At 44.3% G+C, this 144,179-nt stretch overlaps 1 protein-coding gene across 2 annotated transcripts; it reads right to left on the bottom strand.

Moving 5' to 3' along the window:
* Positions 1–28,593: 28,593 nt before the first annotated feature.
* On the bottom strand, positions 28,594–123,117 carry LOC100983714 (putative uncharacterized protein encoded by LINC00299). 2 transcript variants are annotated; one of them, XM_055108285.1, is made up of 8 exons: positions 116,911–123,117; positions 112,452–116,170; positions 110,357–110,458; positions 58,464–60,339; positions 46,693–46,816; positions 33,642–33,759; positions 30,812–31,205; positions 28,594–28,669 (listed from the first exon to the last, which is right to left on the bottom strand). In XM_055108285.1, the coding sequence occupies exons 4-7, from the start codon at positions 58,552–58,554 to the stop codon at positions 31,119–31,121; spliced, it is 420 nt and encodes a 139-aa protein (XP_054964260.1). In that variant the 5' UTR covers positions 58,555–60,339; positions 110,357–110,458; positions 112,452–116,170; positions 116,911–123,117; the 3' UTR covers positions 28,594–28,669; positions 30,812–31,118. The 2 variants fall into 2 exon arrangements, 1 of the variants encoding a protein (XP_054964260.1); XR_008624432.1 differs by lacking the exons at positions 28,594–28,669; positions 30,812–31,205; positions 33,642–33,759; positions 46,693–46,816 and adding an exon at positions 56,233–56,401.
* Between the last annotated feature and the right edge of the window lie 21,062 nt (positions 123,118–144,179).

Raw genomic sequence — 144,179 nt, 5'->3', positions numbered from 1 at the left:
TGAGGACCAAGGCTCAGGAGTTGGCCGTGGCCTAGGTCACACTGCCCCCTACACAGATGCCCATCCCCAGGCTGGCTGTGCTAAATATCAGCATGGGAGAGCCAAGCAGGGGCTTCTGCTTCCCTAGAAAAAGGCGGGTTGCTACAATAGAACACTCCAACCACTCCCTCCAGATCTAAGAGTTTATAGCCAGACAGGCCTGGGTCTGACCCAGCTCTTCTCTGGGACACAATCACGAAGATGGGAGGATGGATGGATGTTTCAGAAGGTCAGGCTAAGACGTGGTCCAGTAGCCTAGCAGAGGTCCATCAGGTGTCACCAGTTGCACTGTCACTTGTCCTAAGCTGTGGAGCCTACATTTCTGTCAAAATCCTGGAGCAAGGCTTATTTTCCAAGTAGCTGTTAATGTGGCCAATATCGAATCCCTTCTACATCAGAGTCCCAACCAAAGCATTCCTTTCATCAGCTGGAAGTCAGAAATGTTTTTTTATTTCCCCCAGGTCATCCAGTTTGGTAGAGTGATCATTATTTCCTACCAATTTTGAATTTTGCATTTAATTAATTGACTTTGTCAGTTGGCATGCAACCTTTAAAAAATTTACTGAAATGCCAGCCTTGAAAGAAAAAAAAATCATTTGATGAATGTAATCAGAGTGTCAGCAAAAGCACAAATGTTCCCATGGGTCTATTACAATACTGGAGGTTCACAACTGATCACTCGAGAATGTGCAAATTCATGCAGCCTGATATTTACTAGCTAAGCAAGTGTCATCTATTCCATGCCTCATGCATGTCCAGAGAGCCACACCTGTGTCCCGGAAACTACCAAAGCCTGAAACTGGTTAAAGTGAGTGAGTAAATAAAAGCAAAAACCACCGAATTTAAAAAATAAAAACAGTGGTAGGCCAAGAACATGGATTTCATCCCGCAGAAATGCAGAACTAAACAAGAACCTAAGACCACCTTCTCTTTGCTTACTGCACAGTTGCATGGCAGAAAAGAAAAATATAACCAGAATAGGACACTGTCAGCAATTGACCTCAGGTGCCATCTGCATATATTCCTGGCACTGCTAATTTGCAATTAACAAGGGCCTTATGTTTTATCCCCTGTAACTTCCTGTCTTCAAGTCTGAGGGAGGGGGTTTAGCAGAAGGGAACATGCAGGTGGATGGTGAGCCTTCTCAAAAACAAATAATTCTGCTTTTTGATACTGAATCACTGGTATGTAAGCGGCTCTCTCAAGCTAATAAAAGGTCATTCATAGAAGGGAAATGGAATGGTTCCATTATGTCATTGTGTGAAGCAACTCCTCAAAAGCATGGCAGTACATTGCAGAGTTGAAGAGTGAGCCATGCCCCAGGCTGGTGATCTCTGTCCACACTAGACACAATCCATATTGAAAATCCATGTGGATGTGCAAACTCCTCACCTGTCGGAATAGGCAGAGGAGACTGAAATCTTCGGGAAGCCTGTGGGCCCAGGAGAGTACACAGAGTGGATTCTAGGTTTGGCCCATCCCTGGCTTCTGATCCTGGATCTGCCACTTACCAGCTATGTGAACTTCGGCAAATGACTTAACTTCTCTGTGCCTCAATTTCCTCATGTATCAAATAGTATTGAAAGCTCATTGTGACAATTAACTAAGATCATTGTGAAGTGTCTGACATAAAATATGTACTTGTAAGGGTGGGTAACTACATGTCAGGCACTTTTGCTAGAACTTTATTTGGTTGTCTCAAAGTTTATGTATCATTTAAAAATATTTCATCCATGTTTTCTTAGAAGAACAAAGCCCTTTATGCCCATTTTACTGAAACAGTAGTGAGATTCTCCGTGGCTTCCTCACACTGCTCCAGTGTGGACACAGTCTTGGATGCTGCCGTGGGAACGCTGAGTTTGTCCAACATGGACATGGCCAGCTCTCTAGAACAAATGACTTCACCAGGCAGTCAAGAAAGCATAGGTCACTTCTATATTCCAATTACTATTATCAGAACAGCTCATTGCCTAATTTGACCTTGTTCTTAACAAACAAACAATAACAACAAAGAAAACATTGGAGTGAAAGCTCGAGAGAATTATGTGGTGAATCCAGCTGATCTATGATGTGAAAGTGAAGAACGGATTGAAAGAAATTAATCTTTTTTTGCTTAACATTGGACAATCTATGTAGCAACAGAGACCTGCTGGAGTTGACAGAAGGCTGATGTAAAGCGACATAGTTAATCAGTAGTAAACTGGGAAATCATAGCCTATTCCAATGCAACAACTAGTTATTTAATAAAGGCCAAATAAGTAAGAATAGCAACAATAAGGCAAGATGCTAATCATATATTCTACCTCTGTCTAACAGCCAAGTCAGCAGATAAGCAGGGATGTGGAAGGTTTAAGTTAAAGTCTCCATGACACTCAGGAAAATATAACTCCCTCCAAAGCTGGTAGAGAACTGCAGGTGCTTCTGCATCATCCCAAATCCCTGCCACTTACAGAAAGAGCATTTCGTGGTGGTAGTGGCTGGGACACAATTCCCTTGAACACCCACTCCCGGGCCAAGACATCAGGACATGACTCATCTGGAGTGAACAAGGCAATTTTCTGTGGGGAAAACGTGTCTCCACCCCAGATGTTAGCCAAGTTCTGCCTAATTAAGTAAAATTCTGTGAGCCTGCACACGTACCAGCAATGCCTGCACTTTCCCTTTAACAACTGTGGGAAAAAATAACACTGGACAAGGGGGAGAGATTGTGTGCTGGCACATGCGCGAGAATCAAAGGCAATTCGTGAATGTCAATTATTTGTACAAAGGTAATTGGCCAGGAAGTTACCATTAATTATATCTAAGGATTTTATGCTCCACAGAAAGGTCAATGTAATTCAAGATGTACTTATTGATCATCTACCACCACGTACAAGGAGATTCTGAAAAAAAAGTTTGGGGTCAGTATGTGGAAAAATAGGGACTTGTGATGAAAGGAAGTGCACAAAAATGTCAAGGAAAACATATCTTCTCTGATAAGCTTTTAATTTTGTGAGAAAATCTGCAAGGACAACCATTCTATAAGATAGAATACATAGGAGTTAAAGAAAAATTAAGGAAACTTTCTATAAAAGAACAGAGAAAGAACTTACTAATTCTCACTGGGAACGAAGTTGGAGGGGCTTCACAGAGACATTTATAAATGATGCCCCTGCTAGCTGTTTTATAAATTATACCCCCTACTAGCAATTATACCCTTACTAGAGAATGTCACAGGAAGATGAAGGCAGAGGCTAGGCTGACACTTCCACAAGTCAAGGAACACGAGATTGCTGGCAAACAACCGTCAGGCAGGAGACGGGCATGGAAGAGACTCTTCCTCACGGTCTTCCAAAAAAACCACCCCTGCCAACATCTTGATCTCTGACTTCTGGATTCCATAACTCTGAGATGATAACTTTCTGTTGTTTAAGTGACCCAGTTTATGGTACTTGGTTATGGCAGCCCTAAGACAACATGTTTGCCATTTTGGAAGGCAGTCTCCTAGGGTTCAAGATCTAAGCCAAGGTTCTCCAGAAATTTGCAAGGAGATTCATTGAGGTACAGGAAGAAACTTCTAGGACTTCTAGATATCTCATTAGTTTAAGATTTCAGGAAGAAACTTCTAGGACTTCTAGATAGCTCATTAGTTTAAGATTTCAATTTTAGCTTATGTTTTAAAGCACTATACATTAATGCAATGATATATCATTTATAAATAATTATACATATATAAGATACCTTATTAAAAATACTTTATTGATAGTGATGAAGACTCAAATAAATTGTACAACTGTTAAAAGAGATAAAAGTCTGGATAATCATAGAAAGAAAATGATGACTCATATCTGTAATCCCAGCACTTTGGGAGGCCGAGGTGGGCGGATCACCTGAGGTCAGGAGTTTGACACCAGCCTGGCCAACATGGCAAAACCTCATCTCTACTAAAACTTCAGAAATTACTGGGGCATGGTGACAGATGCCTGTAATCCCAGCTACTTGGGAGGCTGAGGCTGGAGTATTCCTTGAACCCAGGAGGCAGAGGTTGCAGTGAGCTGCGATCGTACCACTATACTCCAGCCTGGGCAACAAGAGCAAAACTCCATCTCCAAAAAAAAAAAAAAAAAGGAAAGAAAATAAAAGAAAATGAGATACCTGATTCCCTTAAATTTCTCATGGCTGAAGTACAATCTCCAATGGCATAATAATATGGCTTTAAACTACTGTGATGCTCGTAATCACAGGAAGGCTTACCTTAGTGGTACTTTACAGTTTCCTGGGTGCTTTCGTGTGGCTAAAGGAAGAGGAGGACAATCCATCATCCAAGGACGTTCTATTCTAGTCTTAGGGTAAGGAGCCCGGTGCTGTGGGTGTACACTGCCCTGTGTTTCAAGAACCATATTTTGCCATTTCTCCCCATAGGCCTTTCAAACAGCCAGCACAGAGGAGAGAGTGACGCTTTCTTTCTTCTGCCCAGTCTTACGCCCACTTAGAATGACCGCTTTCCATCCCCTACCTGTCCGGATGCAGACCCTAATTATACTTCCAGGCAGACATCAAGTGCCCTGAGCAGACCTTTCCCTCAGTACCTGAGGGCTCTGTGAACCTCTTTGAACCTATGGGTTAGGATCAAAACAATGAATCTTTCATGAAGACCTGACTGAACTCTTATTGAATGTATGGTAGGTATCCAGACAACTTCAACTAGAAAACAGCTGTGTTCCTTGAGGCCACAGACAATGGAACATACCATGCTTCTCTGGGGTGAAGCTAAGATGAACCTCATTGATCACATGAACGGCATTGGAAATTTGAGAGCATTTCTCTTTAGTTGTGGAACACTCTGGACTTTGGTGTCAGATTGACCTAGATTTGAATTCTGGGTCTGACACAAATTTCATGGCCTGGATCCAGTTACTGCACCTTTCTGAGCCCCAGCTCCCTCACTTGTATGATATAGACAACACTTCCCTTCTCAGGTCCAGGGGGCATTCAGTGAGCTAATGCACAAAATATCTGGTCCACAGTGACTGCTTAAAAAACGTCGAACAAGCGCCTCTGAACCTGTCTCTCATTCTGTTCATTATGCTCATTCCATCTCTCTGGTCTGCTAGCCAATGACCTTCTTCTAAACACAGCAATATTTAGAACACTGCTAGGTATTCTATGGAAGAATAGGTTCTTTTTAAAGGAAGCATAGTTTGAATGAGACTGCCTTCCTATGGCCCCTTTCTCGGTAGAGTTATTCAATTTAATGATGACTCTGATGACAGACGTAAAAGGTATGTGTCACCCACGTGATTCTAGCATCTTCCTTCATTGTGTCTCAAAAGAGTTGAGGGAGAGCTGGCTCAATCCCCATTTGATATAAATTTGTATTTGATATTTGAAGATGATGGGTTCATTTCTAGCTTCTTCTAAGTGGAACAGCTAATAAGTTAATAATGTCAGGAGGACCAATTAAACAAGATTTATCAATGGCAAGTGTTGGGAGGCTGGCATGGGTAGAGTGGAAGGCAGAGGACAGGAAGTGGGAACTCTGCCTCAGCCAAGAGGAAGTCAAGACTCTATGAAGGAGATCATGGATATCCAAGTCATTACTTCCCTCTGGAGCCATCAGTGGGGTTTGTGGCTCTCTAAGGAAACTTTTCGTGAGCTTTTGCTGGTTAACTCATGACTCTCTGGACATAGATCTTAGCCCTGTGGCTCAGGCCCCGTTTAGCTGGGTATCTCAGGGAAGGCAGCATTCTCGTGGGCCTCTGGGTTACATCTAAAAATATTGGATCTGTGATCAAGTCCCTTGACTCTTTGGTACTGACTGTAAGGTGATGGGAAGACATTGAGAGGATGGAGTTTAGTCTGGAACAGCGAGAGACTACATTAAGAAGTGAATAGCAGGACAGGTTGACAGAACGCAAGCAGTGAAGAAAACAGAAAACTCAAAACTGTTGACCAGACCTCACCCATCCAAGGACATCATTCCAGCAACAACCCCTCCCCACAATATGATTCCTTTTCCATCTGCACTAGGACACTCACATCGGCGTGAATACGATATTGCTCCTCTCATCCTGAGAAAGTCTTTTCCCAACACCACTTGCCCCTCCAGCTCTCATCCCTTTCTCTGTTTCCCTTTCAGGAAATCTTCCTGAGAGTGTGTTCTAAACAAAGGGCATCAATCCTCAGCTCCCATCCTCCCCTATGTCTTCAGACCTGCACCCTCTTCACACACTGCAGTTGCCCCTGGCAAGGTGGCTGATAGCCACCATGGAATGCAGTCACAAAAGTAGCAGTTGACATTGTTGACCTCTCCTTACTCCTGGAAACGTTTTGCTCACCTGCCTTCTAGGGCACCACATGCCTTTGCTTTTCTCACTGGATACCCCTTTTCAGTCTCTTTTGCCGATTTTAAATTTATCCCCCAACATCTTAACATGGTACTTCCCCAGGGCTCAGTCCTTGGAATTCATCTCCCTTCAGTATACATTTGTCTCACCTGGTGTCACGTGCCAAGGATTCTAAAATTGTGTATCTCCACTATGAACCTCTCCAGGAAGCTCTAAATGTGTATAGCCACCTATCTGCTTGATAGCTCTACTTGGATATCTGATAGAAATCTGAAATATAATCTATCCAAAATTAAGGCTTGATCTTCCACCCCTCACTGTGCCCCACTTGAAGTCTTTTGAGTTAATGGAAATTTATCTTCCAGTTGCTCAGGCCGAAGAGTTTAGATTTAGATTCTCTCTTGACTCCTCTTTTTTCTTCTCGTACTCCAATCTTACCTGCCAGTAAATCGCATTGACATTACCTTTAAAACACACTCAGAGTGAAATGCAGGCCTATTTAAAGGAATGTAACATAATTCAGAGTTTCTATGTTACATTATAAACACCAGCATTACCTCAAAGATATTGCAGGTTCAGTTCTAGACCACTGCAATAAAGTTAAGGGCACAATAAAGAGAGTCACACTAATTTTTTACTTTCCCAGTGCATATCAAAGTTATGTAGTCTATTAAGTTTGCTATAATATTATGCCTAAAAATGTACACACCTTAATTTAAGAATACTTTATTTATTGCTAAAAAATGCTAACAATCATCTGAGCCTTCAGTGAGTTGTAATCTTTTTGCTGGTGGATGGTCTTGCCTCAATGCTGATGGCTGCTGACTGATCAGGGTGGTGGTTGGTGAAAGCTGGGGTGGCTGTGGCAATTTCTTAAAATAGACAATGAAGTTTGTCACATCAATTGACTCTCTATCATGAAAGATTTTTCTGTATCAAGTGATGCTGTTTGATAGGATTTTGCCCAGAGTAGAACTTCTTTCAAAATTCCAGTCACTTCTCTCAAACTCTGCCACTGCTTTATCAACCCAGTTTATGGAATATTCTGAATCCTTTGTTGTCATTTCAACAATGTTCACAGCACCTTCACAAGGATTAGTTTCCATCTCAAGAAACAACTTTCTCTGCTTATCCATGAGAAGCAACTCCTTATCCACCCAAGTTTCATCATGAGATTGCAGGAATTCAGTCCCATCTTCAGACTCCACTTCTACCTCTTCTGTTATCTTTACCACATCTGCAGTTACTTCCTCCACAGAAGTTTTGAACCCCTCAAAGTCATTCATGAAGATTGGATTCAACTTTTTCCAAATTTCTGTTAACGTGGATATCTTAACCTCCTCCCATGAATCACCAATGTTCTAAATGGCATCTAGAATGAGGAATCCTTTCAAGAAGGTTTTCAATTGACTTTGCCCAGATCCATCAGAGAGGAATCACTATGTACAGTAGCTATAGCCTTACAAAATGTACTCCTTAAATAATATGCCTCCAAAGTCAGAATTACTCCTTAATCCATGGGCTGTAGAATGGATGTTGCATTAGCAGGCATGAAAACAATATTAATCTCCGTGTACACCTCCATCAGAGCTCTTGGGTGACTAGGTGCATTGTCAATCGACAGTAACATTTTCAAAGGAATCTTTTTTTGTGCTAGGTCTCAACAGTGGGCTTAAAACGTTCAGTAAACCATGCTGTAAACAGAGGTGCTTCATTGTTCCTTTTATAGAGCAGAGGCACAGTCGATCTATCATAATGTTTAAGGACCCTAGGATTTTTGTAATAACAAATGAGCATCATCTTCAACTTGAAAGTCACCAGCTGCATTAGCCTCTAATAAGTCAGCCTGTCCTTTAAAGCTTTAAAGCCAGGCATTGGCTTTTCCTCTACAGCTATGAAAGTCCTGGATAGTTCCTTATTCCAAGAGAAGGCTGTTTCATCTACATTGAAAATCTGTTGTTTAGTGGAGCCCCCTTCATCAGTGATCTTAGCTGGATCTTCTGGATGATTTGCTGCAGCTTCTTCATCAGCACTTGCTGCTTCACCTTGCACTTCATGTTCTGGAGACGGCTTCTTTCATTAAACCTCATTAACCAATCTCCGCTAGCTTCAAGCTTTTCTTCTGCAGCTTCCTCACCTCTCTCAGGCTTCATAGAATTGGAGAGAATTAAGACGTTGCTCTGGATTCGGCTTTGGCTTAAGGGAATGTTGTGGCTGCTCTGGTCTTCTTTCCAGACCACTAAAACTTTTTCAATTTCAGCACTCAACCTCTTTTGCTTTCTTATCATTTCAGTGTTCACTGGAGTAGCACTTTTAATTTTCTTCAAAAACTTTTCCTTTGCATTTGGAACATGGCTAACTGGTGCAAGAAGCTTAGCTTTCAGCCTGCCTCTTCTTTCAACATGCCTTCCTCACTGAGCTTAATCATTTCTAGCTTTTGATGTAAAGTGAGAGACATACAACACTTCCTTTCACTTGAACACTTAGAGGCCCTTGTAGGGTTATTAATTGGCCTAATTTCAATACCGTTGTGTCTTGGGGAATCGAGAGGCCCTAGGAGAGGGAGAGAGATGAGGTGGCTGGTCAGCAGAGCAGTCAGAACACACATGACATTGATGGATGAAGTCGGTCATCTTATATGGGCCTGGTTTGTGGTGCCCTAAAACAATGTCAATAGCAACATCAAAGGTCACCGATCACAGATCACCATAACATATATAATGATAAATAAAGTTTAAAATATTGCGAGGATTATCAAAATGTAACACAGAGACAAATGTGAGCACGCACTGTTGGAAAAAATGGGCCAATAGACATGCTTGACCCAGGGTTGCCACAAACTTTCAATTATTTGTAAAACATGTAATAGCTGGAAAGTTAAATAAGGAAAGCACAATAAAACAAGGAATTCCTGTACATCAGGTTTTTCCAAACGTTGTGCCTGTCACATCTCTCTCCTCCTCTCCTGGGATCCCAAAGTTATAAATGCTAATCCTGTGACTGGGTCCAACAACTCCCTTATAATCTCTTCTGCTATTGTCCCATTCTTATTTTTTTTTCTGTGTGCTTCAATCTGGAAATGCAATGACTTGCTTTGAGGAATTCAAGCTCACTTTTCCTGTCTCTGCTGTGTCCATTTTACTATTAAAGCCATCCAATGAATGCTAGATCTTTCCTTTGCAATATGTTAGACATTGTTCTTAATGTCAGATATTGCCTTTGGCAGTTGTAAAATTCCCATTTGATTCTTTTTTATATAATTCCAATTCTCTGTTGAAATACTCCCTCTCCTCTTCCATGTTGTCTGTCTTTTCATCTCTTTCCTTTAACAAATGGATCACAGTTATTTTGAAGTCTGTCTTCTAACTGCATCCATTTGCTTTCATGGACTGTTTTTTAAACTTTGACTTTTGGTCACTTTTTCCTACTTCTTCTTACATCTAGTAATTTATTATTGTGTAATGTACATTGTGGATGATACAATGCAGAGGCTCTGAATTATGCCTTCTTTGTAATGAGGTAGGGTGTTTTCCTGGCAGGCAGATAAATACCAGTGGGTCATTTTGATCCTGTCAATTCTTGGATTTCAGCTTTCTTAGGGAAGTCTGCTTTGGTTTTGTCCTTAGTCCCTGGGTGACATGGTTTGGCTGTGTCCCCACTCAAATCTCATCTTGAATTGTAGCTCCCATAATTCCCAGATGCAGTGGGAGGGACCCAGTGGGAGGTAATTGAGTCATGAGGAGTGGGTTTTTCCCATGCTGTTCTCTCGATAGTGAATAAGTCTCATGAGATCTGATGGTTTTATTAATGGGAGTTCCCCTGCACACACTCTCTTGACTGCCACCATGTAAGATGTGACTTTGCTCCTCATTCAACTTCCGCCATGATTGTGAGGCCTCTCCAGCCCCTTTCTTTTATAAATTACCCCATCTTGGGTATGTCTTTATTAGCAGCGTGAGAGTAGACTAATACACCCGGTTTACTTTTTATTCCTGGGCATGGCTTTCTGGGGTTTCATATAAATGTCTGGGGGTGTGTGCCAAAGCTCTTACCTGTAAATGGAAGATAATATCATCTACCATGCATGATTATGATAAAGTTTAATGGACAATAGGATTTGTTCTAAGCACAATACACTGAGGTCTATACATCTAGTCCTCTATCTTCCACTCCCCATTCCTGGGCAAACATCACCTCTCCCTCCCTGCCAGCTTTCCCATCTGTGATGCTGGAGTCCGTTAGGATCATCAAAGAAACTGAGCAAGGCACCTGAGCCCTGTGTTCAGGAGGACCTGAGGACAAGGCCCAGGAAGTTCCTCAGTTTCTCTGAGTCTCAGGTTCTTCATCCAGAAAGTGGCAATAATAATGTCTATTCTGGAATATTGTTACGAAGATGTATTTAAAGCAACTAACATAGTTTCTGGGAAGCAATCAGGTTGCAAATAAGGATATCCATGTTAATGTTCTGACCACCCTACCAAAACAAGATATAGAATCAGGAAACACGGGCATTGCTGTTAGTAACATAAGAACTTCTGTTATTTCTCCTCAGTCCTAAAGACGGTTTTGAATTCAGATCCTATGTCTATGCCTCAGCATTTTCCTGTAGTGAGTGTAAGAAGTATTCATCCCAATTGGCTTTATTCCTAATATTTAGAAACAACTGTGCATAGATAAAGCGGTCTCCTAAGCCTCAGTTTAAGAACCAGAATCATTATCTGCTTTCAGTTACAAGGAAGCTAAGCTATACTTATAAAAAGAAGAGACTGAAGGATCTGAAAGTGGCCACATTGCCTCACTGCCCACCCTGCCTCCCCAGCACACACCCAGACTGTCTCCCATCTCCATCACTAACTTTTGAGAACCGGAACTGAGTGTGTAAGGGACAGAGGGTGGTATCCATCATTTTTATATCAAGATGCCAATATAATCACTTTCTGCAAAATAATTGCAAGCCTAAGTATATTAAAGGTCTCCTTTCAAAGGCTGCATTCACAATATTCCCTGAATTTAACCTAATGGGAACTAAATTGTGTTGTTATTCAAAGAGATTCAAGGACAGATTATTATTTCAGAATATAAGCAACCTTTGGATTAGTTTTGAAAGATACACAAGAAAAATCTTAGGTATGGCAATCCAGCATTAGTGCATTAGTGAGCATCTACTATGAGCTAGATGCTAGGGAATAAAAAATGTAAATGAGAAGTGATTGCAAGATTCCTGCAAGGTGCCGGGCGAAGTAACAATCCCACTGGGCAGTTCTCTCTCCATTTCCCATCCCCATGGGAAGCAGACACAGATACCACTCACCATTCCTTCTTCGTGGCGTTCTTTCCTGGTGTGAATCCCAGGCCACGGGAGCACAGAGGAGGAAGTGACCACCGGGGACAAATAGTGGGCGGAGCAGGATGGACTTCAAAGAAGGACATTTTAAAGCTGAGGGATATAATCTGAAAGTGACACTTTTGAAGACTAAGCCAACTGGAGCTTCAGCTTGCTCTCACTTTCATGTCACCCTCAGGACAGGGCTGCCTCTGCCCATCCCTGGTTGCTACCAACAGCACTTTCAGATTTACAAGGGCTGTGTGAGGCTGGCGCTGGCTGGGGAGGAGGAACCCTCAGCTCATCTCAGGGCTCAGACAGGCAACATTCTCAATCACACACAGCAGCCTGCCATCCAGTCCAGAACCGTTCAGGACCAACTTGAAAAAGTGCCTGATTGCGGAAAGCAAGCCCCTAGCACATGCTCCCGGTCCAGGCTGGCACCCTGAGGCCCGGCTCCTGCTGGCCGCAGCCTCACCCTCCCACCTCCTCCCGCACCCCAGCTGCCCTCTGCTGCACCACGAGGGTCTGTGGGAGAGAAAACAATCGTTCAGGGAAGATTGAAAACACCCCTCTTGCTTCTTGCCAGAGAATTTGCATTTTTGGAACAGGTTCTTATTTCTTTTTAAGGCTCAGAATGAGAAGCTTTTAGAAAAGCTAAAAATATCTGTTAACGAAGAAGCAAAAGAAAAAAAAAAAAAACTATCCAGCTTTCTCTTCTTTCTGTGCAAAAGGCTCGGCAGCACCCGGAGGTGCAGAGTCAGCTTTTAGATTCTCTCGTGGGCTGAAAGTACTAGGGAGGAAAAGGTGTCATCGAGGCCTGGATCTTTTAGAAACAAAGATACACGGAGATAAAGATAAAAGAAACCCGAGAGCATGCTACAAAATCATAGGAGTTGAAAACCGAAAACGGTCTGTTAGAGTTAACTTAATATAAATTCCTCGTTTTACAACTAAAGAAACTAACATGCAAACAGGTAAGATGGCTTGCCCAGAGGGGAGGCACAGCAGCTGGGACTAGGAGCCCGACTTCCCCACCCCGGCCAGTGCCCCTTCCTTGCCTGGGAAGACCTCCCTCCCACCATCACAGCACTTGGACCTACAACTGTGAAAATGACTTTGGAGGATCTGGTCCAACCACTGCTAATAAGGTCACCAGCCTCAGGGGCAAGCTGCCTTCCATCCAAGCCTGGGTTTCCCAGCAGCCAGGATGAGTTGCCCCAACTCTGCCTCCTGGGGCCGGGCTTCCAGAACTCAGGGAAACACGAAGGCTTCTGATGGAGTTTCCACCTAGGACCTGGCGCATCAGTAAGAAGGTCATGAACTCGTTCAGGATCAGAAGCATTTAATTATTGGTGGACATTAGAGCTAGAAGGACCCTGCCCTCCATTTAAGCGACAGAAACAGAGGCCAAGAAGGGATATGGCTTGTCCAGGGGCACCAGCAGTTCAGTGGGATTCTGCTTTGACAGGGCTGGTCCTGCAGTCCCCCGCTGCCTCTGCCGAGCTTCTCCTTCGTTTGGATTTTTTGTCCTTCGTGTATTCTCCCAATCGATACCCTCTACCAAGTGCCTACTATGTACCAGGCGTGGTTCTAGTGCTAAGGATACAACATAGAGCAAGACAAGATTCCGACCCTGGGGATTTTATGTTCCACAAACCCCACGTGACCCGCATCAGCCCATGAGACATGGGACTCCTGCACGGATGTAAGGAGGTTTCCCCACCCTGGCTTCCCCTAGAAAATGCTTTCCTTCAAGTATGTGCATCCTGTCCCATGGCTCCTGATCACCTACAAGATGAAGCCCAAGTTCAAAGCCTCCATGACTGGTTCTGCCCACCTTTCCCACATTTCTTCCCCCACCCCCACCTGCCAAATTGTGCTGCAGTCACACAGATCCATAAGATCCACCTGGAACTCCTGCATGGGGCATTGCTCAGCCTGCCACCCACCTGGGGCGCTTTTCTTCCTACTCTTCCTCTCCTACTCTGCGGACCCTCTTCCCAAAGCAAGGCATGGGCCATTTGCTGCATTCTAATTGCATGTCTGATAGTCTGTGAAGTGTTTTACAGATGCTACATCACCTAACCCCCACAGCGTCGCCGAAGAGACCACTGGCTCAGCCTTGCATGCCTGAGAATCACCTGGAGGCGCTGTAAAATATAACGCCCCCAGGTTCCACCCAAGATCCTCATGTATTTGGACTCTGGTGCTTAGGCATTAGAAGCTGTAAATGGTCCCCTTGGGATTTCAATGTGCAGCCAAGACTGAGGACAACTATAGTCTCTCCATTTTGCAAATAAAGAAGAGAGGTGCAAAAAAATTACCAAACATGCCAACATAAATTCATTGATTCCCATTTCTGTTAAAAAAGATTAAAAAGGCTAGGCACTGTGGCTTACACCTGTAATCCCAGCACTTTGGGAGGCCGAGGCAGGTGGATCACCTGAGCTCAGGAGTTCAGGACCAGCCTGGCCAACATGGTGAAACCCCGTCTCTACTAAAAAATACAAAAACTAGCCAGGTGTAGTGGCAGGCGCCTGTAATCCCAGCTACTTGGGAGAATTGCTTGAACCTGGGAGGCGGAGGTTGCAGTGAGCTGAGATCGCACCATTGCACTCCAGCCTGGGTGACAAGAACGAAACTCTGTCTCAAAAAAAAAAAAAAAAAAAAAAAAGATGAAAAAAAGCAGTTTATGTGAAAATGGGATTTCTCTCTCAGGTGTCTGCTGTAAGGACCTCCAGTATAGGGTGGCCAGATTTAGCAAATAAAAATGCAAGACACCCAGTTACATTTGAATTTCAGATCAATAACAAGTACTTTGTTTGGTATAAGTATGTCTCAAATATTGGACATACTCATGCTAAAAAATATTTGTTGTTAATCTGAAATTCAAATGTAACTTAGCATCCTGTATTTTATCTGGCAACTCTACTCCGGTAAATCAACACAAACAGAAGACTGAAATAGTCGTATATTATTAGGAGACAAATCCCCAGAAAGTGCTTTCAAGTTGTTATGTAAAATTTGACTCTTGCCCTGACTTTACCTGCATAGTCGTATATTTACTAAAGACTCACAGACAGAATGTCCATAATGCAAAAAATAAAATAAAGACAGGTGAGCTTTCTTTCTTTTTTTTTTTTTTTTTTTTGAGACAGGGTCTCGCTCTGTTGTCCAGGCTGGAGTGCAGTGGCATGATCTCAGCTCACTGCAACCTCTGCCTCTCGGGTTCAGGTGATTCTCATGCTTCGGCCTCCAAGCAGCTGGGATTACAGGTGCCCACGACGACACTCGTGTAATTTTTGTATTTTTAGTAGAGGTAGGGTTTCATCGTGTTAGTCAGGTTGGTCTTGAACTCCTGACCTCAAGTGATCCGCCCACCTCAGCCTCCAAAGTGCTGGGATTACAGGCATGAGCCACCGCACCCAGCCCAGGTGAGCTTTCTAGACCTCTGTATGCCTACTCTTTTATGTGCCTAATAATAAATCTCTCAGTTCAGGCTGGCATTGCACTGGAGATTTTTCAGCGCATTTTGTATATGTATATTATCTTTTGGTTCTCACAACCAACATGTAAGAGAAACAGGTTTGGTGCTATTATTCCCCGTTTACAGATGGACAAGCGCCGAGAGTGGTAATTATTCAAAGCCACATGGACCTGGGCAGAACTAGAAGCCACATATTTTAGTATCAGTGTTGATTTTTAGAAGATACAGTGCTGCTAAAGGTGAAGGTTCAGTCTTAGGTTTTATTATCTCAGCTCCAAAGTTCACAAATTTAAAAGCAGTAAATGAATGGCTAGCTGAATAATTGAAATAATTTTATTTCATAAAATCACACCCTCAAGAAAAGCAGGCCTTCAGGAAGCCCACGGTTGTGGCCCTGTGGTTCAGCCAGCCCCACTCAGAAAGGTGAGGAGGGGGCCTGGCTTTCAGCCCCCACCCGAGACTCCGCAACTGTCCACCCGCCTCACCCTTTGCTTGCTGTACTTGCAGCCTGTTTCTTCCTGCCCTGCCCTCGAAAACACAGCAGCTCCCCACCTTCCTCTGAGCATAATGCTTCCATACAATTATCGTAACAATTCAGACAATTTCAACAATTTCAAACAAGTATTGAAAACCCCTCAACCCACAATCTTCTGAAACGTCCATATCAGGTATTGGCAAATTGTTACACTGCCTGCACCAAAAATAAACAAGGACAACAGAGACGGAGGAAAATTCCCTTCCTGCTCTTTAAACTCCCACAAGCACCAACAACCTTCAGTGTTAAAACATATCTTCAGTTTTGTTTCTTAAGTCTCAAGACTTCAAGTGAGGACACGCCCTCCGCCAGCTAGCCGGCCCATCCCTTATCTCGTTCCGCGGGGCAAAGATGAGGCGAGACCGACCCTCTGCTCGCTTCTTCAGCTTTGAGGAGCAGCCACCGAGGCAGCCTCTCAGATGCCACATCACACCCCACGGTGTCACTGTGTCACCTTCTGGCCACTGGGCGGGCCACACAGGAGCTGCGGTGGTCATCCAGTGTTTCAGCCAGGGTGCTCCAGAGGAACAGAACGAATAGGATAGATTATAAATAGAGAAGAGGAGGGTTATTCTGGGAAGTGCCTCACACGGTGGAGGCTGAGAAGTCCCACGATCTGCCGTCTGCAATCTGGACACCAGGAAAGCTGGGGGTGTGGTTCAGTCTCAGTCCAAAGGCCCAAGAACCAGGAGCACCAGTGTAGGACAGCAGGAAAAGACGGACGTCCCCACACTATCCGAGAAAAGAGAACCCCTGCTTCTTCCCCCTTTAAGTTGGGTTCAGGCTGTCAGCAGGCTGGCTGATGCCTGCCCACACTGGGGAGGGCAGGTCTTCTTTACTCAGTCTCAGCTCCTCCCAGACATACCCAGAAGTCATGCTTACCAGCTGCCCGGGCATCCCTTCGCCCAATCACGTTGATTCTCAAAATTAACCGTCATATCCAATTATACCTTTTGACCCAGCTGGTTAGCAGAACCAAGCTCAGAGAGCCTCCTGCCTGCCCACCCAAATACAGCCGTAAGGCCAAACAGATGCATGTTTAACTGGAGCCTCAAACTTAGAATGAGAGAAAACAGAAAGGCAAGTAAAAAGTAACTGTTTTGGTCAATCACCCATGTATTCATCACTTCACTGACAGAGCTTATCGTATGTAAGTTCCTCATGGCAGATGGGCGCGTGGCCTGTGCACGCATGCAGGCCTGCACACTCACATGCACGCACACACACCGGACAGGTTAATCCCCGTATCATTGGCTGCCACGGGTTGCCTAAGAAGCTTAACAGGGCATGTTCTGACTTCAACAATGACCTGCTAATGGTTTTACATTTTTCTCAAGTATTATAACCCATCTTTGTCCCCCTTATCTCCTAATGAAATCAGTAAATTGAGGTGACTGCAAGAGGGAGCGCAAAGGAAACACTAGAGCCAAGGGTGCCGCGAGGCTCTACTAAGCCACAAACCATCATCTTGAGGCGATTATCAGACCTTGACTTTTGCTTCGAGAAATAAAGTTGCAGATATCCTGGCGAAACGAAATTTCTTTCCGTTTTACTTAAAAAAGAAGAATGCAGCCCATATAGTTGTGATTTTGCTAACACTGAGAAAGCTGTCTCTCACTGCACTCTCCATTTGTGTGTCTTTTCCACAGCCTATAGTTACAGCATGTGGCATTTCAACCTTCTGTCCCTTTTTTTTTTTTTTTTTTTTTTTTTGACTCTCGCTCTGTTATCCAGGCTGGAGTGCAGTGGCGCAATCTCAGCTCACTGCAACCTCCACCTCCCTGATTCAAGCAATTCCCCTGCCTCAGCCTCCCGAGTAGCTGGGATTACAGGTGCATGCCACCATGCCTGGCTAATTTTTTTGTATTTTTAGTAGAGAAGAAGTTTCACCATGTTGTCCAGACTGATCTCGAACTCCTGACCTCAGGCAATCCACCCGCCTTGGCCTCCCAAAGTGCTGAGATTACAGGTGTGAGCCACCGTGCCCAGCCCCTTCTATCCCCTTTCTAAAGTGTGTTCATAGCCATCAATACGTAGGGGCGCAATTCAGATTTATTCCCACAATTTGCCTTGATCCTTTTTAAAGGTGGGTGATTTGGCCCTGCATTCATCTTTCTCTCCAAGTTACAAAAATCATTTTATATATTTAGTTACTTATTTCTTACCAATCCTCCCTAGCTCTGGGACACATCCCATCAGTCACCACCAGCCACTACCTTCGGCTTAAATTACTTTCAAGGCTTCTCATTACTAGTAGGAATCAACCACAGCAGCTAAGGTCCTTAAAATGGTCCCCACCTACTTCACCCAGAGTCCCTCCCCTTTGGTGCCCTGGCTTCAGCCAGGCTGGTCCGCTCTCATCTCTTCTAACACATGGCTTTGCATACACTCGTCCCTCCTAGAGCACTTTCACCCCGGCCGGCACTTCTCAGGGGTCCCTAGTCTGCCTCTGGACTTCCCTCCAACTGTCCCTTTCCCAGGGATCCTTCCTGGTCTCCCTCCCTAAGTTAACTCTCCTTCTTACACTGCTTCCCAGCACTGCACACCCTTTCTCTCACATCAGCTATCGCAGCTATGGTTTTACATTTATTTCAGTGGTTATTTGATTAGAGTCTATCTTCTTCCCTGGATAGTAAGTTTCATGAGAGCCAAGGCTAGATAGCCCTAGGATCTAGCACAGAAACCAGCATGTAATAAACATGCCTCATATATTCCATGGATGAAAAATACAGGCACCCAGCCTAGTTAAAGGACATGAAGAGTCTGATGCTATTTTCTCAAATACAGTCCTATTCCACATGATGCACAGACAGAAGTCAGATCGCAGGATTACTGTGACTCAGCTGCAGTCATTCCCAATCAAAGTGGCCCTTTGTTCCAAGTCTCAGGTCCCCTAAGTGTCAGATTATCCCACATAAGGCCAGGTTGAATCAGCCTTTGTCAGGAGAAAAGGGTCGTATAGTACAGACATATCCACAGTTGCCTGCCCAGTGGGCCATGAAGCCTCCCCAAAATAAGAAACAATGAACTGAGCAGGCACCCCAAAAGTCATTCAACTGCTTCCTATCATTTAGCTACATGGGAAACACAATACAACACAACACAACACACACCCATAACATTATCCCATGCATTCAGAAATATCCCTGCCTAACACAATACACTGATGGAAACACATTCCCCTTCCCAAGGAAGACAGGTCAAGTTGATCCCAAGGCAAGGCCACGCCACCACCACTCCAACGTCAGAACTCATCAGAGTCCAAGGTCCCTGGTGACCCTTCTGGATTTCTCTTACGATGATGCCTTGTGAGCTAAACAGTAAAGGTAACCACACAAACACACTTGGATTTCAAGGGGGAGGAAAAGAAAGAGAAATGAGAACAAATATCTCCCCCTGCAGGCTGGACCTCTAGAGAGGAGCTAGAGGAACCGAGGAATCCAGGAGAGGATTGGATGCGCATGAGGAGCACTGGTCTGGAGGCCAGCGTCTCAGCACATGGGGAGAGGGGAGCCACTCAGCATACCAGGAAAACATTTGAAAATCCTGATTTGACTGCCCCAGGATGACCCTCACTTCCCCCTTCCACGCCCACCTCTCCCCAGCACTGTGTGTGGTATGTTCCAGGCCAGCCCTTCTCAGGCTCACACGTGTGGCTGGAGTCTCCAGGGATGGGCTGCTGGCTTGTTTACATGAAGCCGGGCCTCCAAAGGTTTGAGATTCCACACTTCTTTTTTTTTTTTTTTCTTGAGACTGAGTTTCACTCTTGTTGCCCAGGCTGGAGTGCAATGGCGCGATCTTGGCTCACCACAACCTCCACCTCCCGGGTTTAAGCGATTCTCCTGCCTCAGCCTCCCGAGTAGCTGGGATCACAGGCATGCACCCCCACACCTGGCTAATTTCGTATTTTTTAGTACAGATGGGGTTTCTCCATGTTGGTCAGGCTGGTCTCGAACTCCCGACCTCAGGTGATCCGCCCGCCTCAGCCTCCCAAAGTGCCGGGATTACAGGCATGAGCCACTGCGCTCAGCCGAGATTCCACTCTTCTAATGAGCTCCCAGGTGGCGCCTCTGCCCTGGCCCAAGGACCACACTTTGAATACAAGGTTCTAGGATTCATTAGACATTCGCATAGTTCTAAGTCAGGCTTAAAGTCAGCAAATAACTAACTGGCTACCATTCCTGTTGGTTGGCTGTCTAGACTATGTAAGGCATAAATCCACAGACTTCACCCTGTCCTTGATGACTTGCATGAAATGGCTTTGACCTCCCTCCTGCATGCCCAGGGAACAGCTCCAAGTCCTCCCCAGATGCCTTTTAATTCGAGTCACTGATATTGCCAGGGGTGGCTCTTGCCCACACCTCACCTCATCTGACCCCATTGGGGACTGTCGTTCCTCTGCCTCACAACAAACCCAGAGCAGCTCCAGCTGACCTGTCCCCAAACACCATCACACCAATGAATGCTAAGGTTTTGTTCGCAGCACACTTGGCCAAAGATTTGGAGTAAAGGGCTTTTGTTACATCAGGGGCCTTCACTGCCAGGGACATGTACCTTGACTTTTAGATGCCCTTGTTCTCAAGAATCCCATCAGCTCTGTAAGAAAAGATGTTTGCTCACCTCCACAGTCCTCTCCTTCCCATCTCCACCCTCAATTACTCATTTCTTCATGCAAAATGGGGTACTTTTATCTCCGTTTATGGTTTTCCTCCAAACTATGCCTTTCATCCCAAGAAGGAATTTTGCTTAAAAAGAAAACAGCATATACTCCGAAGAGAATTTACACTGTTCTCTTAACCACAACACATTGCAGTTGAGGTCTGCATTAAAACTTTTTATTTTCCTCTGCACGACACCTGGGTTAGACTGAGCCATGGAGAATCACTTATTCCACCGAGTCTTAGCAGCTGGCCTGGGACAGCTACAGGGGTTCACACAATCCACGGCACACCATGACCTTCCTACCTGCTTTCCCAGAAATCGACTTTCATGATCATTTCAACATTAGTCCCTTGTAGCAAAATGAGAGCAGCAAGTCTGATGAATTGAAGGGAAAAGAATAATCCAGGCCATTCATTAATTGGAATGATCCATGCCACCCCATCTTTCAACAGCATGGATAACTGAAAGTTGACTGTACTGTTAAATTAACATCAATGTTAAGCTTTCACTGTAATAAAACCTGCATTACATTATTCTTTAGGGCCAAGGCATAAATCCCTTGGTGGCTCATGAGTCAACACAACCAAGCCCAGGAGCTGGCTTTCGTACGCATGCAGCCAGCCCATGGAGGAGCCACACTAGCAGTCCTTATAACAAGAAGGCATCCTATTTTTATTCCAAAAGTCCTGGACCAAAACTCAGAAAGCAAAGCAGAAAGCATCTGAAAAGAAATGTACCATTTGGTTTGCCTCCAAACACACTTGTAAAGACACACGCCCTTCTGTTTCTGTATTTTCCCCTTCAGATTTATGACTTAGACAAACAGCGAGAAGACAAACGTCCCCATTAAAACAAATTAATCCTGTAATAACAAAAATTATAATAAAACAATTGAGAGGAAGCTCACAGGTAGCAGGTATCCTCCAGGTCCTGGATAACCCTCCATGATGGCAGGTGTCCTGGAACATTCCAGCCGTCGGAAAATAAAACTTGAGAGGGGTGGGTGCAGAGAGTCCTGGTTCATGTGCGTCTCCACAAGGATGGATGCTTGCTACTCCAAGTGTATCTGGACTCTGTGCCTGATCATGATGTGCAACTCGAAAATGCGTTTCCTTTTAGTTTTTTTCCCTTTGAACAAACAAAACCGGAACATAGGCATTAATGCAATTGAGCCCCTTTATAAGAATCCCAGCTGCCAAATGAGAATGGAACATTGTCAGAATGAGAGGAATCAGGCCCAGGAAGAACTGGGGCCCTGAAGCGAGGGGGCAGCTCAAAGGTGGCACTCCTGACACAAGGACACCCTGCCACAGTTGCACCAGCAAATGCGCTTTAGAGGGAGAGGAGAAGAAGAGCAGGGAGAGAGCAGAGAGATCATCCCAGAGTATGGAAAACTCACAGGATTTGACCCCAACCGAAGGAGCAAGTATAGCCTGACCAGGACTTGAGTCTCAGAACACGTTTTGCAAAATGAGTGATATGGCATGGCTCAGTCCCTGCCTGATCAGGAGCAGAGACTGTGCAGAGGCGGAGCTGCTGTGAGAAGTCACGGTCGGAGTGTGGACGGAAGCACCCCTCGGTCTAACTGTCCTCAGCCATGAAGCTAAGCTGCTGGCTTTCCTCCCTAGTCCTCACCACCCCCAAGGCAAGGGGGACGTATCCCATTTGGAGAGTGTTTCTAAGGGATATTAGTGCCCAATCTCATTCAATCTATGCAAAAGCTGCAGGTGGGGCTGGGTGGTGGCGTGGTCACCCCTACTTTACAGCCAAGCACACACTACAAATAGGAGTAGTTACAGCAGAGAGATGCCTCCTATTCAGGTCTTCTAAACCCCAAACACACAGCAACCAGTCCCTTCAGCTGATTATTATATCACCAAGACCTACACACCCAGAAAGCTTGTACAATTTCCATGAAAGAAAAGAAACAACAAGAGAGCACCCTTTATAGTTTCCACATGATGGTCAGTAGACATTGGAACTAATTCAACAAATCTTGAAACATTAGAGGAAAGCTCTTTGCCCTTTACTCAGCGTTTTGATGATAAAATGCAAAATCAACATCGATTAACTAAACATTATGTTAACTTTATGCTGCAAATAATCACTGACTTCTGTTCTTATCTTTGTTTCTAAGCAAAGGATAATGCTAATTATCATTATTATTATTATTAATGAGAATTGAGCGCTTTGTATTCACAAAGATACTTGGTCAATAGCTTTTCAAGGATTCTTTTAAAGGAAAAAACAAAAGCAAAAATCTTGGAACTATGTTTCAAACGTTAAAGCTAAAGTAAGATATTTAAGATATACAACCAATTTATTTCTACTTTGACTTATGATTTTTCCTAGGTATACAGGGATGGTTCAATATAAAAAATATGTATCAGTGGAATTCACCACATTAACAGATTTAAGGGAAAAAGTTATAAGGTTAGCTCATTCGATGCAGAAAAAGCATTCAATAAATTTCAAAATTCCTTTAAGATTAAGAAAAAAAGCTTCTGAGCAATATATAAGAATTTCTTCAGCTACGGATATAGTATTTAGCCAAACTTTCCACAATATCATCCTAAATAGTGCAAACTGACCTCCTTCCCATCAATATCAGTAACAAAGTATATTAGTCCATTCTCAGGCTGCTGATAAAGACATACCTAAGACTGGGCACTTTATTTAAATAAAAAAAAAAGAGGTTTAATGGTCTCACAAATCCACATGTCTGGGGAGGCCTCACTATCATGGCAGAAGGTGAAAGGCACATCTTACATGGCGTCAAGCAAGAGAGAATGAGAGCCAGGCAAAAGGGGTTTCCCCTTATAAAACCATCAGATCTCATGAGACGTATTCACTACCACAAGAACAGTATGGGGGAAACCATCCCCGTGATTCAATTATCTCCCTCCTTCCTCCCACAACATGTAGGAGTTACAGAAGCTACAATTCAAGATGACATTTGGGTGGGGACACAGCCCAACCATGTCACAAAGCAATAGTCCCTACAGATGCCACTGCTACTCATGAGATGGGTGGGAAACATTGACCCTAAAGCCAAACTATCAGGATTTCAAACCTAGCTGGGCTCTTACTATTGTGTCATCTCAGGCAAGATTTAAATTCTGTGCACCTCAGTTGCTTACTGGCAGACTCTCTCCACACCAAACTTCAGTCAAGCTCCTCTGAGCCCTCTTTTCAATTGAGCCTCATCCTTGGGCCCTGCCTTTAGCCCACCTCTTCCAGTCATAGCAAGAATTCCACTAAGTCAGTTTATTGGGAATCCTTGCCTTGATATCTGATCACCCTCCATATGTGATCAGTTCCTCATCTTCCACCTGTGATGTCTGAGTCTTCCACCTACCTTCAGCAAGAATCCCCTACCCTTGATGTCTCCTCTTAGTCATTTTCTATCTACGCTCCACCCCACTCCCACTCTGCTCCTTGGCCATAAAGCCCCAAATGTCTTGCTGTATTCACGGTTGAGCCCTATCTCTCTCCCAATTGCCACAGTCTTGACACCTATTTGTATCACCCCAAATAAAGTCTTCTTTACTGTTTTAACAAATGTCTGAATTATTTTTTCCTTTACCACTACCAATAAAATAGGAATAATAATACAACATACCTCATAGAGTTGTCACAAGGATGAAAAGAGTTAATGCATGCAAAGTGTTGAGAAGAGTATCTAGCACTTAAAAAAACCTCTATAAACATTAATAATTATTATCGCACAGTTATACATAAAAATATAAATGAGTGGAAAGCAATCGAGAAAAATGTTAGAAAAAGTATGAGAAAACCACAAGTAAATTATTAAATATAAAGTTGCTGGAGCACAAAACCAGTTTTAAAAATCAATAGCAGTAATACGCTGGGCGCAGTGGCTCACACCTGTAATCCCAGCACTTTAGGAGGCTGAGGCAGGTGATCACTGAGGTCAGGAGTTCGAGACCAGCCTGACCAACAGAAAAATCCCATCTCTACTAAAAATACAAAATTAGCCAGGCGTGGTGGTGCATGCCTGTAGTCCCAGCTATTCGGGAAGCTGAGGCAGGAGAATCACTTGAACCCAGGAGGTAGAGGTTGTGGTGAGCTGAGATCACGCCATTGCACTCCAGCCTGGGCAATAAGAGCACAACTCTCTCTCAAAAACAAAACAAAACAAAACAAAAAATCAATAGCAGTAAAAAACAAACACTATTTTTAAGTTAAACAAAATAAAATAATGTTTAAGTAACAACATAAAAATTCTTCAGTAGCAACAAACTATAAGTTGCCTGGAAATAACCTAACAAAAAATGGGTAAGACATTTATGAGGAACAATAGAGAGCATTTTTCAAAGGCATGAAGACAAAGTAAGTTGATAAGTGTACATTTACATGTGGAAAGACTCAATAATCTATGCAATTCTCTCAAAATAATCTATAAATTCAATACCATTGCAATCAAAATCTTAATATTGCTTTTCTCAGCGCAAGCAGAACAATAGCAATGTTTGCTACGTTTACTCTCAGGTATCAAGATTACTATAAAGCTATAGTACTTGAATTGCTCATCATTGATATAGATATGGTATACTAAACCAATGATACAAAATAGAGAACCCCAAAGCAGACTTGCCTAAAATAAAAAGTATAATACTTTAAATGAGATAGTTAACATTCACGAAGTATTAGTGCCAGGTTCTGCATGAAGGAATCAAAGTGCAGTATTGCTCGTTTAATACTCAAAAAGTAGTTACTCATAGTTTCTCCTTTTACAAGCGCAGGGAACTGGGGCAGAGATGCAGAGAGTGTGTGTAAGCAGTCAAAGACGGCACACTCACCTCCTCATCAGTCATGGAGCCGGATTTTGGAGCCAGGCTGTATGCCTCCATGACCGCTGCTGTACTATGTCTTTTAGAAACATGGTACTCTATGGAAGCAGCCTTAAAATTCAGTGGGTAAAAACTAGAATATTCATTAAATTGTGATGAACAATTGGCTAACCATATCTAACACACACACACACACACACACACACACACATTCCAGAATGATTAGACCTCAATTTAGAAAGTAAAATTTTAGAAGATTTAATTGAATGCCTTCATAGAGTTGGGAAGAGCTTTCCTAAACAAGTTATGAAAGCACTAACATTTTAGAAGAAGATTGATAAACTTAGCTACATTAAAATTTCAAATTTTTCTACTGTCTCTCACACTTGTGCACGAAGATTTAGGCACATAGATGTTCCCTGCAGTGGTCTGCAGTGAATTTTACCATTAAATGCCTAACAACAGGAAAATGATTAACTACGTTGTCCTATGTTTATATAATGATAGTTATTAAAGTGAATGAAGCCAATCTATGTACATTAACATGTATACACTTCAAATATAATTCTAAAAACATCAAGTGCCAGAAACATCGAATACAAAACACTTATGTAAAGTGTAAAAACATATCACACAATGCCATCTATCCTTGGTGAGAGCTGGGGACAGGATTAAGGAGGAAAAAGTAGAAGGCTTCACAAGCATGTGATCATTTCTTTGTTTAAAAAGATAATGATATAAAATAAAATGTTAACAACATTAAATCTAGGTGATAAATACTTGGATGCTCACTTTATCACTCTCTGTATATTTTGGAAGGTTTTAAATTATTGCTAATAAAAGTAGTTACTAAAACTTAGCTCTTGGGGCCAGGCAGGGTGACTCATACCTGTAATCCCAGTACTTTGGGAGGCCAATGTGGGTGGATCACTTGAAGCCAGGAGTTTGAGACCAGCACTGCCAACATGGTGAAACCCCATCTCTACTATAAACACAAAAAATAGCTGCGCGTGGTGGTGGGCACCTGTAATCCCAGCTACTCAGGAGGCTGAGGTAGGAGAATTGCATGAACCTGGGAGGCAGAAGTTGCAGTGAGCTGAGATCATGCCACTGCACTCCAGCCTGGGTGACAGAGCAAGATTCCATCTCAAAACAACAACAACAACAACAACAAAAACCTCAATCTTGGGTGAAAGGTAGACCTCAGATGGGAAAAGCAGAAACAAAGAGAGCAGTTGAGTGGCTGCTTCTCAAGCCCGGGCAGGAGGTGGAGGAAGCGTGGAATCAGTGATGGCAGCTGAGGTACTTTGCTCATAGATTAGATGCAGGAGGTAGATAAAGTAAATTAGAATAATCCAGAAGATTCCTAGTTTTTTCTTCAGGTAACAAAGTGGATGGTGGAGCCATTAACAGAGATAGGAAGGGTGCAGAAAAACAGGTTTGGGGGAGAAATTCAGAGGCTTTTGTAGATATTTTGAGTTTGAGATCATTATTAAACATCCACGTGAATTATTGGGTAGACAATGCACACAGGTGGATACAAATACAAACCTGGAACTCAGGGGCGATGTCCGGAGTGGAGATAGAATTTGAAAAACCCCAGCTCAAAGAATGCATTTACAGCCACGGTCCCTGGTGAGCTCTTCTCCTCAGAGAGTGTGGATGGAGAAGAGAAGTGAGCAGAGAACCAAATTTGGGGTGCTCCAAAATTAAGAGGTGAATTTAGGGAGAGGGATTGTGGCCTGCTGAATAATGACCCCTCCAAGGCATGTCCACGTCCTCATCCCCAGCACCTGTGAATCATTCTATTATGTGGGAAAACGGACCTTGCAGATGAGCTCAGGATGCTGTAATGGGGAGGATTATCCTGGATCACCTGGGTGGGCGCCTGTTTGACAAGGGCCCTTAGAAGAGGAGGGAGAAGAGTTCAAAGCAGGGAAAGAAGATGTAAGACAGAAGCAGAGGCCAAAGAGGAGAGAAGACACTAGGCTCTTAGCTTTGAAGATAGAGGAAGAGGTCACAAGCCAAGGACTGCAGGTGGCCTCTAGGATCTGGAAAAAGCAAGGAAGGAATTTCTCCCTTATAACCACCAGCAGGAACACAGACAGCCCTGCCACCCCCTTGGTGTTAGCCCAGAAAGATCCCTGTTGAACTTCTAACCTACAAAAGGGTAAAATATCAAATTCACATTGTTTTAAGCCACTAAGTTTGTGGTGATTTTTCACAGCGGAATAGGAAATTAATGCAGGGAGTCACTATGAGAGAAAGAGTGGCCAGGGAACCCAGGCAGAACAGCACCCATAAGATTGTTTGTGTCCCACAAATCCATCGGGGAAACTATTTCTAAAAGAAAGGAGCAGAGCTCTGTGCCAGACTTTGCTGAAAGATACCACTGATGTAGAGAATGAACTTTGCACAGGATTTGTTAAGGTAGAGGTAACCTTCACAGAGCAGCTTCATGAAGTATAGGCTTCCAACCTGCGTTGATTGGAGAGGATTAGAGAGTGAGGCATCTCAGCAGAGGTCTCCTGTAAGGAGCTTGAGAGGCACAGGAGGTCAAACAAGGGTCCTGGGTTTACTTGAGAGGAGTTTGAATGCTGATGGGAACGTGCAGTAGAAACTGAAGAACAGGTCTTCATACAGAGGCAAAGCCAAGGAGTGCTAGGGGGATGGAGTGCAGGGCACACTCCAAGACACTGGCCATGGAGAGAAGCTACAAGGGGATAGGTGGGAATGGAGGCAGCTCCCACCCTTCATCTCTGAAGTTGTGATGGGCCTTCAGATTTGTTCCAAGCTGAGACAAGGACTGGTCCTTTGCATTCCTGTATCAGCCAGGAATTGAACATGAGCCAACCTCCAGAAGGTGACTGACCCTTGAGTAAGGCAGTTCCCTATGGCTGAGGGCAATTCCCAGAGCAAGAGGCAAGCCACCCCCAGCTCCTGTCTGTCACAACTCAACAATGGATGTGTTGGCCCTGAAGAAAGATATGGGGAGAGCACCGCAGTCTCCTCTATAGTCCATCCTCCTTTACATTCACTTGCTTCTTCTAATAAGTGTGCCCCATCAGGGAACAGCTCTGCCAGGATCATGGATGGACTGATTACCTGGGAAATTTACAAGAGAAGATTAGATGAATAAATTTCAACCACCACTGCTGCAATTGATCTCAAGTATGGAATGTGCATAGGAAGATATGGGTGAAAAGATGAAGTCGTTACCTGGGTGCCTCTGTCTGCTTAGGGACATGAGATGGAGGAGAAAGGAAGGGAAGGGAAGGGGTTTAGGAAGTTGGAGGGGATCCAAGAAGTGAAGGTGTCATTTGGCAGAGCAGAAAAGTGTCCCACCATTTATCAGGTAGAAGACCAAGGACAAGTTACTTAACTGCAGAGTTTCCATTTCCTCACCTTCCCACCAGTCCCATTCTTCAATGGTACATTTCTTGAGTGCAGAATCCACTTCAAAACTGAAGCATCAATAGTCTAAGGTAAAAGGACACTAAAATAAATCATGGGTTTTCTCTTATATTCCCTAGTAAAAAACTTACAAATTCTCCCAAATATCATACATTGTATTTTGAGGAAAACAAATCTTAAAGGGAAAGCCTGTTTCACAAACTTGAACATCAGTAAGATGGTCCCAAAGAATTAATGAGTTCAACAACTCAAGGTTCTCTGGAAAAAGTTCAAAACATTAAAACTTAGTTTTCAGTGTAATGGTTATTAAAAGTCAACACGAAGCTTTCTCATCAGCTATATAAAACCTGTTATCATTTCTTAGCCTTTGTGGAATGCAAATCTACATCGCTAACTTGTGTGTTTCCAGAGGAAAAGTCTGCTATCACTGCCTCCCCATTTAATGAACTATTTTGTAACCATAAAAATGTGATTAGTTTATTTATATTTAATCAAAACACACTACAAAAACTTGATAAACTTACTCCTGAGAGCTTTGCATCATTGATGAAAGATTAGAAAAAAGTATTCAGCAACTTAATCTGATTTACCATCATAAATATTCAAATTTTACATATTTATTCCACAAAACAGTTGTTTAAGTGGCTTTAATTTATTTTCAATTTTATTGTCTCGACTGTATAATGCAAATCAATTGTTGAAATTGTTCGGAAACACCATCCAATAAATGTGAAACAGTCTCTCTCTCTCTCATAAAGTGAACTAAAATGAACATGATGGAGCCTCAGGATCCCATAGTGCATCATGCCAATTTCAAAGTGTATATTTGCATCATACCAATTAAATGAGTTCCCTGCATGTGCAGAGTGAGTAGATGCTAAAATTTCACCATTATCAAAATTTTCTTTGTTTAAAAAATTACCTCTAGGATTTCTGTTTCCAGTAACATGCAAGGCTGAGTATTTTGATCAAACACTAAAAATTCTGGATTAAAATGTTTTAAAATTCTTAAAAACATCTTTATTACATAATAAGGAATTATCAGGTCAAAATCTAAGGGAAAGTTGGTAACGAGGAATAAGAGCAATGAAATAATTTCTGCCTTAAAAGCAAATCTGGTGAACTTTCATTTTCACAGCCTTTATGAAAAAGCCCAGGTCTCATTAAAAAGTATAGAGTCCAATAGGAGAGGCTTCTTCCATAAGTCTGGGATCCCAAAATATTATATCCTCATTGTAAGGGTATAGGGGAAGTAAATCCCACACCCAAAAACACACAGGGACCGCCCTTGGTGCTGAGAAGACTGGACTAAGAGCAGGGGAAGGCTTTGAGAATTTACAATGAAAAATAGGCTTTCTACTCAAATCAATGCAAATTTGCATTAACTAAAACAAAACTCATAGCTTGAAGATTTTTGGTCTTTCTGGCAAGTATTACTACCAATAAAATGAAATTAGCTCTATGAATATCAGACAAAAATAAATTTTAAAGCAAAACATCCTTAGGGATAAAGAGAGTCATAGCCACAGCATAATAATAAGAGTATTCACTGAGAAACTTTTGTCCTAAGTTTCTTTTTTTGTTTTGTTTTATTTTGTTTTTGTTTAGTGAGGAGTCATTATTACTCTTGCTCATGATCGTTTTTTCTAGAACCTGACGTATTCCATAAAGCCTAATATCCTAAAGGCCTAGGATGTTCTAAAATCCAGCTTACAGGAAACAGCCTGAAATTGCATGAAAAAGGTTACTGAGAAGTGATATAGTTTAGCTGTGTCCCCACCCAAATCTTATCTTGAATTGTAGCTGGCATAATCCCCACACATCATAGGAGGATCTTAATGGGAGGTAACTGAATCATGGGGGCGGCTCTTTTTCATGCTGTTCTCATGACAGTGAATACATCTCAAGAGATCTGATGATTGTAGAGATCTGATGATTGTATGAAGGGGAATTCCCTGCACGCCCCCTCTTCCCTGCCACCATGTAAGTAAGATGTGACTTTGCTCCTCATTCGCCTTCTGCCATGATGGTGAGGCCTCCCCAGCCATGTGGAACTGTGAGTCCATTAAACCTCTTTCCTTTATAAATTACCCAGCCTAGGGCATGTCTTTATTAGCAGCATGACAACAGATTAATACAAGAAGTGTTGTCAAAGAAACCTCTTTAAGGAAGGAAGGCAGAGTTGGGCAGAGAGAGAAGACAACTCACCATAAGGTTGCAGGGGAGACCTCAGCCTTCTCCAAGCATCTCTGAAGCTGTGATGGGCCTTCAGATTTATTCCAAGCTGAGACGAGGGCCAGGCCTTCATATTCCTGTGTCAACCAGTAATTGAACATGGGCCTCCTCAAGGAGATGCCTTAACCCTGAATGAGTTCCCTACTGCTGAGGGCAATTCCCAGTGAGAGAGGTGAGCCACCCCTGACTCCTGTCTATCACAGCTGAGCAATGGATGTGTTGGCCCTGAAGAAAGATCTGGGGAAAGCATCACAGATTTGGTCGTGAACTCGCCTACAGTTCACTCCGCTTTAAATTCACTTGCTTCTTCTAGGAAGTGTGCCGCATCAGGGAAGAGCTGTCCCAGGATTTTGGTTGAACTGGTTACCTGGGAAATTTACAAGGGAAGATTAGTAGAATAAATTTCAACCCCCATTGCTGCAGTTGATCTCAAGGCTATAACCAATATTCATCATTGTCCTCCTCCACCCTTGGTTGGAGATTCCCCCCATCCTCAATTCGCACCTCTGCTGGTCTACGTAGCTTGCCTGGTGAGGCAGTCCAGACCATCATCTCTGAAGGGTCTGCACCTCTAGTTATCATTCCCTTTGCAAGCTATGACATCTGCACTTGGCCACTTGTAGTTAAAACTGAGCATGGGAGCACCAAGAGACACCCCGGTGCATCCTCCGAGCAACAATCAATTCTGCCCTGGCCCTGTGCATCCTCAGCCCCACTTCCCTTGGCCAGCTGTGCCCACCAGGATGATATCTCCCTTCCTTTATGGCTGATCCTTGTCATGAAGACTCTAAGTGACAAAATGGCTGGTGTAAATTAAAGTTCGTTGGGACTTTTGCTGTGTCCTCCTGCAGAGGCATCCTTGCTCTGCAAGCCAGGATCTCTACACCCACAGAACCTCATATGTCAGAGAAAGAAAGCACACATTCCCTAAGTAGGTCACTGGGGGTGATGCTAAGTAAGGCTGCTCCTACTACTATTCTTTTCTTTGGTTCCAACCTATTTGGGACACAGCAGCATCGACATAGTATGTGCACTGTCCTGGAGGACAGTGGCCCATCCTCATAGGATATCATCTCTAATCTGGGCCCTTAACTATTTACAGAAGGCTCATCCACGTCAAGCTGGTAGCTTCTGGGTGACGTCATATGTGATGGGGAAACTGGAACCCATGGTTATGTGCCTACTGCTGAATTTCCATTGTGATAAAATGGGTTTCTTGACCTAAAGCACTGTTAGGTGGAACCCTGTGTTGGTGGATGGTGATGCTGGCGTAGGCCCTGCAGGCAGGAAAGGTAAACTTATGCCAAGACTATCTGATGACCCAGGTCTAGAGGAGTCTCCATCCCCTGCATGGGAGAAAAGGTCCACAGAGCCAACTTGCTACCTAATAGTTGATTAGTCTCTTTAAAAGACTAATATGGGGGCTTGGTGTTGCTAGTCTCTGCTGCCAACAGATTAGACATTCAGCAGCAGCAGCATGTAGAAGAGCCACGGAGAGTGGGAGCCTGTGCTGATGGGCTCTTGCACAGCCTCATTTCTGCAACTAGGGCATCCAATGTTCCTGCACTGGGTGAGACAATGACAGGCTCACTAATGTCCACCAGCCAAGTCGCCTATGTGGTTGTTTCTGCCCCTTCCACAGTGAGTGCTCTTTGCTGGTGATCACCATGTGATACCCAGATCTTCACACTCTGCACTCACCCTGATAGGTCCATCCACAGGCCCCTTCCCCAGACTTCCTTGTCTCTTGTGTTCCAATCTTTCTCTTTTTCTAACATCCTACTGCCCGTGAGCCTTGCCATAAATGTCACAGGGCACATATGCTTACCTCAGGCCACCTCACTTTCCCTACAAAGTGGATGACCAGAGGACCTCCCCAGATGGAAGTGCATCAGAAGATTTCCCCTCACTGCTGTCTCCCAGGGCCATCCCTGAGTGTTGCTGCCTGCAATCCATGTTAAATGCACATGCGCCAATGAATCAAGCCATCCTGGCCTGAGAGAAGGCGATCAGTGTAAGCAGATGGAGAAAGAGCAGAACAAGAGTGGTGGATGACCTGAGGGCCAAGCAAACCATTTGTGCAACTTCCTTGTTCTCTCTGGCCCTGCTCATGTTCAGTCCTAGATATCCTACTTCCCCTTCTGTTGGGCCCACCCAAGTGTATAAGCAATTGAGTCTGATAGAAACCAGCCCAGCCATGTGGTTACTCAACCTCGCATGATGAAATGCTTCATCTCTATCAGGGCTGAGAAGCACACCAGGAGCCACTTCTCAAATGATGTATTCTTTGGTGCTGATGGCATGACCTTTCTCCAGAATGCCAGGAGTGCAGTGATTCTCCCAGGGCTTGCCATGAGCTCCACATGATGTCCCTTCCATACCTCTGTGATGTATCATACGTGCATGCAGTGCCGTCAAGTTCTGCCACACCACACCATAAATGCCACAGAGTACCATACAGTTGTCCAGGTCGTATGGCACAAATGACAAGGTTACTTTCACCATCATCACCTGGACCTACTGAGAATGCTTTTCTTTCTGGGTCCCAATCAAAGATGACAGCCTTCCACACCACCCAGAAAATGGGTTCAAAATGTGTTCACGAGGGCCAACTATGCTTCCTCCAAAAGCTAAAGAGGCACCTCAGCACTGTGCTACCTCTTTAATGGGAGGAGGTATGAAATGCAATCTCTCTTTACTTTGGAGGGACTCTCCTGTTAAGTCCCTAAAAACTCCACCAATGTGGAAGGCCTCTAAGTCTTCACAGGGCTGACCTCCCAGCCTCGCTATGCATGTGGCTTACCAAGACCTCCAATCCACTTGCCACTGCTTGCTTATCTGGTCCAATGAGCATGCCACATCGAAGTCGTGGGTAAAAGTGGTAGTCTATGGAATGTCCAGACAGGGCAGGTGACTTCAGACTAAAAAACAACAAAAGTTAGCATGCTTAAAAAATAACTGGATAATTCTAAGCTCCTCAGAGACAACTGAAATTTGCCTCATTTAAAAACTAAAGATGCACTTAAAAATATAAAATCAACAAACTGTATGATTTAGTCTCTACCATTATCAAAATATTATGATTTTATTTATTATATGAGGAGTCTGTTTTAGAAACAAATATGCAAAATAAACCATAAATAAGAATTTTTTTAAGCAACAAAGTGAGAGAGTTCACATGGACCAGGAATGGGACCATAAAAGTATTCTTTGTTTGTTCCAGGTCAATGTGAACTGCTTCTGATCCTCCTTTGTTCAAGGATGAAAAACCACAGTTCACCAAGTCAATAGCTTCCTTAGAGAGGCCAAAGACTCCGTTTAATCTTGTCTAGCAAAAGTTCCACGCTTGGCACAGCCACTGCAGGTGGAGATATGACTTGACTCACTGTATGGATATTTACTGTCCCCCATCATGGCCCACCAGGTCTGTGTGAGGGGCAGCCTGGTGAATTAAATGAGGCTATGGCAAGGGCCACAGCCCCTGCATCCTTTAAGTCTTTGAGGGTAACACTCATGTCTGACATTCCTGCCATCAACGCAAGATGTGGTCATATCTGTGGTTTACGATCTCGTAGAGGAAGAGGCCTACCCCACTACAACATCTTTTATTCTAGGCCAAGGAGCCAACGTGCAGGTTCTGCCAATGAACCTGCCATTCACTCCTATTATACTAGAGAACCAGGGAAATGAAGAATGTGAGCTAGGCTTGAACAAAGATTCCATTTATTACCTGCCTTCCTGGTCTCCAGTCTAATAGGAGGGCTATGGTAGCATCTTCGGTCTCCAAATATCAATGTTAGCTTAATAGTCCCCAAGGCATTCGTCTTTCCCCAGTGTGCATTTGCCTAAATAAATGTCCTAGATACCTTTAGGAGAGAAGTGGGGGAATTATTGCTGAATGCACCTGCTGTAATATGGTACCATCCTTCCTGGGAAGAGCTCTGCTCCTCCTTCAGTCAACAGATTCTGGGGCTGAGAATTAGCTCCATTCAAGAAACTAGGCAAAAGATCCTGACTATTGTACCTCCTGGTAATCCACACGTGCTTTCTTGTAGAAATTAAGCATTGCCCTTGTTGGGTGCCCATCTATCTCCTTCCTAAAACAATGAGCCTATTGAGAGCTCTCTGCAGGGCAGGAACCCCCTGGGTGCCCCACTGATCTTGCCTCTCATTGTGATCATGGCCTCTGCCTTGCATCCAATGGTGAGCACACCACCTGGCCTTTGTAATCCCAGGATCCTGTCATCCCCGTTGCTACCAGGAGCCAGTTCTGTGATTTCATCATCTGTCATCAGCTCTGGCACATAGAGCACAGCCATTCCTGAGCTCAGTGACTTTGGGGCCACTCTCACCAGTGCATTCCTTTGTACATGGGAAGTCCTCCAGGCCATCTCGTGAAGATAGTCAGCACCATGGATGCTAGCATGTCCACTCCAGCATGGCCACTTCTCTGAGCCATTTGGTCCCTCCTTCCACCATCTGCCTGAGTGTGGGTCACTGCTTTCTCTAGGCTTTTAAGCAACATCTGGGTTGAGTCTTAGCATTCTCTCCAGGGATCTTGACCAAGACGCTTAATCCTGTACCACCTAGAGTGCTCCCTCTCAATAAACTCAACCTTATTCGATTTTATATCTACACTCTTTGATCCAATCCCATGAATATATTCCCAGGTCCTCTGCAACATATTAGCTCGACCCCACAGCTCCTTCACCTGATATCCCCTTTTGGCCAAGCCAGCCCAGCTCATCCCCAGTCGGGCTGTGCTGAGATTTGGTTCTTGTTATTCTTCTGGTTTTGCCAACAGGAAAGATGAGGGTAGATCCTGATGGGTCAAGCATTGTCTTATATGATACCTACCTCATTTGAGACCTCTGTATGATCTTCAGAAAAGGAAAGTCTTGCTTTTTTTTTTTTTTTTTTTTTTTTTTGACCGAGTCTCGCTCTGTTGCCCAGGCTGGAGTGCAATGGTGCAATCTCGGCTCACTGCAAGCTCCGCCTCCCAGGTTCAAGCAGTCTACAATCTTCTACATGACATGAGAAATAGGCCATTTCTGCAGGCCCAGGGGACTCAGGGGCATGTAAGTGTTCAGGGTTCCCAACTGTCCAGGGCTCCCACGCTAAGTGTAAGGGTCTCACCTCTTTCCCATTAGAGCCCTGTGTCTGAAGGACTGAGAACTTAACCTACTCAGGGTTCAGACTGGTCCTCCAGCCAACCTGCCTTCCAGCTGCAGATCATCGGGGTTTTCTTAAATGCTGCCAAGGAAGTGCTCTGGCTTTCACAGTTTGCCTGAAACCAGTGATGAGTCATCCTGCGCCTCTGCCTCTCTCTCTTCAACACTCAGTAGCCTCAGCCTCAGCCACCCAAGCCCACAGGCCTTCTGGTTATCATTTCATCAGCCGGCCACCTGCTTCCTCTCCAATTTTTCATTAGGGTCTGCAACTCACAACCACGTCCAGTGTCAGCTGCCTGAAAGTCTTCCTAGAAACAGAGTCTGAGATGGAAATTGCATGCAGAGTGCTGATCAGAGGGTGTTCTTGGGAGATTCTCCTGTAAAGAAGTGAGAAAGGCAGGATGCTGCAGAAGCTGAAGCTGGCTGCAACGAGACTACACTTGGAGCCACCCCCAGCCAATCCTAAGTGGCGCTCTCGAGCTGGGACGGCCCATCAGAGTTGTCCCAAGTTGAGGCAAGAGGGCCGAGCCTTTGCGTTCCTTCCTCGGTCAGTTTCAGAACCTGGGGGATATGACCTGAAACGAGGCCATTCCCTGCAGCAGGAGGGGGCATCCAGTGCGGGCTCTGCCACGGCCATCATCAACTGTCACTGCAGCTAGCGGGGAGACCTGGCCAGAGCACCCCAGTGGTCACTGCAGCCGAAAGAGGACTGCTTGTCTTTCTGCTCTCACACCCCTTACCTAGGGAAGAGCAGAGAAAGGGTTGCTTGAATGGGAGGAATAGCAAAGAGAACAAAGAAATCCCAATGAGGGGAAACCTCTCAGCGCACCAGCCTCACTGTGTGCTGAGAGGCACCCACTCCCTTCCCTGCACTCCTTAGATCTTGTTCATGGGTTGTTGTTGTTGTTGTTGTTGTTGTTGTTGTTGTTGCTGTTTTTAATGTAAGAAACAGAATCTTGCTGTATTGACCAGGCTGGTCTCAAACTCCTGGCCTCAAGCGATCCTCCCCCCTCAGCCTCCCAAAGCACTGTGATTACAGGCGTGAGCAACTGCATCCAGTCTCATTCATCTTTTTGTACCATATTCTCTGTCCCACCACTCAAAAATATCTCAGGTGCTGTACTAGTGCCTTACACATCCTGGACCCTCAGTGCTGTCTCAAACTCCTGGCCTCAAGCAATACTCCCCACTCAGCCTCCCAAAGCACTGTGATTACAGGCATGAGCCACTGCATCCAGCCTCATTCATCTTTTTGTACCACATTCTCTGCCCCACCACTCAAAAATATCTCAGGTGCTGTGCTAGTGCCTTACACATCCTGGACCCTCAATGCATAGCATGGTAGCACCAAAAGGTGTGAAATACAGAAATGAAATCATTAAGTGAGTCATTCATACCCATCATGGTTATTTATACGGTAATTTATATGGTCAAGCTTGACCGTCTTGGAAGGCTGCTGTCATCACAAAGCAGAACAAGGCCCACCAGGACACCCTGACTTCGTGCAGTGAGCCGGCCCTCAGGCTTGCACAACAACAACCCCCAAACACTGGCATGTTCCCAGCTGAGCCAACATGCACCAGACCCACCCAAACGTGGCCACATCGGAGCCATCTAGAAACCGATTTGAACACTGCTTCTTGTGGTGAGGGACAGGAAACCAAGAGGACACAGGGGGCCGTGTCGAGGTTAACAGGGAGGGCTGCAAGCCCAGATCTCTGGTTTCTGTTCCTCTCCAGCGTTCATTCTCTCCTACTGTTGTTAAAAATCAAATGTAAGATGTAGAGAGCCAGTCCAGGCTGTCCAGAGGACAGGGCTGAGCCTCGCTCCCCACTCCATTCCCAGGGCCTAGCACAGGGCCTGGCACAGAGGCCATATCACAAGTCAAGAAGGAAATCTTTCCTTTCTGCCAACCCTGGATCTTCCCAGAGAGGAGCCCTGTGTCCTCTTGAGGGCAGGATGGGTGGTCAAGGTAGGGATGCAGTAAAAACTAAGGTCGTACACCAGCAAGCTATCGACAAGCATTTAGAAAGCTGTGTCTCAACCAAGATAGTTATTGCAGCTTTATTTGTGTTATCAATAGTCAAAAAAAAGGGGGGGGGGGAAGACAACTTACTCTGAGCCCTAGGGTGCCTTGTCATAGGAGGTTCTGGGGGTAGGTACACAGTTACTATTTATCCCATGAATAAAAGGGTGGATGGAAATAGGCCAGGAGTTGGGGAACTTCACACAACAAAATCCAAACTGAATGATGGTGAGCCAAAACACAAAAATAACACAAAAGACCCCAAATTGTTACTGTATTTAGAAATAAGATGCAAATTATTATAAAAAATTGTCAGATTGCTACAAGGCAATTTTTTGGGTGCTATAAAAGGCCTCTGGCCCAGGGGCCTAACAGCCTCCTAAAAGAGGATATCAGGAAAAGCAAGTGGCTAAATAGAAGAAAATAAAGGAAAAGGAACTTGTCAGTCAAACTGCATCCTGCCTAGCAGGGAATCCACACACTCAGGGAATCTCAGATCCCAGGACTTCAGACTGAGATGGACTCGGTGTCTCTGGCCAATGAGAACCAAAGTCCTTCACACATCATGCTCCCTGAGACAAGAAAACGTAGGTATGCTTTAGGGGAAGAACAAAAACAGACAAGGGCAGTGGGAGTTGTGATTAGCATAATCTTTACAAATCCTTGCTTTGGAATTCCAGCTTGGCCACCTACTACATCATTTGGGCAAGTTTCTTAACCTCCCAGAACCTCAGTGTCCTCATCTGTAAAATGACAATTATGAGAATGCTACCTGCTTCATCACAGTGGCGTAAAGACTTACTAAGATAATTCCCATTAAGTGCTTAGCACGTTGCCCTCCAAGCAGTCTGTTATTTTTGTGATGTGTCAATGTCACCATCCACCTGCTGTGCAGTTTTGAGCAGATGATGAATGCATGTGTCCTCCAGGAGCTCCTTCTGCGACATCCCCTAGGCAGCCCGACATGACTCAGCAACACGGTGCTAGGGCCAGATCCCTGGCTAGACACCGAGGTGTGGGGCCCTCGTCTCTGACCTGCCATTGAGCCACAGTGTGAAGCCTAAGCAAAGCCATTTCTCTAGGGACCTTGGCTTAGTTTTCTGGGAAAATACAAGTTTCATTCTAGGTGTTCTCTCAGCTATCTTCCAGGCTGTTTTGGAGCCTGTGCTTTCATACAAACACAGGCTCATGCTGGAGCAGGGATGGCCATGGACATCCTTAACTCTCCTGAGAGCCACCCACGGCCTCCCAAGTCACCTCATCGGTTGTCCTCACAGGGAGCCACCCTCTGGGAGTATTTATATCCCTCTACTTTGATTACAGCTGATTAGTAAATTTACAATGTGTTTGAATTTCACTAGACTTACATTTCACAACAGAGAGCAAGGTTTAGTCAACACTTTCATTTGCTAAGGGCAACCATCCAGGCTTAATAAGGCTTTCCCTAAACAGACACCTTCTTTACAAACTTCTAGGAAGCCAAGTGTTAAACAAAAGTCTAACTTGAGACTTTTCTCTTGATTCCTATTATGGGCATTTGCAGTTTGCTTTGCAATTGCATTACCAAGTGCACACTTGCGCACATGCCTGGAAACGTGCACACACGCACAATGGAGCAACGTCCCAGTGTGACGGTTCCTGCTGGCCAAGAACAGCACTGGGTATTTGCATGGGCAAAGACTTTAACAGCGTGAACAGGATTTTCTGAACAAGTCTGGAAATAAAATACCTACCGGCTTTCAGAGTAAATTACCAAAAAAGCAAAGGAGAAAAACAGTTCTTCCAAAAGACAGTCATCTAACCTCCTTTCTCCCTGTGCACAAATTACCAGGCTTCCCAGAATCCAATCTTAGGTGAGATGAGGAACAATGGAAGGTATTTACAAGTTTAAAAAATATCAAATTTTTGCTTCTGGACTCCCATGCTATGATGTCACTACCTTGTTGCACTGGTCTGAGAAAAAGAATTATATCTCTCTATGGGCCTCAGTTTCCCTGTATGTGAAATGAGAGTTTCAATTAAGCACTATCTCAGATCCTTTCTGCCTTCAAAATCATGGGAAATCTCTGTAACAGATTTTTTAACCCATGAGAGGCCTTAGGGTCACTATGAGTATCTGATAAACAGGTGGGCCTTCTCTCCAGAAATATAGACAAAGGCTCATAAACACAGAGAAGTTTACACAGAATGTGAAAGAGGATTCAGAGAACCCCTGAAGCCTGTCCCGGAGGATGGGTTTAAAACTCTCAACTCTGGAGGAGATGTTGAAAGACAATTTCTCCAAAAGAGAGGGAGAAGATACAGTAGCTAGGGAAGTCTGGAAATCTGAATTTTTAATTTAGAAATAGATATTGTGGTTTTGTTGTGAGCTTTGAAAAATTGAGCCATGAGTCTGTATAATGCCTCTAAGAAAAAGAGAAGATGTTAAAGCAGGTTCGTGACCATGGTCAGCTATGGAAGCGGTACACAAGGCCAGTTAGCAGTGTGGAGCCAGGTTCTGAGAGATGAGGTGGTATGGGAATGTCTGGGGCTGTGGGTAATAAGTTGAGCTTTTTCCCAGATGTTCTCTCCGTGTTCCAGAGAAGGTAGGAAGCTGGCTACCGACCAAATCTGATTTTGACATTCCTGTAAGATAGTGCCAAGCACTCAGATCTCATCAGCCCCGTGTCAGAGGCAGCAAGGCACCACACCATGGTTGGATAACCCCCCATTCAATCCATTTTACTGAAAGCAGCACAAATAAACTAAGAATCAGAGCACTCAATGACTCATATCAGAGGTATGAATTGAAAGTCAACACTTGTATATAATCTAACTGAAGGAGAGTTTATAGCGCAGAATTCTCTCTGTTGGAAAGAAAAACTCCAAATGCGTGTGTGTGTATATGTGTGCACACTCACCATCTTACACAGCACTGCTCATTCTAAGAAAATGAGAAAGAAGAAAAAGCAACTCAAAACTTTTGTTTGATTTAGAAACAAAATTAAAGAATAATTGTCAAAGGTATCGCTGGAATAATGATATTAAAAGAGTGATTCATTCTGGTATATTTCCAGAAACAATGTTTACCAGGAACTCCCTACTCCCTCTGTACCCATCACTCAGCATGATATGTTTGCCCTGGCTTCAATTCTCTTTTTCAAAGGAACATTTTGGAGTGTGCAGCTACCTGTACCTCTCTGTTTAGTGATGATGCCACTCAGCGCTGTGTGTCAATTTAATACATGGGAACCTTCATCCCCTACTAGACTGTAGTAATATGTTTACAGGCCAAGGCCCTACACTCCTTGTTGGTGTAGCCCCGCAACACCTAGTGCGATGATTGGCATGTAAGTGTAGCCCCACAACACCTAGTGCGATGATTGGCACAGAGGTGATCGTAAGTGTTGGTAAATTACATTAAAAGTTCGCTCTGGGTCAGGCGCGGTGGCTCACGCCTGTAATTCCAGCACTTTGGGAGGCGAATCACCTGGGGTCAGGAGTTCGAGACCAGCCTGGCCAACATGGCAAAACCCTGTCTCTACTGAAAGTACAAAAATTAGCTGGGTGTGGTGGCAGGCACCTGTAATCTCAGCTACTCAGGAGGCTGAGGCAGGGGAATTGCTTGAACCCAGGAGGCAGCGGTTGTAGTGAGCCGAGAACTGAACGTAAGGTAGTGGCGAAAACCCTGGCTGCGAGGCAAGGCACTGAGTCCTCATTTTGCCACTCACTAGTTGCTTTAACTTCGAAACTTCTTTTAACTTCCACCAGCCTCAGCTTCCTTAATAAAATCAAGAGTTTGGATCAAGTGTGAAATCCAAGTCCAATTTGGTTTTATCTTCTATGTGGGATTGTTACCCAAGGACTCAGCTTCAGAAGTGACTCACCTGAGCTCCTGCCCATCCAAGTATTCGGAGTTTAAAGACACAGGCAACCCTTCAGTCTTACGTGCTGGCTCTGGGCCTTGGCGGTGCGTGGGTGGATGTATGGAGGCTGGCTTCCCTGTTTCCGAGTGCCTTCTGATTTACATGGAGCCTGAAACCTATTCTGGAGGCTATCTGCATTTTAAAGGCCTTTTTAAATGGTCTTGTCTGAGGATTGCATTTGAAACTTGCACTAAAGGCCCACGTTGCCTTAGAAGAACCTGCGCTTATCAAAGCTCACAGGTAGTGAAATGGCCTTTATTTGGGGAAGCCTTTAGAATCCATTACAGTCATTGGAACATAGGCTCTGGGGGGGGGGGGCTCTGGGTGGAGAAGCAGCTCCACTTTCCTGAGACCACTTGAATGTTGCCAACAAGTGAAAAGAAAGGTAGAAAGAAGGGAGAGAAAGGAAGGGACGCAGGTGGTCAACCTCCGGAGGTCTGTTCCTCCCTCTCGACCGAGTGATCCCAAAGGATCTCCCAGAAGCCAAAGCAAGAAGCTTTGGTGGGAAATCAGGCAGCATGGTCATGGAAAGGCGGCCTGCAGACTCAGGGTGCATCTCCTGCCCACCTCAGGGCCCTGCTGTCTGGCTCTTCTGCCTCAGGGCGACTTCTCAGTTCTCTCTCCTCCTGGGCGGGGTCTTCCCTGACCCCTCCTCTACCCCCCACATACCATGCCCTTCCCTGCCACCAGGCCTGGCTCTCCTGAATGCCTGTCTTGTCTCCATTGCTGCGTTCACCTCATTGCAAGATGATGATCTGTGTACATTTGCATCTCCCCTATTGGAATGAAGTTTCTTTGAGGCTAAAAGTTGGTGTCTGTATTTTCTGTACTTAGCACACAGTTGGCACACAATACGAGTTCAACAAAAGACTAACTGAATGAGTGAACAAATGAATGAGCAAAACTGGGAAGGTGGGGATGACCCAGGAATACATTTATCCAAGAAACTCTTACTGAGGGCCAACTCTGTTGCTAGACTGAGGGGACAGTGGGACTCACAGGGTGGCGGGAAGACAGGGATGTTCTCAAGCTTTGCCTCCTCTCAAGAGGCAGGCACCCTTCTAGTACTTACTGGAGTGCATTGCAATTCTGAGTTCTGTGTCTATGTCTTTGGTCCCCCAGCTAAATGACCCAGCATGGAAACAAGGCAGCAAGTGCTGATGAGGGTCACTTCTGGTCCACCGGGACATGCTTTGGAAGGTCCTGTCCTGTAAATGATCAGCTTCCCCTGGGAAAGAGCTGAGAAGCTGACAAAACTGGTGACCCGGGAGAAGGCAGCAGTGTTCTAAAAAGGAAAGCTGTGATCTGTGTCAGGCCAGACCCTCTAGGACAGCCAACAAGATCCAGCATGCTCAGTGTGCAGAGGGAACAGGACATTGACACAGCTGCAGAGACGGCCAGAGTGTGAAGGAAGAAGCTGCAGCAGGAACCCAGGAGGTGGGGAGGCCCGGCAGGGGACTGAAGCCCCGGCCAGGGCCAGGGCAGGATGTCTGTGCCTGATCTGCTCTGTCTTGTTCCAGCCTCCTGGGACAACTTACCACGTCTGAGGTCAGGCCTATGACAGTACAGTGGGATAGAGTCTGAAGTTAGCACATCAGAGCCCTGACAATCCTTTCTTTCACCCTAACACCCAGAACACAAGTGGTCTTGAGTATTTCACGCTGTAAAGCATATGTGTCCACATATACGTAGATTTTGAAACTGGACTGCTTGTGTTCAAATTCTGGCTCTGTCGATTACTACCTATGAGACCTTGGGCAGATTACTTAACCTCTCTGTATCTCAGTTTCCTCACATGAAAATGGGATAATCATAGTATCTACCTAACAGAATTGTCAGGATTACAAGAGGTAATATATGCAAGTCACTTTGAATAAGCCCTGGCACATAGTCAGTGCTATATATGTTGTTGCTATCACAATTGTTAATATTATTTATATATTAACATATAGTTATAGAAAGGGGGGCATATGCATTCTGGTTTTATAGTGCTGTATATTAAATGATGACAGGGAGAGGACAGTCACCTGGTTAACATGGCTATGTTAAAAGAGGGGGACTTTTACTCCATCTGAAACCAAGTGGCAGAGGGCGTGTGGTGGCAATGGGGTGGGGGTGGCTGGGTATGTCTGCATTCCCTGGATAGAAATTTATAGCGAAATGGGTGGCAATCATTTCTGGTTGTTAGATTACTTACCTGACACAGGGCTAACAACTAAGAGTTGCTGAGAAAGGCAGATGTAGTTTAGAGCAGAAGGGCACGGGATCCCACTCCTGAGTCCTGCAGTAAAGTGGCTGTGTGGCCTGGTCAAGCTGCCCACCGTGGCTGGGACTAGGGTTCCTCCTTTAAAATACAAGGGGACTTAAACTAGAAGCTGCGTGGAGAATGACTAGCACCCCAGCTCAGCACCCTGGTGGCTTCCCATGATTTACTCCTCCAACTTCTCAGCAGCTCCGAGACACAGGCAAGTGGACTGAGCAGCTTAACTTTACAGATGGCGGCAAAGGCGTGGCTCTCATGGGAGGGGGTGACCTGTCCTTGAGCTCAGATCTCTTGACCTCTGGGGTCTAAAAAATTACCAAGGCAAGCCTGGGGGAGTGGGCCCCAGAGAAGGAGGGTGCCCCACAAGTAAACTGGAGAAGTGGGGTGTCTTTCTAACTAACCCTCTTATCAACGTTCCGAGTATTTGCCCTCAAATGGTTAACCAAAGTGACACCCAAGGCAGAAATGGGCCTGGAAAGGTCCCTGATGCACAGAGCCTGGTGTGGCGGGAGGGTGTGTGGGAGGAGGGGAGGAAGTGGCACTCTGGTGGCTTTGTGCAATTATTTTCCAAGACTAACAGGATGCTGTTTTCTTCAAACAAATCTGATGTCCTTGTGCCCTATTGCCCTTGATTTAGATCAGTTTCAAAGACAACTTCCCCCAAGGTGATCCGGGCACGTGATGCTCCTTTTAAATTGTCCTTCAGAATGCCTTTGAAGTATTGGTCCTTGCTAGTGGGTACATTTTCCTTGGCCCAGCTAACTATCAGGTCGTTTTCAAAGTAGTTTCTTTCAAAAGTAGCCCCTTTGAAGTAGTTTCTCAGTAGACATTTCGGCATCAAACTGTACAGACATTTATGTAAAACATCACATCAGCCACCAGGCTGCTTCAGAGGCCGAAAGCAGCTCAGGGTTTATCATGATCTAAGTGTCCTAGCCAGTAAGTGAGAGAGGGCTCCCAAAAAGGCAGAACAGAGACAAAGGTCGAAAAGCAAAGCCATCTCACTCCCTCGGTCACTTGCCCACTCATTTCAAAGAGGCATAAGGAGCCCCAAATCCGCACTACCTCTATTCTAGAGATGAATGAGGCACAGTTCCTGCCATCAAGAACTCTGCAGAAGGAAAGGAAAGGCTGACACCAGCCACAGTGATGAGAGGGAAGTGCAGGACAGGTTAGGAGGCTCTGGAGGGCAGAGAGGCTATTGGCTGAGGCTAGAGGAGGCTTCTGGGATGGATCCTGGAAGGATAAATGGGGTTCCTCCATGTGCTCTATCTCTAGAATGCAGTGGCTTATCCAGAGGTGTGCTCAGTTGAAAAAAATAAAACTTGATTTTCAATGTTTGCCAATTTCCTTGTTGTAAACACTTCCACCTAAGAATAGCAAATTTTAAGTTACCAATGGAGACCAATGTGACTTCACTGAATGCAGAGTTGGGAAGAGACAGGCAGTGGCCACCGTGATATAGTATGTCACCCTACAGACGGGAGGGGCATAGAATACCTTCAGGAAAATAGATCATAGCAAAATCATTAGGAAGTGATGAATTTGAGTATTTATCACCTTTGTTTTTGCTACCATTTGTTTTGTTGTAAATTTTTAAAATTTAATGTTTAATAATGGCTGTGTTTAATAACCAGCTTCCCAGATTCCTCAAAGTGTAATAATCAGCTCTCACAAACTGACACAAGCCAGCTCTCACACTCCGGGCTATTTCTTCACTCACCTCTACAGCTGTGGTTTGAGCTACCATCGCATCTGCAGGAATGCGACTCTATCCTTCTGCTCGGTCTCCCTGCCTCAAAAGCAGTGGCTACTCCTCCCATTGTACCCTGCTTCCAACCCATTCTCCACAGGGTAGCTGTGGGAATCTTTCTAAAAGGCAAATGTGACCCCGCCATTCCCCTGATTGAACCCTGTGATGGTTCTCTGTGATTTTTCATTCTCCCCGTGGTGTGGACCCTGCCCATGCCCTGAGTCCTCCCAGCCCCACCTCCTGCTCTCTGCATTCACAGGACCCCAGGACTCCCCTGCCCCAGATGTCTGGAAGCCCCTTCTCTCATTCTTTATGAGAGGCAAGCTCCTGCCTGTCCTTTCAGATCTTCACTTAGATTTGACTTCCCCTGGGAGATATTCGTTGGCCCCTGAGATCAGAGGTGGTGCCTCCTCTGTGTGCTGGTGGGGTCCTGGGCTCTAGCCACAGAAGCGCCTGTCAGCTACATGTTGGTGAGATGGTTTTATGGCACCTGGCTCAGTGCGGGTCCTGATGCAGACAGTCCAGGTGTGACCCCTGGCTCTGCCATTCACTGGCTTTGTGTCCTCTGAAAAGCCACATCACACCCCTAAGCCTCTTTCTTTCCCTGTAGAATGAGGACAGCAGCAGCCACTCCCTCCTCCCTCGGAGGGTTATTTTGAGCCTTGAATGATTTCATGTGGATTGAGTGCCTTGAACATGGGTGTATTGTCAGTGTTAAATACAAGTTAACTAATACCTGTTTTGTCTCCTGTGTTTGCCCCATGCCTGATCCCCATGCCGGTGGAGGCTGTTTCCATCTTTTGTCTGTGGTCTCCATAAATGCAGCCAGTGTTGAACACCCAGTAGAGGCTCAGGCACTGCTGAAATGGAAAATTCAGAGAATGAGTGGCCCATGGAAGGCAGAAGACGTGGGCCCGCCTGCTGACAGAGAGCAGGTGAGGAGGCCAGAAACCTATTCCTCACAGTTTTGGAGGTTGGAAGTCCAAAGTCAAAGTCCAGCAGGTTTGGTTTCTGGTGACGGCCACCCGCTGGCTATGTCTCCACATGGCCAGAAATGTGCACCTAAACTGAGAGGCAGGGAGCTCTCTGCTATCTCTTCTTGTAAAGACACAAATCCGATTAAGTCAAGGCCCCACCCTTATGACTCATTTAACCTTAATTACTTCCTTAGAGGCCCCATCTCCAAATACAGCCACACAGGCGGTTAGGGCTTTAGCATAGGAATTGCAGAGACACAGACATTCAGTCCATAGCAACCCTCTTGCCCTAGACCCCCTGGCTCTGTATACAGACAGAACAACACTGTCCTCCCCACATTCTCTGGTGTGAAGAGGTGAAAGGGAAAATCATTTCATCAGCACTCCACCTAAGCCAGCTGCTCTAGCCACGGCTGCTAATGACCAGCTAAGCGTGTCCATTGTTTCTGGAGCCTGAGAATTTGGTTTTTTTGTTTTTTTTAACAGGGGACCTTATTAGCTGCTAACTGCTGAGATGAGAAATTGTGGTCAGACCATTCAGGTGCTCAGCCTTTCAGCTGAAGTCCCCTCCCAGGGGCCTGCCTCTGCCTCTGCATACTCAGAATTTTCCAGCCAGTTCAGTTTCTGTCAAGTAATTATTTACCAATTAGATTCCCAGGGAATACATGATAAGAGAATGTAAGCATGGCACCCTTAAATCACAACAAACTATTGCTCAATAAAAGACAAACCATTAACCCAATAGCCAATGTTAGAAAACTCAGGGACCTGCCACAGTACCAGCCCACAACTGAGGCATTTATCACCACTTAGTCTTCCTGAGTACAGCTGAGAATTTATACAGGGACAGTGACAGATAGATGCTCTCTAGTCTAGGGCATCAGTACACAATACTTTTTTTCAAATCATTTTCTCAATTCAAAATACCTGAGCACTCTATAAAATATGGGAATTATTTATCTGTGGTTTCATTAAAGCTATCATAATTGCTTGTTTTAAAGCATGTACTATTGCTAGGAATAGGTTATGTATTATGACATATCCTGCAAAATATCTTCAAATAGCCAGTCCCTCTGCCTCCCTAGAACATGGCATATGTTATTCAATGTTACGGATGTTCCACTGGAAAGACTACATTTACCACCCTCTCTCCGGCTGGATGTGGCCATCTGAGCTCTGGCAAAGGCTGTGCAAGATGAAATGTATATGTGGGGGTGAAATGGCAAGGCGGGGGGGCTTTCAGAAAGGCTGCCTCATGAAAGCAGAAGGGAAGGGAGTGGCACTCTTTTCCCTCTTCCTCTTTTCTGCTCTCTGAAATATGGATGTGATATCTAGAACACCCACAAATATCTTGACCATGAGATAACCTTGAGATATAAGCAAGCCATGAGCTAAGATAGTTGAAGAATAAGACAGGAGGGGCCTGAGTGGGGGTGACCATGCCACGGTCACCCAGCCATCCACAGCTTGCACAGAGAGAGTGAACTAGCCTTTGTGTCATCAGAGCCTCTGCTCGTGAGGTGTTCTGTGATGTGCACCCGCACCTGATCCTCAGTGCTGCCATGCCCATGTCACTCTAGGGTCCATAGCGGCACATTCATCTGAAACCCGGAGCTCATTCACAGACAGTGCATTTGTGATTCTTTCACTGATTCACTCACAAATTATTTGCTGAAGCTCTGTTTGCTAAGCTTCCAAAAGCCAATTCTGTCCCCTAACGTTTCCAATCTAGTTCAGACATAAAATCAGCCATTATGTGGTTAAGAGATAAGGCAAGACGCCTCAAGCAGGACGACTCTCCTGTGCTGGAATTGTACCAGGGTCAAAATATTGGAATTGGATATGGCTAGTCTTTTTCTTTTTGAAGGTCTTCAGGATAGAAATTTGGGAGAGAGGTGGCGAACAGGGCAATGCGTGTGCGTGTGTGTGTGTGCATACATGTGCTCTTGTGCATGTGAGGATGTTGGAAGATGGAGAAGGAAAGATAGAGAAACAGAAGAAAAGCATGTGACGCTGCAGATAAATGCAACCAAATTAACATTTCCTCCCAAAGTACCATGATTCTTAACATTTACATCTAAGCACTAACTTATCTGCACTTAAGGGTTGTGAAAACTCTAGCCACCATAGCAAAAAATTTAGTATAATAGCTCAACTCCATATAATTTTATTATTTCCAATAAAAACAAAATGTTAAGTATATAACTAAATAGAATTGAGTTTTTATGTTTATGTAAGACTCTTCACATCATTAGACTCACCCATCTATAAACTGCATTTTCTACCATGGCCCCAAGTATAAAAAGGATGATATGATTACCGTAATCTCAAGACATCTACACAATCCTGGGAAAAACCCAAACAACTATGAATCTCCCAGTGGGGGAAAGGTCATTTTGATATTTCTCTGATGTTACTTATTACTAAACTCACAAATTTCAAATTATAGTCATATTATTTGAAATTATAAATATGATATGCCTAGAATAAGCCCCACTAACATGTGAGCACAGCTCGGAGGTAGAATCAGCCACATCATGTACTTTACACTGAAATTCCACTCTTTTTCAAGAGTGTGTTAATGGCCTCTGCCTGCAAGTGTGGGCCCATGTGCTTTTTTCCAAAAACCAAAATGACAATAATTAAACCAGGCAGCTGCTGCCCCTAGCAATATGACAACCTCTCCCTGCTCCCTGGAATTTGCTGGAATCACCCTACTTGAGCTCATCCCGTTCGAATTAGCTGCTCCCTCCCTGTGCCCTGACAATCTGGGTGAGTTTCCCATCTATTAGCTGAATTATTCAGATGTTTTCCCACAATGGCCCTAGCAGTCCTCATATAACTAGTTTCTAAATCAACAGTGAATTACATTATTGACAATCTGAGCAGATTAATTAAGAAATCTGTCAGGAATGACGCGATGAGAGCTGGCTCCTGTTCAAGGCAGATCCGCAGTCTTCAAGACAGAAGCACGCTTGATGTGGCTTCAGAAGTGAGGGGTGAGGAACAGCAGCAGACCCAGGCACAGGCCACACCCACTGGGCTTAGCAGGACAGCCAGCATGGGAAGGCTGGGCTGGAGGTAGTAAGTCTCACACTCACACAGGGCTGCTGGCTGGCTTGCATCAACTAAAGTGTAGGGCTGAAAAAACATTCTGTGAACCCTCAAGCACTTTTTCAATGTGAGCTATGTATTGTTATTCCCATGCACAGATCCTGGGTGACAGAAACCATCATAGCTATGTCAGAAGAGGCTACTTTGCTTTTAAGCTTTTAAATGCCTGTTTTGGGGGGCTCTCAGGCCCCCCCAAAAGCCAAACATCCTAGAAAATCCATTTTGGTGCCCAGCAACAAGAAAGCAACTTCTGTTCTATATACATCTATTCCTTCATGCATTAGTCCATTTTCACACTGCTATAAAGAAATGCCTGAGAGTGGGTAATTTATAAACAAAAGAGGTTTCATTAATTCACAGTTCCACTTGGCTGGGGAGACCTCAGGAAACTTACCATCATGGCAGAAGGGGGAGCAAGGCAAGTCTTACATGGCAGCAGGCAAGAGAGGGAATGAGCAGGGGAAACTGACACTTTAAAACCATCAGATCTTGTGAGAACTCCCTCACTACAAGAACAGCACAGAGGAAACTGCCCACATGATTCAATCACCTCCCACCAGGCCCCTCCCTTGACATGTGGGGATTACAATTCCGGATGAGATTTGGGTGGGGACACAGAGCCAAACCATATCACTTCATAATAAAATCATAGTTGCTTTCTCCAGAGAATCTTGCAATCGAAACCCAACATAAATGCAAATAAATAAATAAGAATTAAAAATCAGAATATCACAGAGTTCTGTTTGATCTAATTGATTTAATTTGAGGATTTTTTTTGAGACCCTACTAGATCCATCAGCAATAATTTTGCAAATTTTCAGTGGGTAACACAAAAGTTGTAAATTCCGAAGTCCTAGGTTCAAGTTTGAATGAAGCCCTCAGGAACTGGGTAGCCTTGGACCTGCCACTCCCAAAGCTGAGTGTTTCCACCTGCAAAGAAAAGATTCCTGCCTCCCACGCGGCTGTGAGGATCAGGTAGAAAAATGTGTTTGAAAGAGGGAATGGCTGATGTGTTATCCAACACACAACTTAAATATCTCATTTCATTTAATATTTACAACAACCTGCAATAAATGCATTATCTCTGTTTTAAGAATAAGAACATGGAGGCTTAGGGAAGGTGAGTACATTTTTCAATATCAGAGGGTTGCTAGTAGCAGAAGCTGGCCCTGCGCCCCAGGCATCAGGCTCCCACATGAGGTTAGGGGTGTCCTGGGGAACTTGGGTTGTAGCTGAGCTCCAGAGGGTGAGTCAAGGTTTTCAGAAGAGAGGGAACATGGTGACGGCAGGAATGCTGGGAAGGAGGGTGCCCTGGGCATCCTGTAAAGGAGCCACTGTAGGACCGGGGTGCTGTGTGGGTGCATGGTGTGTCTGAGAACCAGCAAGTGGTATAATGAAGCCAAGTGGTGCCAAAGGAGCCAGGCAGAAGGTGAAAGAGAGGCCGTGACAATTATCCTAATAGCAACAACCACAGCAGCAACCTGACTGACACTAACGAGAATGAGCTGGGGGTCTGATGGCATTCAGGGTGTTTCACACATGCTAATTAACCCAGTGCTCCTTTCACCACGTGATCAATGAAGACAGTGAGGCCAAGAGGGGTGACGTCACTGGACATTGGCTATGAAGAGGACTTTGAGAGCCCGAAGGACAGGAGGAAATGTGTGGCCCGAACAACAAGAGACCATCATGAGAAGGGCAGATGGCTGCATGAGCAGTGAGCTTCCCATCACTGAAGCTTTCACGCAGGAGTTAGAACATTTTCCTGGAATGTTGTAAAGCAGTTCTGACATCTTATCTCTTCTACCTCCAGATTCTGTAAGGCTCAGAATTGGGATCAGTCTCCTGACCTGGTGTTCTTAAGAGTTCTCATTGTGCACACCCAGTCACCTAACAGAACCTAGGGCAAAGAAGAGTGGAGTTTACTGATACCAAAAATGGGAATAAATTAAAAGGAATATCTTCCTAGATCAGAGATGAGACTGTTCAATCCATGATGATATGCAGTTGGGACACAGTCAGGAATGAAAAGAAGCTACAGAAATGCAAGTCAGGAAGAGAGACCTTGACCAGAAGGAATGAATGCAGATAAGACTGTCTCCAAAGACTCAGAGCAGGCCAGGCACGGTAGCTCAAGCCTGTAATCCCAGCACTTTGAGAGGCTGAAGTGGGTGGATCACTTGAGCCCAGGAGTTCGAGACCAGCCTGGGCAACATGGTGAAACCCTTTTTCTACCAAAAATATAATAATTAGCCAGGCACGGCGGTGCATACCTGTAGTCCCAGCTAGTCAGGAGACTGAGGAGGGAGGATCACTTGAGCCCAAGAGGTAGAGGTTATCGTGAGCCATGATCTGCCACTGCAATCCAGCCCAGGCAACAGAGCAAGACTCTGTCTCAAAAAAAAAAAAAAAAAAAAAAAGACTCAGGGCTGCCTGCTGGACCTGCTTGGACCTGCAGGGTGGGTGCTGATTTAGGACAAGAATAGTATCAATTCAAGGTGCATTCTAGAAGCTACTAGTCTACAACAGCCTCACATATCATCACTCACTGCTGTTTGCTTGGAAATCTGCAGTCTTCAGTCCCACTACTCAACTGAAGCACGCAGAGCTCTGGGGGTTCCTCTCAGGGACAGGCTTGGGGCATCAAGCATCCTTTTCAAGCATTCCCCTTCCCCTCAACCTCAGCCAGAGCAAAAGTCTCTGATTAATTTATCATATTTGGTTTATCTTTGAGACTGTGTTGAATAAAAGGGTTTGGCTGCTTCTGTAGACTAAAAACGCTCTCCAAAAACATTAAAGACTGTTTTTAACCTACTCTGTAAAACACCTAATTCTATGCACTATGCTGAAATATTTTTGGGGGTGGCAATGAAGATTTTCACAAAAGAGTGTCCTGATTTTCCCAGAATTCTTAGATTCTAAAATTCTGCATTTTCTGACATTCTGATTTCCTACTGCCAATCAAAGACTGACAGTCCACACCTGCCTCTTCGCCCCAGGTTTTCTGTGGTAGAAACTTCCTTTCCTTAATGAGCTGGAAGAGTTTTTGAAAACATTAGAAAGGAGGAGACAATATTAAAATGACAAAGCCTGTGAGTAGAAAAAATTCAAGACCAGAGAATAGAAGAAAGGCTGCTTTAGTTACTGAGAGATTCTCCATGAGGTAGCCAGCCAGAGGGACATAGAGTGGTGGAGATAGCCACGTTCATCACATGAAAAGCCAAACCCCTCCATGAACCTGCCCAAGCATATACCTGTCTCCAGGCTTACATAGTGGAGACTGAATCATTCCTTAAGTTGCTAAAATCTACCTTTAAAGGTTCCTGAAAGATGTTGCAATCATTCTGGGAAATAGATCTATGTGTCATTCAAAATGAGCTCATCAACATGATGCATAAATTGGGCACCAATACAAAGTTTAATATTTCAGAGTAAATGGTGAATCTTTAGGAATTCATCTATTTAGAAACTAACAACTGACTAGGAGGATACATTATTTCTTTTGATGGGCTTTTCACCTCTATTACCTCATCTAATCCTTCAACAATTCTCAGTGTAGCTGCTATTATCCCCATTTTATAGATACAAGAACTAGGGCTCTGCAACCTCACATGAGCTACTTGCCCAAGCTACTGGTACTTGAGCCCAGGTCCTCTGATTAAGCATCTTGCATTCTTGCTCCTACACTGAAGGCTTTCAAACAGTGGCCCACAGAGACCCCAAACTAACAACAGCAGTAATAATAATGATCCTAACAGCCATGATAGTAGTTCACATGTATTGAGTACTTAATATGGACCAGCCAGTCTGTTGAGTGTTTTAGACACCTTATCTTTTTAACTTTCTCTGGAATCCCATGAATAATTCCATCACTTGACCAAGGTCACACAGATAACATGGGGCGAAGCTGAGCTAAAACCCAGGAGGCATCAGGTTGACCCACCAGCACCTCTCCTTCCATGGAATACATCAGGGACCATTTCTGTGGGTGGGAAAATGAGAGGTGGGCACAGTGGCAGATCTTGGGGCTCCCAATTATTCCTCAAACGGACCAGCTCTTCTTTCTGTCTTGGGATTCCATGAAGGCAGTGATAGAGCAGAGGGTCACAGTAGGGCTTCAAGGTGACCTTTAGCCCTACCTTCTCTGGACTTACACAATCTCCTACCCAATCACCACAAATGAACACATCCACAAATTAGAAACAAGATTCTTGCTATGCAAACACAGGTGCAAGGCAAGTCCCCAACCAAAGGACTCATCTTCACACCCAGGTACCACTTGAGATTTCATTTAATGAAAGAGTTCTGTGGCAAGCATAATTTACTTAAAGTTTCCAAATGGCTGCAGTGGCAGCCAAGCAATGGTATTTCTACTATTCCAAGAGGGGGTGATTCAGACTCTTGCTTCTCAAAGAAATAGCCCACAGACTGGCAGTGTCAACCCCACCGGCCAGTTAGTTAGAAACTCACAACCCAGTAGGTTCCACCCAAACCGATGAGTCAGAACCTGTATTTTAATAAGATCTCCATGAGATTTGCATGGAGATGAAAATTCGCAAGATAGGGCTCTAAAAGACCACCAAGTAAGGTGATTTGAAAAATGGGACAAGATTCTAAAATTTCCAAGTGATTTCCAGCACTGACTTGGGATCTCTCTTCTCCATTATCCATTTGATGAAGGCTGTGCCTTCAGAAATCCCTCAGCATTGGTCTATTTGTCCTCATTAACACTGCATAGTTCATCACAGACTTATCCTGGTACAGCGCTTGCCCCTGGGAGTGGAGCAGAGGCCAATTATGGTAGCCTCACACAGAAGCATATGACTTTCTTTTAATCCTCGAGTGGGGAAGTGAAGTCATCTTTGGAGGTCTGAAGCTGCCAAAGATGAGAAACTTCTTTTATAATAAAACCCAGAGGGAATTACACCTTGTTTACTTTAAAAGTTTTAAACAGAACACATGTGCACTTACATTCGGAGTCCATGGAAAGGCTTAATCATATTTTACATGAAGAAAGACCTACTCACAGTACCCTGGGCAAGTTACATAGACTTTCTGAGCCTCAAGTCTTTTCATCCATAAAATAGAAATAATAATAGTATCGCCTTCACAGCATTGATTGAATATGTGCAAAGTGCCCAGAACACATGATAAGTATGTATATGGGGCACACGCACACACACACACACACACACACACAGAGAAAAGAGTTAAAAGTTAGTGTGTTATTTCTGCACAGTTAAATTCCAGAAGTAGGGCGGTTATTATTTTCTTCCTTACACTATTCTATATTTTCAAATTTTCTACAATGACTACTTGTTATTTTAATAATCAGAAAAGATAATCATTTTTAATGAGGATGATATGTCACTAGAAATGGCTAACGGAAAGCCATGACTTCTGGAAGGCTGGTGGTGGAGAAGCTGTGGAGCATAATGAGAAAAGCACAGAATTACCACATCATGACCTTGCCACTTCGGGGCCATTATACCTTGACCAAGTCGCTTTGCCTCTCCAGACCTCATTTCATCATTGGCAAAATGGAATCACAACATCTTCTCTGTAACTCCACTGCATTTCTAAAAAGGTCAAATCTGATCATGTATATAATGTGCTTTCTGTAATATAAAAGGCCTCCCTGTTATTATTTCTGTATTATTATTATTATTATTATTATCATTTATGGACAGAAAACATTAACACTCAAGAAAAAATGTATTCACATTTTTTACTTTATATGAAAATGTTGACATAGATTATATCCATTCTTTTAGGAATATTACATTGGAGATGAAAATAACATGGGCCCCTCCTTGGAGATGAAAATAACATGGGCCCCTTCTAATATGGTTGAGTTTTACTGATATTCATTTATCTATTAAGACAGGTTGAACTGCTTTAAAATACAATTGATTAAACAAAAAACTTAACCAGTGATGTGGAGAGTAAGAAAACACCCTCCTCATATCATTCTTCCCAGTTTTAAGATGAAAAACTACAGACTGTTGAGTCCAGACTGGATGGGGGCTCCTTCACTAGGAATACAACATACTGTTGAGAATTATTTTCCCCTGGGCAGTTTTCCTTGGTCCTGACACTTTCTTCTTCAATCTGTCCATCTAAAATATATTTACCCTTAGCAAGTTCAATCCTTTTCAGAAAAAACTACAAATGGTCATGTCAAATAATCACAAATTTATTTATTCTAAATATTATTACCACATAAACCTGCAATGTAAAATACTTTCTAACCTCGCACTCCACATTAAATCAAAACATATTGTGCAGACCCTTCTTAATTTATGACCAAGAAAATGCAGCTAGAAAGATGGAATCTTCTCATTTCAGATGATTCTGTAAATGAAAACGAGAGGTTTGTCATTAAGTGGTATTGATGATACCCACAGTGTTCATATGTTTGTCAATTTCATTAACCTCTCAAATTAGGTATTCATAATGTGTTAATGACAGTGTAACACATCATTACATTATTCAATGTAATTTCATGGATATTATGTATAGTTTGTAATGTTAGAATCTCTTGTCTTTACAGCTGTTAGAAAACATTATACTTTCCAAGATGATTAGGGACATGTGAATACCAAACGGCAGAATCCACAGCTCAAACAATGGTCCCTGCTTGGCCTTGAATTCTGATCAGGGTATGACTAGACAGTTTCCACTGACAAAGGACTAAGCTCCCTTTAACGTGTTATACAAGAACTAAAGAATCACAAAGCTGACAGACAGCTTGAGAATTTGTCAATTAAATTTCTTCCCTTCAGGCTAGTAGTGATACATTGAATTATTATCTATCAAACAGTCCCTCCCTCTCTCATTGGAATAGAGCACACTTTGCTGCCCCACTGACTATTGAGGGGATTGGCCAGTGTCTTGTTTTGGCCAAGGAAATGTAAGCAAACCTGATAGGAGCAAAGGTTTTAAATGTGCTGTCATGGCTGGTTTGTCCTCTTGCACTCCTGTAATCCAGCATGAGAAGAACATGACCCAGAGAGCCCCTTCCCCTTTAGTGTGGGCCCCAGAATAAGCCCCCTGGAGCAACCCTGAGCCTGAACAGAGCTTGGAACAAAGCCTGCCCAAGCCCAATAAGATTAGCAGAACCTCAGCCAAACCACAGACACACGGCTAGCTAAGAAACACAAATATTCATTACAAGACACTGAGAATCCAAACTTTTTTGTTACACAGCATTCTCGGGGCAATAGTAGACTCATACAATGGCAGAACTCTTTAACTGTTCCGTTAAACTGACAACTGTTGCAATAGGATCATGGAATCTTCTGAGCTTTGATTTCAGAAGACAGCATTTTTGTCTCTTTCATTAAAATCTTGGCACTTATACAAAATGATATTGGGTATATCACTTAACTTTTTGTGTGTACTTCAGTTTTTTAATTCATTCATTTGATAAGTCAGTCACTCACATACATTTTTTAAAGTTATTGTCATGTTCGTTCATGTTTATTATGCTAACCACTACAAACAAAACAGGGAATAAAATTGACATGTGTTTTTTGTTTTGTTTTGTTTTTTAACTACAGGTACCCACATTCTATAAAATGGGTATAACTCCCAGTCTGTTAACCTCATGAGGTAAGTGGAAGAGATTATAAAAGAGAGAATGCAGTAAGATCATCTTTGTGAAAGTACTATAAGAGTTGAAAGCCATGAGCAAATTTAAGGGAATTTTATCTTGAATTTTTAGGATTTTTATTGTTTGAAATCTATCCCAAATTTTAAAAGATCCATGATCCCGCTTATGATAAGTCTGTGCCAACTCTGAAATAGCTATTCTTATCTTCAGCTGCAGGAAAATGGAAATCTTCATTTGTTTCATCAAATATTGTATGTGTTTGATATTAGCCAAGTTCTGAACCCAGCATAAGAAAACTAGGAATCCCTTACTTCATCTCTAAGGCTATTCGAGAAAAGATGAATGAATTCTTCCCTTCCAATTTTTTCAGATTTATTTATATTTTTCGAATTTGTGTGTGAATTGATGCTAATTCCTTCACTTTGGCGATTGTTTAGTAACAAGGTTTAAAATGGATGCATTTGAATGGCAGGATTTAGGTAAGTCGGTGTCAGTGAAGTGAGAGACAGCCCAAGGATCATAGACAAGTCGACTCCTAGAGCAGAAAGACACTCAAAGCATCACCCAATCAAACCCCCACCTGCATATGCGAAAGCTCAAACCCAGTGGCTGCAGGACCACACTTCGGAAGAGCAAGAATGACACTGGCAGCTCTCTACCACAGTCCCATGTCCTCACTTTAGTTAAACTTTACAGAGAGTGAAACAATCAGCTAAGAAAAAAAACCAACAGGCAAGTATCTTTCATCTGCGATGCTCAGTTCTGGGTTGGGAGACGGGTAGTAGAGATGTATATACTTACCCAGAAAGCATTTCCAGTCTCTAGGTGATCCGATCAGCTCAGCCAGGCAGCCTCCTTCAAAGTCATCACGTGCTTTTTCTCTTTGAACCATCGAACCCAGCAGTCAGTTAAGGGCCCCTGCAAGGCGCTTATCTTGTTTCTGGCTGTTGGGGTAATGATGTGTCACTGACAGTTGCCCACATTTGCTCCTTCGCTCTCCCTTCTATGTAAACATACAGATGCAGTTCGCATCCGTGGAGCACCCTCTATCCTCTCACTATCCAGTGGCTTTGTTTTCACTCTCTCCTGGCCCACCAGCTGTATGTTAAAGTAAAAGTAAGCAACTTGAAACAGCCCTCTCTACTTCTTTGCATGTATTTTACTTCTGATCTTTATAACTCTTTGAGGTATCCATTATTATCCTCCTTTTACAGATGAGGAAATCAAAGCTCAGAAACTAGCTTGCCTAGGGTCCCATGGTTAATAAATATCTCAACCAAAATTCACATCCAGATCTGCCTTCAGAACATTTCCCCTTAGCCCAAAGGCACACTTCTTAACAACGGAAGGAGCTCCGCAGCCACATGGCTTTTTCTGCAGATGAATCCAGCTGGTCCTACTTCTAAAACCCACAAATATCAAATGAAGCGGGAAAATGAAAACTGGGAATTTCATTTACATTTCACTCAGCTCTATAGTGTTACCTACGCTGATAAAGCCCTTCTACATTTCCTCTAAAAAGGAAATCAAAAGGTTCTTTGTAATACCTGAAACTCACCCAAGATCTTGTCATCCTGCCTCGCAGCACTTAAAGCCCCATTCGCATCTGCTGGAAAGTATCTCTTGGTTATCACAGTTTAGAAAGAGGCATTAATCTCACTAAGCTACTGGAGGGGTGAGTTAGACAAGCAACCCAGTAAGGTTTAAAAATATATATAAAGCACAAGATGTTCTTATATCTGCCAGTGACAGCATGTTCCTTGAGACTCAAAGAGGCAAGGGAGACAGCATGGGGAGACCATGGCCAAGCTCAACCTAGAAGAGAATTAGGGGTGAGCACTTAGTTAATGACTGCAAAGTGCTTTGAAAATGAAAGTGTATCTTAATCCCAACACCTGCCTGGTAAACCGTGGTTTTTCCCGTCTTGTCACCCCAGAGTAGTGGATGGAGTCAGCCAATGCTCTCCCAAAAAAGCCAACAGTGCTTGTCACCACCTTACATGGTCCTCATGCCTCACCCAAGATGACAACATATTCAAAGTGGAGAAAGAAGTCCTTTTTTGCATCAACTTAAAAATAATAATAACAGTTCTGCTTCCACTGCGTAAGGCCACAGCAATCTTTCTCTCGTGGGGAGTGAATGATGGAGCTCAACTCCGTATCCATAGAAGAGGTTAATTTGACCCACTTAAGGCTGCCTTTCTCATGGCTGCTCACATTTACCAGGGACTGTCTAAACACACTGTCCTGCTCTCAGAGGAGAGAGGCATTCTGTGTCATCGGGGGATGTCTAACAGACACAGCTGACCCAACTGTCCCCAGTGCAGGACTTCAGCTGCCCTCCTGACTTGGGAAGTGGCTGCGGCATTGCAGGCAATGGTGACAACCAGGTGCCCTAGAGTCCTGGGCTCGGTGGACTTGCCTCTCAGAGTCAGGCTGTTCTTTTCACACCTTCAAGTGAAGCCAAACTCTGTTTGTCAGCTTTACAGCACTGTTGTACCCATCGAGAGAAGCCTGCTTGCTGGCAGCCCCTGCCTGGAGCTTGCCTCTTTGCTTGCTTTGCCCCCAAACCCCTCCTTTGGTGGAAGCCCTCTACTGTGGCCCAACATCCGGTCTTTCTCTTTATACTTCAAAGTCAGCTCTGGAAGCTCCATGGTGAAAAGATGGGGCTGGTGTTCCTGGGAGAAAGGGAAGAATGAAAACCTGTTTCAGCGTCATGGAGTGGAAGGAATATAGGTTTCTGCATCAGGCAAACCTGCGTACAGCTTCCAACTCAAGTCATTCACCATCCAGGGGACCTTAAGCCTCAGTCTCCTCACTGTTAAATGCCAAAGAGTCAAGTGAAAAAGCTTGGGCAAAGTTATGGGCACATGGAAGTTAACAAATGGTAACAATTATTAACTATTTCAAGAGAAATTAAGTCAAGGAGGGTAGACTTCCACTGAGTAGCTCCAAGTGATAACTGACGTTTATCACACACTTACTGTGTGTTTGGCTATCTTCTCTCATTTACTCTTATTTCATTTACTCTGCTCGACAATCCCATGACACAAACATTGTCAATGTCTGCATTTTCCAGAAGACGACTGTAAAGCCCAGAAGGATTAAGTAGCTTCCCCAAGGTCACACAGTAAGTACTGGGATTGAAACACAGACAATCATCCAACAGAGGCCATTCTCCCGAGGACCAGGACATATCCACCCCCTCCACGGAAGCTGGTGAGGCTCAGGGTTTCCATTTGAGGATCTATCATTCCATGGCTCCCTGTTGTTGCTTTTCACCAGGGAAGTCAGAGTAGAAGAAAAGTTGACAAATGTTTATGAATGCTGGGAAAAATTAAAAAGTGCCAGAGCAAAAGCAGAGTGGAGAATTGTCTGCAGAATGAGAAAACCCAGGTGGCTGCAGCTACCTGCAGACTTGACTTAGCCCAGATTCCCCACCAAGCAGAAACTGAGGCTGACTTAGATGCTAACGTTTTATTGAAAGATCCAATCCCTGGGCAGAAACAATGAGAGGAAAGGGAAGGATTGAAAGCAAGCACAAGGTGGGTGTGTAAACACGTGGTCGTTGCTTCCCAAGCCACCAAGAGATTTAAGGGTCCCTGGGCCACGTGGGGCCCCTGGAAACAGGCTGCACAGAGACCTGCCCTAGAGCCTGCCCAGGAGGCCAAGGGAGGAAGTGGTCTGCCAGCTCCCTCATCTCCCACCTCCTGTTAGTCACACTCACCCCACAGGCAGTGACACCCATACTTCCCAGGGGGTCATCTAGCTTCTCCAGGTAGCTACAGGGGACACAGATCCCCCTCTGAGGCATTTCACCCTGGCCTTGGAGGGGCAGGGGTCAGGGGCCCCCCAAGTCTAGTGCAGCCTCAGCCACCAGAGTATGAGAGTGGCCATGTGGAGTCTGTCGTCACCTCCAGGGGATCGCGGATGCAGGAGGGTAGCAGCTACCTGGGTGCTTCACAAGTAAGAACCCAAGGCTCCTGGAGACAAGTGAGGCCCAGAGAACTCGAGGACCCAAGAGGGGCCTTAAAATTGTGCCTAAACAGGACCTGGAGTCCCTCTGAGAAGTCATGGGCCAGGCACAGGAGGCCTTGCCAAGCTGCAGTCCTGGGCTAACTCACAAGTCTAGGGGCTTGGAGGGGCTCCATCCAAGAATACCAGAGCTTCCTGGGCACCCAAAGCCGTAGAGTCAGGCCAGCTAGGGCAGCACACATGGCTGTCCCCACTCTTAAGACTGATAGACCAGAGCCCAGGCCGCCCCCAGAGCCAGGCAGGAACCATTCTGACCACTGGCCTGGGGAAGGCCACTCTTCCCAAGGGCTGGTGTCAGGAAGAGGCTCCTGGACTCGGAATGAGAAGTTGCCAATTCATGACCCGCCCGGCCTCCTACGAGCTGCACACCTTTGGATGAGGCCTCGAACCTCTTCTCTGCAAGAGCAATCCTAGCCAAGCCCTGCCAGCCTCTGGAACCTCTGTCTCCTCACCTGTAAAATGGGGTAAGGGTCCAGGCTGGTCCAACTCCTGGGGCTACTGTGAGGATCACAGGGCTTTGCCGATGAAAACCCTACTGCCCTGCCCTGCCCTGCCCTGCCCTGCAGGCCTGTCCTGCATGCCCCTGCTCATCCACGGGGCCCATGGGCCTGAGGTCAGGGCGAGGCGTGGCCACCCTAGCTCAGTGTCAGCCCAACCCTTCCTATCAGAGGGAAGCAGAAATTGCCCTGTGCAGCCTGCTTCCTGCCCCATGACGAGGGGCTTCCCCTTAAGATGATTTTGTTTGTCACAGCCCATAAGGGGAAGGGTATTCCCTGAACCAGCACGGCCCTTTGATGGGACCAGGGGGCCCCTGTCCTGGGTCCAGCACTCCTATCATGAAGAGAGGGACAGGAGAGTCGATGGGGGAGGGCACGAGCCTTCCCAGGGAGACCTGATCCCATCCACGCCTTGTACCCAAGCCCCCAGAATTCCTAGCCTAAATGTCTCCAAACCTACTTCCAGGGCCCAAGTCTGATCCCCTGGACATCCCAGAGCCTGGGGAGGCCCAAGGCCCACCCCTGTGGGTGGAGCACCCTGGCAGGGAAGAGTGAAGTCCAGGGAGGGAGGAGAGGAGATGTGAGAGGGGGAAGGGAGGCCGAGGGCAGCAGAGGCTGGAAGCAGCTTCCTCCAAGGCCTTCTGCTGGCCTGAAGTCTCAAGGAGTCTGAATTCCAAATTCGAACCTAGCCATCAAGGTCAAGGTAGTAGGAGAGAAACCATTTTACTCAACAATGTATAAGCAAAATGTGTCATTTTTTAAATATGAAGATCTTTACCATGTGGGCCCCATTCGAACTCTTGCTCTGGGGACCTGCCCATGTTCAGGAGCTATGTCATTTTACTCAGCCTCCTTCCAGCACCTTCCACCCTCTGCTGCCCCAAATCTCAAAGCCTCAGGTGCAGTATTCTTCTAAAACCTGGATACTCCCTTCTGGTCCACAGGGCATCTGTTCTAAGGCATCCCCCTTGCCTTGATCATGAAGGGAACGTCCTTTGAAAAGGCTGCCGTCCAAAATATTCCCTGCTGTCCATTCATTCACTCATTCATTCCTTTATTCAACAAATGCTTGAGTATCTCCTTCTGTGCCAGGCCACACTCTGGAGATAGTGCAATGAACAACACTGGCAGAAGCCCCTGCCCTCATGAGCTTCTATCCTGGTGGACAAAGACACACAGCAAGCCGGTGAGCACGTGAGATGAACAGAGTATCAGGAAGGGCCACCAGCACCCCGTGCCTGCACACCCACTGTGACTGCCCATGGCTGGGGGCCTGGCCCACTGTACTTCACATGGTGGACAATGAGGCCCTGTGAGGCTCCTTGTGGCCCCTAACTCCTAAGTGACCGGGCTGGGATTCCCACTCAGATGGTGCTGAGGTCAAAGATCTCAAAGGCTTTCCACCGCCAGGTCCCTCCTGAGTCAGGACTAGCATTAATTATAATAACAGTATCAATTAGCTCCTCTTGGCTCCAAAATATAATGGCTGCTTCCTCTGGTACAATATTAGGAGCAGACACCAGATGAAAAAGCAAACGGATCGAACACCACCCACAGAGATAAACTGGCCTCGTGATCAACGATGGTGGATTTTTTTTTCAACACAGATAAACAGGAAAGGAGTTTTGGTTTTGAAAATCAACCAATTTCCTTGCTGTAGCCGTATCTAGGTTGGGTATCGAAGAAAACAAAAATAATTCTGGGCACAGAAGGAAGATGGAATATTTCTGCACTCAACACTGGGCCAGTTTGGCTCATTCCCAGACATAAAGAATTCTGGTGTCCCTTTTTAAATAAAAATAAATAAAGCAGTTCAACCCAGATGGGGGTGCCAGCAGATGTGACAGAACCATGGAGAGTGGGTGGGTGGTGTGCAGCACTTGGCCATTGCTGACAGCAGCCCTGTTGTGAAGTACACAGCTGGGAGGACGGCACAGGTGCGCTCACATGGCCGGCATTCCCACAGGCCCGCCCACTGCCTTGATTGCGGGCCACGGCTGATGGCTGACCGCAGAAGCCTCCCAAAAGAGGAGGCAGGTGTGGGAGGGCGGCTGCTGCCAGGCCAACTCCCCTGCAAGGGTCAGTCCCTGCTCTCTCTGCAAGGTCCCCTGCCCCCAGCAGCCCTGGCTCCCCTTCAATCCAAGGCTCAGCTCCTGGACCTGAGGCCACAGGCTCTGCTTCCTGGCTGCCTCCTGCTGCCTGAAAGCCTCACAAGCAACTTAATTAGATTAAAAAATACCAAAGGCTACTTAACAATAACTGAGCGTGTATTTTCAAACAGCTAGAAGAGAGGATTTTGAATGTCCCCAACACACGGAAATGACAGATGTTTGAGGTGATGGATATGTTAATGACGCTGAATTGATCATTACCCCTTGGATCCATGTATCAAAATATCACTGTGTACCCCATAAATAGGTACAATTATTACATGTCGATTAAAAAAAAATACCAACGGCAGGACTAGGATAGGACAGGCTTCATGGGGGATTTCAGGAAGTTCCATGTTCAAATTTTGGCTTGGGTGAGTCAACCCCTGAGCATCAAGTTACTTATGGGAGCTGAGAAGAATCTCAATCGTGCATGTAAATATCTCGGCATAGCAGTAAGTAGTAGTAGTTCTTTATGATAATTTTAGCAGCGATACTGGGGAGGTTTCTGGAACAAGTTAAAGAAATTTAATAAAGGTGAAAACCTCTTTCACAATGTTAAAAGAAGTTTGTCTCGCTCCGCAGTAATCCCACCTACACACAAAAGAGACCTTTTCCTGGTTTTTCATGTTCTTTATGTTTGAGGGGTATAGAATTATTTTTCCAAGCACCTTTTGTTCTGTCAAACGGATAAAGAATTGATAGATACATAGAAAGTATTGGCATTCTTGGGGTTATTTCTAATGGTAAATGTCATAATTTCATTAAATGAGACAAATATTTAAAAGACAACAAGTCGACAGCGTTGGATGCCTTTGGTGTGGTTCATTTTGCGTGACAGGTGACAACCCCTTTTCTTCTTTCAAATGCAATGTTTCTAAAGCCAGATAGAGCCGGGGGCCTTTAGTGCTCCTGAAATGTGTATGTGTACTCCTTTTTCTACAAGAGTGTCCATAGCTCTTACTGGCATCTCAAAAAGCCTCCAAGCTACCTATAGGGATCACCCTCTCTGGCACCAAACGGGAATTAAACACCTATTTGCTGAAGACCAACTAGACATCATCAGTTTTCCCCTTTCAGGACCCACCAGTGAGCACCAGGCATCTTCCTGTTCCCTGTTTCCAATTCTCCCTTTTGGGACCCACCAGTGAGTACCAGGTATGTTCCTGTACCCCCGTTTTCAGTTCTCCCTTCGCTTTCTCTGTCTGCTTACTTCACATACTCAGGTGCATCTTACAGGGATCCTTTTTCTGAAAATAAACACTTGGACATAGCATAGTGCAAGGAGGCAGGGGAGTGTGGTGCCAGGAAAATGGAAGCAGCATAGTGAGCCTGCAGGTCATGGGGCAGTGGGGACAGTGGGGCAGCATCCTCCCCACTGCCCCCACCTCCAAGCCCTGCTCGCTAAGGGGCCCACCCCCAGCCACCTCGGTGCTGTAAGAGCACTTCCACTGGGGCCAGAAGAGAGGCCAGTTGTGCTTTTTATGAACTTGATCATTGAGTTATCCTGGTCATCTACTGCAGGCTGTGGGGGCCGGACATGGGAGATTCAACAACGGGGAAGCTCTGCAGCCTCCGCTCCACCGAGCAAGGCCAGGCCCAGGATCCTTCTAGTTCTCCCAGGAGACCTTTGAGCACCTGGTTCCCAGTGGCTTGACTCAAACAAGGTGATACTTACACGGCTGAGAAAAAAAAGAGCTGCTAGTTGGGTAACTGAACTTATGCACATGCTAGAGTTTGACTTCAGTTCTGTAATGCACCTTGCTTTCTCCCCAACCAGGGGGTGGCCTTGGGAGTACCCACCAAAGGACCCAGGCAGGGACCATCTCCAGGCAGTGACCAGTGCCACCACCAGCAGCCATGAGACTGTGAACATGTTTATTTGTTCATTTGTTTATCTGATTCCTTTAGAGCCAGCTACTCTGGGTTTCTGAGAAGCCTCACTCTGCCGCTGTACTACCAGCTGTGTAGCCAGACCTAAATTACAGCCTCTGCTGACCTTGATTTCCTCATCTATAAAAGTGAGGAGAGTTCTGCATTCCTCAGAGGTTTGTTGTGAGGATGGAATGAAATAATTAAGTAAAGCACATAACACCACACCTGGCAGGTAACAGGTATTCAATAAATACTATGAGTTGGATGGCATGCTGGCCCCAGCATTGGGGTAGAGAACGTTCAGACATTGTTAGCTGCCACTTGACCAAGGTTCACAGATTCAGAATAAGTGAGTGAGTGCTGAAATAAACAAAAGGAGTGGGGTGGGTGCTAGAGGAGCCGTCACAAGCACTGTAAGCGACAGTGCAAAGCTGGCTTGCTTATGGCAATACAGTTGTCATAAATGCCCCAGACAGCTGGGGCTCTGGCTGGGAGACAGGCGGGCCGCTATGTGGCCCTGGAATCCGGGTAGCCCATAAATGATGCATCAAGAGCAGAGCTGGCCACAAACCATGGCGATGCAGGCCACGGGAACATCTGTGCAAACAGAGAGGCCTCTGAGCAAAGGCAGCCCCAGCTGTGCAGGCCTGCCTCTGCAACCCCACACTCCCCGCCCCTGCACACCCTCGCCCCCACACCCCCACACACCCCACCCCACCCCTGCAGGTGACCACTCACCCTAACTGTCCAATGGTGCAACCTCGAGCAAGTCCACCCCCTGGTCCCCAGCTTTGGTTTACACAGCAAATGACATTTATTGCAACCTTTAGATATATCAAATGTTTTAAAGAAAATAGGCACAAGGGTTCCCCATGGCAGTACATGCTCTTTTCTCTACTATTAGGTGGGAGGATGGAAAGGAAAATCTTACCTCTGACTCCGAACACGGAGCCCTGTAGGAACGGCCCCCATTTAGTGACCCTAGCAAGTCCCCGGTACCCAACTCAGGCCTGGCACACAGGGCCCCAGGCGAGGCTCTGGAGCAAGTGTTCTCACAGAGCCAGTGACCGTGGAGCCTGTGACCGTGCAGAGGGAGACAAACACTGGTGGGAGAAGTTGGGAATCGCCCTGTCCCACATTCTCGTTCCCTGGGAACCTTCCATCTTCTTGTCTCCACCCAATCTGTCTGGATGGAACTCTAATTTTTTCAGCAATTTTCGTCTCAGAAGTGAGCAGGGAAGGACTCCAGTATATGTGAGAGAGAAGGATCCTGAAAACAAGTCAATATCCTGGCCATGGACACCCAGTGAATGTTTAACCCTGCAGGACAGGTGCACTGGTACTTGGTGACCCAGCAGGCGATCGGGATCTGCTGGTGATCTTGGTCCTCTGGGTGATCCGTGGTCCTCTGGGTGCTCTGATCTGCCAGGGGATCCTCCAGGGCACTTTAGGGCTATAATCATGAGCTTCAGAGGGACACAGTAGAATGGAATCTTGCTCCACCACTGCAACAGCCGCCCGACCCTACCCAAGCCCTTTCACCCCTGGAGCCTGGGTGTTCTCATTTGTAAAATGGGGGAGACTGATCTCTATCTCACAGGGTTGCAACGAGCATTAAATGAATTATTGTTAGTGAAGTGCTCATCGACGATAGACTGGATAAACAAAATGTGGTACATCTATACCATGGAATACTATGCAGCCATAAAAAGGAATGAGAAAGAAAAGGGACATGGATGGAGCTGGAAGCCATTATCCTCAGCAAACTAACACAGGAACAGAAAACCAAACACCGCATGTTCTCACTTATAAGTGGACATTGAACAATGAGATCACATGGACACAGGGAGGGGAACAACACACGCTGGGGCCTGTCGGCGGGTTGGGTGGGGGGAGGGAGAGCATTAGGAAAAATAGCTAAGGCATGCTGAGCTTAATACCTAGGTGATGGGTTGACAGGTGCAGCAAACCACCATGGCACACATTTTCCTATGTAAACCTGCACATCCTGCACATGTATCCCAGAACTTAAAATTAAAATTTAAATGTATTTTTTTTAAAGTATCTTAGCAGGACTGCCACAGCAGAGGGCTCTGTGGTTTGCTATCTTTTCAATACTAGTTTTAAATTAAAATAAAATTAAATGTTTCTAAGACCATAAGTGCAAACTGCAGAGACCCTTATTGCAACTATTAGTACTATTATTATTATTTTCATGGGGAAAGGAGAGGGAGGGGTAAATTATAATAATATAAATGATATGTTTATCAGACAAGACTCCTACCTGAGAAAGGATATTAAGAAAAGTAAAAACTAGCCCAAAGAACATATCTGTCTCTGCGCTCATTTCTTTTACACAACGACTTCAGAGAAAATGTTTTCATTCATCAAATGGTCAAACAAATGTTAAAGCCCTGAAAATTATTTGGAAAATCCAGTGTAAATTAACACAAGATGAGATTTCCCATGGGTTAATCCAATGGGAAGTTTCACTTGGTCCTGAATTTCCTCACAAAATTATTTAAAATGCTCTTTTGTTCCTATTCTCCTTCGCTACCAATTTAAAGGAAAGAAAAGTGGGTCATGCATTCAACAGAGGAATGAACCAGGCCGCAAAACAAGCCGAGGGTGAAAAGGGAAGTTTTCTGACAGCATATGTGGCCTCCAACACTCAGTGGTGAGAAGTGCAGAAAACTCAGTCTAAGGGGCAATTATATTTTAGAGTCAAGAATGGGAACACTGTTTCAAAGAGGAACAGAATTTAGAAAAGCAGTTAACTGTCTAAGACTGCCGAACCCAAACTCTGTCCAGAGCCCTGGCCACAAGCAGAGCTGCCGGCAGCCGGGCTTGAGGCAGTTATCTGCCGGGAGTGTGGTCAGCGGTCAGAGTCCAGGGCTGCAGGCTCACGGCTCTGCACACGGGGATGCTAACCCTAAGGCCACGGCCAGGAAGGAACCCCAGGGACACTTGACCTGCCCACGATGAGAAAAGCAGAAACAGCAGCTGCTGTCCTGCATGTCACCAGCATCACCACTTCAACTGCTGTGCAGAAACACCTGCCCAGAAACACCAAGAGCTTGTCCACCAGCGCTGTGCATAGCAAGCTGTCCTGTAGAGTGGGCCAGCAACCATTCTCCTAACACACAGAGCGCAACGTACACATCCAGCCATCCAGATCAACTCGTAGTCAGTTTCTCAAAGGCAGGAACAATGGGTTATCCCTTGCTCTATGTTATCCCTCCCAAAACATAGTCAAATAATTTGCATAAAGTAGACGCTCAGTTGGAGTTGATGAAATAACTTAATAAATGATGAGAGGAAAGAATCCTCATTCCACAGATCCAGTTCAGCTTAAACCTGATCCAATAGATGAGCAGTTCTCAAACTTTTTGGTCTCAGGATTCCTTTCACTCCTAACAATTGAGAATTCCAAAGAGTTTTCGTTTATGAGGGTTATCAATATTTATTGCATAAATAATTAAAACAGCCCACACATCAAGTCACTAGGAATTGAGAGCAAAATGTTCAATGTTCAACCAAGCTTCCCGTAGGTAAAATATGTGCAGAATGAAGCTGTATGGCAGTCACCAGGAGGTGCAGAGGAAACCTGGAATGAGCCGTGGAGTACAGACCAGCCACAGGCGCCAGGTGAAGGGTCTAGACGCATGCCTGCAAACAAATCAGTACCCTGTCAAAACTAATTGTGATCACTTTTGAGAGCTGAGCAGTTCCAGCATAGGGAGTGGCACTGTGCTCGGCATTTTTACATACGTCACCTTGAATGATTCTCCTAACACTGCAAGGATCCATACTACCTCCGTTTATCAGAAGCTGTAAAGAAGAGTCGATGAGATTCACTTAGCTAACATCAAACAGCTCCTAGAGGCTGGAGAGGGATTCCAGTGGGGTCATTCATATTTCCAAAATCCTTGCTGTCTCCACGGATCAAGCTGTTTTCCTAAAATCGATCATTTCTTTATTTCGGGTCCCCAGATCCCTGCCACCGTTGTTCAGAAATGAACAATATGAGCATGTTCACAGCAGGCTACTCTTATAAATTCTTTGTCTTCTTGAAAAAAAAATTGATTAAGGGCGAACAGAGAGCGGTCGCTCAATGTTTTGAATCAGAAATTACATTTTTAAGATTTCAGAAGTGGTAGAGCTAATTCCTATTCATGTATATTCTTGGACAGGGCTGACCTTCCCAGGGGCTGGAATTGTTACTCATTCACGTGTCCCCAGGGTCTGGTATGGTCCTGGCTCACAGAGATGTTCAATATACATTTGTTGAATTGCTTATTAAGTATATGTATTATATGTAGAATATATACATATATAGATAAATAGATTCTCTTTGATTAAAATTTATTTTTTCAAATTATGTTAGAATAACACTAAAGGAAAACTATAGTAATTGCTGTTAATCTGGTAAGGCCAATGGAAAAATTATAGAGCCATAATGAAATTTTCTTTCTCCTTTAGACATTTTATTTGCATTTATTACTATTAACAGGTACCATATATTGAGCCCTTTTTTAACATGTCAGTCCCATTTTAACTTATTTATGATGACATGTACTACTTGCTTACTGGTTTAGACCTTTCTTATAAACTAGTAAAAAAGCATAATTTAAGGATATATGTGGATGAGTAATTTAGACAGAGGATGAAAAAGGGCAATCATTATCCTAGAATATAGAAAATTAAAATTTCACCAAAATTGCTAAGACACGTTTTTCTGTAGAATGTTCCTCCAGAACTCCAGCAAGCTTCCACAGAAGCATGAGGTTCATCAACACATTGGGTACCAGATGCTGCCGATCAGAAAGCTGGATTGAGTAGAGGTGATGGGGTGAGGCTAGAGTGACTCTTTCATAAAAGAGAGGGGGACAGGGCAAAATAGAGCAATCTTGTCAACTTATAAATAAGTCCTTTATTCACAACCATGAGCTAATGTGAACCAACATTAACCATGAGCAATTTAAAAAAAAAAACAAAACAGAAAATTAGGACTCCCAAATAACCATTTAACAAGCATTTTTTGAGCACTTTCAAACCTAGAAATAAAATAAATTGGGCCTTTAGAAAAAGAAGGAGCAGAAAGAGACAAGTCAACCAAGCAGTTCCTATCGCCACTCAAGCCTGGCGTTGCTCTGAGCTGTGCATTTCAATGTCATCCTTTTTGCTTGTTCTTTCTCTGATTCAGAGATTAGCCCAGCATATTATATGTATGTTTCCCACTTCCTGACCACACACTTTTATCTAAATTTCTTCAAGGTCTCACAATGAGACACCAGCAGCTTCTTTAAGAACTGATGTCTTTTTCTTAGCCAGCTCTTGTGTAATCATTTCTTGTACAATTTCGAGATGGCATAAGTGCCTTTGTTCATTCAACAAATGTTTATCGAGCCTTTTTGTAGGTACCTAGGACCCAGATTTGAGCAGGTGGAAAAGGGCCTTGCCTGCATGGGACTTGCATTCTAGTTTTAAGGGGCAGAAAATAACAGAGGTAATGAGTTAGACTGGAATTATACTACATAGCACAGCCTAGAACCAGAATGGGGAGAAGGTAACAGGCTGTGTGACAAGTTTTGGAAGAATATTCCAGGAGGAATTGAAAATACAAGAATGCTTTGGGACAGGAATAAGCTAGGCACGTGGAAAAACAAAACAAAACTATAAGTCTAAAATGTCTGAAATACTGTAACAAAAACATCCAAAATGAGATGAAGGAGAAAAAACAGGTAGAGGCCAGATCCTATAGAGATTTCTAGGTCATAGTGAGGATATTGAAATTGACACTAAGGGCAATGGAAGTTCATGGAAATATTTCCAGCAAAGTAGTCAGAAAGTGTGATTTATCTTTCAGAAAGTTTTGACTAATACTTTTAAATACACCACTCCAAATTCTAGCCCCAAGTTCTTCTTTAATGGCATGAATGCCACACAGATTACATGGAGATAGAGCAGAGGCTATTAGGACATCTATTAGAAATTCCATTTTTAATAGATTTCTGATTCTAGCAAAAAAAAATAGCTCTAGGCTAATACTCGGCTTGGCATATATTAAAAATCTGTTTGGAAGCAAACTGTTTTTAAAGTACCTTGGTTTTAATTAGTTTAGCATTTTAATTCTAAGAAAGGATGAGAAACCTTAATAATAAGCATTTTCCATTTGGGTGTTTAAATCTGCACCATAATGTTACATTAAAATCGTTTCTGGTATGTTAATTAATAATTATCTCAGGAATATTGCAAATGTGAAAGGCCACTGTGACTCACCGAGCTTCATCCGAGCTCATTCCATTTTAAAATTCTATTAATCGTTGTTACAAATGACAGGATCATTTAATTTCTTAAATGAGACATTTTTATTACACATCGGGCCTTTCATCCAAGTGAATTTTATTGGCTGTGACAGGTCCTGAAACTCATTTTTATTTTTCAAAATGCATTTTGTCAAATATTTTGCCTCTAATGAATGAATGTTTAGACTCCAAATAAATCCGGCTATGCTTCCCCAGTTCTCCTCCCAAGGATCTGAAGAGCACTCACTATATACAGAGCTCAACGGGGTAAGAACAGAACAGGCAGGTGTCAGTCAAGTCCAGGGTACATCCATGAGCTTTGCAATCACAACCAAAGCAACCACATGGAAATGCACTTTTGTGCACATAAATGGCCTTTTACCATTTTTAATCTGCAGCCTATAAACAGCAGTATGATGGACAAGATAAAATCATTCAAAATGTTAAAAGATAAATAATTTAATATTTATAGCAAGTTAGGATACATTGAAAGGCTTGGGTTGGGGTTACAGAAAATCGATGTCCTCTAAGAGGTGACTGCCCCATCTAATCCTTCCTTTCCACAGTCATCGACATTGGTTTAAAAATATTAAAACATTTAAAATATTGTTCCTGAAGAGACTCCTTGGTCAAAGGCTGGAAAAGTTGCATTCACTTTTATGCTAAACCCACTCAATAATTTGGCATTTTCAACATTGCAAGGGAGCCAGAAGTCTGTGGGGTTCAAGTAGTTTGCTCAACTCCTAAATTTTATTATCATTAGTATTCTAATGATACTATCTATTAGTATCCACCTCTTCCAATTTCATATCTCTTCTACTAGCTAAAAAGTAATAGGAATAGGAGCCCCTTTGATGGAAAAAAAATGTTTTGTTATTGGGTGCTTTGTTTTTTATTCCTTTTTTTACCTCTTTTTAAAAGTAAAGATCCTTTTTAAAGGTACAGATCCTTGCTGTGACCTGTGTGGTCATTTTGATAACCATGAAACAAGTGGGGAAAACTGAGGCTCCAAGAGATGAAGGTACTCACCTCAGGCAATGCAGGATTCACATGCAGATCTATCTGGAACTTTCCATGGGTGCCATGCTGCCTGCTGAGTTAAGGTTATTGTGACTTGAGGCAAATGGTGGCCTGGAGTCACTAAGCACTCAAGACCACATATGAAGGCACAGAAAGCAACAGCACTTACTTTCTAGGTCCCAAACAGTGAGTAAATCTCAGGAGAACTTCAGTGGGGGTGGCAAATTAAAGAAAGCCACACATTCTTTGACACTTGTCTCACGGAGAGATGAGTTCTATTTTCCCTCCCCTTGGATCTGGACTGACGAAGGGCTGCTTTGACAAATAGAGGATAGTGAAAGTGACTCGAGGCTATGGCTGTCAGAGAAAATACAGAACACCCAGCCCCATTTGAATTTCAGATAAATTACAATTTCTGCATGAGTATGTTCCATGTAATATTTGAGACACTCTTATACTAATAATTAGTGTTATTCATCTGGAATTCAAACTGAACTGGGCATTCTCTCATATTTGCTAAAGCTGGCAACCCTACTCTAGGCCAGTTCCAAGACTTGCCTTTATGAGAACTGGAAGCTTTCACCTTGGCCCCTTGGAGTCCTCAGCTCTCATGTAAGGAGTCTCTATTGCCCTGATGGAGAGACTGTGTGAAGAAGACTTGAGGGGACAGGGAGGTAGGGAGGGTCCCATTGAGCCCAACCCTGCAGCCCACCCTGCCAAGGCTTTAAGTATGGGAATGAAGCTGTCTGGGATGGTCAGACCAGCCCCCAGTGAACTCCACTGTGCAGTCCTGGTCCACACCAAGTGAAACAGAAGGCTCATCAGGCCCTTCCTGAAACCCTTATCCACAACATCATAAAGCATGATAAAATGGTTATTGGTCAGGCGCAGTGGCTCAGGCCTAATTCCAGCTCTTTGGGAGGCCGAAACAGTGGATCATGAGGTCAAGAAATCGAAACCATCCTAGCAAACATAGTGAAACCCTGTCTCTACTAAAAATACAAAATGTAGCCAGGCGTGGTGGGGTGCACCTGTAGTCCCAGCTACTTGGGAGGCTGAGGCAGGAGAATGGTTTGAACCCAGGAGGGGGAGGTTTGTTGAGCTGAGATCACGCTACTGCACTCCAGCCTGGCAACAGAGCAAGACTCCATCTCAAAAAATTAAAGAATGGTTATTGTATTTAGTCACTACATTGTGGTGATACGGTTTGGGTGTGTCCCCACCCAGATGTCATCTTGAATTGCAGTTCCCATAATCCCTATGTGTCGTGGGAAGAACCCATGGGAGTTAATTGAATCATGGGGGCAGGATTTTCCCGTGCTATTCTTGTGATAGTGAATAAGTCTCTGAGATCTGATGGTTTTATAAAGGGCAGTTCCCTGCACATGCTCTCTCTTGCCTGCTGCCATGTAAGATCTGCCTTTGCTCCTTCACCTTCTGCCACGATTATGAGGCCTCCCCAGCCATGTGGAACTATGAGCCCATTAAACCTCTTTCCGTTACAAATTACCCAGTCTAGAGTATGTCTTCATAGCAGAATGAGAACAGACTAATACATGCGGGGTAGTTTACTATGCAGCAATAGATCACTGGAACAGAACTGAAAAAAGAAGAGGAGGAAAAGTGAAATCAAAGCTAAGGCCCACAACCATTGGAGGGTAACAAAAATCACAAAATGGCCTTGAGACATTGGAAAACAGACAACTGTTTATTCCACATCAATTTTTAAATTAAAGTGTTGAATTTATTATAACCTTTACTTTGGCTTTTTGAGTGCAAGTTGATAATTCACAAATACAGTTTTAAAAATATGCCCTGAAACTTAAGAATAATTCTAAGGAATATTTCTCAATCTTCACCTCGATAGGTCTTTCCTTTTACTGCATGGTACTTTTTAAAGAATAATTTAGAATAGCTTGTTTATGAGATATCAGCAGCTGTTGATTCATTTGCTAATTAATGATTCAGGCAAAATCAGTGTATAATATCCAGTGATAACCAGTTTATAATTATGAGTTCCTTCCTTGTCATAAACCTTATAAATTACAGACAATTTCAGAATTTTTACTCATCATTAGCTGCCGAATAGACTCTTTGAACGATTCCATTCATTATCTCATGAATTACATGCAAGCAAGAGGCCCAAGCTTTTTCTTTGTCTTTCCTTCTTTATTATCTCCCAGGACCAGTCAAGGACCAATACCTGTGGATCCTGCCTCCTAAATTGCTTTCAAGGCCATGCCCTTCTCTTTACCCCCTCATGGTTTAGGACAGTGATGACGATATTTTAACCAGTCATCTTGCCACCATCATTGTCCCTGGGCCAGCTGAATGGTATCACCTTCAGATCCCGGGAACCTCTTTGAATTTGTTAGCTTACCTGGCAAAAGGGACTTCACAGCTGTGATTAAATAAAGGCTGCTGAGGTAGGGGGATTTTTCTGAATAATCTGGGTGTGCCTCATGTAATCACAGATTCATATAAGAGGGAGGCAGTCGGTTACAGTCAGAGGGAGTGAGGATGATGGGACAACAGAACGAGAGGCTGGAGTGCTGTGCTCTGAAGACCGAGGAAGGGACCATGAGCCAAGGAACACAGGAGGCCTCGAGGAAACAGAAAAATCGAGGAGACAGACTCTCTCCTGAAGCCTCTAGGAGAAACACAGCTCTGCCAACACTTCGATTTCTACTTCTGACCTCCAGACAGTCACAGAAGAAATACGTGCTGTTTTAAGCCACCAAACTGGTGGTAATTTATTACAGCAGCAATGGGAAACTAATCCACTCCCTGATTAGTTCTTCACACCAGCAGGTCTCTTTAAGACATACATATGTTCATATCATCCCCGGCATAAAACTTTTTATAAAGACTTCCAATTTATATTGGAATAAAGTCAAAATTCCTTAACGTGGCCTGCAGGAGCTGTTCCAGCCTAACCTTTGTCCTCATTTGTTTTCATTCACCCCCTTGCTTGCTAAACTCTAAGCAAAGTGGCCTTCCTTTTGTTCATCAAACAGTCCAAGTTCTTCCTGCCTCAAGACCTGGGACGGAGATCAGAACCTGTCACAAACCTCATCTGTTTTCTTCCTAGTGCCATAGAGAGGTTACACTTCGAGTCTCCCTTGAAGTTAACTAGGACCATGTGACTCTTTGGTCCATAGACCAAATAGAAGACTGATCTCTACCCCTGCTGACCCAGGCCCCTGCAATTCGCCCTGCCGCCCTCTGCTTCCCTCTGACAGCTGAATGCACAGGACATGGGGTTTGGAGGTTGGTAGAGTCCAATTACCATGTGGCTGAACGAATTTCACTTTGGCAGTGATGTGAACAGTGGTGGATTGGGATAGAAAGACTGGAGGTAGAGGGACCAGTTAGGAAACCACTGGTAAAAAGAATAACAAAAATAAATGTATATTGTTATATTGTTAACATTTATTATATCATAAGTATAATATATACCAAGCACTGCACTAAGAACAGAATTCCATTAAAACTCATTTACTCTTCATAACAACCATAGGGGCAAGACGATATAATTATGCCTGTTTAGCAGATATGAAAACTGAAACAGAGAAGTTAAGTAACTTCCCAAGATCATATAGCCAGTGAGCAATGGAATGACAATTTGAACCAGGCAGTCTGATGCCAAGTCCAATGCTTTTAACTACTACTTTATACTGGGGTTGCCGTTACTTTCAAGGACAGTGGCAGCAGAGAAAGAGAAATCCCAATGTAAGGAAAAAGTTGTCAGACATGACACAAAGTGTTTAACCACAGTGAAAACAGAGGAGCTGTGTTATTCTGGCTCTTTCCAGTGTTTAATTTAGCCTCATACAAAATCCCCTGGATACTAGATTCCCTTTTTTAATAGAAACCAAGCCTTGGAATCAAGTAACATTCCCACCACTAAGGTGTCCTCAAACCTGTGCCTGGTTACTTCTGCCCTTTCACTCCACATCTCTCACAACCTCTAGACAAGGAGAGGCCAAGAGAACATTGCAGGAAACTAAACAGATATCACAACCAAGGGTAAAAATGAGGACGGTTCTTCTTGGGAAGTTGGAGTGAGTACTTGGGATTACTACAAACAATTGTAATTCTCCTGGGTGCTTGTCATCTTTGCCTTTCCAGTCCCAATCTCGGTAGTAGGTATTTATAAACAGTACCTGTATTAGTTCATTTTCATACTGCTATAAAGAACTGCCTGAGACTGGGTAATTTATAAAGGAAACAGGTTTAATTGACTCAATGTTCTGCATGGCTGGGGAGGCCTCAGGAAAATTACAGTCACGGCGGAAAGGAAAGCAAGGCACCTTCACAAGGCAGCAGGAAGGAGAAGTGCCTGATGAAGCAGGGAACAGCCCCTCATAAAACCATCAGATCTCGTGAGAACTCACTCACTATCACGAGAACAGCATTGGAGAAATTGCACCCCCATGATTCAATTACCTCCACCTGGTCTCTCCCTTGACACTTGGGGATTATGGGAATTAAAATTCAGGATGAGATCTGGGTGGGGACACAAAGCCTAACCATATCAGTGCCCAATCGAGCTGCTCCTGATTAGGGAGTGACATTAATAGAACGCCCCTCCATAGTCCTGGATTCATAAAGAGTTCTCTGCAGTTAGGTCCCCTATTGATTTGATCACATGACTTTTTTTTTTTTTATTTCTTCAAATAACAAGTCTAGTCCTGCATGCAGGCCTGCTTCAATTAGACGCCAGCACTACGATAATTGTAATTTTTTCCTTTGGTATGCGTGAGTGTTCCTGTGGGAACATAATTTAGCTGGACATATTAAATCATGTCATCGGCAGTCACAAGCCAAATGAATTATTGATCAATGGCTGTGAAATCAAAGTGCATCTGCAGAATTACATTTGGAAGCAGGGATTCATTTACAGTAAACTTGACTCTGGAAGTACTCCATCTGACTGAGTGCAGGGTGGAGTGATCTCTCCATGGCTTTACTTCTTATCCTCTAAGTATCTGTATTGTGTCTTTGAAAGGGCCTTGCTGAATCTAAAGTAAATACAAATGCTGCCGTGATTATCATTTGAGGTGATTGTCTTCTATTTATGAGTAGAAATAGAAAATTGGAGTTTCCAGCCTGTATGTTACCTCCTACCCAAAATGACACCACTGCTACCAATATTCCTCAGCAGCCATTGAGTGACACTGTGGCAGGCACTGCCCTCCACTCATGGGGCTCCTTCACTGGACTTCCTTGCTGGGATTGTTCTTCCCTCACACAGCAACATGGCTAGTTCCCTTGCCCCTTACGTGTCATGCTGTTTAATCGTCTCCACCCTGTTAGGCCAGCACAATTATTATCCCCACTGGACAAACAAGGAAACAGGCAGGGTTAAAGAACTCTCCCAGAACTGCACAGCTAGCAAGCAAGACAGGTAATATTCAAACCCAGGCAGCGTAAGTCCAGATCAGATGTGCAGCACCTCTGCCCATGGGAGACAGGAAAGAAGAACGTGGGTAGCAGGTGTCTGGGGAGCCTGCCTGGCTAGTATCTGAACAGGCCATGGAATGTAGGGTGGGGGGTGATTTCATCTTCATACCCCTCCTCCCCATTTCCCACAGGCACCTTTCAAATTTGCACACAGGTCACAGGGGTCTCCTGAAAACACAGATTCTGACTCCCTCGGAGCAGGGTAGGCCAGAGGCTTTGCATTGCCAACAAACTCAGGTAGTGCTGATGCCGCTGGCCCGTGGCCAGGTCTGGAAGGCTGGGTCAGGGGGAGGAAGGCTGAGTGAGGAGGCTGGTACATCTGTCAGGGTCCTGGCAGACCAAGATGGCACATCCAAGGGCTATGGAAGAGCTTATTGAAGAGACTGTTTCCAGAGGGGCGAACAGGTTAAGGGAACCAACAGGGTGACTTAAAGACCCAGAAACTAGCAGCAGGAAGCTGCTACCTGGGTCTGAAGGGTGATGAGGAGAGGGGTCTGGCCCTGGGAGAGGGGCCATCAGGGGAATCATCTCCAAGGGAATCATCTGGTGCCTGCGCCTCGGCTAAAGAGGTGTCCTCCCAGTGGCTGGTTTGTGTGGTCTCCTGCATATGGTGTTCAGCTACACCTTGGCCTCCTAAGCAAGGAAAGCCATGCCTCCTCTGGGCACCCTGTAACCACAGTCTCAAGGATCCCATGCCTCCAGTAACCTCCATCCTCTCCCACATGGAGCCACAAGAACCTGAGACCTCTTCTACACCTTCTAATGGACTCAGAAACCTGGAATGGGGTGAGGGTGACCTGCATCTTTCTCCCAGGCATATAATACTGTGGTCTCAGCTTGCCTCCTGCCTTCAGAAATCTCTGGACCCAAAATAGACAACAGCCTCTATGGCCGAGCACATCCTCCAACTGCAGGGAACCTGTGTGAAGCTCTCCTAAAGACTCCCCCGGATTCCACTTTGACAGCAGCACCAAGACAGGCCCCGGGACTTCTGGAGCTCAGCAAGTGTCCAGAGGGAGAAATCTGCCAGGCTCCTCATGCTGCAGACACTTCCATGGGCCCTAATAATTCCCCTGGAGACCTGCCCTTGACTTCAAGGAAAGACACCACTCTCTACTGTGGGACTCCCCCACCGCCACAGACTCCACGCACCCAAGAACGCCAGCCCCCCGACTTCCTGGGGATGGCAGTGGCAGGATGGTGGCTGCTGTTTATAGGGCCTATGGAAGGTGTCCAATATTAATTTCTAACACTCTCTTTAGAATATGAGAACACTTAACACATTTTGTTTTCAACTATGGGTCTTAGTTGCACAAGAAAAGCTTCATGCATCATCTTACTACAAATGAAACCAGAACATACCCGTAGATGGACTTGTTAACAATGCTGGTAAAAGTGTGGTTAGGAGAGGTTGCTGCACCTTCTCAGAGAAATGAGCTTTGGCTTTGGGTTTTATTGCAACTCTCACCTTTACTGCAACTGTAACTGAGTCTCGTTACAAATCCTGCACATTTACTCTTCCCAAGGGCCTTGTGTGTGACGGATACTCAAATATTTTTTGATGTTTGTAAAGCAACCCCATGTTCTTTGACAGATGGATTTTAAGCATGTGATTAGAGGTCATAGCTGCAAAACCAGCTGGAGCCAGAGGTCCTTCCTCCTCCATCTGAAGCAGCAATTCCTCAGAGAGTCCATGGAGTTTGGGAGAAATGGACAAGAAAGAGTTGAAGGAAAGGGGATCCCCACAATGTCAGCTACACCAGCCAAATAAACAGAGGCCATGGGAGGGGTGACAGATGTTGCTGTCAAAACACATCATCATGAGCATTGTGACACTAAGCTGACAGTGTGTCTAGTAATAAGATTGACATATGAGGTTCAAGTCATACAATCTGGGAGGTTTAGTTGTAAAATGATCAAAATACATGCAATTTCTGCCAGGACCTCATCTCTCCATATATTGTTGGAAGGCATCTGATTCCAACTATCCTGGCCACTCCTAATGGGTTTTTCTTCAAGCAAATTTTATGGGCTTCAGGCTCCAAGAAGCATGATATCCACTTTGTAAGTCCTTCCTAATTGGCTATCCACATTCCTACACACTGCACCCTATCTCCCAGGGGCATGTGGTGGCTGTGGAAGGCCTGCTTTTTCATGATATCTGTTCAGCTGAGCATTCTCTTTGAGGACTAGGATCCAATTTCAGTCTGGACTGTTCATGGCATTATAACAACCATAATACCTAACAATCATGATGTGCTTACTGCATGCCACGCTCTGTTTTAAGAACATTACATGTGTTACTTCACTTAACCCTCCAACAATCATATGACACGTGCAGATTAGGAAACTGAGGCACAAAGCTGGATAGACTACAGTGACCAGTGACAGGGTGAATCATTGAGACAGTGAAAAAAACAGAGATGAGGACTCGACGCACCTGCTTTCTACTCCAAATTTCTATGGGTGATCTTTTATGTTTTCCCTCTCTGCTGACTAGTAGATGATAAATAACTCTGTATTTGCAAGAAGAATCTCTCAGGTGTCCATGCACAGTTCACTTTCACTCTGTGAGTCTAACTGCAAGACTTCTTTAGGGAACATCACCCAACAGCATAGACCTCATAGTGATGCAAAACAAATAAGTCACATTTGTGATAACCAAAAATTGCTTTGTGTAGTAAAGCGTGACTTTAATAAGCTTTAAATGGCACAATTGCATAATTTACAATGGATATACTCTAATAGCACCATTTCTATAGCTCACACCCTGGCAAAAATTTTAAAGCCTAATTTCCATTGGAAAAATAATTTTCTCTTTTGCAAGTGGTCTCTAAATGAGAAAAGGCATTTGTATCAATTACTCGACACAGGAGACATAGTGTTAATCTACAAAATGAATTTTAGAAGGGAAAGGGATGGGAAGAGAGAGAGAAAATAATTTTAAGTAAATTGCATGCCGGACCTGCCAAAAGAGTATCTGGGTCCCAGCAAGAAGAGAACCTAGTTACTCCAAGGCATCTCACACCTCATGCTCTCTTTCCACTGCCTCTTGTTCAATTTCACCTAACACCTAGTCCCACTGTACTCATGTACATTATTTACCTATTGAGGCAAAGCCTACAATAGTGGAAATGGACACAGAAGTGTTGCTTAGAAAAAGGAACATCATTTGAACAGCTGAAGACTGCGTGTTATTTATCAGGATATTCAACCAAGCCAAAGGAAAAAGCAGCCACCGTGCACAGGGAGTTACAGCCCTGCTTGGCCCAGCTGTGACACAAATGGAGTGACAAAGTGAGCTGGGAGAAGAGAGCAAAAACATCCTCCCAGGTTCTCCTGGACAGAAAGCGGGACCTCTCCATCCCCTCTACAAGCAGAATTCGTGTGCTTTTCAAGCTCATTTCAAAACAATGGAATCCTTGAAATCAAATCCCAAACAGCCTGGAAAAAGAAGATACTGACAGTTATGAGAACCAGAAATGGTTATTTCTAGGTAGGTTCTGATTTTTTTAGTTACTTGTTTTCATCTGTTCTGCACTATACCATGCATATTACACATCTTACTGGAAAAAAATGCATTGATTCTGAGGCCACACATCAATAAATCAATTTCTGCTAGACAAGACATAGACAAATGAGTGTTGCAGAATGGGAGGAGCAGATACCAAAAAGGGCTCGTGACCTAGCCCCACTCCCTCCTCCACAAATTCTGTTACTTTCACCCTCTCACGAAAGCCCTTTGAGCCTTGTTTTCATATTTCAAAACAGCATTATTATCTGTCTGTGTCAAGCCTGATTTTTCTGCCTGAAATTGTACCAACTGAGTTCATGGTGCAAAAGGATTCTGCATTTTGTAAACCTGTCTTTAAAAGCCTCCCTTGCAGAAAAGGTACCTGTCAGAGCCTCCTGTGGTTAGCTGGGGCCTTTTGACTGTTTGAGCAAATAGAATGGGTAGAAATGGGCCAGGCGCAGTGGCTCACACCTGCAATCCCAGCACTCTGGGAGGTCGAGGCGGGTGGATCACCTGAGGTCAGGCATTTAAGACCAGCCTGACCAACGTGGTGAAACCCTGTCTCTACTAAATATACAAAAATTAGCCAGGTGTGGTGGCACATGCTTGTAATCCCAGTTACTTAGGAGGCTGAAGAAGGAGAATGAATCCCTTGAACCTGGGAGGCGGAGGTTGCAGTGAGCCAAGATTGTGCCATTGCACTCCAGCCTGGGAGTGAGACTCCATCTCAAAAAAAAAATGGGTAGAAATGCATTCTGCATGTGAGAAAGACATGAATTTTTAGGGGCCAGAGGATGGATTGAATTATGGCCCCACCCCCATAAATCTTTGCCGTTTGTGGAAATGGGGGCTGAAGGACTCTCTTTGTTTGTTTGGGCTGCTGGAACAGAATCCCAGAGACTGAGCAATTAATGAAAAACAGAAATGCATTCCTCACTTCTGGGGCCTGGGAAGTCGAAGATCAAGGTGCCAGCATATGGTAAGGGCCTTCTTCCTGTGTCCTCACATGGCAGAAGGCAGAGGGTGAGAGAAAACAAACTCCCCACATCAAGCCCCCTTGTAAAGGGACCTGATCCCACCATCTACGAGAGAGCAACCTCATGGCCTAGTCACCTCTCAAAGGTCCCACCTCCTAATACCATCACATGAGCAGCACCTGAATTTTGGAGGCGGCACACTCAAACCATAACAAGGATCAACACAGTGAAGGCACCAGAGATGAAGACGGGATAGGGGAGAAAGCACCAAAAGAAAGTGGAGCTCACAGACTGAAGCCAGCACTTAAGAAGTCTGAGTTTTGAGGCAACCCAGGGAAAAGTGGAGTAGATGATTATCCACAGTGGGAATAAGGAAGAGGTGGTGAAAATGGGCACTAGGCTAGAAATGCCTTCCTGCCATCAACAGCCTAAACTGGGGCTGGAACACGACCTCGAAGTCCTGCTGTTCACAGACAAACCCTCCCAGGCAGTAATAGCCCATTGGCAAAGCATCTTCCTTTCCCTATCAGAAAGCAGCCCCCACAGGGAATGGGGATAGGGGAAATGATGGGAGAGCCAGAAGTCTTCATCACATCCTAAAATGCCAGGGCATGAAACCTTTCACCAAATTCTCAAAAAGATCCGTCATTCTATACTACTCAGCCATAATATGGAGCAAAATAATGGCCTTGGCAGCAACTTGGATGGAGCTGGAAGCCATTATTCTAAGTGAAGCAACTCAGGAATGGAAAACCAAATATCGTATGTTCTCATTTATAAGTGGGAGCTAAGCTATGAGGATGCAAAGGCATAAGAATGATATAATGGATTTTGGGGACTCAGGGGAAGGGTGGGAGAGGGATGAGGGATAAAAAACTACTTATCGGGTATAGTGTACTCTGCCCAGAAATTACCACTAAAAAACTTATCCCTGTAACCAAAAACCACCTGAACCCAAAAAACTACTGAATTTTAAAAAATAACTACATGTGAAAAAAAAATCTATCCTAATAATTCTCAAATAAGATTCCCTGCACCCAGCATATCATTGATTCTCACAGAATTCCCCTAACCAGCTGGATTTATCCAAATATATTGATGGTTATGCAAACACCTACCTAGCAACAGTCCTGGGTTGAATTGTCTGGAGCCTAGAAGGAGATGGAATCTCCAAGATTCATACCTGAGAATGGACACCATTCCTGGACAGGCTGGGGAAGGCCTAAGCTGTAAGGAGTTGCATAAGCATGGGTAGGCACAGTGGTGATGTGGTCAGGAACTCATTGTAGGGACAGAGAGACAGTCCAGTCTGCTGGTCACAGCACATGGTAAATGGTCAGTGAGGGCACCATCTCTATGTGTGACAGACCCCAGGAAGGGAGCTCTGCAGAGCATCTGTCAGCAGGTTGCAGGATTTCTGTGACCACACCTGGAGTGGGAGGCGCACATCAACACCAGGCAAGATCAACAGAGGAGATGGTGCTGGGAGACCTGGGATGCTGGTAGATTACAAAGGCAAGGACTTAAGGACAGAAATCGGCAATAAAAAAAAAAAATCAAGGACTAGGATTGGGACTTAGCAACAAGGCAGAATTCCAGAAAGGCAAACTGAGCAGCCCTACTGTAAACTCAGCTCCAGAACGTGGAGACCCAGAAAACCTAGCTCATGGGCCTCTGCCCACAGTCAGGCAGGCCCTGGGGACAGGGAACAGACAGTTGGGCCAGCAGGGAGAAAAAGGTGGTTCCTGGTTCTGAGAAGTAAGGGATTTCAGGGTCATGGAAATAAGCCCAGGCCTGAGAGACAAAACCAACAGCTTTAGGTTATTTTTTTATATATACTAAAATAACAGTAATGTTGTTTAGAAAATAATCAGATAATAAACAAAAACACAAAAAAGAAAGCTAACCCATATTGATTCTCCTAAGTGATATCCATCATTAACACCCTGATATATAAACTTTCAGATTTTTCCTATACACACACGCACACACACACACATATATACACACATATACATTTGTGGGTTTTACATATATCAATATGCAAATTTTATCCAAAAAATGTATTTATATGAACTGGCTGTTTCATGACCAGCTTTTTAAACTTAGCAATATATAATGCATATTTTCCCATTTCCATAAATATAGATCAATATTCATTATTTTGCATAACTGATATAGTATTTATTTTATACATGTAGCATAATGTGCTTTACAAATCCCCCAATGCTAAACATTTCTTTCCACCTTTTTGAATTCATAAATGGTGCTGCAGGAAACACCCTGTATGTTATTTTCTCAGTCTAAGTTTGCGAAAGTGAAATCATCAGATCTAAGCCCATTTTTAGTTGTTACGTATTGCCAAACTGACTCCATGTAGCAGCTTGCACGCTCATGAATATTTATGTGAGAGGTCCAGGATCCTGTCACCACCATCTTTAACACCTCAAGGGCATTTATCACTTGGAATGTCACTTGTTTAGGTCACTCAGAAGGGGTCTCAAGTCACTCGTAGCTCCCTTCCCCCCAGGTAAGATCTCAATATGACACTTGCAACTCACCAGAGCACAGACCCCAAGAACCGTGTAAATCATACCTTCTTGGGAAAATGTATGTGTCTTTATTCATTTTTACTTCCATATTAAAATCTTTTCTTGGAAATTTTTAGTATTCTATTTGAATATGGCTTCTGTTTCTCACAATTCAGATCAATGGGCCACCAAACAAATCTAATAACATAACAAAAAATTGTCTTACAAGAAACATTTAATATCACCCTCATTATTTGATTCCATTTATGCAGTATTAATAGTCCTAGCCTTGTGCAAGCAGAGGCACTGAGTCATGGTATGAGAAGCCACGTGCTACACTGCATTTGGACTGGAGCTGCTGTGCACTTTGCATGTGGACTGAGCCGTCCAACACATAAGCGCAATTATGGGGGAGGGTGCACATAGCTTCTTCTTACAGCAATACCTAACTGGAATTTTAGAGAAGAGAAGATACTTGGGGGAGAAAGACAGACTACAGTCTATTTAGACTTTCAAAAAAGATATTTCACAAAGTCTCAGAGATTGTGTGTTAGTAATAGAAATGTTTTTGTCGCAAATGTGACATTGGGTAAGAACTGGGAAAGACAGGCATAGACGAATACAGACTGAACGAGGAATCACACCAGGAAGTCTTTGAGTTCTCTTAGTCCATGGAGGGATCTGGTCTGCAGGAAGCTTTCCCAAAGCTGAAGAGAAGAGAAAGGGGAGGGGAGAGGAGGGAGGGGAGGGAAAAAAGGAAAGAAAAAGCATAAAAGGAAAGGAAAGAGGAAAGGGAAGGGAGGGAAGAGGAGGGGAGGGAAGAGGAGGGAAGAGGGGAGGGAAGGGGAGAGGAGGGGAGGGAAGGGGAGAGGAGGGGAGGGAAGGGGAGAGGAGGGGAGGGAAGGGGAGAGGAGGGGAGGGGAGAGGAGGGGAGGGAAGAGGAGGGGAGGGAAGAGGAGGGGAGGGAAGGGGAGAGGAGGGGAGGGAAGGGGACAGGAAGGGAGGGAAGGGGAGAGGAGGGGAGGGAAGGGGAGAGGAGGGAAGGAAAAAAGAAAGAAAAAAGGAAAGAAAGGAGGGAGCAAGCAAGATGCATCTAAGATAATACATTCAGGAGAAATAATCTAAGCCAGGATTTCATAGGGGCCAGCGACATAATAATAGATAGATATTCTGGGGAAAGACAGTTCTTTGGATAAATAATTGAAAGAAACACCTCATTTTCAATATCTCCCTCTCTTTCTAGAATATTCCCAATGCACATTATCATTTTTAAAGCCTATAAGAAGTCCTTTGATTAGGAAAATCATCTTTAATTGTGTTTATCCCACAATTATTTAAAAACCCATTTATAAATGAGTACCTAGTATGGTCTTACAGAATACCAATGTTTCATGAACCATAAGTTAATCTGAATTGCACATATGCAACCATGGCTGCCAGAATTCTTGTTTATAACCAGTGGTATGATAGTAAACTGGTTCACCATTAAAAAAGAAAGAAAAAAAAAAAACAACCTGATTTGAAGTGTTTGCCATTTCCCATGGTGTAAATACTCCTACTGTGGCTGATTTGAAGGAGGGCTGTTTAACAACAAAGGAAGGTTTTAAGGAATGGTGTAGACTATTTCTCAAAAGCCCAGAGTGCTCTGCTGTCCTGTACAGCAAGCCAAACTATTAAACAAAACCATAAATGTAAGCAAAAAGCATTTCTCAGCCTTTACAGAGTTGATGATCCATAGTTCGTATGAAAAAAGATGAGACTAAATCTTTGTGAAATGGTAAATGGATTAATTTCCCCATGATATACCTCATTCTTTTCTGGTGAATATGTCTACATAAAGAGATTAGAGAACTAGAAGAAAAGCAACAAAAATAATAAAGATTACAGGAGCTTCTTTGTGAAAGTAGAGTCTGGAACAGTGAAAACTGAGACTGAACTGATTGAGGCCTGCAAAGACACTAAATGGTACATGAAAAGGGAGAACATTTTTTAAAATACCATTTGTTGATCAATTCTGTGGGTCCAGTGGTGATTATACAAACAGAGCCTTCAGGGAAGGCATCTTCTGGCTGTGGGATGTTTTTAGGCATAAGTAGGAGTTTTTCAGATACACAGAGGAGAGGAGAGCACTTGAGGCACAGAGAACCCACGAATACCCCAAAAGTCTGAAAGAATCTGGTACTCATTTATTTCAAAATAAATTTAAAAATACACCCCCACATTAAATTAATGATATGATATATTGAACTGATAGCCTTGAGTCAGCCACCTTGGGCTGAGCAAAAACCAAAGTTGTGCCACCAAACCCCTCTGATGGTAGAGACCACGAAAGGTGGTCATCACATAGAGACGCTATAGTTCTGCCCCAAATTTAAATCACCCTCACTGTCCAGCCCTGAGGAGGGAACACAGCATCTCTGGGCAGGGAAGATCTGTTCATTGCCCAGCCCTCCTCGTCCTTCACCATCAGTGTCAGGTAGGCTGATGATGAGCAGATGGAAGCCAAACTTCCCATTGACATGGTGTGCATTTGAAAGCAAGCATGCCTTGGCTGTTCCCCAAAAGACCTACTGGGAAGGATTGTTTTTGTCATGCTGTTGTCATGTTGTTAAATTGCTAGGCCTGAGAAACTTCTACTCTTCATAACGAGGACTTTAAAAATCAACTTTCCTGATACTGGATATGCTTTCTTTCAGCCCTTACTTGCCAGTTTCAAACTCTGGAGTCCTGAACTCAGAGAAACAGAACTGCTAAAAACATATTACATGGCCCTCTCAGTCAGTTCCAGGCTGCTATGACAAAATACCTTGGACTAGGTAATTTATAAGTCATAGACAGTTATTGCTCACAGTTCTGGAGGCTGGGAAGTCCAAGATCAAGGTGACGACAGGTGTGGTCCTGGTGAGGGCTGCTCTCTGCCTCACTGAGGCACTTCTTACTACGTCCTCACATGGGCAGAAGGGCAGGAGGGCAAGAAGGGACATGTCTCTAAGGACATTAACCCTTCAGGAGGGTGGAGCCCTCCTATTCAATCACTGCCCCAAAGGTCCCACCTCTTAATACCATTGCATTGGAGATTATGTTTCAACATGAATTTTAAAGGGACATAAATACTCAAACCATAGTAATATTTTTCCCTAACGCATGATGTAATTTGGGAGCAATCAAACAGTGTACCATTCCTATGGAAGGTACAAAAAGAAATCTGGACTTCCCCCATTTTTAATCAGGAATGGGAGGTCTAAGTTATCAGGAGCTGCCCAATGAGATTGACACAGTTTCACGGGTCACATGGCACTCAGCTGCACGGAGCCTCCAGGGACCCAGACACTAAGTACACAAGATGTTCATGCACCACAATTAGGATTAAATGAGCATATGGCAGAAGAAATCTGCTTGCAGGAGAAAAAAATGAAAACTAATATTGCAGGGAAAATGGCACAAATTAGGCAGAGAGTCATTCGTGGGTCTGTGAACAGAAGAGTACCAACCTGCGGAACCACTGCTAGGGAGCAGGGCATGGTGGGAAAGTTCCTGGAATAAGGCTGCATGCAGAAGTGCAGATCACGCTTGGTTCCTGCCTGCAAATTAAAAATCCAGCTGTCCTGCTCCCTGGTGATACGTGTGTCTCTGGCAATGATTTAGCAAGCAACGTGGCTTGCTTTGAAGAAGCCATCCTTTAACTATGATTGAAAGATAACTTCCTAGAGAAGGAATGAGCAGCCAGTTTAATTTCTCACCTTAACTTATATTCAGTTGCTCTGGCTTCAGAGAGGACTTCCCTGAATACTCCTCACAAGTTGACACATGAGTCAAGCAGCCAGACAGGACATGGGTACTCCCTAATCAGGAGGCGGAATAGTTGTGCAAATAAGCCCTCACATCTTAAAGTCAGGCTTAAAGGCTTTATAAAAGGCACCCTTTCTTAAGTCATTTTGTAGCAATCAAATTGGCCAGAAATGTGTTCCTAGCCCCCATTACTGGGAAACTTTGGCCCCTGGTTGGGCTGTCAGGGGAGCTCTAGGCTTGGACATTTGTACATAGTCATCCCGGCTCTTGTTAAGGGGACCTAGGTATTAAATCTGACACTCTTCTGTTCCAGTTTTCTTACACAAAGAAAATCAATTTTGTGGTGCCGTTGCCAGTTCAAGTTCTTTACAATCATCAAGTTCTTGACAAAGTCATATCATTAACCATGAGGAAGGTGGAACTCAGTGCAAACTCGATATTATTGCCTGAAACACACTTCTAGAAACTACTTTCCAAAGGTGTCCCCCCGCCAGTTAACCACACCTCCCAATACTTATGCCCTTCTGTAGCCCTTCCCACATTCTGGCTGGCTGGTATAGCCAATAAAATATGATGGAAGCAATGCTGCTTGACTTCTGAGGCAGGGTGCAAGTTTCTGCATTTGTCTCCTGAAAGACTTATTTTGGAGAAAGCCAGCCACTATGCAAGAAGCCTAAATATCCTGATCCTGCCATGCTATGAGGAAGCCCAAGCTACCATGTGGAGGAGCAGTATGGAGAGAGGCCCAGGCAACCACAGTTGTTCCAGCCATCTTAGTTGGGTGCCAATCATATAAGCGAAAAAGTCATCTGGGACCCCAGTCCAGACAGACTTTCAGATGAATTCTAATTATAGTCACCATCTGACTGTAAGCACATGAGACTCCATGTCAGAACTGCCCAGCTGAGCTCAGCTGAGCCACAGAGCTGTAAGACATTGTTGTTTTATATGACTAAGTCATATAGCATACAGCAATAGACAGAGGGACCAATGTTCCCCTCATATTTCACATCCAAGGTTTGAACACTGTCTTGGAGTCAAGAGGCAAAGGCATTTGCTCACTGAACAGAGACTGTTCATTCAGAATGAAGCAGAGTATAGCAGGAGGTAGCAGTGTCATACCATGAAGGGTAGCGGATTGCAGGAACTGGTACCATCTGGGCTGCCATCATTGCCTGAGGGACTAGACAAAACTCTTCCACAACTGCAGCTCTCACACACCCTCCTAAGTTTGCACAAGGGTTCACTATTGCCCAGGGAGCTTTCCTCTGAATGTCTGTCTGAAAACTTCGTACTCACCATGTAAGTTGTGACCTCAATGCTTATTCCTCCAAGAAGCCTTCCTGCCCTTTTCAGGCGGCCTTTCCCCTGACTCACATCTGACTTTCTACCAAGCATCTTATAGCCCGATTGGTTGCCTGCCACCATCGTAAGGGTGCCTGGCTGCATCTTTAGCTCCTGTGCAGCAGGGCCCCTGAGGGCAGGGACAGTACCTGTATTAGCCTCCTAGGCTGCAGTCAGAGAGAATCACAGACAGGAGCTTCAACCCCAGAAATTTATTTTTTCACAATTCTGGAGCCCAGAAGTGGAAATCAAGGTATGAGTAGGGTTGGATCCTTGTGAGGCTGTGAGGGAAGAGCCCTTCCAGGCTCTCTCCTGGCCACGGAGATGGCTTTCTCCCTGTCTCTTCATACCATCATCTCCCGCTATGTGTGTCTCTGTCCAAATTGTCTTTTCTTAAAAGGACATTGGGCATATTGAATTAGGGCCCATCTTGGACCTCAATTTTAACTGAATTGCCTCTGTAAAGACCTTGTTTTAAAACACAGTCAAATTCTGAGATATTGGGCCTTGGGATTCAAACATATGGATTTACTTGGGGTGGAGAGCAGTTCAGACCACAGCAGAGACTTGTTCTTCCCTGTGATCCCACCTCTTAGCCCTCAGAAGGAACCAACCCTGCTCACACCTCGATTTCTACCCTGGTCTCCAGAACTGTGAGAAAATCAATGTCTGCAGTTGAATCTGTCAAGCTGTGGTTCTGACAGCAGCCTGGGAGACTAATACTGGTACCATCCCTGCCCTCAAGGCCCCCACTGTACAGGAACTAAGGATGCAGGCAGGACCCATAAGACAGCGGCGGGCACTCTTTAACTATAAGAAGCTCGGTAGAAAGTCAGAAGGAGGTCTTGGCAAATAGATGCTCTAGGAGGGAAGAGGAGTAGGGAGGGAAGGCCACAAGGGAGAGACAGGAGATGGAGGGTGGGAGAGAGAAAAAAGGGAAGAGGGGTGCGGACTCAGTGTGGCTCAGCAGGAATGAAACCACCCAGTCAGAGTTTGCTGCAACTTTGAAAAGGCAGCTCCTAGAGTTCTCCATATGTAATCTGAAAGAATAAGAAACAAACAAGATAATAACAGTATAGAGAAAGGAATGTTGGCAAGACATGAAAAGTGGTTTGGAGAGGAGCGTGAGTAGAAGAGCAGAGAGGAGGCAGGGAAGAGATGCTAAGAATGGGAACTGAAAGCTGCTGTCCCCAGCACACTGAGTGCAGGAATCACATAAAATGCCACCAGGGAAAGAGATGAAATCTAATCCTCCCACCTTGACTACCAGACTAGAAAGCATTAGGATAATAAATGCACAAGAGAAAATAGAAAGAAAATAAGTGGACGGGGCTCTGACTCAAAATAACAGAATTTCCTGTGAGCACCAAAATGGAAACATATCTATACAAACCTTCACAATTATATACACAGGAATATACGTAATCAGAGCACAAACACATCGTGATATTCATAGCTTTGCCGCATTTAATTTAAAATATCAAGGCCAGGCATGGTGATTCACACCTGTAGTCCCAGCACTTTGGGAGGCCAAGGGGGGAGGATCACTTGAGCTTAGGAGTTTGAGACCAGCCTGGACAATATCGTAAGACCCCAGTCTCTACAAAACATACAAAAATTAGCCAGATGTGGTGTTGCACACCTGTATTCCCACTACTCAGGAGGCTGAAGTGGGAGGATCACTTGAGCCCAGGAGGTTGAGGCTGCAGGGAGCTGTGATCAGGCCAGTGCATTCCAGCATGGGCAACAGAGTGAGACCCTGGCTCAAATAACAAGAAGAATAATAATATCAAGACATATTCTTAAATCACTTTGCCTAATTACTAGTAAAGAATGTAAATATTTAGACATGTGATGAACAAGACCAGCTTCACCTCTGACTTTAATTCTATGAGAGAAAAACATTTATTTTACATCTAACAATCATGACCTAAATAGATGTTTTATAAACATAGCACCAAGTAAATATCTTGATCCCTACACCACCTTCTTCCTGAAATTATTTAGGTTGTTAAAGAAAATGGTTAGGAAAGGCCGGGCGCGGTGGCACACGCCTGTAATCCCAGCACTTTGGGAGGCCGAGGCGGGCGGATCACGAGGTCAGGAGATCGAGACCATCCTGGCTATCACGGTGAAACCCCGTCTCTACTAAAAATACAAAAAATGAGCCGGGAGTGCTGGCGGGCGCCTGTAGTCCCAGCTACTCGGGAGGCTGAGGCAGGAGAATGGTGTGAACCCGGGAGGCGGAGCTTGCAGTGAGCTGAGTTTGCACCACCGCTCTCCAGCCTGGGCGACAGAGCGAGACTCCGTCTCAAAAAAAAAAAAAAAAAAAGGTTAGGAAAATATTCTACATGAGACATACAATCTCCCACCACTTTGCAAAGGGCACGAGCACACCCACCGACATGCAACATGCACGCAGCTGTTTGCAAGTTGGTCTGCAACAGGAGCCATGGCTTCTTTATAAACAATACATTGTTTAACGAAACCCCCTAGTCCACTTAGAAAAGATCGTTTTAAACCCAGCAGTAGCCAATATAGAGAGCGTTTGGAAGTTTTCAACACTAACTTGCAAATAGACTCACTATTTTCTGAAAACAACACTCCTCCGGTTATCCCGGCGCTGGAGAATCAGGCACAGGATGGGACAGAGCACGTGGATAAAATGTTCTCCCGATTAAATGTAGGCCAGAAGTCAGGGGAGGTGGGGAGTGGGGAGGAGATAGCGATGTGCTTAGAAATTCCCGGCTTCTCATTATTAAAGTGCTCTCGGCTCACCTGCTACGTCCAAATCAAACTGGCGGGATTGGCGTCAGCACCTGCAAATCGGTATTGTCTGAGCGGTGGGCAGCTGGAACCCCCTGAGCGTCTTCTCTTGTCAGGGATGAATCAATCATCTCGAAAGATGTCAGCATCTGCCCAAACCATTTTATATTAGAATAAATGGCAGATGGTGGTGTTTTTATATTTAATCAGTTCCACCAAATGCAGTTTCATCTCTTATAAAACGAAACCATCTGCAGCATGTAGGTGCACAGATCTTGCTACATGCCCACCATTGAGCCCTTTCCCTGAAAGGTAGAGCTAGACATGCGAACATTGGCTGACATTAGGCACAATAAGCCCAGAAATCCTTTAAAATAAAGCCCCATGTTTTTAATAAATACTTGCACGTAATCATACTAAATATTTCTGATTGATGTGCCTTCCATATGCAGTTTGAAACAGAGGTTTTCCTTTCACGCCCAGCATAGGTTTCAAACATTTCTGGAAGTCTCTCATTCTAAAATGCCTGAAAATATTCTCATAACAAAAAGGGTCATTTTTTTTTTTTTTGCCTGTGAATCTTCTTTATAAGCATTTTATCTTTACTTTGACATGAATTCTTTCAGAGCAGGTTGGCTATGGCTGCCACAGTAGTCAACTTCACACACACAGACACACACACACACGCCCACAACAACATATAAAATATCATTAACACTTACATTTGTGTATCACCATTTGGGTGGGTTCTGACCAGATGTAAAAAAAAAAAAAAAAAAAGACCTACTTATTTCAAAATGCTGGCAGATGGAACCCCTACGTTTTGGCCACAGAAAGCAGCAAGCAATCTTACCACCAACAGGACTTTCTATGCTTTATTTCTCCTAGAAGTGGAAGCCAGGGTCAGCATAACGGGGTCCCGAGAGGGAGCTCTGTTCTCACCGCGAGTGCTGGCTGGGACCCCTCTCCCCAGGATGCGGAAGGCTACAAGGCTGGGTGATCCGGTGTATTTGATCCTGCTGGGAATGGAGGAAGCAGCGTGCTTTTCCCATCAGACTCGTATAGTCAGCAGGTGAGACGCCATTCAACCTGACGACGTCCTTTTATTATTGTTTTGAATTTTGACCAGCTTCAGCTTCTCAGAGCCCAAATTCCTGAGCTTGGCCTCCAGAGCTCTTTCGACCTGGCCCCAGCCTGCTTCACTCTCCAGCTCTGCTTCCTGAACTGCCCATCACAGACATGATCAATACATCTTATTTTATAAAATAGATGTCCCCCAAATTCCCCCAAATGAATCCTCATCGATCTGAGCCTCAACATCTGTTTCCTATAAATAGGTGTCCCGGAACCTGCCACGTGCCGTCTACTTGTTGAAGAAACAGTCTCTTACCCATTCACAGATGTTCATACAGAAATTAGGACATAAACTCTCTTAGAATATAATGCTAGAAAAGATAGCTATAACAGCGCCTACCCGAACAGAGAAATCTTTATTGCCCCTGAAAAACTGATTTGCTTTCAAATGTCAGATTGTTTCTCTCTTTGCCCTGGCTGCCAGGAACCTCAGAGTTGAATGTGATGTCAAATCCTACTTACTATTACCACCCTCATGTTTCACCCTCTGCTTCCTGCTTTATTCCCCAAAGTTTCTATTTTATCTTTGTTAAATGTAGCGAGTTCTCATTACTGCTATCCTTTGGGTTGGTTGATGTTCCATTTGTAGGTATATTATAAGGGCATGTGTGACTGAGTATTTCAAGATATAAAAAAGCCTCAGATGCTTTTGAAAATAGAATCATATAGTAAAATTCAAAGTTTTAGATCTAATTTCTTTTAACCTGGGTATGTGTTTTATGAGAGTGGGGATGGGAGAAATTAAATTCATTTTCTTTTGATAGTGGCAGTGAGAGGGCCCTGATATGATTTGCGTGTTTGTCCCCTCTAAATCTCATGTTGAAATGTGACCCCCAATGTTGCAGGTAGGGCCTGGTGGGAAGTGATTGGATCATGGGGTGGATCCCTTATGAATGGCTTCGCACCATCCCCTTGGTGATGAGTGAGTTCTCGCTTAGTTCACGCGAGATCTGGTTGTTTAAAAGAGTGTGTCACTTCCACTCCCGCCCTCGTCTCTTGCTCCCATTCTCACCATGTGATGTGTCTGCTCCCACTTCACCTTTTGCCATGATTGGAAGCTTCCTGAGGCCTTATCAGAAGCAGATGCTGGCACCATGCTCCCTGTACACCCTGTAGAACCATGAGTCAATTAAACCTCTTTTCTTTGTAAGTTACCTAAATGCCTCCAGTATTTCTTTAAAGCAATGCAAGAGCAGCCTCACACAGGCCGTCTTTAGGCATCGGGAGTCTGTCCTGACTCCTGGGCATGAGCCCTGCAGCTCAGCAGGTGATCTTCTGCACACATTGAAGGGACGAGAAGGCAGCCAGGGATCAAACAAGCTGTGAGGGAAGAAATGTGGAACAGGGAGATAAAACTCCTTTCTACTGGGAAAACAGTTTTGTTCAAACTAAATAGGGAAGAAAAGAAGGAAAGGAGAATGTTTGGGTTGGGAGGAACTGGTAACTGTTTAACTGATTGGATGGCAAACAGGTCTTTGAATTCACAGTGACTGCGCTTTCTCCCTGGTGGACTCCATTGCAACTTCTGCCCAGCATCCCTGCTTTCCACCTTCATCCAGTGAAAATCAGCCAGAGAATCTCATCGCCTTGACCACAGTCAAATGAGTACACCTGTGCCCAGGACAGACCATCGGAATCCTTCCTTGGAATCTGATGTAAGGATACTTGGAGGAAAGAGCTAATTTTTCTCTAAGTGGCCTCCCCTGGGGTGGGAGGCTGCTGCCATGTCTCTCTGCCTAAAGGAAGCAGATTTGTAGGCCGACATAAAGAAGCTCAAGCTCACAGAACCTGAGTTTCTGTCACTTGCATCTGAACGAATTCTGACTCACATAGTCTCATTTTACAAGTCAGGGGAGAGAAGCCCAGACAGGCAAAGGAACTTCTTGTGGCCACGTAGCAAGGGGTCTGGGGGTCCCAACCTTGCTCAGGGCCATCCTAGCTACACCCTGCCACTCATTTCCCCTGTGTGGGCTCGAGGTAACCAATGCCCTATGTTCAGAGTTCACTCCCAGGAAGAGGAAAGACCGCAATCTTCAATGAGTTCCCTCTCAGTCCCCTTCATCCTTGTTCTTTCCCCTCCCTTATCCTAAATTCACAGGGAAGAAAAAAAAACTACAGGACTATGCATTCTCTCTGAAAATCTACCAAAATTGGGAACTCAGCCATTCCCCTGAGCCCTGCTCCCGGCTGGTACCGGTTAAGACGCTTCCATTTTTTTCAATAAGGAAGAACTCGCGTGGTGAGATTCCACATGTGTTTGAACAACAATTCATGTTTGTCTCAGCCTCCCTCTTGCTGAAAACCCCCAACTGCTTTGCAAAAATGATACTTGCCATTCTCTCCATGGAGAAGAGGAAAACAGAAGGAAGCAGAGGTGTTTCTCCCAGGTCCTCTATCACAGCTACACAGAGAAGCGGCGTCTTGATTCACACCATGTTGGAGGCAGCCTTGGGATCAACCCCTGACCTAAGCCCCATTTAGTGACCGTGCCAGGGGGGTGAGTTACTTCCTGTCCTGAGCTTCCTTTTTTTTTCACCCATAAAATGGAGAGAATAGGAATGTGATTCAGTGAAATCCTGTATTCAGAGCACCTGACACAGGTCTTGGAACACGGCAGGTCGTGCGTTAATGTTAATTTCCTCCTCCTTCCTGTCTCTGCTGATGAGGAAAGGAGTGTTTCCTGTGATACACCACTCTACCTGCTCCCAAGTAAGCCACACAGAATTATCATATCTTCTCATACATAAATATACATCAGATGAATGGTGTAACATTATTAGCATAATGAATATTCTAATTATGGCTCTAACATTAAAGCTGGCACCAAACATTAATCTCTAGGGAATACCAATTGCCAAGGTTGTAATTACCAACCTGTGATGGGGGGGGGTTACAGAAGGGATTGAACTTGTGAAATCAATGAGCCATTACATTTTTCAAAACACAGGAGGAAATCTATTACAATAGAGCATTCACACACACACACACACACACACACAACACACACACACCACCATCCCGCCACTCTCATATCATTTCTTTTTATATCACGTTACTGAAATGACAGAACAGGTGAGTACCACAAATTTAACTGGTACCTCTGACAGAAGATTTACAAAGGCTAGGAGCTGGCTAGGAAACTTCCCCATATTTCCCTAACAACAGCCCTAGGCAGGTTTTTAACAGAATAGTCCCATTTCTCACTTGGGAATCTGAGGTATAGAGAGGTTAAGTAATAATAATTGTAACCAAAACAAAAAGTAACACTTTTAAGTGTTTTTTATCAGCAACATTTCCAGAGTGATTTACACAAATTATAGTTATTATCACCCCTGTTGTATTCCATGATACAAACACTTAGCAAAAGTCATTTGGCTAAACTTTGGTGGTGCCAGCGTGAAACCAAGGTTGTCTGGAAATGCTGAGAAACCCTTCCCAATGTCCAAGCTCACACAGGTCCATAGTCAGGAAGCTGTGATTCAAACCCAACTCTGGAATATGGCAAAGTCTACACTCTACACAATCATTTCTGGCATTCAGCAATTAATGTGACACGATTTCTTATGGGTTTCTGGAAAATAAAAGAAAATATAGGTTCAACTGGTTGCCTAACTGAACTAGAGTGCTGATCACAGAATTTCTGGTAAGCCAGGGCAAAGTCCATCCTAGGCATTGTCAGGAACCAGACTTGAGTCAACAACTCAGATGGGAACAAATGAGGTCACAGCTTATAGTTTTAGAAGACAAGAATATAGGCAGAAGAATGTGCAGATGAGGCTAGGGTGCTAACACTGGGGAATGCATACACGTCTCAGCCATCTCATCAGGAACATAGGCCTGGCTTTGTCTGGAGTTCAGGGTTTAAAGCCCAGCTTGTCCACATCCTTATTTGTTTTCTAACGCACCTGAGCCCGCTCTTGGCCTCAGGCATCCAGGGGCAACTGAGGTCCAGAAGCCTAAGCCTTGAGTGGATATTGTACCTGCTCAGTGAAAGAAAGTGTGTGGGCCTCCATCCGCAGGCACCACAGGCGCCACGTGCTGGGCCAAGTCCGTGTCCCTCTGTGTGTTCAGCACTGGAGACCACGTGGGGCAGAGCATCCACGAGCCGGTGCTTGGACCTCCTCTGAGGTTTCAGGTGAGAGCCTTCACAGCCACAGAAGCCACGATCGTTTTTCTCTCTACACACTATGCCTTTGCTTTCCCCAAATCCCAATCAATCTTTCCATCAATGTGCCCATTCACTCAGGCACTCATGTGTTCATTATTCAGTGCGCATCCTTGATAGGTGGAGACGCTGACCGCCCCCCAGCTCTGGGAGTGAGCGTGCTAGCCCGGCGTCCTCTGGGGTTTGATGAGGGCCAGGCATGATTAAAGTCCATTGGAATTAAACCTGGATATTTGCTGCTGGGGTTACATGGGAGCAGCCTGAAAACAAAGTCTCAGAGGAAGCCGAAGCCATGCGATGCAGAGAACAAATGGGTCCGATGACGCCAGCCAACCCAGCTCTCCGCTCCCGACTCCCTGGCACATTTCAGTAGGCAAAGCCAATAAAGCCCTTTCTCCATCCTTTTTTTTTTTTTTTTTTTACTTTAAATCTGCTTGAATTAGGTTTCTTGTCATTGCTTCTGGAAGAATCCTGACTTATAAATTAGCCTTCAAGGGCCAGCTCATGGCCCGCTTCCTCCGTAGAACTCTTCACTCGGTGAAAGGAGAAAGCAGCCCCTGCCTGGCTCTATTGTGGATTGAGAGCCATGCTACTGTGTGCTTTCCCCTAATGCCTTCTCAATCAAATGCTGAGCTCCTGAACCAGGCAAGCCTCTCATTTTAGATTCTGGGATGCCACAGGACCTGAGAGTGCTGAGTAATAAATGCTCGGTAAACAGGACTTCCTGCTTGTTTACTGTCTAGCACACGTTTGCCCGCTCTGCTTTCATTCAACAGAATTTTTCCCAAACAAAATCCCTATCTGTCCCCTCACCATCTTTCAAAGGGAATATTCCACAAACTAGCCCTATTCATGCGTTCAATCAGTGGATATTTCCTTTAGCGCTTAGTATGTGCCGGACCTTGGTGCTGGATACAGGTGGCGCAGGTGTCAGCATGTCCTCGTGGCCTAGTTGGCAAACAAGTGGCCCTCAGTGTGAGAAAGGTCATGGCAAAGGATGAAGATGCTATAAGAACCCGCAGGAGGAAGCACCAACTCTAACTTTGATATGATCTGCCATGTGGCTGCTGATGCAGAACTGGAGACGGGATCTGGATGTACAGACAGGTGGGGATGATAGGAGGCAGAAAGAACTGATAACTTCAGGAAAAATTAGCATGCTGTTTGTATAAGGGAACATATATTGAAATCCATCTGTCATGGTCTCCAAGAAGATTCTGCAATATAAAATCAGTATAAAACTACAAGAAAAAATAAGCACTCACATGACATCATAAATAAATAGGTTTGGCAAATACTCACTGAATTGGCAATTTGTTACCAGAGGCCACAAACTCATGGCTCCCTTCAAATTTTAATTTAAAAACTTACAAATGCAGAGGAAAACATGTGCATTGTATTTCCAGAGGAATACAGCCCTGTGACCCCAGAACCTTATATTCTCAGTTTCCCAGGGAACCAAATCAAAGGAATCCATCTTGATATGCCTCCTCTCTCTGAAATCTTATAGCAAATTCATTCATTGACTGCTTCTAAAACCCTGTATATGTTAAGCAATATGTTAGATGACCACAATACAATGGCATATGTTCCCAGAACTTCTAGTCTGATGGCAGATCGAATCAGGAAACATTGATCACTTGCTACGCACTGTGAACCGATGATCATTTCTATGGAATGCCACAGTCAGTGATGACAGCCTGATAATATTCTGACTGTGCATTGCTTTGCTGTGTATATTGCAATATTTGCCTATCTAACACCTATGGGGGAAAGGACCATGCCGACCTTTTAGGGTCCTCTCACCACTCTCAGTCCAGATAGTGTGGGTGGGGCTGGCAAGCAGTCCTGACCCCTAGAAAGGATAGGATGCCCAGGCCTAGGCAATGAGAACATTCCATCACTCTGTCCGCAGCCATTGGGTCAAGGGAGAATGTGACCCAATATGGGCCGATTAGAGCCAGAGCATCAACCTTGAGAACGCTAGAGACAAACAGGAAACTGAAGATTGCTTTCCATTGGCTTACTGACCTGAGAGGACAGAAGCCTGAAGTCTCCTGGATCCACTACGTGGGGAGCATGCCCCTGAGTATGAAGCCACGGGAAGGGGACAGATTCTGTCCCAATGATTTCAGTAACCACTGCTCTAGTTCTGCTCACTGGAACCAGATGGTTCTGCCCTGACACTTTTCAATTGCATGAACCCACAAATTCCCTCCTTTGGCTTAAGCTATAGAAAAGAATTGCTGTCACTTGCAATCAAAACATCTTAATTAACACTGTGTTGAATCCACTCAACTCTGGGGTAATCAATTAAGGTGAAGCCATGTATCTTTTCCTGTGTCCTCCACTGGCCCTTGTCCAGTGCGCCCTGAAGGACCCACGCAGCAAGTACTCACTAGGAGGACGAACAACCCTGATTATAACTTTACAGGGTAATTCACACCATGTTGATGGAGCAGGACCCATATCCTGGTTCAAAATATTCTAGCAAACAGGCATCAGTGACTGAGTCTGGAGGCCATAAAGTTGTTCTTAGCTTTGTGGTTTCTCCCCAGGGCAAGCTGGCTCTGGGAAACTAATAGGTTCAGATGAAACTCACAGGAGAATGATTAAAGCAGATGGTAATTTACTAATAACCACAGTAGCTGCCAGTCATTGAATAGTTACCATGAGACAGACTCTAGCCTAGACATTTACACATCTCATCTCTGTTGCTGTATTATAGGCTCAGGAAAGAAAAACAACATCCCTCATCCATCTTCTCTTTCAGAAAGGGTCATGACAGCCAAGGATGGCTTTGTAAGCAGATGCCATCTGCTGATGCAGCCGAAGCAGCAGGTCCCTTACTTGCCGAGGCCCCTTCCACGGCCCTGCATGCTCTCCTTGGAGGGCATGGAAGGAAGAAAGGAGGGCACGGAGAAGGAAGGGTGCAGCTCTGCCCCAGCCTGGGGTCTTCCTCTTCGCCCTGGCGATGGTCCTGAGCATGGGGCAGAGTAGATAGGCTGCAGCGCTGTCTCTACACCACACCAGTGTCCAGCCCCTGTCTCTGACCCTAACAGGAAGAATCTGAACAAGCAGCTGCTTTGGTCCTGCTCCGTGTTTGGAGGTATCACACCCAATCTCACTCTCAAGGGCCAACTCACCCCCAACAATGGCGGGGGTTGGAGGGCAGGGTGGTGCATGGACCTGGCTAAGCAGCACCAGCCACTGAGGCAATAGTGTGACAGCCCGTGCCTAGTGAGACCCACAGGTGACAGTTGCCCAAGGTCATCTCTGGGAAGCAGCTCTGCACAAGCAAGAAATGGCAGGGGCGGTCCCAATGACAGCAGTGAAGAGTCCTGCAGGTGAAGGGGACTTCCCTAAACAACCAAGAATCCACAGCAAGCTCCACCAGCCATCCCTGAAGAAAGACTGAATTCTTCCCACTCACTCAAAAGGAAATAACATTACAAAACTGTTGTCATATGAAGAGGCAATCACAGGACATGAAGCCAAAAATCTGGAGAAAAAAATATATACTCTAGAGGTGTGTTGGGCAGCTAACTAGCAATAGTGTGCTATTTGTGGGGGGTTCTGTCATGACAGTGATATTTGTCAATTTTTAAATTTGTCGTGTTTTTTTCCCCATTCTAAATAAATTTTTATGCCCATTCCTCATTGTGTATTTAAAATCTGTACTTTTCTTTTAAGAGAGCACCAAAAATTGTACAAGCTTTTGACTCCACACAAACTGGATGTACCCTTGGCTTTGAGAAATCCGACATCAAAAGTTAACTCCCCATTCCCCAGCATGAGGCCTACATCTGTTTTCTTTATCAATAGAAATGCATCCCTTATTTTTAAACCTAAAGGGGGAATACTTTTGACTACTTTGTTTTTTTATTTTTATTTTTATTATTTATATATATATATATTTTTATTATACTTTAAGTTCTTGGGTACATGTGCACAACCTGCAGGTTTGTTACATATGTATACATGTGCCATGTTGGTGTGCTGCACCCATTAACTCGTCATTTACATTAGGTATATCTCCTAATGCTATCCCTCCCCGCTCCAACCACCCCACAACAGGCCCTGGTGTGTGATGTTCCCCTTCCTGTGTCCAAGTGTTCTCATTGTTCAATTCCCACCTATGAGTGAGAACATGTGGTGTTTGGGTTTAGCCTAACAAGGTTGATGAAGGTGAGAAACGCCAGTTCAGTACCTGGAATTCACCCCTGGGGCTGCAAGAGGGTGACAACCCCTGACAGACAACCAGTCAGAAGGAGAAGTGGAGGTGTCCAAAGAAAACGTGAAACTATTCCACGGTTGTATACAGGATCAGTGCTGAGGATAAGAACCCTCTTCCCACTACAGCCAGCTGATTAACTGCCAAGACAAACCTGGACTCCACCTAATCCAAAGCTATCAAGTGGTGGCCATTTCCAAGTTTCCCTACTCTACGTCCACCCCCAAACCCACTATCACCCAAGCCTGGGTGGCTTTCTGCCCTGATCTCCGCCATCAGCCACTGGCCTGTCCTTTCTGCCGCGTTTTCCATTTCCTCCTCCCACCCACAGCGTGGGAGGGAAGAAACTCCCAAACAGAAGCCACCTTAATCCTACTGGCCTTCAAGTTTAATTCCATGCATCCTCTCCAGATAACCTCAGCCAGCACCCATCAGCTTCCCTAGAAATTGCCAAGTCTGAGCTTCTGTTTATAAATTCCCCCCCAGCCTGCAAGGGACTGCTCTCTGTCCTGGTCTTCCCGGTCTCCTCCCTCATTTGCCCAGGGGCTATCCAGTCCTCTTCTTGCACAAGCTGGACATGTCACCACCTCTCCCACCCCCTCGTCAGGGTCTCGTATTGGTCCAAGAGTTGCCACACAGAATTTGAGTCCCTCTGAAGGCCCCCATTCTCTGCTTAAGTAGTAAGCCCCCAAACAGATGGATGTAAAAAATCAAGGATGCAGAAACACTCCATAGAAGTTGGTATAACTAAAATACTTAATTCATTGATGTGTCTCAAGAAGGGAGAATTGATAAAGCCATGGACTTAAAAAAAAAAAATGTGAACTCTGCATGCTTGTAATGCAGTGGCCAGCATATGCCCGATGTCCCCTGGGAGAGGGCCAGGCTTGGAGTCTGTTGGGATACCCTGGAGCTGGGCTATCAACTCCTCTGGGAGGAACTCCCCAGCAGATCCACCTGCTGCAAAAGCTCCTCGTGAGAGCAGACAGATGAGGGGGCCACTTCCTCAAGTGGGCAAGCAGCTGCCAAGAGTGTGATTTAAAGGATGCTATGAAGACACTGTGCCCCAAACATCTCCCTGCTATGCCCCCCAGCACACCCTGGCTGGAACTAAAGTCCCCATCATTGGAGCTGCAGGCACCCAGCCTTCTCAGTTACTGAGCAGATAATGCATAGATGTCTTCACTGACCTTCTGGTCCCCAGAGCCTAAATGCAGGTGAGGGGTAAAACAAGCACATTTCCTGCAAGGACAGGTGGGGCACACACAAAGAGTAGGATCTCACTCTGCTGCTTACTTCTGTTCCTTCCATTTTCTCCCCTCTGCCATGCCACATTCCACACAGGATTCAAGGCAGCGCCAGGCCTTTTCTGGCCTCCACCATCATGAGCACATCCCAGGGGTCAGCATGAAGAATGCTGTACCGGTCCCTTCAGAAGGTGACTGAGACCCAGTGCCGAGGGAGCCAGAAGAGGCAGGAAGGACACAAGAGCCACAGGGGCTGTGCTAAAAGCCAAAGGCTAAGATGGCCCAGGCCATGCCAGGGAGGGGTTATGAGAATAAAGAGATGTTATTTTGCAAGTCTCATCCCATGCTTTCTGTATGAGCCACCTCTGCAGAAGACCAGCCACCCCTTCTTATCTCTACTCTACCTCAAACCAGCTCCTACTTTGCCCCAGCAATTATTTCCCTGTATCGTCACTTTACACATCCAGTTCTCTACGGCCTGGCAGTGATTGTTGAACAAGAAAGTTATGAAAGCATTTTAATGATTTTAAAGACACATTAAAAATGATAAAAGGTGGAACACCAAATATTTGCATTCATGGCTATACTATCATTTTGTAATATAAGAAGTGTATATTTAATTTTTAAAAAAGAAAAGTCTGTTAGGAGAATATAGCACTGAATAACTGTAAACACTCCCCAGGGATTTGGAAATGAATAACATAGACCCTCTCTCTTTTTTCTAAAGAAATTTAGTAATTATATTGCTGCGAAATGCAAACTATTCGATATACTATCTGGCCACTGAAATTCAACCAAGAGACACTAACAGTCACCTGCTCCCTTTTGGAAGGTCTGTTACATTTCTACCTCCATAATGAGTGGATGTGTAAATGTAAAAGAAAAAAAAGTGTTGAGGCCACAGTTATGTGAAGCTCCTCATCCAAGCTCTTCAGGTAAGCAAATTACAGAAATCATTTTCCATCCAAGGGTCGAGGCTAATGCAATTAGCCCGAATCAAATACGACATGGAGAAATCACATATGCTGATGCTAGATAAACAAACTAAGCAAACTTTAACTTACCAAAGAACAAAGGGGTAAAATGATATTGAAGGAAGGTTATGTAATTTCTGTGTTAAATATTGGATAAGGTACTCACAAGCAGTTCTTTACACATGGCCACAGACTCACTTTTGCATATGATGCTATTCACATTGAAACATTAAAAATGCTGTTGATAGTTAATATATCTCTGTAGTTTGTGTAATGACATTAAACTGTTGTACTTTCTATTCACACTATTTTTAATTTTTATGCAATAATCATGTCAGTCAACCCAAAGATCCTAACTCAATTAACTATACATAGAGAATATTCCTGAAAATTTTATCATTAAGATTTTGACATATTTAGCACCACCTGATGGTACAAAAGAGAGATGGGAATGGGTCTTAATATTTGAACCACAGAAAGGGAAATTATGTCTTATTATATTAATGTATATGTTTTAAAACACAAAATATTTTGAGAATTTTAGGATGGGGCATCAATTTAGAAGATTTTCATTTAAAATCTATCAAAATTATATTTATATAGAAAAAGGAAAACTGAGAATAAGAATTCACAAATCACATCATTATTTCTTCATATCAAAACATTTTATTTGATAATCTAAGTTATAAAGAATAACCCATATACAATTATGTATTTAAAAAAAACCCTTGAAATGCCAAAAAAAAGTGCCAATAGAGAATACCAAATATCACACACGTTGCAACAGGATGCTTCCCAAAATTTGGACTCTTCCATATTTAAAATACAAAGACTTAAAATATGATGGAGAATTCCAGTTTTACTGTGAAACAGAAAAAAGCTATTTTAACCCTTTTGCAAAACCAATCGGCAAGTTGTGACAAAACTCAGAGGCCTAGGCAACCCAAACTATAACATATGAGGAATAGAAGCTGAGTCTACACTCAAACAGGAGAGAGGGTTCCAGGGCTACAGAGTTTAGACAAGGGTTAGAAGGCAAAGGTCCCAAAGGAAATGGCATACTCACAGAGTCAAATGAACCTCCGTTGTTGGGGACAGCAGGGAGAGGTGGGGAGTGGGTGGCTTCCATGGACGCAGAAAAGGAAAGCAAGACATGGTGAGCTAGATGGGAAATCTATCAGACACGCCATAAATGCAGGAAGCAGACTGTCAGTGAGGCAGGAGGCAGAAGAAATAGTATTATGGGCAGGGTTGCATCTACACATTTCAGATGACTTTCAAAGTAAAGGCTGGAAAGAATGCCCTCAAACAGGCTGTGTCCTATGAAGAATTCCTGCTAACGCATTCATGGCCCTGCCCTCCAGTGTGTCACTCTGCAATTAACTGGACCAGAAATAATTTGCTTCATTCAAATATAATTATAAGAAAAAAAAAAGCCAGCACCCAGATGAATGAAAAGAAAAAATATTGCAGGAAAAGAAGTAAATCTTACATAAACGAAAGACAAACATCAACTAGAAATATGTTACTATGGAGAAGCTCAAAAGTGTGATCTATAACATATAACCGTGTGTTTAAAAGAATTGAGCAAATCACCTTGACAGAATATGATCTCAAAGTAGCTGCAAGAACTCAGGAAAACTATATTTCACCAACAACAGGTGATAAAACGAGTTGGTAGTACTCAGCAAATATTTGGAAGAGAAATTAAAACCATCACAGAAACAAAAGCCCCACTGACAGCAGTTTTGAGGAATAGAGAAACTGGTAACCTAGCAAGACATAGCAATCAAAAGACTGAGAAATGCAATCAATCAAAATAAAGTTAGAATAAGCAAAGGTTTAAAAGAGCCAGAGAGAAAATGAAAGATAAGAAAGACAAACCAAGAGATCCAACATATGCCTAATTGGTATCTCCGAGATGAAACAGTTAAAATATGTTTATATTTGTATATCTCTAAATACATTAGGAAAACTTTTGAAAAATAAAATGTTTTAATCTACAGAATCAAAAAACATATCCCAGAGAAAATTGAGTCAAAAAAAATTTAAGAAATTAAAGACTAAGTGTATTCTATAAAGTAATAAAAGAGAACATTAAAACAAATACAAACTTTGAAAATTGTGGAAACAAACACACAGATAAGAAAATATTAGGTCACAAAGAAAACCTCAATTAATTCCTCAAATTAGAAATAATAAAATGCCCTGATCACAATGAACAAAGCTAGAAATTAGTAATAAAACTAAAACATAAAACTAACAAACAAATTCCTACCACTTGGAAACTTAAAGGCTTTTTCTCAATTCACAGTTAAATAAGAAATCAAAACTGAAATTTTGTTATAATTAGAAAATAGCAAAAATTAAAATGCTAATCAGTAGAACCAATGGGTTACATCTAGAGTGGAACTCAGAGAAACACCCATAACCCCAAATACATATATTAATAAACAGAAAAAACTAAAAATATTTGAACAGTTCATCCAAAGGAAAATAATAGAAAATAGATCAAGTAAAGTCAAGAATAACAGAAGGAATGAATTAGTAAGCATAAAATGTGAAATTAATTAGGAAACTAAAAAATGATAGTAATGATAAATCCAAGAGCTATAAATACCTGAATATATAAATATATAAGTTAATTCTTTTCTAACCTAATTTTAACAAATAAAAAATACACAAATAAACACTGTAAGACAGGATAAAGGGAGACATTTTAGGACTCATAAGAGATCACTTTACTGAATTCTCTGTAACTCTAAGAATCTGAGTAGGTGAAATTATTTTCTAGAAAAGATAAATCACCAAAACTTTCATCAAAAAATTTAGGAATTCTAAGTAGACCAATTACTCTAGAAGAAATAGAAAGAATTGTTAAAGTGCTAATACCTCCCCAGAGCAGTGAGTTCAGATAGCTTGACAAGAGAATTCTATGAAACCTTTGAAAAACAGAAGTCTCCAGCATTCTTTCAAACTATTCTAGATGGTGAAAAAATAAAAAAGACTCTTTTTTTTTTTTTTTTTTGAGACAGGGTCTTGCTCTGTTGCCCAGGCTGGAGTGCAGTGGCCCTATCATGGCTCACTGCAGCAGCCTCCACCTTCCAGGCTTAAGCAATACCCCGACCTCAGCCTTCCAAGGAGCTAGTACCACAGGAACATGTCACGACGCCCAGCTAATTTTCCGGATGTTTTGTAGATATGAGATCTCACTGTGTTGCTCAGGCTGGTCTTGAACTCCTGAGCTCAAGTGATCCACCTTTGCCTCACAAAGTGCCGGGATTATGTGTGAGCGACCATGCCCAGCCACCATTCTTTTTAAAGCAAGCATTATACTGATGAACAACAACAAAGAGGACCCAAAACAAGAAAATCTCATTTTAGAAGAACAATGAAAAATCCTTAACAGAAATATTAAAAGAACAATATATGACAACCAAGCAGTATAAATTTCAGGATATAAGAATTATTAAATATCACTGAATCTATTAATATAAATCATTATATCAAAAGAAAAATCAAAAGATCATCTCCATATGTGATGGAAAAGACATTTTACATAAGTCAACATCCATTTCTATTAATTATTCTTAAATATGGTAATAGGTAGATGATTCCTTAATTTGATATAAAAATATAACATTTATTTTTAAATGCCAATTAAATATGTGTTTGTGTATATTTAGTTTGTGTGGGTGTGTGTTATCTAAAAGTCAGACTTTCTAATAGAGGAAGGCTAGAAGCTTCCAATTTAGTCAAGAAAAAGGTAAGAAAGTTCATGATCACAACTACTGACTTTGTTTCACAGGTATTTGGCCATCCAACTAATAAGAAAAATACATATGAAGTATAAAACTTGGAAAAAGAAATTCAGATTATATGACTTTTAGCTTGGAAAATAAAAGGAAATCATTGAAAAACTATCACAAACAGATAATTTAGTAAAATAGCTGGATGCCTATTTTATATAAAGAAATCAATCACTTTCCAACTCATGTTCAGATTGATGAAATTCAATATGCTGCTATAGACCAAGTTCATATTGAACTTCAGCATATAATTTAAAGTGAAAATAGCAAAGCACTGAAGTATTTATACGTAGTAAATTACTGGCCAGGCACAGTGGCTCATGCTTGTTATCCCAGCACTTTGGGAGGCTGAGGCGAGTGGATCACTTGAGGTCAGGAGTTCAAGACCAGCCTGGCCAACATGGTGAAACTCCGTCTCTACTAAAAATACAAAAAATTAGTTGGGCATGCTGGCAGGTGCCTGTGGTCCCAGCTACTTGGGAGGCTGCAGCAGGAGAATAATTTGAACCCAGGAGGTAGAGGTTGCAGTGAGCCGAGGTCATACCAATGTACTCCAACCTGGGTGACAGAGTGAGACTCAGTTTCAAATAAATAAATAAATGAATACATTTGTGCCCTCCCCACCAAAAAAAATTAAAAATAAGCTATGTAGACACATAAGCTTACATATGCATAAAATATCTATAGAAGGAAACTCCTAACACTGGTTGCCTCTAAGGAAGGGAATCAGATATGGAAGGGAGGCCGCCTTTTCACTGTACTCTCTTTATACTTTTGATTGTTGTATCATATGCATATAAGAACTATCCAAAATATAAATAAAATATATTTTGACCAACATGAAGGAAATATATACTTACTGGCAGTGTTTCTCATTCCACAGTTAGTTCTTAAGGATTCTTATCTTTGGAGTCTTAAAATACTCCTAAAAATTCTGGGTCTCAAAATTTATATCTTGGAAACTGTTGAGAAAAACAATAACTATTCTAATCATGATTCTAACATTTAAAGTTGTTTTAAACTAAAAGCATAGCCTTATATCTTTTTATGTTGCTTTTAACCACAAAGCATCTTAGCATCATTATAATGTGACTGTGTCATCCATTGTGTGGCACTTTGCCCTCCTCAGAATGGAGGGAGGGAGGCAGTGGGTCAAAACAACGTGAGTCTGCATGGGACCTGCCCCCCAGATCACCAGGACTCAAGCCACAGTGCTGGCACCTACAAGCTGGTGACCCTGAGCAAATTCTTAACCAAAGTCCCCATTTATAAAATAAGGATGATCATAGCCTCCCTCTCAAAAGGCCGTTGCGTGGACATTGAGTGAACTCATTCTTACAGAACATCGCACAAGTTACCAGCCCGTGGTAAATGGTATAGACGTGCAGCTAGGATGGTTTTTCAGATTTGGGGTCTCAGCTCAGTTCTTTTGGAAAGTGGTATGTCCTCTTAGACGGCCCTGCTGAGGAAGATGAGCCCACGCCACTTGACTCTTTCAGTCCTAATTCCCCGTTTGTGGTTTCTTTGTGTGGGAAGGTAAGAAGTCTGAAAAGCAAGAAACGCGTGCCCTACTTCTGAGTGTGGCAAAAAGGGTACCCACAGCCTGTGGGCTCCTCCTATTTTAAAATTCTAATTCTCAAAAACAGAAACCACTGCTTTCTTCCATTGGGTCAGCGAGGCAGTGGATCACTTAGCAAAATTATTTTTCACTTTAGAAGAATCATGCTGATTTGTATACAAAGAAAAAATAGGCTTTTTCAATGCAGAGTAAACTTAACGAGACTGTAAAAAGATCATCCTTATATCCAAGACAGCCATTAAATTACAAACTACAATTACATTTTCTTCTACTACTAATTGTTTAGTGTTAAAAAGGGACCAAGGAAATAAAAACTTAAGAGTTAACTGATTCTCCTGCAAACACGAACTTAGCCTCTGTTCTGTGCCAGGCAATAGTGCTAATTATTGAGTATGGAAAACAATATCAGAGTTCATTCTTTTGAGCAGTTCAGCCTAGCACCCCCTCTAATGTGCCTCAATAATCAATGTTCTAAGATATCAATTAAAGAAGGTTTAATTTTGTATCATATTTGCATTTTGGAAAACATATCTTACTCAGATATTGTCTTTACAAATCCTGGTTTCTGTGTCGCTGAAACACCCTTTTCTACTTTTTGCCTAAAGAACAAATCAAAAGTGGGTCAAATGCCTTCTTCAGAAACTTGTCCCAATACCCTCCATGCCCTCATCAACTCCGCTAGGTTGGCTGGTACAGGGCCTAGGCTCTCTGGGGTATCCTTGCCATAGCCCTGAACATGCTCTGTTACCAGAGTCTCTCTTTCCTGAGAAGCCCCCGCTCCTTGAGGGCATAGATTCCATTGTCCTCATCACTATATTCTCAGCACCAATTACAATGCCTGGACTGCAGGAGGTATTTCATAAATGGTGGATGAAGGAATGAATGAGCAGTTTCAGAAACATTCTGGCTCTCCCTTTACCCACCTGGCTCAACCTCAGCTTCCCCCTGGGATTTCTGTGGCATGGCCACTGTCTTAGCTAAAGTCCACTAAGCACTGCTTACAGTGCTACCAGCAACTATACGCAAATCTAGAAAATCCTGACAATCGGTAGGACATCTTTAGGCCATATCATTCTCTAATAGATTCATATCATGATTTATAATTTGAGTAGAAACAGAACATTTGGTATTCAGTGAAAATAATTTGTTTTGGGAAAAAAAGGATAAAAATATCCAAGAATACCCAAATCGAGAGTAATAGCATGCAGATGTTCTTTGTCATGAACTTTACTGTCAGCGCACTGTTAGGAATTCCCTTCTGTCCTTGAAAGAATAGACTTCGAGTTCCACCTGAAACCGCAAAGTACACAAATGCAAAACCGCACACACTAATGGGTACAAAATCATCACCAAACCAAAAACAGGTAGTAGCTTACAAGATGACAGTCTGTCTCAGTCATTCTAGGCAAAGCCTCCCATGCATGGTTCTCTGAGCCGTTTGCATCTCTTTCCTTCTGTTGGTTTTTGGGCATTTTTCTACTCTCTTGATCATTTCAGTACCAGCAGGAGGGTAGGAGAGGCAAATAGAGATGAAATCATAATCCTCTTTCCTTCCCCCTCATGGTATTTATGATAAAAGGCCTGAGGGAAAAGAGAGCTAAATTTAAGAGCTGAAATGAGGGCTTTGAATAACCCTAGGGTTTTGATTATTCATGGCAATGGCTCTCTCCTGTTTTCACAGACATTTGATTCAAGTCAACAAGTGCATCCTGAGAATCTATTCTTTCCCAAACAAAGTGCTAGGCATTTTGAGAAATACAAGAGAACCAAAGATTTCAGCTCTGCTCTCAGGAAGTTTTTTGTCTCTTGAGCAGTACAAGGTTGACATATGTGAAATAACCATGAGCCATTAAGACAGTAAGGATAATCAAAGATCCAAATAAATAGAATAAATACATGTATGATGGAAATTCCCAGCATCAGTTGCACACACTCATACTGGCTCTTCTCTCTCATCCCCAGCTACACAATGGCTGATGAGAACTGGCCTAGAATCTTGTCTCCCTCTTTTATAATATATTAACACCAAGAGCAGCAATACACCAAAGTTCAAATATGGTAACAAAAATGATGACAATGCAAGATTTTTTACTAACAAAGATACCCTGAGAGCCTGGCAACCAGGCCACGCCAACATCGAAAGGAATTTTTTTGGTTTCCAGCACTGAAGCTTCTCACTCAGGATTCCAACAAACCACTCTCCCTGGTGACCTGAAGACCCAAACAGTCACTATCTCATCCCTGCCCCGTAAAGAACATCACACAAGGGCACTTGCTCTACAGTCGTGGTCAAATAGCCAGTGGGAACGCTTTGTTCCAATTTGGAATCTAATTCTGTGATACGTGTAGATTATAATACATTGCAATTTTTCTTCATTCTCTTTGCATGTAAATTAATCCACTGCACTGGAACTACTACTTAAAACAAAGGGTGTTGATTTATAGTCAGTCTCTCCCTCATAAATCACACCGGCAGCGTGGTGCTCAGGGCCCGCCGGGCTGTGCCAGCACTTACCTTTTATAAATGATTTGGGGTGACCTCCCATTGTGAAGCAGCCTGATACAATCCCATTCTCCCTTCCCACATTCACTTTTCCTTGGCTGGTTATTCCCACAGGGACTTCAGACCCTGTGTTTGCAAGCATGCCAGTTGTGTTCTGTTTTGTTTTATTTTTTACATTAAGGAGTGTCAAAATTAAAATCTATGGCTTTGCCCCCCTGTATTTGCTATCTATAGAAATACAGCTGTGCCTCTTGTCCCCTCCCTTGTAACCACCATGCCTTTCAGCATCTCATCTGGGTCACTTTTAGAGTCAGAAGTCTGACCTTTCAAGAGCCTAGAGTGCGAGGGGGCAGCCGGCTTTCTCATTCAGCAGAGGAAGCTGGCTAATAACCACAGAAGCTCCCCCATGAAGTGTTCTGTTGGGTCTTAGGGGAGAAATGCTCAAAGTCCATCATTTCCCGTGCATCTGGTTTCCCTGCCACTTTCAGATACCTACAGGAAGCCAGGCGGAAGGCGTGTCAAGGAAGCAGGGACTCAGGATAGCAGCCATGCCTGGGAGAGCTAAAATCAGCCCTCACCAGACCCTTTCCGATGGAGTAGGCAGTGTCAGGAGAGAAAACGGTGACAACACGTTCTTAAAGCCCAGGGTAGTGACAGCAGGTCCCTGAGCCCAGATCTGAAAACTTATTTATCTTTCCTGAAATCTTGAGCTGTTAAAGGTTCCTAGTACAATATGCACAGCAGAGCTGGGAGCATCCCCTGTACATATTGCCCTGTTGTTAACGGCTGTTATAATGGTAATGGTATTGTTACAAGAAAAACTTTAGATAAATTAATTCAACAGAGTTTAATTGAGCAAAGAACAATTCTCCAATTGGGCAGCGCTTGGAACCAGAAGAGAGGCTCAGAGAGCTCTCCACTCTGCAAGTGCGCAGGCAGCATTTATGGGCAGAAAACAGAAGTGTGGTACAGAAAGGGCCTGACTGATTACAGGCAGCCTTTGCCATATTTGAATGTGGTCTGAACAGCTGGCGTTCTGGGATTGACTGAAGTTCAACTGCTGTGATTGGCTGAGACTCAGTTATGATACAAAAGTATACTTCAAAGGTGGGCTTTCAGTGAGTTTACATACTAAGTTACCTTGCAATTTGTTACCTAGGGACTCAAGGTAGGGAGGCCTCCTCAGGCCACATTTAGCTTAATTTAACAGTGTCATTATTAACAAAAGTGAGGAGTGGGCAGCTTCACCTTCCTGTTAAAGGGGATGGGAGCCTCTGGTCGGCCTCCACTGGGTCACCTCGGGCAAGCCACACAACCTCAGCAGGCGTCACTTTATTTTCTAGTGCAGTGAGCATAGGGGCCATGTTTTAACTTACTTCTAGCTGTAAAGTTAAATTATTCTGAGATGTATGCAATCAAGGAAGATTGATGTTTATTAGGAAAGCACTCCCCCAAAAGTTTGGTGTAAGAACCAGTTAAGTGTTACCTAGTGGGAAACATTTGGGACATACTAGGTTTCCTTATGGCAGGCCTTCTCAGAACCTTTTTTGGGTCTTCTTTTTTTTTATTGTTTTCTTTATTTTATAGGATTATTTAAGTTACAAAAAAAATACATGCTCCTTATAAACAATACAGAGGTTAGTTAATTAAATATGGATAAACTCACCTTCGTTACTCCAATACCAGCCCCAGAGGTAAATAACACTAGGGTTTGGTATGTCTGCATCTTCCCAAAATCTCAGGTCCACCAGGACTCTCTAGGAGGAGGATGGAGCAAGAAACCTTACCCAAATTGTTTGACCATCCTACCGTTTTTCACATAGCATCTCACAGGTCTGTGTCTTGTTCTGGTTTACATATTAAGGGAAATCTTGAAATAAAGCTAAGGATTGCTTTTGATGGAATAAGATTCTTTTACCAAATCTGTAAGAAATCCACACAGGTAAGAGGTCAACAAAAACAACACTATTTAGACCCCAGATCACAGGACCCAATCATTCTTTTTTTTTTATTTATGTATTTATTTTGAGACAGAGTATTGCTCTGTTGCCCAGGCTGGAGTGCAGTGGCACAATCTCGGTTCACTACAACCTCCACCTCCTGGGTCCCAGCGATTCTCCTCACTCAGCCTCCCAAGTAGCTGGGATTACAGGCGTGCATCACCACAACCAGCTAATTTTTTTTTTTTTTTTCAAGACGGGGGTTTCACCCTGATGGCCAGGCTGGTCTCGAACTCCTGACCTCAAGTGATCCACCTGCCTCAGCCTCCCGAAGTGCTGAAACCACAGGTGTGAGCCACAGCACCCAGCTGATCCATTCATTTTTAATAAGATTTGGGAGAATCTTTAAATCACCAAGATGCCACAAATAGCTTCTCTGAAGGAGGCTCTCAGACCCAGGTGTCCAGGTTCCTCCCAGCTTGGGCTATCACTTACCCTGTGTGTCCTCAGCTTCTCCAAGCATCAGGGATGGAAGATGGTGGGACTCAAAACAACCCCTGCCACACACACAAAGGCTGGCAGAGGCTGACACTGTGATCATTAGGTTCCCAGCTCCAGCAGCCCCTGGCGCATAGCAGGTCCTTGGCAAGCACTGTTTAATTTGTGGAGGAATAAATACAACACTCATTAACAAAATGAGAAAACAGCTAACAAAAATGTAAGGCCCATCACCTGGCCTGGCCACTGGTCAGAGCCTCTGTTCTCCAGCTTGTAATATTTTACTTAATCAACACAAAAAAAACCTCTGAATTCACCAGTACTATTCCTGTTTTGCTGAGGGTTCAAGTTTGCGTGACTAGAAGTCCAAAATCTTGGTTCTATAGCCTCTGATTACAAGCCAAGTCATCACACTCCACCACAGTTGCCTCTATCCTTCCTTCCTCCGAGTCCTGCAGTCTAATCCTTAGGGATTGTGGATTGGGCACGACAGAGTGCAAGACAGCTGGATGCAGGCAGCACACCTGAGGTCTGGGCAGATTGAAGGGTAACTGTGAGGTCTTTAGCCTAAGTGAGCTCTCACGGGTTTCACTCTATCAGCATCCCCACGACACTGTCTATTTCATCCTATCTTCCATCCAACCTTCAGCCTATTCTCAAATGAAAGTGATTCCATTATAGTGGCAACCTTGGACATTTTCCAAACATAAATAGCAACATTAACACATCATAACCAAAAACACAGGGAAAATATTACTACTACTGTGTGTCTTCCCAGGTCACAGACTGAACTTGCTTAAGTACTGAAATACAAAATGTCCACGTTGGCCTCTAAACCATAGATCATTGAGATGCACTATCATTTATTCACTGAACATGTACTACAACATGTACCTGTGCCGGATCCTGAGTGAGACACCAGAGATACAAAGGTGAATAGGACAGGTGCCCTGTCTTCCCGGTAGTCACAGGCTGGAGAGGAGGCCAAACCTGCATTCAAACCATCACAGCACAGTGAGTACCAAATAGTGGGGGAATTAAACCCAGGTGTAGACAAAAACAGAATCAAAACAACGACAAAACATTTGCAATAAAATCCAGGAAAAAATAGAAAATATTTTTAAACTGAACCCTAGGAACTGTATTTTAGGCCCAACTATAAAACCTGCTCTGGTTTAGTTTCCGTAGACTTACAAGCTTCCATTTTCCACATCCAAATGTGCACAGAAGAGATTCAATACCTGTGAGGTTCCAGTGGATTTCAAAAGGCACTCACCTCTTGGTAGTGAAACAAAAGCTTATTCTGGCGAAGAATATCTCATGATATGTATGGAGAAGATTTCAAATATCCAAGATTAGACTGACAGATTAAATATTTGGTGTTGGAGTAGTATAAAGGGTTCTGAATCTTCAGAGGGAATGTTCTCAGCAGAGGACACAGCAAATTCAAAGTCCCTGCAGCAGGAAGGGGCATGGCCCAGTACAGAATATTAAGGTCAGTGTGGCTGGAGACAGGCAGCCAAAGGGAAACAAAGACACAAAGGCAGAGAGTTAGACAGCACGGTAGGTAGTTGTTTTAGGACATGAGGACATGTCATCCTTTTAGGACATGAGGTAGTCCTTTTAAGATATGAGGCATGGGGGAATTTCACCTTTTTTTTTTTTTTTTTTTTTTTTTTGAGACAGAGTCTCGCTCTATCACCCAAGCTAGAGTGCAGTGGTATGATCTCGGCTCACTGCAACCTCCGCCTCCTGGGTTCAAGTGATTCTCCTGCCTCAGCCTCCCGGGTAGCTGGGACTACAGGCATGCACCACCATGCCCAGCTAATTTTTTGTATTTTTAGTAGAGACAGGGTTTCACCATGCTGGACAGGCTGGTCTCGAACTCCTGACCTCATGATCCTCCCTCCTCAGTCTCCAAAGTGCTGGGATAACAGGCGTGAGCCTCCGCTCTCAGCTTATCTTTATTATGAATGCAATATAAATCTATTGGGATAACAGGCGTGAGCCTCCGCTCTCAGCTCATCTTTATTATGAATGCAATATAAATCTATTGGGAGATTTTTAATAGAGGGGTAATATGCTCTGATATACATTTGTTAAAAGGCCATTCTGGCTGCTTTGGGGGAAAGGAATTTAGGTGGGAAAGACTGGTTGTAGAAAGGCCAACTCAAGATTAAGAGACAATAATGGAAAAGTCCAGGGAATAGCTGGTATTGGCTTGGTCCCGGGTGGTAACATTGGAAATTGTGAGAATGGTGAGACTAGAAAGATACTTTGAAAGTAAAGCCAGTAAGGTGGGGTGTTAGATTAGATGTGAGGGTAAAGGAAGTGGTTTATCCTCAATGAACCCTGGGTTTTTGGAATAAGAAACTGGGTGGATGGTGATGCCATGAAGCAAAATAAGTTTTGAGGGATGAAAGTGGGAATCAACAGCAGAGCTTTGGCCTGGTTAGTTTTGAGATGACCCTAGGACATTGAAGTGGAGCTGCAGAACAGACAGTGATGTGTGAATGTGACCTCCTTGGCAGGGTCTGAAGGAGGGATATCTTTATGGTTCATCACCATGCATCCTTTCACTGAATCTGCTAAGCAGTGATATGGTGAGTCTTGTAGAGTAAATAATTATCCACATTTTCCAGGGAGAGCACTGAGGCTCAGAGAGATTGAGTTAATTCAACAAAAGCCGCATCAACAGGTAAATCATACCTCTGAGAATACAACCTCCACCAGCAAGTCTAGTGCCCTTTCTACTACACCACAAAGAAAACCACAGAGAACGTAGCAAGAGAGGGCTAAGAATAATCTGAAATTAGCATATCGGAAATTCCTGTTTTGATTACTTACCCATTAATTTAAATTTTGGGCACTAAACTCAATTATAATCATTTTATTATTATTATTACTATAATTATTATTATTATTATTATACTTTAAGTTCTGGAGTACATGTGCAGAACGTGCAGGTTTGTTACATAGGTATACACATGCCATGGTGGTTTGCTGCACCCATCAACCTGTCATCTACATTTCTCCTAATGCTATTCCTCCCCTAGCCGCCCACCCCCCGACAGGCCCTGGTGTGTGATGTTCCCCTCCCTGTGTCCATGTGTTCTCATTGTCCAACTCCCACTTATGAGTGAGAACATGTGGTGTTTGGTTTTCTGTTCTTCTGTTAGTTTGCTAAGAATGACAGTTTTCAGCTCCATCCATGTCCCTGCAAAGGACATGAACTCATCCTTTTTTATGGCTGCATAGTATTCCATAGTGTATATGTGCCACGTTTTCTTTATCCAGTTTATCACTGAGGGGCATTTGGGTTGGTTCCAAGTCTTTGCTATTGTGAACAGTGCCACAATAAACATACATGTGCATGTGTCTTTACAGTAGAATGATTTATAATCCTTTGGGTATATAACCAGTAATGGGATTGCTGGGTCAAATGGTATTTCTGGTTCCAGATCCTTGAAGAATCGCCACACTGTCTTCCACAATGGTTGAACTAGTTTACACTTGCACCAACAGTGTAAAAGCATTCCTATTTTTCCACATCCTCTCCAGCATCTGTTGCTTCCTGACATTTTAATGATTGCCATTCTAACTGGCATGAGATGGTATCTCATTGTGGTTTTGATTTGCATTTCTCTAATGACCAGTGATGATGAGCTTTTTTTTTCATGTTTGCTGGCTGCATAAATGTATTCTTTAGAGAAGTGTCTATTCATATACTTCTCCCACTTTTTGATGGGGTTGTTTGTTTTTTTCTTGTAAATTTGTTTAAGTTCTTGTAGATTCTGGATATTAGCCCTTTGTCAAAATGACAGATTGCAAAAATTTTCTCCCATTCTGTATTTTGCCTGTTCACTCTGATGATAGTTTCTTTTGCTGTGCAGAAGCACTTTAGTTTAATTAGATCCCATTTATCTATTTTGACTTTTGTTGCCATTGCTTTTGGTGTTTAAGTCATGAAGTCTTCGCCCATGCCTATGTCCTGAATGGTATTGCCTAGGTTTTCTTCTAGGGTTTTTATGGCTTTAGGTCTTATGTTTAAATCTTTAATCTATCTTGAATTAATTTTTGTATAAGGTGTAAGGAAGGGATCATTGTTAAGATGTCCTACTAGCTCTCCATTATCCCTTCTTTGAACTTATAATCAGGCAAGTGTCTATAAAAATTGTGTAAGACTTTGAAATGGACCAGAAAGAAAAAGATTGTAGTCTGTCTTGCCTAGTTCACCCTTCCAAGTTCTCACTAACTTTCCTTGTCTTTGAGCTATTTTACAACTGTAAACTGTAGAAAACTGATAGTAATGCAGGTGATTTGTGTCCATAGAAATGCAAATTGTGTTTGGTGGTGATGCACTTGGTTACTTCTCCTGGGATATTGACCAGTTTTGTATCTATTTGTAAATTTACTTCAGTGTCCATGATTGCCTATGTATGCATATTTTAAATTCTCTTTTGAACTGGTAGTAATATCTTATTGGTTCTTTTATTAATAAATGAGTTAAAGTAAAGCTTTGATAGCCATTCATTCGTGTTTGTATAAGTCATGATTTTAACACTTTTTAAAAATTATGTTTAACATAGATTACTTTTTAATAATAGAAATGTTAAAATCATTTTTAAAATGTTCCCCCAAATTTTGAAGAATTTATTTTTCTGAAATAAATTGCTTACATTTTAGAAACCACTTTTCGAATTTTAGAACTATAGGTCAATGTACCAGTAAATTACCTGTGAGATTTTCTTTTTTCTTTTTTTTTTTTTTTTTGAGATGGAGTTTCGCGCGTTGCCCAAGCTGGAGTGCAATGATGCAATCTTGGCTCCACCTCCCGGGTTCAAGTGATTCTCCTACTTCAGCTTCCCAAGTAGCTGGGATTACAGGCGTGCAGCACCTCGCCTGGCTAATTTTTTGTATTTTTAGTAGAAACGGGAGTTTCACCATGTTAGCCAGGCTCGTCTCGAACTCCTGACCTCAGACGATCCACCTGCTTTGGCCTCCCAAAGTGCTGGTATTACAGGCATAAACCACCTCACCCAGACAACTAGTGAGACTTTCTTATATTGAATAGTTTGTAGTGAGATTAAGGTTTCCATAGCCCACAGATCATGAATGTTATATTCAAACCATTTTCTAAATGGTTGTGGCCAGGTGCAGTGGCTCACACCTGTAATCCCAGCACTTTGGGAGGCCAAGGCGGGTGGTTCACTTGAGATCAAGAGTTCAAGACCAGCCTGGCCAAAATGGTGAAATCCATCTCTAATAAAAACACAAAAATTTAGCTGGGAGTGGTGGCACACACCTGTAATCCCAGCTACTTAGGGAGGCTGAGGCAGGAGAATCACTTGAAGCCAGGAGGTGGAGACTGCAGTGAGCCGAGATTGCACCACTGCACTGCAGCCTGGGCAACAGAGTGAGTGAGACTCCATCTCAAAAAAATTAAAAATAAAAAGTTTTTAAAGTGGTTGTGAGTCTTTCATAGCTGAATGCCAAAAACTATTTGCTCCTCACCAACCACTTAACTCTTCATTGAATGAAGAAGATGGGTTTTGAAGCAACTTCATACATCCATTCTGACAAAGAAGTGTTGTGTAAGTGTGGCTGCAATGATGGATAGGGGTTGGTGATCTAATGAACATTTTATATTAGAACAAAAGCAAATATCTCCTCCCCTGGGTATGAAGAACTGGCCACAGAAGATGGGAGTTGAAAAATTTGTAGAAGAAGCCAAAAGCCTATTAGGAAAAAAAAAGACAGACCCAGACATTCAAAATTGAGAATCTGTCAAGACTAATAGTGTCCCTGTCCCAAGATTCCCAAGAGGAATTGATCAGGAAGTCACTGAGAGTTTATTTGCTGGCTTGGACTCAATACAAGGCCTGAAGTCTTGTTGAGAAGGGCTGCTCCCAGCATAGCTTGTGCTGGTAACTCCTAAATATAGCCACCCAAGCACTGTGTCCTGTGGCAGGGAAAGCTTGGCTAAGCCTATCTGTATGAACTGTGGGAACTGTACCCTGGGAGGCCACACACAGACCACAATCTCAGCTTGTGCAGAAATGGAGAAAACAAGGGCATCAATACAATGGATGTGTGTTCACCGGGCTGTGCAGGACAGATCTTCAACAGTGCCGCCATGTGGTTGTAAGGAACAACTGTTAATAGTGGCTATTGAGCACCTTCCCAGTTCCTTCATGGCTGAGATTTAGAAGCAGAATTGACCGAACCTGCATTATGTTTTAACTAGACCTCATAAGAGATAATTTAAAAACCAGAATTGGAAAAAAAGCAGTTGACAACTCTTTATAGCTTTTCAGCTCTTTCAACTTCAGCTCCTGCCCTTTCGGAAGGACAGAGGAGAAAGGGGGCAGGAATTGCCATCTATTGCTGGTAAAGCAGGTAAGATTTGAGCCAGGGGCCCAGGCCCATCTGATCAGAAGCCCCTGGTCTCAGATTTTAAGACTCAGGTATTCTGGCCATAAGACCAGGAGTCAGTGACGTTCTGCCAAGGGTCATAAAACTTGGGACAAAAATGCAAGTTATGGAAAACTTTAGTTGCAGATATCTTTGCTTCTAATGCCAATAGAGCTTCTTGGGACAACTGAAAGATAAGGCTACATATAAAGGCTTTTTGAGTTCCATAAAGAAAGACACTAAATAAGTCCATGCCAAGCCAGCCCTTCAGATAGGTGAGCGGAGAACCAAGTCAGAGCCCCCAGAATAGACACTGGATGCCTACCACTGCAGTTTTCACTTCCACATGACCCAGAGTTGCACTTCCAGGTAGGCCTGGTGGTTACTGAAAGTGATCCAAGGTGGTGAGGCTGTTAGTCCAGGTTCTCCATTAACTTTGGCCCCACCTGCAACCATCGTTAGGTTAGGAGAGGAACTTCAAGTACAGACTTCACCCAGAATGAAACTAGCTCAAAGCAAGAAATTCTTAGTAACACCATCACCTCCTATTTCATATAGACTCAGGGTCCAGTCTCTGGGTCAAAGTCCCTTTTGTTTCCTTATGTGCCTTCCCAGTGGTCCCCTGTCCTTAGTCTCTGTAAAATGGAAACAATTAGATGGAACTCAGTAGCTCACTCAAAGTGTGCATGTTTTCTTTAATATCAAGAAGATCTAGACTTCTGGAGGGTTGTAGAACTAAAGCCAGAGAATCTTACAGTGATCGAAACTGGTCTAATGCCATTAGCTAAAAATCTTTCAGGGTTTTCTCTCTAGAGAAAACAGAAACCAGGCAATTTTCAGCATTTTTATCTGTCCTAAATCTATCCAAACAAATATGCTGGGGAGAAGAAGATATAAGCACTTAATCATGAGAAACATCCTTGACAAAGAAAGATCATAATAGGAACTGAGGAGGAAAAGAGAGCACAAGGTAAGGGGGCAGGGGAATAAAATAGGATGACAGGAAGAATGAATTACTTCCCTCTTGGTCAGTCATTAAATTTCACCCAGGCTAGTGGTGAAGGAAAGTCATTCCCACACCATAAATGGGAACGGAGCAGTCCTTTTTCACCTTCAAATTTCAGCCAAGGGTCCATATCACGAACCTTCCTTCAATGTTTACAGGAAAAAGGAGGTGTTATAAAATATATTCTCCTGAATAAATCTTAGATAGCTTCAGCTGTAAGATTGTTAAAATTAAAAGAAGCAAGTGGTTGAGCAATTGAAGATTATCAATGCTAACTGGCAAAGGAGAGGATGGCTGGGTATGAGTCACTTTGAAGATACTGGGTCTAGTTTCCTGAATGCAGTATTATTCATTAATTATTCCTTCCTGCCTGCCTTCCTTCCTGCCTGCCTTGTTTCCTTCCTTCCTTTCTTGCTTCCTTACTTCCTTCTTTCCTTTCTTTATTGTGCTTTAAGTAGTTCACAGCTTCATGGGAGAGAGGTACCTAGTACACAAATAGCTACATTAAAATGGGAACAGTGGTAACAGTCACAGAACGGGCCTGTTAAGATACCTCCACTGCTCGGCAAGTTCAAAAAGGGCAGAAACTGAGGTTGAAGTAGCTGAGAAGTTATCATTATCATTTAACTCCAATTTTACCTAATTTGATGTTTTTAATTCTCTCTCCTGAAGCCCAGGTAGGATACAAAACCAAGTCTGGTGGCACGTATGAGGAGGAGCTCAGGACACGAGCAGGACCTGGGTAGCAGGGTTAGCTTGTCCTTGGTGGGGAGAACAGGTACTGCCTTGCTCATGGGCATGACAAGCAGTGAAACAGCAGTCGCTGTCATTTATTTAACGTGGACTATGTCCTCCGCATTTACTTACCTGCCAAAGGAGATGACCTTGCCAATTCGCCTTTTATAGGTGAGAAGACAGAAGCTAAGAGGTTCAGTAGCAGCCCAAGAATACATACCTTTGGATGGGGTGGGATGGGGTGAGATGGGGTGGGATGGGATGGGATGGGATGGGGTGGGATAGGGTGGGAAGGGCTGGTATGGGGCAGGATGGGATGGGATGGGATGCCCTGGGGTAGGATGGGATGGGAAATCTGGGATAGGGAGGGATGGGGTGATGGGATGGGGTGGGATGGGATGGGGTGGGATAGGGTGGGAAGGGATGGGATGGGATGGGATGGGGTAAGGTGAGATGTGATGGGATGGGGTGGGATGAGGCAATGGGATGGGGTGAGGTGGGATGGGGTGGGGTGGGGTGGTATGGGCTGGGATGGAATGGGATGGGGTGGGATGTGGTAGAATGGGGTAGGATGGAGTGAGGTGAGTTGGGATGGGATGGGATGGGATGGGATGGGGTGGAGCAGACTGTACTGGAGGGAGTTCTAGGGGACAGGGATGGATAGTGCAAAAGCACAAGGGTAAGGAATGCACAAGCTGGCTCAGGTTGCCCAGATCTCAGAGCCACGACCAGAGCAACAGATGAAAACGAGGTCAGGGGTCAGCTGGCGCCCATGCCGTGGGAGCCTTGATGCTCCCTAGCTTGCATGCACCCATCACTGCTTCTTCATACAGATATCTACAAGAGTGAGGTACAGGAACAGTTGTCTCTTCTTTCTTGAGAATGAAGCACAAGTTCTGTTTTTGTCTTCAAGTATTGCAAACAGCAAGACAAGATCACCAGTTTCCTCAGTCTGAGCCAACGTGGAGGTGGCTCGGAGGTCACTTGATACCACCATCAGCAAAGCCTGAACAGGGTCCCTGAGGCCCAGGGACTCAATGGAGCCTCAGAGCTGAGGGTCAGATCAGAGCTGGGATTGGGGCAGCCTGGGTCTAAATGGAGCACCTGCTGCTCAGGGCAGCCTGTCAAACAGGGAGCCATTGGCCTTTCCAAAGGGCCAAGAAATGGGAAACCCAATCTAGGCCTTCAAAGGTAGGGAAAAAAGTCATATCTGGGCAAACCAATCACGAAAGCCCCTCCGTGTAATGGGCAGAATGTCCTTCAGAAAGCTGTCCTCCTGGGTCACTGACAGGAGATCCTCTGCTGCCTTCAGGGGTGACAGGAGCTCAGGTCAAACACAACTTCGGATCACACCTTCTTCCAAATCAACCCCATGCTCTGCAGACATCACTCACAACACAGGCCTAAGGCCACGCTCCACACACAGCACACACACCAGCAGGCCGGCTGCTGGGAGGAGACACAAGCCGTGTGGACACTGTGGGAAGGAAGGTGTTGAGGAAGTTTAAGAACAGGCCTCCCTCCCAAAAAGAGCTAATGTGTGGGGTCCCAGTGGGGGCCCAGCCTGCCCAGGAAACCACTTAGCGACTAACACTGTGGGCAGTCAGAATTCTCTTACCTTAGGCAAACTCCTTGTAAGAAAATCTCTTCTTAGAATCAAAGAATCACAGGATTTTTGAGCTGAAAAAGCCTTTCGTCTTTGTCTTGTGTAGTTGCTCATCTCAAATGGTGCTGAGAGGAATTAAGGACTCCTGAAACAAAAAAAAAAGAAAGGAAAAAAAAGAAAAAAGAAAAATACGACCCAACAGGGGGCCTAGGCAAATTTGCTTAACTAAAGGATCCCTGTGAATAACACCTACTAGGCAAAGAAAGTCACGTTCCATCAGAAGACACCAACAGCATCTTTGGTTAGGAATCAGCCAGTCTCTGCCAGCCTCCAAATGCTAGCCACGCAGCCTGCCTCGGGAATGCAGGAGGTCCACAGGCCATGCCTTCTCCAGCAGAGCCAGGAGGCCAGAAGCCCCTCAAGGGGGTGTTGAGCCAGAGGTCCGAGGTCTTGCAGATCTGACGCTCCAGAACCAGGGGTCTCCTCCCTGCCCCCCCACTATGGGGAATGGAGATGTGAGGTCCTGGAACCCAGTTCAATCCAACCTAATTCCTTCAGGCCCTATCAGGGTCCAAGCTCCAGGGCCAGGCCTGCAGGGTCAAACACAGACATTTCCTGCCCAGGAGGTTCCTGTGAGCCAGTGAGACACCCCAAGACAGCGTGGGGTGGGGCTCTGGCCAGAGCCCGCCGGGCCCTGCTCTCCTCAAGGGACCTGATCCAGCGCCTCACACTTGCCCTTTGGTGTTTTCTGGGCCTTGCACATACCTTGTCCACATGATCAGTGCTTGAAACAGAACCAGGTCTGGGCAGGTCACACCAAGGGCTGATCAATAGGCTTCCCGAGCACGTCCATCTGTCTGCTCTGCCTTGCAAGCCACTAACAGGCCGTGAATACTGATTCAGGGTCCTGGCTCCAGGGAGATGAGCAGTCAGGAGATTGGAGGGGTAAGGATTCCCAGCTGCTCAGAGGCAGAGTGTGAGAAGGAGATGCTGAGAAGCTCCCAGGTTCCCAGTCCCTGTCACTGTCACTGGAAAGAAAATGACACCATTGAGAAAGATGTGTGGAGGGCAACCTGAGGAGCAATTTATGTGAAGAACTGGCACGTTAGCCAGATAGCACCAGCAGCAGGTGTGAGCTGAAGGGCCTGTCACCCTCCCCAGGACCACCTGTCCTGCTACCTGAAACTCAGTGGGCCGGGCCATTGCTCTGGAATGATTCTGGAGCATAGACATCAACACATTCATGTAAGTTCTATCACAGACTCCATGTAACAAATCTCAGGTCCCAGTTACCAACTGAGGAGGAGGAGGATTAGGCTCTGGGAAACCTCCAGGGACTTCAAGGAGTACAAGACTATTCTGAAGCTAAAACAGTTGCAAATTCTAAGATGGAAACCAATACTGTGCAAATTAAAAAATGGAGGGAAAAGAAAGTTCCCTTTCTTTGCAGGCGAAACAGGAAGATGTGCACTTTAGTTCTGAAGTGCACCTCTTTCTGTGTGCAGTCTTGCCTTCATGGGGTTTCTAATCCAAAGGAAAGCTACAGTGCAGCCCAGCATAAGCAACTCATAATGAGGTAGCCGTGACTTAAATGCTAATGGTGTCCCCGAGCAGTTCAGTCAGTGAGTGAGCAGCGTCTGTCTGAGATTCCAGGTCTTTGAGTTGACTGGACCCCACAGGCCTAGCCCTAGAGCTTGGACCCTGGCTAGGCCTGAAGAAATTGGGTTGGATGGAACTGAGTTCCAGGATGTCACATCTCCATTCCCCATAGTGGGGGCAGCGGGGAGACACCTGGTTCTGGAGCTTCAGATCTGCAAGGCTTCAGGCCTGTGGCTTAGCACCCCCTCGAGGGGCTTCTGGCCTCCTGCCTCCGCTGGAGAAGGCACTGCCTGTGGACCTCCTGTGTCACCTTCTTTGGGGTCCCATGATAGGTAGCCTGTATTACATGCTCAATAAATATTTGCCAATGTTTAAAAATTCTTTGAAAATACAGAAGAGCCCCAGAATAAAGGGACCTGACAAATTAGAAGTTTCTCTTCAAGAAATTCACATTTGCAAAGCAAAGAGTCTCTCCCTTGAAATAGGCTCACTGTTGTGAATGTGGAAATGCGAAGTGAAGGCTTTCTTTGGAAATCACTTTGTACGCTGCCAACACCTTCCTGCGCTTTTGCTCCAATGGCTGATCCACAGAAAAAGCAGGGTGACAACCTCGTTGTTCCTGGGTGACCAGCACCTGCCTGTGGGGTGGCCTTTCTTTGAGAAGCCGTGGAATACAACGTGTGGTCCTTTGTCAGAAGCTCCAAAGGGAACCAACCTTCCAGAAACAAAAACGCTCCCACAGCTCCCTTCCCCCTCTGCAGGCCAAGAGCTCAGACCACAGCCTTCTGAGGGTCTCCAGCTGCCAGGTCTGTTTGCGGGGAAGTTGATGAGGTCAGGCAGGAGAGAAGGAGGAAGTGGGGAGCCACAGGGAAGCTGGGCTTGGGAGCTTCAGGGCCTCTTGCTGCTTCTCAGAGGTCACCTGCCCTTCACCTTCCCCCTGCCCAGCACCTGACACAAAGGACCTCCCTAAGGCTGCTCTCCCCGGCTCACGTCAATGCCAGAATGAAATGCAGAGGAAGGCTTCCTGTGCAAATGCCTCCTAGAGGGGTAACTGGCCTGAGCTCTCCCTAAGGCGCGAATAGCTGATATCTCTAAGGCAAAGATTGATGGGAGAATAGGGAACAGGCAGGTGTGGGTAGGTAGCTCATTGGGGATACAGAAGAGGCAGCATTGCCACTTCATAATTCTATCTCAGGCCAGTCCCAGGGAACCCACAGGGAAGGCCAGCTACACAGCCGCAACACCAGTGGGCGGGCCGAGCTCCCAGGTCTGGCTGTCTCGGCATGGCCAGCCGGCCCCAGAGTTCCCTTGTCATTTTGTCTTTTAGGAAGGCCACATCAAATTATCAACCCAAGGTGTTGTTGTGATGAGTCCATAGCTTAGGTCCTCATTCCTCCTGCCTGCCTCTACATAGCGTGTGGCTTTGGGCAAGTCACACCATCTCTGTGGACCTCAGGTTTGTGAGGCTCTCTAAAGTTTCACTGTTGAAATAGCCCTTCATTCCAGGGAGAAATCCTGGTATTCCCAGAATGGGAACAGCTTTCCCAAAAGACGATTAATCCATGTCCCACCTCGTCCAGACAACCCCATGAGGGGGTTACCGCTGTCCTCATGAGAGTGAGGACAATTTCTGGAATGCCAATCTAGAGACATGTGAAGAGCTCCGCCTAGGCTGGGCAGCGGCTGCAAAGTCGAGGTTTGCAAAACACACATCCTTTCTACAGCTTCCCCTCCTCTTTCCAACTCCCCTTTCCATTCTGCTCCTTTCCCTTCTCTCCCCTTCTTTTTTCTTCCGTTCCTCCTTCTTTCCTTCCTCCCACCTCTCTTTTGCTATTCTGCCTTTAATCCTGCAGCAGATCCCCCATGATTTCCATACAGAATGTTCTGTATTTCTAATACACTGAGGCTGAAGCCACACAGAAATTGAGCTATGAGGCCGGGTGTGGTGGCTCCCACCTATAATCCCAGTACTTTGGGAGGCCGAGACAGACAGATCACCTGAGGTTAGGAGTTCGAGACCAGCCTGGTCAACATGGTGAAACCCTATCTCTACTAAAAATACAAAAATTAGCCAGGCATGGTGGCACAAGTCTGTAATCCCAGCTACTCAGGAGCCAGAGGCAGGAGAACCACATGAACCCGGGAGGTGGAGTTTGCAGTGAGCCGAGATTGTGCCATTGCACTCCAGCCTGGGCAACAGAGCAAGACTCTGTCACAAAAGAAAGAAAGAGAGAAAGAGAGAGAGAGAGAGAGAGAAAGGAAGGAAGGAAGGAAGCAAGGAAGGAAGGAAGGAAGGAAGGAAGGAAGGAAGGAAGGAAGGAGCTATAAGCTACTAGCTCAAGTGTATACCTCGTACTACAAAAGGGAAAGGCTTCTTTAAACTAACTTAAGAAAAAGAAAGACAAGGCAATATGGTTGCTCATTCAAGGGTGCAAGAGCTTTACTGTGTAAGCTGTCCACCTGAAGGATCTGCAGCTCCCATTCTGGTGTGAACAGCTTCTCTGGGAGAAACACCCATCCAGGCCATCCCTTCCTCAGAGCATCCCATCAGAGCCTAATAGGGAAATTATTGTTATAGTTTATTTAGGGAAAAAACATAATTCAACACATGACCCTGCAAAACTGTATAGTATAACATGACATTGAAGTGACTTCTGCTCTGGCACAGAGGAGCGCTGAGTGAAAAGATCTCTGGATTCTGAAGGCCCAGTTGTCCCGGGCTGCCACTTAGGTTGGCGTGCTCGCATTAATGTTCTGCAGCAACATATAGTCCATGAGCAACCACGGGACTTTTATTGTCTGCCTTCCTAAATCTGTCCTGCTGTAACTTAAAAAAGAAGTTACAGCATCTCTATAACACTATTTGGTTTTAACTAGGTTGCTAAATGTGTTTGCTGAAGTCAGCTATAAGGCTTTAAGCACTTCAATGGTACAGGGTGTCAGAGAGAAATTCTGCACTCAGTGTATGGCACTGGATGAGATTTATTTTGCAAACTTTGCCAACCCCAAAAAGGAGATTATATGTTTTGGGAGACAGGGCACCATCCTGTTAGTGAAGTTCATTTAGATGTATTTCTTATACCAAAGGGCATTACGTCTGTCTATAAATATTAACAGAATTGTGTTGCAAAGTATAAGTCCCAAATCGGGGTGTCATTTGGCAGACTGTGCCTACCAGGTATGGACTGTGCCATCCCCGGGGAGAACTGGCTTCTCTCTCCTGCATGGCATCAATTTTATAGGCTTTCATTCCTCCAAGAGAATTAGAAAACATCTGGAGTCAGCACTTCCACAATCTTAGTTTTGTTTCTCAGAGTAGCTGCATATTTGGTGGCAATTAGGATGTTCAGGTACTAAATCAATGATTTTCTCCATGGCCCATGACTTACATTTGTAATATAATAGACATACCAAGGGTTCCATGCCCTTACAACTGTTTATAAAAATAACCAAAAAATGAACCTATTGATTTTATTTCTAAAAATGATTTTATTTAAACCAGTGGTTTAAATAAACTGGGGGCAATTTTGCACCTCCTTCCCAGAGACATTTCTCAATGTCACTTTTTGTGTCACATCTTAGGGGCATGTATTGGCATCTCCTGGATAAGGCCAGGGATGCTGCTGGACATCCTACAATGCACAGCACACCCCAGGCCGGAATCATTCAGCCCAGGATGTCCACAGGGCCAAGGTGAACAGACCTGGCAGAAACCTGCTACGAATTCTCTTTCTTATAAAAACAAGAGACAGACAATTCTCTTTGTATGAGTGTTGAGCGTTTCCAATGTACCAGCACTTTGCTGAGGTTGTCTTATTTAATCCTGTCTCCATCAGAAGCAATCTTTTCTGATATGACCTGATAAGTGTGTTGTATAAAGTCCTGGTATGATCAAAAATGGCCAAAGTCTTCAGTATCTCTACCTCCAACCCCAAATTTCTCTCCCTCATCTCACTTAACTTCCTGGTGGCATTCAACACTGTGGACCACATTACCCCCTGAGAAACCCTCTTTTACTCTGTCCAGCAGCTACCTCACCGGCCTGGCCTTGTCTGCAGCCTTCACAGACCTTCTCCAAGCCAGTCAGCGCTGCAGCGACTCAAGGTTCAAGCCCAGGTCCTCTTCTTTAGGGCCTCCCAAAGGCAACTCAGCAAACACCCAACACTTAACCCAAACTCCTAATCTCCTTCTCTGAATCCTTGTCCTCTTCCAGGTCTCCCAGGCTTGGTCAGGGATGGCCCCACATTTATCCACTTCTGGTGTCAGAGCCCACAGGTCTTCTTTACCCCTCAGTTCCCGGCTGCCCATAATCCAACCATGAACTAGTCCTGAGCTTGACTTTCAAACATCTTCAAATCCATGCATTTCTCTCCAATCCTATACCACCACCTTTGCACAAGTTACCATTACCTTTAACCTGGACAGCTGAGGAGACTCTTGCCAGATCTGCCTGCCTCCCCTCAGCTCTCTCTTACCTGTGGCCACAGTGATTCTACCAAGCATGCATTACATCATGCTCTCCCGTCCTCACCCAGCCTACCTACACGCATACATGTGCACACACACACATACACGTACATGCACACACGTACATGCACACACACTTAAATGCGCACACATACATTCACACACATACACGCATACACATACATGCACACACGTACATGCACACATACATGCACATGCACACACGTACATGTACACACATGTGCGTGCACACATACATGCACATGCACGTACATGCACACACATATGCACACACGTACATGCACACACACTTAAATGTGCACACACATACATTCACACACGTACATGCATACACATACATGCATACACATGTACATGCACATGCACACACGTACATGCACACACATGCACACACGTACATGCACACACATGTACATGCACACACACTTAAATGTGCACACATACATTCACACACGTACACATACACATACATGCACACACGTACATGCACATGCACACATACATGCACATGCATACATGCACACACATACATTCACACACGTACATGCATACACATACATGCATACACATGTACATGCACACATACATGCACATGCACACACATACATGCACACACGTACATACACACACACACATCTTGAGGCCTGTTCACTGGCTTTCTGTGGCTCTTAAAAAACAACTTCTGAACTTGGCCTATATGACCCTATGCATTCTGGTCCCTGCCACTTACTCAGCCCTTCAGACACACTGGCCTCGCATCCCTCACATTCATCTTCCCCCTCTGACCACAGGACCTTTGTCGAGGCTCCTCCCTTGGCTGAGATTGCCTTTTCCTGATCACTTTCCCCCTTAGCTCATACCTGTCCTCCAGATCTCAGTTCAGCATCATTTCCTCCTGGAAGCTCTCCTGCTCTCCCAACCAGATCCCTGTGGCAGCCTCTCAGAGCACCGTGCTCTGGTACTCTGAAGCTCTCAGCAGCTGCAATTTGGTCTGTTTTCTCTGAGTCATTGTTTGGTTGTTCTCTATCTCCCAGACTGGACTATGAGCAACTTGAGGACAGGGAAACTGAGGCCCTAGAGACACTAAAGAACTTGACCAAGGTGAATGAGTACCTACAGTGGCCATCTGACCCTTCGGTCCACCATTTCTTACCCACTGACTATGTGATGTTGAGGAATTGCAGTGAAACATGAGTAAATATCTAAACTCTGGCTTAATCTCAATGTCACCTAAATAACAATAGGACAGATCTTTTAAACAGGATGGATGGATGAATGAATGAATGAAGACTTCTGCTTTCCATTTGCCCTCTTCAGACACTTAGTTGACTTTTAAAGTTTGCAAAATTCAAGAATTGGCTACCTAGGGAGACACATGCCCACTTTCACCATCTTTATTCTGATTAAGCGTTGGGTCACACCTCTCAGCGCCATACTGCTTAATGGATGTTCTTCCATCTCAGTCAGTAGCAAGAAGGACCACTTCTGAGTCCATATCTTTTTGCAACATTCACCATTTGTTTCCAAGTAAGGAAGCCACTCGGCTCTTAGTGTCCAGCATACCTCTTGTTTAAGATCACCCTGACTACCACAAAGGCCTTTTTGTTGTATCAGCTTCACTACAAGGAGAAATGCTTTTAAAATAAACCATGGAGTATCCCTTAATAAAGGAATAATTGGCAGCCAGTAATTCTGCTGTACCTGAGGAACACTGAAATAAATCATGGTTAAATCAAGTTGTTTCCATAAAGGAAAAGTGTAAAACCCTGGAAATATCTATGTCGTATAGAAATAGGATGAGAGGGAAACACAACTCTTAAAATAGAGCCCGTAGGAAAGTTCATCAAAGGCAGATGCTCGAGAAAACGTAAGTTTTATGGTTTCAAAAGGACAGTAACGTGCATCAACTGTCCAGTGATCCTACCCAAAAAAAAACCACAGCTCCTTGTAAAGTGGTGAGTTAATAAATAGGTGGCTTTGTTCTAATTTTCCGTCTCTAAATTTAGATTCATTGCAGTATACAGCTCAAGGTCTTAAAATGCATACCAGGGAGTTTTTACTAAATTCCAAATTGACTTTATTCATTTTGTTCTGCACTCAAAAATGTGAGATGTATTTTGCACAGCCCATGAATGACAGTTACCTGCTGGGATGGGAACGGGTCTTTAGTTTTTCATTTCTGGGACCACCATTGGATGGTGTCTGACAGCTTTGAAAGACAACACGGAGCTGGTTGGAGGCGGGGGGCGTGTGGGCAGGAGTGCTGGTGCCTCTTGGCACCACAGGGCGATGGGCTCCACTGCCTTGGCACCAGAATGGCGTGAGCCCTGGGCTCTGCAGGGTGGGAGTTAGCAAACTCTGTAGATAGGCACATGTTAAGCCCTTGTTTTACTCCTTGCTCACAGGTCTCCTCTCTCCCCCTTTCTTCCCCTGCCTTCTCCACTCGGCCCAAGGGAGCAAGACTGGGAAGCCCAGCCCTTCTGTCAACCAGGGTCAAGTAGACTCAAACCAGAAGCCCAGCTCTGCCTGGCTTCCCTTCCCCAGGTGCCACATCTCCATCTGCAAAAGGACATCGCACTGCTGGCCTCGCGAGGCTTCCTGAGGATTTCATGGGAGGACACAAATGCGGAACTGTCGACCATCCACATTGATTCACGTCCCCCGCCCCCACCCGCCTCCCTGATACTAAATTCACCTGAGTTGTTCTTGTGACAATTTCTCGAACTACCACCTGCGTAGACCAAAGCTCTCCTCTCATCCATTCCTCCCCTTCTTCTCCCACAACCTCATGACCAAGTCCGCTCCTGCCTTCTGTGTACTTTGGAGTCTTATTTAGCTTCTAACACTTCTGGACCAGAATCACAGCTGGTACAGTGTCTACTACACCTAGATCACAAAGAGGCAGAAGTCATCAGAATCAGCTCCCCACAGAATAACTTCCAAAGGCAGCACTCACCAAATGCCACTTGTGTAGGTCATCTCCTACAAAGTTCTGCATGCAAATTATAATTTGTTTTAAAGGCAGTGTTTCCGCTACTGAATCATACACTATCTCAGGCAGTCCCAGGAAAGACCTGGGCAAACGCAGACATGTAATATCATACAAGGACGGAGCTGGGGGAAGGAGAAGCATTGCTGGGCTTGGGGAGGCCGCTTTGCCCAGTCCAGGCTACAGTACCCGTGAAGTCACTGCTGTCCTAAGAGCACTCCCATTATAACAGACTGGGTTATGGGGTGCAGGCAGAAGGTGAAAGGCCAGGATGGGAAGAGTAGAGACCATTAGGAGTTGGGAATGAAGATGGGAGGAGGCAAACCAAATACAGTCCCAGAGCTTGGTTTTACTAAACAGCTGCCCTGAGCCCGCCCCTCACCCCAACTGCCCAGGCAGCCCGTATTAGATGGTGATGGTTCAGGCTGGGGAGGACAGCTGTGGCTCAGGAATTAGGGGCAAGGACAGGCCAAGACACCTTGATTTTTCACTTTGGTACCTGTGATTCGAACTATTTCTTTCCCTTTTAGGAACATTGAATGATGCCATCAGTGAAACTGCAAATGACAGGAAGGTCCGAGTTCACCAACAGATTACCCCAGTCACCAACGTGATTCTTTGCCACTTATTAAGGAGGGTTGGATTCACTTGCTATGAATGATGGTTGTAAGGACTCCCCAGCCACATAGAATTCAAAATTCCAGCAACAGTCCCAGCATAGGCACACAGGGGGAAGGCCCCTGAGGATCCTGGTGCATGCCCACCCTGTATCTGCCAGCCTCTCCCTGCACCAGGCCTGCAGGGAGGAAGGAAGCAGGCAGCCTCCCCAGCACCATTCCTGAATCAGGGCCTGAAAAGCAGTGGCCCCTGGCTGCAGTGACAGCTTGACTCCAGAACTACACCCTAACAGGGCCCCTTGTAGGCCACTCTGTCGTGGAGGCACACCTCACGCACAGCCTGGCACGGTGGGGACTCACGGACTCTGCGGGCCTCACACCATGCAGCTCAGCCATTCCTGTGAAAAAGAATGTGCAGACCCCAGGTGTTGGTACGAAGAGGAGGGTATTGTCTTTTACAACCGCAAAACATCCACAATGCAATCATCTCACAACCTCAATGCCAGAACCCCTGCGGCAAGCTGGCCAGGTGAGGTGGGTTGCTCCAGGTGGCTGAGATCACCTCTGAAGCTGCAGCACAGCTGGAGAGGGGTGGCCCTGGCCCCAGCATGGTGCATTTGCTCTGCAGGAAGAGGCACTGGAGCTGAGTCCCCCGAATGATGCAGTTCTCTTCTCCCCTGCCTCTCACAGGCACAATTTGATATATTTTTCAGAAACCATTAAAAAGCTTAAGCTCATTAAAGTAAATGTTGCCCCACCTGCCCTCTCCACCCAGGTGCCTGGTCATGTGCCAACTGGCAACTGTCAATGATAATTGTGCCAATTCACCAGGGATCATCCTACCAGCTCCCTGTGCCTCTCAGCTCTTCTCCTGGAGGTAAATGGCATGGCTGCCTGGAGGGCCCTGGAGCATCAGCAGGTTTTTGGAATGGGCAGCCTCTAGTTTTGAATTAGTCTATAGCAAAATCCCAGAGTGGTGGGGGCAGACATCTGGGGCCTCTGCTCCACATCCACCAGTTGGAAACTTGATCTCAGCGTTCCTTTCTAATCCACATTCTGCCCTGACCTTCAGCTCAGATGTCATCTACTTAGAGTAGATGGAGAGAAATAAAATGGCCAACGACTGTTGACTTGTCATTGGGCTTCTAATGCAAAACACCACGTGCCCTTCCACTGAGACCAACCCTGGCTCTTCACTTTAGAAGCAACCCAGATTCAGCCAGTGACTTGCCTTAATCCTGGTACCTGGCACACCTGATGATAGAACTCAAGAGGGAAAAAGAAAAACATAAGAAATAACCAACAGGGGGAAGTGACTATAGTCCTAAACAGTTCAAAAATAAATGATCTGGGCATTACTGTTCAATGGAAGAAAATTAACAGTTTAACAATGTTCATGGAACTGGAAAGCCACTTCACACTACCAATATGTCTGGGTTCTGGAATATGATTTAGGTCTATGTCACCACCAAATCTCACGTGGAATTATAATCCCCAATGTAGCAGATGGGGCCTGATGAGAGGCTCGCGGGTTTCCCACTTTGGTGCTGTTCTCATGATAGAGTCCTCAAGAGATCTGGTTATTTAAAAGTGTGTGGCACCCTCCTCTCTCTCTCTCTCTATTCATTCTGCTCCAGCCACGTAGCTCACAGTTCTGGAGCCTGTACAGGATTCAGAGTGGCTTCTGCTTCTGGGGTGGCTTCAGGAAACTTTCAATCATGGTGGAATCCTCCCCAGAGGCGGAAGCCACTATGCATCCTGTACAGCCTGCAGAACTGTGAGCCAATTAATCCTCTTCTTTCTAAGTCTCAGGTATTTCTCTAGAGCAGGGCAGGAATGGACTAGTATATCCTTCAATTAAAATCACAGTGTGAAAGAGAAATGGCAGTCTGTTGGGGACTGCTTTGCAGTTAGTTTGATCAATCATGGCTGAAAGCTGGCCAAAAGAAGAAAAGGAGATCAACTCTCTCCTGTAGTTAATTTCTACACTAGAAATCCACTGCATTCATACCACTCATTGTCCGCTGTTCTAAAACTGCATCTATTCTTCCAACCTGATTTTGCTGGTTTTATCAATTCCTCTTACTTTCCCCTTTCCTTTTCTTTCTTAAGGATTTCCACCTCTACTTTCAACCCTAACCCTCCTCCCCCTGAGGAGCAGTATCAGCAGGTGGGGCAGTGAAGGTCAGTATGTGCCTTTTCCACTTGAGCATCCCAAAAATATAGTCTTTGATTAGGGACTGCATTTTTTTTTTCAACTTGTATTTGAGCCACTGTGTTTGCCCAGTTTCTGAAATTGTTCTGTGAGGCTCAGCTGTCCACTGTCCTTCCAGCCTCATGAGCAACATAGTTCACTGTCTCAAGAGGGGCTCTGGGAAGTCCCAAAGCCTTCCCAGCCCGTGCCCCAATGCCAGTCCCTCCCTGCTGGCCCTGACATGCCAGCCAACTCTGCTCTCCCTATCCCCAGCACCACCCAGCCAGGCTCTGGGATGCCTGTCTGGCCACATTCCAGGACAACCTGATCGTCCTTCCCCTCTGCCTGTTCTCTCCACCTGTTCTCACACACTCGTCTCTCCTCCTCTGGCCTCCACTATCTTTTCCATGGCAGTTAGAAGTCAAAACAGACCAGATAGAAAAGATATGCTGACCGTTGCTCGTCCACTCCCTCCCTCTTTGTGTATCACCTACAGCGTGCTGGATAAATCTCTGGTGCATGTGCAATTTGGAGAAATTCCAGAGGTCTGCCCTCCTTGTCTCCCTGGGTCACAGGGAGGTAAATGACAAGGAGTTGGCTATGGTCCCCACTTTATAAATGAGGAAGTGACTTCTCAAGGGCACTGAGAAGTCATTTTTTCTTTTTTAAAGTGGGGACCATAGCCACTTGACTATGGTCCTGACTCGAGCAGGGCCACACAGCCAATCATTGGTCACGCCTATGCTCAAACCTCAGGTGTCAGCTTCCAATTCCTCCAATCTATCAATGTCATCCTGCCCCTCAGTTGCTGGCAAGTGAAGATACGAAGTAAAGTGAGGCCTTAACCCTTGAGGAACTTAGGCTTATAATGGGTCCAACAATAGATAGGTGAAGGTAAAATTTACAAAAGCAGCAACAGAGAACAGACCACGATTACATGTCCAAGGAGTGGTGCCCACCATGGGGCATGGAAATGATGAGATGCAAACATGACAAAAGTAAGATTGGACCTGAACCTTAGCCTTAAAGGGAAGCAGTAACCAAATTGATGAGAAGAATGACTGTGGTGGTTGGCAGGTAGCACAGTCTGGGGAAAGGCAGTAAGACAAGAGTAGGTAGAGCTTAATCAGAGAACAGGGAGAAACCAGGCTATCTGAAGGAGAGAGCCCCATCCATGAGCAGCAGTAACCAGGTTTGCTAAGCTGGCTGGGACATAGGGACTGAATGGCAGACTAAGGATCTGTCCCGGCCTTCCCATGTCGTTCTGCCTCCTTGGTAGGAATGACATGAGTAGCTGTTCTGTTTTACAAATGCTACTCGCATTGAATTTTTAAATATTTTCCTCCCTTATTTTTATTCCGTTGCCTGTTTTCTCTTGTTTCTAATATCAGTGAACCTCCACAATTTTAGAAATCTTAATGAATTTATTCACATGTATTTAACATCAATGTAAAGAAACTAATTCCCATCTTCTTGTATTAGCTTATAGTCAGACTAAGAGCTCCAGGCCTGAGAATAATCTTCCCCTAAAAAGAGATGTACTTTCTCTTTTCTGCTGACAAAAACTACACAATAATCCTCTTTTCCTTTTCGCCCTTGCTGGTAGGAAGCTCAAAGATACATTTTGACTCAGCCACAAAAATAAATTAACCCCCCCGGTTGTCATATTTGCTTTGCCTCCTTTCTCCTTTATTTCCAGTGCCTTGTATGTTTATAAAGCTTATTGTCTCTATATCCTTTGTTGAAGTTCACCTCAAAGCCTTTGTGGAAAGAAGCAAAGTAAATAAACATCAACCAACCAACAATATTGCTTTCTTTTTCACTCAACTCTTTCCTTCATTCACTCAACAAGTACTCAGTGAGCCTCGACAGTGTGCTAAATCTGTGCTGGGAGCTTAGGATTCAGAAAGAATGGGCTGAGTGCAGTGGCTCATGCCTGTAATCCCAGCACTTTGGGAGACCAAGGCAGGAAGATCACTTGAGGCCAGGAGTTCAAGTCCAGCCTGGGCAACATGGCGAAACCCCCTCTCTACTAAAAATGCCAAGAAAATTTAGCTAGGCATGATGGCACATGCCTGTAATCCCAGCTACTTGGGAAGCTGGGGCACAAGAATCATTTCAACCTGGGAGGCGGAGGTTGCAGTGAGCCAAGATCACACCACTGCACTCCAGCTTGGGCGACGGAGCGGGACTGTGTTTCAAAAAATAAACAAACAAAAGAAATATATACATATATATGTCATAAGGCTTATTGCTTCTTCACTAAAGGAAGAAGATAAATTGATTTGAAGTTTCATTAAGTGAGGCATATGGGAGAATTCGCTACATAGGAAGCAGGAAAAGGAGTCCATTTCCTTAAAGTTACTTTTTAGAAGCAGGCAGGTGTCTCTCACACATCTGAGACAACCTGGCATCCAGGCATCCTATGATCTTTCTAAATTTGGTCTCGCCTAGATTTTATTAGAGAATTGATCTAAGCAATACACTTTTGGGCCTGTTTTTTTAACTGACAAATAAAAGTTGTCTATGCCTTATATTTTATTTATATTTTTCACAACATAATATGTGTATATTGTAAAATGGCTAAGTTGAGCTAGTTAACATATGCAATACACCTCACATACTTCTCATTTTTGTGGTAAGAACACTTAGATATGGCCTATTAGTAAGATAACATAGTTATTGGTCTATGTAAGAAGCTAAAATCCTCGGGCCAGGCGCAGTGGCTCACGCCTGTAATCCTAGCACTTTGGGAGGCCGAGGCAGGTGGATTGCCTGAGCTCGGGAGTTCAAAAGCAGCCTGGGGAACACGGTGAAACCCCGTTTCTACTAAAATACGAAAAAATTAGCCAGGCATGGCAGCATGCGCCTGTAATCACGGCTACTTGGGAGGCTGAAGCAGGAGAATCACTTGAACCTGGGAGGCAGCGGTTGCAGTGAGCTGAGATTGCACCATTGCACTCCAGCCTGGGTGACAGAGCAAGACTCCATCTCAGGGGAAAAAAAAAAAAAAAAAAAAAAAGATAAAGCTAAAATCCCCAATAAAGGAATCCTTGCTCGAAATTAGAAAATATTTTATTCAAAAATTATGCTTAAAAAAATCCCAATTAAAATGATGCCATTAGCACTGTCCACCCTCAACACACACACAAATTAATTTTAAAAATAAAGCTTATTTCTAAATCCTTACACAAAAGAACTGATTTTAAATGACACGCAATTGGTAGCAGATCTGAACCACACAGAGCCCCAGCTTGGTGCTCCATCTCCCCGGCCGTGTGAGGACACAGCCCTCTTGAACTTCTAAACTGCCCCTCAGGAAGCAGAGCAGCATGGAAACGGCGTGAAAACCAAGCCAGCCTTTCCATTCACCAGGGGTTTTCATTCCTATTCAATATACTGGACAAAGTCACCCACAGAGCAACTGAATTACTTCCTGGTCTTTCTTGAAGTATTTCAGTTCTCAGGCAGACCCGGGGCATACAAAGTTGTGTCCAAAATCATCACTCTACCTCCAGGTTTCTCTGTAACCAGCAATTTACTAAAGTACTTCCTGAGCCTCAAGGTGGGCACTTTATGAGCTTCAGATTCTGCAGCCTCCCGGTCTAACCAAAGTTATACGTGATCATTAATTTCATGTTTCAACTTGACTGGGCTACAAGATACCCAGATAGTTGGTAAAACAGTATTTCTGGGTTGCCTGGTACAGCGTTTCCAGAAGAGATCAGCATTTGAATCAGTGTACTGAGTAAGGAACACCAACTGTCATCAATGTGAGTGTCATCATCTATCCAATGAATAGAGTAAAAGGTGAAGGAAGGGTGAGTTCACTCCCTCTGCTTGAGCTGGGACATCCTTCTACTCTCGCCTCCTGACACTGGCACTTCTCGTTCTCTGGCCTTCAGACTTGAACTAAATTCCCCACCAGCTTTCATGGTTCCCCAGCTTGCAAAGGGCAGGTCACGGGACGTCTGGACCTCCACAACCCTGGGAGCCATTAACATTGTAAACGTCCCACGTGTCTATCTCTGTATGTCCTATAGGTTACGTTTCGCTTAGAGAGCCCTGACTAATACTGTGTACTTCCCAATGCCTACTTTCATCCTCAAAAGAAAGCTGAATCTGATTCACACAGTTTTATTCAATGAAGATCTCGATGACAATGTCAATTCAGGTGATTGGAACAGTTAAAACTGAGCCAAAATGCTGTGTGACACTAAAAATCCAGAAAAATTTACAGAAAAAAGTTATTTGTTATTATTTATTTATATTTATTTTATTTTATTTTATTTTATTTTTGAGATGGAGTATCACTCCCATTGCACAGGCTGGAGTGCAGTGGCACAATCTCTGCTCACCGCAACCTCCACCTCCTGGGTTCAAGCGATTCTCCTTCCTCAACCTCCCAAATAGCTGGGATTACAGGCATGTGCCACCACGCCCAGCTAATTTTTTTGTATTTTTAGTAGAGACAGGGTTTCACCATGTTGGCCAGGCTGGTCTCAAACTCCTGACCTCAGGTGATCCACCCACCTCAGCTTCTCAAAGTGCTAGGATTACAGGTGTGAGCCACTGCGCCCAACCAGCAAAAAGTTATTCTTACTCTGTTTTTCAATGCTACTCTATACCAAGCTGTAATGGATATACATACATAGATTATAAAGCAATGAGACCCCTTGTTTATATCCCACAGTGATGCCCAGGTTATCTACGATATGCTATATTCATTGGTTAATGTGAGTACTTGGGGAGTTTCTAATATAACCTTTAATATGTGTGAACAAATTGCCAATAAATCCCAGAATAGACTTTAAGAAGTCAGCATGAGTTTTCCCTGTTAGATATCATCTTTAAAAAGGGTAGGAGAAAGTTTTCTGGAAAAAAAAAAAACACTTCAGCATGTAAATTAATTTTAAAATGGGCATGGTAGTTTTACATTTTGAAGATAAGAAGATTAACCAGAAGGAACTGAGAGAGAAAATTATCAAACCTGAATGGGGGAAAATGCCTTAAAAAATATAACTGTTAAGAGAGCTGAGTCATTTGTGATAGAATTTTAAGGCCCTGCAAAAGTCCCGAACATGGTCACAAGTGGTTTATATAAATCCATGTGCCCTCTTCTTCGAGCCAATCAACTGCTCTCCAGCCCTGCGGCGAGTGGCATCGCTAGGATGAGTCAATGACACTGTCACACAGTAGAAAACACAGCCTCCTTCCATCTCCATGATGTGCTTTCTCACAACTTCATTAAACTGAACCAGAAATCACATCAGACAACATGGAAGAGTCATGGGATGACTTTTGACATGAGATTGAGAGACAGGTGGGTGAGACTTGAAGAAAAATGACACAAAGATAAGACAGTTTCAGATTCAAGATGATCTTACACTTCTGAAAACCCAAACATCAACGTCTTAGGGCCAGAAAGTAAAACTTCTAATGAATAGGATGTGAAAGTCGCCAGGCAGACTCCTTGCATTTCACCATGACACTAAATGAAAGCACAGAAAGTCCAACAGCTAAATGAATGTGTAAGATTTCTCAGACAAGATCTCTGGGGTCGCTCTAATTGTAACACCCAAATGTTGTTAGCAACAATAGAAAGCGCAATTTAAATATGTGATTTGGTGATTTTTTAAAATACATTTGGGGCTCTTTTGAGAGTTCTGAAATTTCCATAGCAGCTGCGTACTTCAGACCTGGTGGCATTTGGGGAAACACTTGTCAAATCCATACTTGGAGCCCAGGCTGCCTGGTGAAAACAGATTTTTTTCCCTATTGTTAAGTGAAAATTCCATGAGCAAAATATTCTTACATTGTGCCCAGTAGAAATATACCTTTACACTGAAAATATTACCCTAATGAGCTTGCTTGTAATGTTCACACTGGAAATAACAGAAACATGCAGGCCCTCTCTGTGTTTTTCTCTTCTATGACCTTCTCCTCCACTTTACTGACAGAGTATGAGTAAGCTGGCAGAAAATCAACAGGGACAAAGGGAACTGCTGGCCTCTTGGTTACAGAGGGCCCTTTCCATACCATCCTACATCTACAATACACCACCAGTTTCCTCCTCCATGATGTGGCGTTCTTTAAGGAATAGTTTAGAAGGGCCTGACTTAGAACTATGCCAACAGCTCTTGGCACCACTTATTTGCAGACTCTGGCCCAACTGGCTGAAATCAGTCTTTGCTAGTTTATCAGCCAGCACAGGTCTCAGCTGCAGTTTTCAGCTTTGATCAAAGCTGAAGCCCATATCATCGTAACATCATGTGTGAGCCTGGGTCTGGATCAGCAGTAGCTGGGAAGACTAAGGAGAAGCACAGAAGGGACCCGGAGTACGGCTGGGCCACCTGCTCCCCTCATTAGGATGGGATGAAATAGTGCAGCTGATTGGCCCAGGGAGAAGGGGGTGTGGGTTGGAGATGGAACAGAGGAGGGTTAGAGAGGGGCTCCCAGGAGGCTGGAATTCTATCTCACTGGCTGCCATCTATTAACCTTGACTAAAGATCTGG

Source organism: Pan paniscus, chromosome 12 (genome assembly GCF_029289425.2).
Source record: "Pan paniscus chromosome 12, NHGRI_mPanPan1-v2.0_pri, whole genome shotgun sequence".
Classification (NCBI taxonomy): domain Eukaryota; kingdom Metazoa; phylum Chordata; class Mammalia; order Primates; family Hominidae; genus Pan; species Pan paniscus.
The sequence above is the reverse complement of the archived record's forward strand: the minus strand, read 5'-3'. Positions and strand labels throughout refer to the sequence as shown.

Coding starts and splice junctions, on each gene's coding strand:
- LOC100983714 (XM_055108285.1), bottom strand. CDS start 58,554: ATGGTTCAAAGAGAAAAAGCACGTGATGACTTTGAAGGAGGCTGCCTG. Junction 33,760..46,692: donor AAACACAGGAGACAAAACAG/GTATTAGTTAAC, acceptor GTTGTTTTTTAG/TCTGAAGTCACCTGCCCTGT. Junction 31,206..33,641: donor CAAGTGGATTGGAGGTCTTG/GTAAGCCACATG, acceptor TAAATTTCCCAG/GTAACCAGTTCAACCAAAAT.